The sequence below is a fragment of the Hakea prostrata genome, chromosome 2 (assembly GCF_041222555.1).
Source record: "Hakea prostrata isolate BN-2017 chromosome 2, UWA_Hpros_2, whole genome shotgun sequence".
NCBI classification, from domain to species: domain Eukaryota; kingdom Viridiplantae; phylum Streptophyta; class Magnoliopsida; order Proteales; family Proteaceae; genus Hakea; species Hakea prostrata.
Window position 1 is genome coordinate 56,545,158 of NC_142601.1, and position 106,739 is coordinate 56,651,896.

At 37.9% G+C, this 106,739-nt stretch overlaps 8 protein-coding genes across 16 annotated transcripts; 4 read left to right on the forward strand and 4 right to left on the reverse strand.

Moving 5' to 3' along the window:
* Positions 1 to 851: 851 nt before the first annotated feature.
* On the forward strand, positions 852 to 4,270 carry LOC149025084 (GTP-binding nuclear protein Ran-3-like). Its single transcript, XM_089145294.1, has 8 exons — positions 852 to 943; positions 1,038 to 1,107; positions 1,275 to 1,331; positions 1,442 to 1,559; positions 2,528 to 2,617; positions 2,724 to 2,903; positions 2,998 to 3,075; positions 3,789 to 4,270. Exons 1-8 carry the CDS (start codon positions 941 to 943, stop codon positions 3,853 to 3,855), a joined length of 663 nt encoding a protein of 220 aa, XP_089001420.1. The 5' UTR covers positions 852 to 940; the 3' UTR covers positions 3,856 to 4,270.
* A 10,246-nt stretch (positions 4,271 to 14,516) lies between these two features.
* Positions 14,517 to 17,964, forward strand: LOC149025085 (cytochrome P450 734A1-like). Its single transcript, XM_089143065.1, has 5 exons — positions 14,517 to 14,954; positions 15,955 to 16,178; positions 16,262 to 16,506; positions 16,600 to 17,050; positions 17,177 to 17,964. Exons 1-5 carry the CDS (start codon positions 14,678 to 14,680, stop codon positions 17,642 to 17,644), a joined length of 1,665 nt encoding a protein of 554 aa, XP_088999191.1. The 5' UTR covers positions 14,517 to 14,677; the 3' UTR covers positions 17,645 to 17,964.
* Positions 17,965 to 21,592: 3,628 nt separating this feature from the next.
* LOC149025086 (uncharacterized) lies at positions 21,593 to 45,012 on the reverse strand. 7 transcript variants are annotated; one of them, XM_089145300.1, is made up of 9 exons: positions 44,866 to 45,012; positions 43,573 to 43,996; positions 42,858 to 43,169; positions 41,248 to 41,298; positions 41,032 to 41,115; positions 23,975 to 24,041; positions 23,511 to 23,862; positions 23,189 to 23,416; positions 21,600 to 23,016 (listed from the first exon to the last, which is right to left on the reverse strand). In XM_089145300.1, the coding sequence occupies exons 2-5, from the start codon at positions 43,954 to 43,956 to the stop codon at positions 41,083 to 41,085; spliced, it is 780 nt and encodes a 259-aa protein (XP_089001426.1). In that variant the 5' UTR covers positions 43,957 to 43,996; positions 44,866 to 45,012; the 3' UTR covers positions 21,600 to 23,016; positions 23,189 to 23,416; positions 23,511 to 23,862; positions 23,975 to 24,041; positions 41,032 to 41,082. The 7 variants fall into 7 exon arrangements, with proteins under 7 accessions (XP_089001427.1, XP_089001424.1, XP_089001426.1 ...); XM_089145299.1 differs by having other exon boundaries at positions 23,183 to 23,416; XM_089145301.1 differs by having other exon boundaries at positions 21,593 to 23,416; positions 30,228 to 41,110.
* A 5,971-nt stretch (positions 45,013 to 50,983) lies between these two features.
* UVR3 (DNA photolyase family protein) lies at positions 50,984 to 56,820 on the forward strand. The gene is made up of 14 exons (XM_089145302.1): positions 50,984 to 51,453; positions 51,565 to 51,636; positions 51,858 to 51,938; positions 52,124 to 52,294; positions 52,372 to 52,443; positions 53,848 to 53,934; positions 54,058 to 54,156; positions 54,236 to 54,319; positions 54,885 to 54,971; positions 55,068 to 55,139; positions 55,251 to 55,364; positions 55,455 to 55,542; positions 55,646 to 55,741; positions 56,271 to 56,820. Exons 1-14 carry the CDS (start codon positions 51,070 to 51,072, stop codon positions 56,450 to 56,452), a joined length of 1,689 nt encoding a protein of 562 aa, XP_089001428.1. The 5' UTR covers positions 50,984 to 51,069; the 3' UTR covers positions 56,453 to 56,820.
* A 1,004-nt stretch (positions 56,821 to 57,824) lies between these two features.
* LOC149025088 (Lojap-related protein) lies at positions 57,825 to 62,114 on the forward strand. The gene is made up of 5 exons (XM_089145305.1): positions 57,825 to 58,299; positions 59,719 to 59,845; positions 60,567 to 60,705; positions 60,823 to 60,911; positions 61,464 to 62,114. Exons 1-5 carry the CDS (start codon positions 58,075 to 58,077, stop codon positions 61,583 to 61,585), a joined length of 702 nt encoding a protein of 233 aa, XP_089001431.1. The 5' UTR covers positions 57,825 to 58,074; the 3' UTR covers positions 61,586 to 62,114.
* Positions 62,115 to 64,589: 2,475 nt separating this feature from the next.
* LOC149025089 (uncharacterized) lies at positions 64,590 to 77,647 on the reverse strand. Of its 2 annotated transcripts, none has more exons than XM_089145303.1 (2): positions 73,380 to 77,647; positions 64,590 to 65,110 (listed from the first exon to the last, which is right to left on the reverse strand). In XM_089145303.1, the coding sequence occupies exon 1, from the start codon at positions 76,609 to 76,611 to the stop codon at positions 73,996 to 73,998; it is 2,616 nt and encodes an 871-aa protein (XP_089001429.1). In that variant the 5' UTR covers positions 76,612 to 77,647; the 3' UTR covers positions 64,590 to 65,110; positions 73,380 to 73,995. The 2 variants fall into 2 exon arrangements, with proteins under 2 accessions (XP_089001429.1, XP_089001430.1); XM_089145304.1 differs by lacking the exon at positions 64,590 to 65,110 and adding an exon at positions 69,048 to 69,430.
* A 1,244-nt stretch (positions 77,648 to 78,891) lies between these two features.
* DNMT2 (DNA methyltransferase-2) lies at positions 78,892 to 90,612 on the reverse strand. Of its 2 annotated transcripts, none has more exons than XM_089145307.1 (10): positions 90,494 to 90,612; positions 90,304 to 90,414; positions 84,105 to 84,198; positions 83,895 to 84,013; positions 83,636 to 83,758; positions 82,629 to 82,939; positions 82,416 to 82,518; positions 81,679 to 81,744; positions 81,519 to 81,583; positions 78,892 to 79,619 (listed from the first exon to the last, which is right to left on the reverse strand). In XM_089145307.1, exons 1-10 carry the CDS (start codon positions 90,566 to 90,568, stop codon positions 79,541 to 79,543), a joined length of 1,146 nt encoding a protein of 381 aa, XP_089001433.1. In that variant the 5' UTR covers positions 90,569 to 90,612; the 3' UTR covers positions 78,892 to 79,540. The 2 variants fall into 2 exon arrangements, with proteins under 2 accessions (XP_089001433.1, XP_089001432.1); XM_089145306.1 differs by having other exon boundaries at positions 78,893 to 79,619; positions 82,416 to 82,510; positions 82,612 to 82,939.
* A 1,021-nt stretch (positions 90,613 to 91,633) lies between these two features.
* PRMT10 (protein arginine methyltransferase 10) lies at positions 91,634 to 103,662 on the reverse strand. Its single transcript, XM_089145308.1, has 8 exons — positions 103,369 to 103,662; positions 102,876 to 103,068; positions 102,641 to 102,746; positions 100,154 to 100,343; positions 94,804 to 94,986; positions 94,608 to 94,691; positions 93,328 to 93,549; positions 91,634 to 92,034 (listed from the first exon to the last, which is right to left on the reverse strand). The coding sequence occupies exons 1-7, from the start codon at positions 103,519 to 103,521 to the stop codon at positions 93,367 to 93,369; spliced, it is 1,092 nt and encodes a 363-aa protein (XP_089001434.1). The 5' UTR covers positions 103,522 to 103,662; the 3' UTR covers positions 91,634 to 92,034; positions 93,328 to 93,366.
* Between the last annotated feature and the right edge of the window lie 3,077 nt (positions 103,663 to 106,739).

Below are 106,739 nucleotides of genomic sequence, written 5' to 3' on the forward strand. Positions count from 1 at the left end.
ATCTACTAGGATTCACTTTGTTATCCTGCCTTTACGCTTGTATAACCGACCTTGACTTGGTCTGTTCGACCTAGGTGTATCCGAACTGGTTCAACCTGGGTTTATTCGACTTGGTCCAACCTGGGTTTATCCGAACTGGTTCGAGCCATTTTATTTATTCTATATCAGGTAGCTTCATATTTGTGGTGAGGATTATTACATATATCACAAGGAACGTGGAGTCCATGACCTCTTTAGTGAGATTCGAATCCGTTATATGAATATTGTTTTAGTATGCTTGTTGAAATTGTAGTTTTGCATGAAACTTGGGCCGGCGAAGTAGGCTTAGGTGTACTCAAGGCCCACGTTGCCCTATAGGTCATGGGGTGAGGTGGACTTCAGAGTATAGGGCCAGTTGGGCTTGTGAAACCTGAGTTCGGTGCCACTAGGCTCACCTGGTTAGACTTGAAGAGTAAACCTTCATATACCAGAATTTCACTTCCACCTCTATTTACAGTCGATAATTGGTGAAGCCTTGCATGGATAAGAGAGTCCATGGACTATTTGGGCCTTTTGAGTTAAAAAATTGTGGGCCTCAATATGGATATGGGTTTAAGAGTGAAGCCCATGCTCGTTATTACTCAAATTCAAAATTCAAAATATCAATCAAATATAAATTTATATTAACTGCCGTAACGCAACCTTAGGGTGCCCGTCATCGTGACACGTGTAGGGCTCACGTTGAAGCGGCATTTTAAAGCGGGATCCGATCCAACGGCAGAGATATTTGCGTCAATTGCAAGCCAAAGTTCAGGGATCCGCACTATATAAACCTCAGCACAGGACCACAGGTTATACTGGTGTTGGTGAAAGCTGTGTATTTGAAATCTGGTGGAGGCAAAAATTTCTCCATAGCCTATTTTCCATTTTCCGTCTACATTGAACGGGCGACAAAAGTGAAATGGTATGGCCTTCTGCTCTCTACCCTTTCTAGGGCTTCGAATAATCTATAGTGTCTTTTCTGATCTCCTTCTGTTACGTGGTTGCTGCATCCATAGGCGCTACCAAACCAGCAAACTGTTGATTACCCTAGCTTCAAGCTTGTGATCGTCGGTGATGGCGGGACAGGTATACCTGTTTTCGATTAGTGTCTTTTTTGTTTTTTTCTTTTACTTCCGCTTCCAGATCGGTTTTCTTTTTTTCACTGTTTCTTCGTGTTCCGGTTGTGTTTCGGTTAACTATGGAATGGATTATTTTTGGAAGTGATAAATGCTATTCTTTTTTATGCAATGCAGGAAAGACTACTTTCGTCAAACGTCATCTCACTGGAGAATTTGAGAAAAAGTATGAACGTAAGTGTTAGATTCTCTGGGATACCAATTTATGCATATCATCTTACTTTGTTAATAGTGTTTGGTAGATTGGTGGCTAATTTAAGCTTTTGCGGTTTTGTTACTTTTAGCGACGATTGGTGTTGAAGTTCATCCCTTGGACTTCCATACCAACTGTGGGAAGATCAGGTTCTACTGTTGGGATACTGCGGGCCAGGAGAAATTCGGAGGACTCAGAGATGGCTATTAGTAAGTTGCTTTTCCATCTAAGAGTTAAGACCCAACAATGTCTGTTACTGAATTTTTAGATTATGAAGCGGAACTACAAGCAAGCTTTCTTTTGGGTCCTTTATCTTTATATTGTCGTATTTTAGGTTCTTCAATTGTGAAGGTTGTCATGCCGTGAATTAGCATTATTCCTCTTGTTGAGTGAGCAATGAGATTCCGTTGTATAGCGATATAATTTTCTACTGCGTAGGATTTAGTTGCAGCAACTGAGCCTATTTTGGGTGAAACTTTTGGTTTCGAGTTAAAAGATGTGTTTTACATTTGTAGCGAAATAAATGATTCTCTTAATTTTTCCTACGGTTGAGTTCAGAGCTAAAATGTCGGGGAATTCCCCTGGCTTTGGGTAAAGTTGGCGAGAACTGCTAAAATAACGGTACGAAGAAGGTGCATTTTGTGTACTTAACCCAAGTCAACTTAACCTTTTCTCAACTCAGTAGTGACTGTTAAATCTTTTCCCTTCAGTTTCTCTATAGCCTTCGTTGTTACGAGGCATAAGGCCCGGTTGGAGTTTGTTTTTGGATGAGCTAGGAAAGAAGTTTGGAATAGGGACCTGGAGTAAATATTGGGGTGTTGATTGAAATTTCCTCTTTTCGAACTATTTTGGTTCTCAAATTGAGCTTGCTAAGTCAAGTTTTGAGTTGATCAGTTATCAATACGGACTTGAAAGTAAATATTGGGTGTTGATTGAAATTTTTTTTTTCCCAACTATTTTGGTTCTCAAATTGAGCTTGCAAAGTCAAGTTTTGAGTTGATCAGTTATTCATCTATTCTGTTTAAATGCCATTTGAGTTTACTTGTTGTGTAATACTTACCATTTACCAGTGGTTCTACATGTGATTTAACTTTTGGTGCACATTTTTAGTTTGTTGCTTCTTCCTTTCACGTTCACTAACCAATGTTTCTGTAATTCATGACTTCTATGTATGTAGCATCCATGGGCAGTGTGCCATTATTATGTTTGATGTCACTGCTCGTTTGACGTACAAGAATGTCCCTACATGGCACAGGGATCTTTGCAGGTGTGTTTAGAACTTGGGAATTTAAGGTTTCTTTCATGTCTTCCATCATTTGAAGATGGTATCTTTCCCAGTTGATTTGCGATTGAAATCTCTCTTCTGATGATAGGGTGTGTGAGAATATTCCCATTGTTCTTTGTGGAAACAAAGTGGATGTCAAGAACAGGCAGGTGAAGGCAAAGCAGGTCACCTTTCACCGTAAGAAGAATTTGCAGTATTATGAGATCTCTGCAAAGAGCAACTACAACTTTGAGAAGCCTTTCCTGTATCTTGCCAGAAAACTTGCTGGGTAATATCGAATGAAAGTTTGCTTATTCTATTTCATTTAAGGTATTCTTTTCTATTTCTGGAATCTTACTGCTGCCTTTTATGCGAAATTGCAGAGATCATAACCTCCATTTTGTTGAGTCACCTGCTCTTGCTCCTCCCGAAGTCCATATTGATATGGCTACACAAGAACAGTAAGTGATTCAGTTGTCTGCTTGAAGTTCTCTTTAAAGATCATACTATCAACGTTATTAATAGCGATTACCTCAGTAGGTAGAAGGAGAACTTGAAGTAAAAAATTTATATACTAAAAGTAATTTAGGGGGGTTGGGGGGGGGGGGGTTCAGGTAATGCCAACTTTGGAATTAGGCTCAAGAAAAAATGAAGATTTATTTGGAAAGAAGAAAGCTTTATTCCTAGATTTTTAATTATGATATGAATTAGAAGATTGCAAAGAAAGTGGGTCAGTTGGATTACCTTTAAACATATCCTTTTGAACTTGGGGATATTAGATTTTTTTTTTTTAAAATAAAAAAAATAACACCAGTAGAGTTTTGAAAACGGGTTTTACTGTAATATGCTGCAATTTAGACGTGGATCAGATGGATGGGGCAATATTTCATGTTGAGTTCTGCCACTGTATCCTAGCTTTGTTTTCTTGCCTCTTCTTTTTGTTTTCAATGGAGTTTGTCAAATTGATTTTGAATACCCATTGAATCTTTCTCTTGGTTACCCCCTCCCCCCGCCAAAAAAAAAGAAGAAAAAGAATCTATCTCTTTGCTGAAAAGTGGTTTGATTTTTCATGCCCTACAAGGTGTGGAAAAAGAAGCAAATTAGAATAATGATAAATCTTGGTTGGTTTTGTTTTGCTGATTTATTCTATCTAATGTATTTTTTCCCCTTATAGGCATGAAGCTGAATTGGCAGCAGCTGCAGCACAGCCTCTTCCTGACGATGATGACACATTCGAGTAAATGGTTGTTGTTTTCCATTTTGTGTGGATAAATGTGCTTCGGCTCTTTACCTTCCCAGCTGGTAGATGAGGAGGGTAAATGGGAATGCAGAAGTAGGAATTCTTTTTCTCTTCTGCAATTTATCCCATTATGCATAGGAGGGATTTGGGTAAAATATTCTGTGGCTCCACAGAGAATCACTTCAGGCCTCGTGTTATTAGCCTAGCAGTGGGTTGTCTTTCTTTGACTTAGGTGTTCTTTTGTTTTTCGAATCATGTGGAACCTTGGTTCCAAAAGATGGTGTAATTGAGCGAAATATAAATTTTCTTTTGTGGAAAGTGATTCAATTTTATGCACTCTGTTCCATCTTCTAATTCGTATAAGCATCCATGTATTCTTTTGTATGTTTGGTGATGGGGAACAGATCGATGAAGATGCTTCAGTTCATGTAGAATATTTGGGTTTGACAACCTTAACTAAGCCCCTGGATATCTAGGGGATTGGAATCATGGTTCATAACAGAGGGTTTTGGTTTAGGCAAGTCACAAGGCCGTTCTACTGGGCTATGGGTTTCTTAGCTCTCATTTTGCAGCCAAGGCTTCAGGTTTCTTGTGTTGTCAGTTTCTGGCAATGGTCATGGACCTCTAACTCAAAAAAAGAGAAGCTAACTGCAGATAGGTTCCAAGGAAATGGTTCTGGAAAACCCATCTCATATCAGCCAAAATCGGATAGTTAGGTTTGGGTTAGCATCGTTAGAGCTTTATTTGACGGTTGAGTTAGCATCTGTCGAGATGTTACCTGCTCAAATGAAGGTGTAACGTCATAAACTCTCTTTAACTCCAGGACCACAAGGTCATTAGGTTCTGGTCCAGGTTATACTGTGATAGACAAACAGTCTCTTCCAAAGAACAATTATTTCTAGCGCTGCTAAATGTGGTTGCTGCTGAGCTTGTATTTCTAGCGCTGCTAAATGTGGTTGCTGCTGAGCTTGTGAAATGAGCTAGACTTCTTCACGCTAACTGGAACTGTTAGGTATATGACTAGGACATTTTCGCTTTCTCTTTCTAAATTTTGATTCATTGAATCGGAAGAAGTAAAAGTAAAACTACTAATCATCTAAATCAGATCAACCAAAGTTCACATTCCCAAGGAGAAAGCGATACCAAACCCAAAGTGTGGATCAGTTGTTATCGATCCAGTCCTACATTATTTTTACAGAACAGCTAATAGCTGATACTAATATGTATCGACATGGATTTTCTTCTTTGCCCAAAGACATTTATCTATCTTTAGATTCATTTCAAAGTTGAAATTCAAACTCTTGACATGTTAGTAGGTACTTAGTTAGCCATTGTGCCAAAGTTTCAAAGGTGATGAAATGGATTGACCAAGCCTTCTGACCTATCCCATAATGGACAGCTCTAATGTAACACCCACACATAAGAGTGGGTCCAATTAAACCCATTAAACACATAACAGTGTCAATCAAGATGAAAGCACAATTGTCCCTTCTGGAGATATTTTTCTCATTAGAGGAAATCAGAATAAATTCAATCGGTACAGGTTGATGTCAATTTTTGTGTATGAAGCTTGATGAAGCACACTAGAGAATTTCTGGGCTGATTGTCAACAGAGTCGTCCCTATCGGTGTTGGTTCTTGTGGACTTGAAAGGGTTCAAACATCAAAGCTGGTCTGTTCTGGTCTAATCTGATCTGAACCAACTTGCCAATATAAGGAAGGGGTTCTCAGAAGGACACTGTCTCCCTTGATGGTATAAGTGTCATATGGCTGGTTTATATCTATTTCGTGATAGAGATCTCTTAGGGCTTTCAGATGATGTTAGAACTTAGAACCATCATTTAATTTTTCACTGTCGGTTGCTGGTCGGAGTTTCTTCAGTTAATCCAAAAACTTTCTTTTCACCAGTCATTTTCTAAATTCCATAATCAATCTTTGCTTCTGTGTCTGTGTTTTTCAGAATTAGTTTTTATGGAGATAGATTATCTATGCCTCTTATTTTAACACATAGAGGTATGCTCTCGTCACATCTCTCAACCATACAACAGAGATAAGACCTACGTGGAGAACATTTAGCCGTGCTAGAAGAAAACAGATAGCTCTACCCTGGTAGATAAAAAGATCCATATTCATTGTATATACCTAACAACAATAGATCATCATGAACCAAATCAAATAAAATTTTATTTTTTGGGTTCTAATGAAAAGTAGCAGAATGTCCTACAGTGAAGATCCTGCTTATGACAAATTTTTTGTATGGTCATGGAAAAGACAAAGATGCAAAGTAGGAAAACAAAACGGGAAGATCCAAAAGCCCTGTGGAGGTGAACATGCAAATACCATTAATAGTTATGACAAAAGGGCCCACCCTTTCTTATGTATTAAAATGTTAGAGTTAGAGACGGCAATGAAGCTGGCTTTCTCTTTGTCTTAGTCCTTGATTGATAATTCAATTTGATGGGCCATAACCTGGACCCGGCCCATCACAGAATGGTTGTCTTGATGGTTAATCTAGGCCGTCCCTTTTCTATCCGACGATCCAAGTGATCGACACATGTCTCAAATTAAGTGAACAAAGGAGCCAAAACTAGCAGAGCCCATAACTCTGGCAGGGCAGTTCGGGTCTTGTTGGTCTACCATGTGCCAATTGTGAATTTTTTTTTTGTCCCGGCCCAACAGGCCTGGTTGTGTGGCCCAGTTCTTGCTTGGGGCCAACCTGGAACAGTACCTTAGAACTAAATTAAGTGGGCCCAAAATGGGTTGTGCTCGGCCCAGCCTGACTAATTCCAAGAGATGTTGGACAGAAGCATGACAGCATTAAACTTGGATCTTGCTTTGTAAGATGTGATTTTGACAATTCAGAAACTTCAAAAACTTATCAGAGGAGACTCTCTTTGTTAATGTCCTTTTTTCTTCTTCTTTCTTTCTTTCTGATTTACTAACATCACATGCCAGCCACAGTGTATTTCTGAGATCCAGGGAATGTTCTAGTTGCCCCCATCACTTCCACTGATCGCGTCATTAGGAGATGTCAACTTTCAATTTGTACTACTGATGCATAGTTGTGATAAAAACCTACTCTGATACCATGTAAAATTTCATTTCAAAAGTTAGATGAAGGAGTTCCTGACATCGTTTGAATTAAATTTGTACTCGATATAAATCAATATAACTTTAGTAGAAGGGGAGCTGAGTTCCACTCCATGAATATTTCATGCCTGACAAGCAAGTGGAGAAGAACCCAAAATTTTAGAAATTGACTTTGCTATTTTTGTATGTATAACTTGTATAATGCAAGGGTTACCTAGAAAGTCCAATCTATATGAATTGCTTCACTATTTTGTTTCTACCAAATAGAGCATTGAATTGGATTGACCCATTTGAAATCATGTCTCCAAAAGAAATTCAATTATAGCTACAATTAGGTTCTTGTAAACTAATTTCTCCTAATTATAATATACATGTTGGGCACGTCACTCTCCTAAGATATACAGGAAGCTTTTGAGTCTTTGACTGATGCATGGGGAGAGATGGTCCTCTCTGGTGGTCCTCTTGATAGGGATCCGAAAAGAGTTATTCATAGGGTGGGCATCCCCCGGCAACATGTTCAACTTTTTCTCATAAATATGAACTTTTTTAGTTTAGTTGCGTAGTTTTTGTATAGAACATATTACTTGATTGGGTATCAATTATTTTCATGCAAATCCTAAAAATTTAAAGACTCTTTAACAACTTTTCTCATTATATAATACAAGACATCAACACACAACATTTACTTACCCTTTCAAAATCCATCAAATAAAGAATGTCTACTTCTCTCAAAATATCTCCCTTTTTAAACTAGTAAGTTTTTGATGATATTGAACAGGGCCCAAGTTCACTTGGTTCCAAATTTTACAGATAGCTTTTGTGTCTTGGGGCTTTAGAGATTCATTTAAAACTACCAAGTCCATGAAAACAACAAAATCTGCAATCAGGGCAATGTGAGCTGTTACATTCTTTAAGCAGCTAAACAGATTGTGTCACATTTATATGTCTTATGCATACATTTTGATTCCATTTTCTAAAATTCAAATTACCTTCCCTTTATTTGACAGCCCTAGAGGCTCAATAGCCATCCTCATTGTCAGTGCTGCTACAGCTCTAGTTCTTATAAATCTTCAGTAAAATTAAAAACCCATTAAGAGAACAAGATGAAGAACAGTATTTTTCATGGCTGTTGGACAGAAACATTCAGACAAAGAATATCTACAGCCGAACAAGGCCAAAAACAGGTCACTCTTGAGCATTGCAGCTCTCTTTGCTCTGCTCTCTGTAGAGAGAGAGAGAGAGAGATTGTAATATAAAGCCTTTTCAGAGAGAAGAGAGTGAGAGAGAGAGAGAGAGAGAGAGAGAAAGAGAGAAAGTGAAAAAGGGGTTCCTCGATTCACGAGGGCAAATGTAATGGTACGGATATTGCCTATGATGATGGCTTTCATATTCTGTTGCAGAGTTGCAGAGGTTGTTATCTCTGTACCTAAAAAACAAACACAAACAACAGATGTTACTCTTCTTTTAGATTTTGGAAGCTTTTGTAATTGTTTTTACTTAACTTTCTTCCTTGGAAACCCCACTGCCCTTTCTTTTCTTGTTTCTGTGGATTTAAAATCACAAAATACCCATTAAACAATCACAAAACACTAAACCTCTGATCTAATGCCTAACTACACCTTCCCTTTAATTTAATTATCCTTAATCCCACCATTCTTATATGAGATTTTGAACTTAAGACCTCCTTAATCTTCTTACCATTATGCAAGAAATACAAATCCTATTCAAGAACCAAAAAAACCCTTCAAAATGATTAATGAAAAGTGCAGTTTTAACTTTTAAGTTTAAGCAATAGAAGGGGAAGGGGGGTAATTTGGTAAATTAGACGAGGGTGAGAATGGAAGAAGTAAATGTAAATGGTGCTGCCACCGTGGCTGGGAGGTTTGATTTGATGTAACAGAACCTTCAGTAATTGTATGCGTTGGGAAGAGTGAGATAGGTCAGGAGATTGAAACGTAAATGATTGGATGCCACGTTTTGACTTGTCGTCTGCTTCAAGTCAATTGATGACTTGTCACACCGTTGATTGCGTGGACGAAAAACTCATTGACTCTCTCTCCTCTCTCTCTCCTCTAACTAAATTCTTTCTGCGTTTTCTTTTGTCTTTTCCACTCTCGCCCTCAAAACTTTTTATTATCACCTGCTGATATAACTACTCGGAGACTTCAACAACTTATTTGTAAATAAAGAGAAAATTTGTGTCAATTGCAGGGTTGTTCTAGTATTAAAACTATAACACATTTTACTGAAGAGGTCGTAAATATATGATATTCATTCTTATACATCATATAGATCCAAATAACATCATTTTTCTATGCTTCATTTGTAGTACTACGTCAATTTCTTCTTGCATTACTCTTGTACGAAACCACCCTCTCTTTATATTATATGAATACTTATAATTAACAAAGAGAAGATGTATTCATAATTCTCATTAGGCGAATTATTTCTCAGTAAACAAACTAACTTTAATACACAGGCATAGGTGTAGTTGATGTTGGACATAATTACAAATATTCTAGAGGGTGTAATTGCTTACATATAAGATAAACAAATGATCAAATGAGAAGAAGCAAGAAGAGAAGAGGGTCATTTTTTATTTTAAGATATAGATGAGGTTTGCTACAATCACAAGATCACATACCTTGGAAGGAAGAGGAAAAAAATCATTTTTAAAAAGAAACTAAGGCTCTTTTTGGTATCAATTCTCATTCTCTATTATAAGGTTTTTTCATTATTTTAAGTTGTTTGGCATCTATTATTAGTTTTATTTTTATTTAAAATAATAGAAAATCTTCCAAAATCCATAATGAACTTTTTGTCAATTATGAATTATGGTGAGAATTTCATTCTCTTCATTTATGCACAAGTTTACTTAAAATTTCTTACCAAAAAAAGTTTACTTAAAATTTTATGGTTAAGATGAGGGTAAAATAGTCAATACACATGTTTTTATAAAAATCATACTTTTTCTCTCTTTTATCACTTGCTCACTATTATTTACTAATAATTTTTTATTTTGACACCAAACTTATTTTTCATTCCATAATTTAATTTTGACAAAATTCACCAAACCATTTTTCATTCTTGACCAACAATGAATTCTTGTACTTATTTATTTTAAATATGCATAATAGAGAATGAGAATTGATACCAAAAAGAGCCTAAGAGGTTTGATGAGAGGGATTTGACATGGTGGAGTGAGAATCTTCACTTAATATGAGCAATATGTGGTTTTCCTTGTGCAGCTTGTCTTTGCCTTTGAAAAGATAATTCTTTTTAATCATCTACTCAAGGAATTTAATAACTTCTACAAACAAATTATTGGATTATCTACTTTCAAATATCTTCAATTATTGCATATGTCATATGGGTCCAACTCAATCCTTTCTCTTTCTCAAGTTAGAATTATACACATTTTTTTCTTCTTCTTTAGAATAATTTGCTTGTTTTTACCCAAAAAAGACATAAAAATTCTCTGTTATTGTCGACCCAAAAAAAAAAATTCTGTTAATAAAGTGAATTATTTGTATTTTATTCTTTCTGTTGCAAAATCAATTTTGTTTGATAGATGATTTGATAAGGGTTAGTTGAACATGTGGTCGACTTTTCAAAGATGTATTGTTTAATTTCCATGCATGTAGGTTTTTATTGATTAAATATGAAACCCTAAACCCTAAGAAAAGGGAACTAAGATTACTTTATTAAGCCACTTGATTAGCAATGTCAAAGAAAATTTTTTTTATTATTAGTTCTATCTCATTCTTAGCTATCCTAACAATGCCAGAATGCATTTTGGTGAAAATAAAGTAATTGTTTGAATCAAAGTAATTGTTTCTATTAAAAGTACTTCTCAAATCTCATTTAGAAAATAAAGAGAAAGAGTTCTTTGAATTAAGAGAAAGAGTTCTTTGAATTATTACATTATGTTATATTATTTCTTTTAAGTGTATATCTCCATTACATTTGCTCGGAGAACATTCTCGTACATAGAGGAAAAAAAGTTATGAATTATTTGTAAATAAGATTCTTGTTCATATCTATTATTTTGTGAGAATGAAAATTAATATTCTTACACCTCCAAAACATCAATTAGTAGGTAAGTTATGGCCCATCATTTAAACGATAAAACAACAAAGGAGAAAATAATTAGATACAAAATATCCTTAGGCATCACTCTCTTAGCTTTCTTGCCAATCTTGGATAATATTTGTTATATTTATTTATTTAGGGTTGAGTCCAACCTTATACATTGTCTCTTTGTGATTTTATTTATTTGAAATTTTATCTTTACCTTAAATTTTTTAAGGGATGTCAATGTAGATATGAAGTTACTCTTTTACCCTTTGTCTTGTTTTCAAAAATTAGTTGTATATAAAATGTTTTCAAAATATTCAATGTAACTTGTTCATTTTTTAGGGGTGTTTAAAATTTAGAAATAGCCTCTTCTATGAAGTAGTATGTCGGCTCGTGTCATTAGTGGTTTTCGAGCATCTAGTTCTTTATTCCGTGATGAACTGTTGATACTAGTCTTACAATTTATCTTCGTTGTCCTTCCTTGCATATATTTGATGCTCTCTAAGTCATCTTCTTTAGACTAAACTATTTAAGAACTATGAATAAATAAATTGATTGGATACATTTATGTTGTTAATGAAAAAAATGAGAAATTTTTTTAAGAGGAAGATAATATTGAAAGCAAGTGATAAATATATTATACAATGGAAGAGTGTAATGCTTTAATCCTGCTCCTCAACATTCCTTACATGTAGAGCATCCCACCATTTCGTGTTTAAACTATTATGGTTTTCTAAAGAAATAATCAAACTCAACTATGATTTCATTAATGAATCCAGGTGTCTTTATGCAACATTCCAAGTTGTTACAAGGCAAAGCTTCAATCGAGCCCACAACCTAAACTTGGAGATTATAGGTCCTAAACTGATAATTAAAGGCACAAAGCTCCACCCTTTTATTAATTTTTCTGTTAATTATAAACTAATGGTCTTCAAAACCATATTTGTTAATCATCAACTACTATTATATCTTAATGCACTGTTCATTATTGTTTTGCAGGTAAGCTTGAAGGCTTGAATCTACAGTTCAACACCATGACCAGACCTCAACGCACGCACGGCCTCTCAGAACTTAATTATAAACATAACCAATGATTAACAGATCAAGAATTCAACTCTGTTTGAGGCCTACCCATCAAAACAAAAATGAATAAACTAAACAAACATGATCGATCATGCAATTGAAGCCATAAGATAACCCTTTCTAACTTGAAAAGCCAGGGTAAGATGCCCTTAAAAATGCTGATTAGCAACAAAATATGATTGATGGTCCCCCAATCATGAGAGTAATAGTCGTCTTGTAACTCAAAAATAAGGTTAGTTTAGAAGAGAGGTTGAGACTTCAAAAGGGAGGGGCTACCCAGTAGAAGGATTCTGGGTTCTGACCCAAAAACTCTGAGAGTTTGGTATGAAGTTGTAGGACCCGAGAGGGACACAAGGCCCCAACATGTTTTGGGTATATTAAGACAAAACAAAGCCAAGGCGCCCTTGCGTGGGGCACCCATTGTTGGGTCGACTGAAGCATATCTCTCCACCAAAAACGGGGAAAGAAGCCCCCAAATAGACAGCTTTGTTCCCATGTGCCCAAATTAAAGAGCTAAATTCCAAAAACCAACCCCTCTTGCCTTTCCATCTCCGTCTCCTTCTCATGATCTCATTTCATCATCCCAAAAAGAAAAAACAACACCACTTCTTGAAAACAAGAGACTTAGAACTCAACAGCAACTCTCTGTTTCTGTTATTCTATTTACTCTCATTCAACATTTTCCAGTACCCATTATTAAATTTATATTGCTTTCTCATTATGGGCTGTATATGTGTGGGCAAGAGAAAGGGAAATGACAACCTCTCTGTTGTAACTCTGAAGCATTCCTCCCCAACATCCTTCACATGTTTTGGAAGAAGCTTTTAAAACCCATTTGCATGTCAACCCCTACTTTCACTTGTCTCTATTTGGGGGTGGAAAGCATAATCCTTCTAACCAGCTCCAAGTCATCCTCTTCCACCAATTAGGCCTTAGGAACTGGAGGTGTTTAAGGAACTTCACTTCCTTGAAACAGAGCTTGTGGGTCTATCAGATTTCTCTGCTTTTAAACTCTCTTGCAGGTTTGATCATTTTGAAATACAACTCTCCCTTCTTCCCAAGGTTCTAAAACACAGAATCTAACTATCTTTTCAATCTTATCTCACTGATTCAAGATCAAATGGGCAGTTCCTATTAAAACAAAAAGAACCCCATACAATGATATGTGTTGATGCCCATATTGGTATTGGTCTGCTGCTGTGAACCCTGCCTCTGCTACTAACCCATTAAGAGAGAAGGTCTTCTGAGTGCCTTGAAATAAGAGCCGATAATGATTAAAAAACCATGTCCTTCTGGTTCATGGAAGAGAGCAGTGCATAATGTTCTGAACCTCATTGAAGATGTTCTCATTAATGGTTAGTTATGCATGTCTACTGACAAATATAATACTAAATGAAGACAAAGATGAGCAATCTTTCTTCTTTTGCTTTTTTCTAGTCACAATTACAATACTTCTGGCTAATCTACTATAGAAGCAAGAGATTTTTAGCTAGAATAACTAGTGAAAACTTCACTATTTCTATAATGATGTTTCTACAAAATTGCAGTTAATATCTGATGAAACCACTGGCAGAATTCATATTCTCTGTGAAAAGTTGAGACATATTTGATCCAGATTGATTCTGCATTATTCTCTTGATTTGTCTTTGTATCAAGAAAAAGAAAAAAAGATGGATTCCACCAGAAGTAGAAGAGATGTGGAAGAATTAATGACAGTAACCACTCATAGCAACCATTCTAAGCCATCCTCATGCGTACTATGTGTAAACAAAAGAAATTTTAAATATAAAAATATGGAAAAAAATACACCTCATGCTTCTCTGTTACCCCAATCATGCTTTCCTTGGAAATTGTGCTAAATGACTAAAATCTCCTTCTCACCCCTAGAGAAGTGTCCTCAAGCTTTTTCTGACTGAACTAGCCTTAATGGTTTTATTTAATAGTCATAAAATTAAATTTGCTATCTTTTTGAGGGGAAAGCTTGATAACTTCAAAAGAAAGCTCTGTTCTGTGTAGTCAAAATCAAATTTTCTTCTTGACAGCATTGTCCCCAGAGAGGCACTGGGAGAATAATGAGTGAGAAAAAAAGGTATTTCTTTTCATAGAAAAGATCATCCAATTTGTATCAGTATCATGGCTGACAGATTCTTCTTTCTCTGTTATCAGTGACATGGTTAAGTGCTTTATAACATTAAGATGGATCTCTGCATGTTATATAGAATAGAGCTTAGTAATGGATCTGTTTCAGGAGGATATCAGTGTACTAAGGAAAAAGTACAAGGGCAATCCTGTCAGCAAAGTATAAGACCTTTTAAATACGCCTATTTCGTTGACCCTTTAAAACTACCATGGCGGCCCCTACGCCGGCGCCCTTGCATATCCTCCTCCTATAAAGCACAGAGAATGCCCCTCTCTCTCCTCTGTCTGCTCCTTTCCTTTCTAAGCAACTCTAAGCAATAAAAGGAGAGGTACGGTGTGACAACAAAAATATATAAAGCCAACCAAGTTAACTAAGTAGAGAGCAACTGTGTTGTAAGCGAGAGAGCGAGCAAGCGAGCTAGCAAGCTTTGAAGCATGGTGGAGTTGTTGGGCTGGGATTGGATTCTGGTCATATCGCTCTTAGCGTTAGTTCTGCTGTTGAAGCTAATGTGTTTGCTTTGGTGGACACCCAGAAGGATCGAAAAGCATTTCGCCAAGCAAGGAATCAAAGGTCCTCCATATCGATTCTTCATAGGCAATGTCAAGGAGCTCATGGATTTGATGTTGAAGGCTTCCTCACACCCTATGCCTTTCTCTCATAACATAGTCCCTAGAGTGCTCTCCTTCTACTACCACTGGAAAAAAATATATGGTATGTATCCTACTACTCTTTCTCATCTTCCACCCTCTGCGTTTTAGGCTTTATTCGCCTCTTTCATTTCCTACTCTTGAACTAATTATGCTTTTTACAGTTCTTTTTGAGCTGGGTTTCGTTGTTATTTAATTTTGATAAATTAGTATTGTTTTGAATGCTTGGCAGAATTTCTTTTTTTCTGGGCTGATTTATCCGGTTATAAATAATTTCGGATTCTTTGAAGCTTCGAATGTGTCCTGAAGTAGATTCTGTGTTTGGTCCTGGAGTTCTGTCCTTTCTTTTCTTTCTGGTTCTTCTGCTGTTGATTTTCTCCTGTTTTCAATTCTAAAGGAGCTTGAACTTTTGCGAAAACTCACCACTCTCGGGCTTTTTCCAATGATTCTTTGTATCTATCGGAGAACCATATAATCGATTTTGAATTTCTTGTGTCTTCTGAATAAGAATGTTATTGTTTTCCTTAGTTTATTTATTTATCAATTTCCATTTTAACCTTTCCCCTCCCTTTTGTTTCTTTTTAGTTCTATATGATCTTGACTGTTGAAAATGAAGTTCAAAGGCTTTGGGTAGTAGTGTTGTTATGGGTTGTCTTCTACCTTCTGGGACTTTCTGTGTGTCTGTGTTTGTCTGAGAAAGAGGGAGCGTCTGGGTGGGTGGGTCTGTCTGCTGTAGGGTCTACTATTCTATCTTCCTATCCATACTTGTTCATATTGTTGTTGGAGACTCAGAAGTAGTAGTGGTTGTTGTGTCTTAATTTATCGTTGTTCTTTTGCAACCGTAGCTTTTACCAATTGAAGCTGGAAACTGGGACATGGAAAAGGGTTGATCTCTGCGTTCTAACTTTTAGTTTTCTTGTTATTGTTTCAAATAATTCTTCTTATACTACCACTATGACATTTTCATTTTATAGTTGAAATGGGTTTGTTGATTGAATGCGAGAGGAATGTTACTGGTTATCTCATTGACTAATGGCTTCTTCCAATGTTTAAATCGTTTTCAGGTGCAACCTTTCTGGTATGGTTCGGACCCACGGCTAGAGTGACAGTTTCAGACCCAGACCTCATCAGAGAGATCTTCGCCTTCAAGTCTGAGTTCTACGAGAAGAATGAGTCTCACCCAGTCATCAAACAGCTTGAAGGTGATGGTCTCTTGAGCCTCAAGGGTGCCAAATGGGCTCATCACAGGAAGATCATTCAACCCACTTTTTATATGGAAAATCTCAAGGTCAATTTAAGTTCTCTCTTTTTCTTTTTCTAGGTTTGTTCTTAATTGAATGAATTAAATAAATGGAAAGGGGGAAATTGCAGATGTTGATCCCTGAGATGGGGAGGAAGCTGGAGGAGATGCTGGAGAAGTGGTCGGCAAAATCTGACGCCAACGGTGAAGTTGAGATTGAAGTGTCGGACTGGTTCCAGACATTTACAGAAGATGTCATCACAAGAACAGCCTTCGGAAGTAGCTACGAAGATGGAAAATCCGTTTTCAGATTGCAAGCTCAACAGATGATTTATGCCGCCGAAGCTTTCCAGAAGGTCTTCATTCCTGGCTACAGGTAAGACATTTAAAAATCTCCTAATATTACTTGGTCCAAACAAAACCGTGAATCAGTTGAGGCTCAAAACCCAGTTTTCCTGTGAAATTTCAGATTCATTCCGACGAAAAAGAACAGAAGTTCTTGGATATTGGACAGAGAAATCAAGAAATCCCTTGTGAAGCTAATCGAGCGCCGAAGAGAGAATTCAAGAGACGAAAGTGAAATGGCAGAGGGAGAGGGATGCCACAAGGATTTGCTAGGGTTAATGATCAAAGCCGGAGCTAATTGTAATGAGAAGGAGGAGCAGAGGAAATCGTCGGAAAATTCTGGTTCCTCTCCTCCGGCGGCGACGGCGCTGTCGTCGTTCACAGTGAGGGATATAGTCGAGGAATGTAAGAGCTTCTTTTTTGCCGGGAAACAGACTACATCTAATTTGCTGACGTGGACAACGGTCCTATTGGCTATGCACCCAGAGTGGCAGCACAAAGCACGTGATGAGGTCCTCTTTGTGTGTGGGTCACGTGATATTCCCACCAAGGACGCCCTCCCTAAGCTTAAGATGGTGAGTGTACAAGTGTCCCCAGGGCCCACTCACACTTTTTGTCCTTTTCCTCCTCCTCCTCTTCTCCTGAGAAGGGCATTTTCGTCATGTAGTTAAAATATTTTGCTTTGTGATGTATTTTTGCAGCTGAATATGATAATAAACGAAACACTGCGATTGTATCCACCAGCGATCGCAACGATCAGACGGGCCAAAGCTGACGTGGAGCTTGGAGGCTACAAGATACCTCGTGGGACCGAGATTTTAGTTCCAATCTTAGCCGTTCATCATGATACAGTTTTGTGGGGCAATGATGCGACGGAATTCAATCCAGCTCGGTTTTCCGAAGGTGTGGGCCGTGCAGCGAAGCATCCGATGGCGTTCATTCCATTTGGTCTTGGGGCCCGCACTTGTATCGGACAGAATTTAGCGATCCTGCAGGCAAAATTAGCAATTGCCGTTCTACTGCAACGTTTCTCGTTCCGACTTGCTCCCAGCTATCAACACGCACCAACGGTTCTGATGCTATTATACCCCCAATACGGTGCACCAATCGTATTTCGACACCTGTCGGAATCTGAAACCACCGTCAGCTCCCAAGATCAAGGATCTTAATCAATTTTTTCCAGAAACAAGAAAATCCAAAATCTAAAATTTTAAAATATTTCTGATTGACCAAAAAGACCATTGTGCCCCTACCACTACTTACTACTTGCTACTACTAACAACCCATCATCGGCCACATCACCACCCATGTCATTTTTACCAGAATACCCTTTTGTCCCTCTATTAGCTTGAGAGTTTCCACATTAACAAAGGAGCCATGAGCCATCTCTCTCTTTTTCTCTTCTCTCTCTCTTGTATGTAATGTATAGGCTCAATTTCTATACATTTTTTTTGTTTGTAATCTTACAAATTTATGAATGTTAAAAATGTTTGTTTACTGTACTTGTTTGTTATGCTCTCTCTGTCTTTGTCTTCTTTCTAACAAAAACAATCTCTAATTAAAAGGGTCCTTATCCTACTTAGTTCTATGAATCAATAAAGCAAATTGCTATTAACAATGAAGACAAAACCAATAATACTAACAGAGTTACAGTGAAGCTGATGAAATGCTAGTGCATTTAAGTCCAAAAATAGTAGCTAACAGCAACATTAATAGGATTCTAATCTTGATGCGATTTTGAGTATCTAATCGAAACCCATTTTCGAATTTCTGATTGGAGAATGCCAACTGTAATCTTGTTTTAAGTCATGGTTTTGGGTCTCAATGTTTGCTAAAATGTGGTTATGAAAATACATGTTGCTTGCATGTATAGAGTCTATAGTCAGACAGAAAAAGAAGAAGATTGGATTAATGTTATCCCTGTTTAGGCTGTCCAAAAACAATGATGTCAAGGCGTGGCAAAGAGTGGAAACCCAGAGAAGTTTATAATATTTTTAAAGTTCTTGTGTTTACAACTTACCATGCAAGAACACTTGCATGACCCAAGGCATGAAATTTCCTTTGGGAGTTGGATCATACTTGCTGCTTTCAAAGCAAGGTAGTTGCAATCCAAGAAGCATTCTTCTTTAATATTCTCTCCTTTATAGGGGTTTGGGGCCTTTGTTACTATTAAGTACATGTAAAGTTGAAAAAAGTACTTTTTTGGGGCTTGGGGTGAGATCTTGTTGTCTTGGTGTTTGATGGTCCCCATGAAACCATATGGTTTGGGATCCCTTCTCTGTTCTCTCTGCTCTCCTTGCAGTGATTTAACTTTTCTTAAAGGAACCAAAGCATGCCATGCAGCATGTGCTTCCTTCCATGACATGCTATAATTAGACTATTAAGTAAACTAAAAATTTAATAGAAGAAACACAACCCTTCACCCCCCCCCTCCTTAATCACTTTTCAAACCATTGACATGGCCTCTTTAATTTAACCTCTAACCCCTATTCCCTTTGTGCTGACACCCCGCCGAGGGCCGTATTAATGTCGTTAATTACCTGCTTATTCTTCCTTATCACAATGCTGACATCGAAAGGCGTGCCGCCGAGGATCACGACAAGCTGAGAAAAGCTCATTTGTTTTCATTATCATATAATCTCTTCTAATTCTATGCTTTAACAGGGCATCATCCTCTTCAGTCCCCACAGGCAGCAAAAGTTCTTTTTCATTTTATTATGGTTACCCAAGGCACGAAAGGTAACTCTAAACTCTGTTATCTCCTCAAGATCAGAGCACAGAGAAAGAGGGGGGGGGGGGGGGGAATTAAGAATTGGGGTCACTGTAACTTTTGTAACTTTGTTAGATATCAGACAATCTTCCAAGAATGCTCAAGAATGGTCCAGAGATTACGTTGTCTCCACGACGTAACACGTTGAGATTTATTAAGATTTGAAAGAGTAATGAAGAGGGGATTGGTACAACTAAGTTAGAGTAAACTCAATAGTAATCAAAAATGGAAACTAAGTTTCGGATTAAAGAGAAAAATATCATGCTCTTGTGGCACTGGAGGACCAATCATATGAAGTGGCCATGCTTCCAAGTTCATTACAGCCCGACAAGGTGGCATGAATCAAGGAAGAGACAAGAGCATTTTCATTGCTTGGGCATGAGGGCAACAACAAGAGACAATGTGTATTAAATAAAGAGCTTGATTACAGGAGACTCAGCTACAACCATGGATCTAAGACATTACTAGGGATCTGTAAATGTGTTTTCATGTGGGTTACTATCTATGAGTTATATTAAAGCTCAATGAGCTGGCCCTTCTTGGGAACTTGAGTCTTGGGTTTTGTAGGCATTACAGCCACAAGAAGTATGAAACGAAAAATCATTTTTATACATGTTTAAGGAAACCCATGAATTGAAGACAGGAATATTTTTTTCTTCTTCTCATTTCTCAATTTTGGTTATTCTATAAAATTCTAATCATTGATTCTCATGAAGGAACGAGCAAGGTCACCAAGTGGTCTCAGTTTGTAGTGATTAGATTATCCTCTTTGGAATTACTTTCATGTGGCTTGAACCAGTGCAAATGGTTACTGTGGGATGCAGAGTTGCATGCATCCATGTTTCAGGACAAATAATTATTAAGTTCTATATTAGGGGAGATTACATGGAAGCTCCCCTGGAATCTTGCCAGAGATAAAATATTAAATGGGCACAAGCTTTTGATTTAAAAATGAGAGTAAGTGCCCTTCCTGAGATTTGGTCATTAGAAGCAGCATATAAACTTATGGGTGAAGACAGGGAGACTTTAAAGCAGAATGGATACTCATAATTATGTGATTCTGATTTGATCTCTAAAGGAAAAATCATATTTCCAAAAGTAAGATCTATTGAACAGTACCCAATCCCCATAGTCATCCTGTATGGTATCCATTTATCTAGTTGACCTCATTATGGGAATCGATCTGGTCTGGGAAAGGTAAGCAAAACTTGGTTCAGCAGAGAGATGAACTTAACATGTTCACATTTCATTGCAGAAACTGTGTGGATAAAACAAAATATACAGTTAAAATTAAAAGTTGATTTGTGTGTTTGTTTTAGAATTTCTTGGCTCAGAGAAGAATGTCTCTCTCTCCCCCTCTCTCTCTCTCTCACGTGACTCCACTGTAGCTGTAGCTAAGATAAGGGGATCATCACATGGGGAGCTTCAATCATCATGGGTTCCTAATGAGACAAAACTCAGAGATATAAATGTACCAACTCATTCTTTAGCTTTGTAAATTCAACTACCAATTCCTTGATGACTTGGATGAGCTGGGGCAACTCAACTGGTACCCTAATAAATTAAACAACTAAATATGTTAAAAGGAATGACACCTGTGTTTGAGGACACAATACTCTAACTAGATAAAAGGCTACAGGAACTATTTTACATGTGATAATGCACATATTTTGTATTCCTGCATTGATAGTCACCAATTCAAAACCCTTTTAAACAACCTGTATCAAACACATTGGATTGACCTTGGAGATGCTTTTCAACTCTCATACATGAGCTTTATAGAGAGATTAATGGAGTCATTCACGGAGGATCTTAATCCTCCATTGATGATGCCATTGATGACTCCATTGATGACTTCACATGAAACTTGCATCCATTGATCCACATTCTTTTAAGTTTTAACACACATTTAACTATTTGAAGTGTGAAGGAAGACATCCTTATATAGAAAGGCTGTGCTTGAAATGTATCTTTGGAATACAATTAGGTCTATAGAAACATATTACAATACCCAAATTTTCTTTATCCTAAACCTAGAAACTATTCAGAGAATGCATTCTAATTTCACATGGTTTTGAGTGGTTCACTAGTTCGCTCTCAGGGTTGAGCCCAATTCTAGCCATTCCCTTTTCCAGTTCTTCTCACTTGGACCTTGCATTTACAGATTTAAGACCCAGCAATCTAATTTTGAATCCGGTTCACTTCTATGTTCTCAGCTTCCAAAAATGTGTAAACTTGGAATCTATTCCATATTGCAAACCAAACACAGCCTGAATTCAAATACAATGATAATGCAAGTTGAAACTAAAGAGAAAGACATCTGGTGTTCAAACCAGCTTTTAAGGAGACTCTTGAGGTTCACAAAGTATGAGGAGGTATCAGCCATGGTCAGGCTCTGAAAAAACATTATGATAACGAGTAAGTCCAAAATCTCTTAGAGGTTCACAAAATATGAGGAGGTATCAGCCATGGTCAGGCTCTGAAAAACATTATGATAACAAGAAGTCCAAAATCAATCATTTTCTGAATCACTTCCAGCTCACATAGTATGGAGGGGTCAGCATTGATTAAGACAGATCAACATGCCAAAGATGTAGCCAGTATTTGCCAAACATAATTCTGAATTCTAGAGCATCTCAGAATGAAGAAAAAACCATAATTTGGCAGAGGTAGATCAATGGCTTCTAGATAAGTTAGTTACTTGAGCAATTGAAGTTGGTAGATACATTTCTACGGCATTGACAGAGATTAAAAAACCTAGGGCGGATTGGAGATTCTGATCTGAATAAGATTGAGGCCAAAACTCCAAAAATTTTAAATCAAAGAGAACAGAACAAGAAGACTTGTTCCAACCAAAACCAAATGATATCCACCATATGGATTCTTGTATTCTAATTCTATTTTGTACAATGCTAGATATAAGAAGAATGGCAAGCTTAAGAAAGAATTATAAGAGCCATTTAATGCTTCCCTGAGGTTTGTTTCACTGATTCCCTGTTATTTTAATACAAAAGCTTTAACATAATAAAATCAACAATCATACCCATTCCAAATTGGGTAGCATCCGCAAATTCTGGCTTCAATCCAATATCTGCAATCCACGGCATTTATGCTACGCAACCACATGCGAAGGGAAGCATGGACGAATTCTTCAAAGTGAAAATAATCATGTGGGCTCTGGTTGTTCTTCACTTTCCCTTCATTCTCAGTTTTAAATTGGATTTTTTTGGGGGGTTGGGGGGCCCGAGGGGTACACAATGCCTAAGAGTAAGAGAGCAGAAATATCTAAATTAATTAAGCTCAAGAACAGGGATTTTGCTTCAGTGCTGCGTAATAATCTACGGAGCACATTTCGCTTATCTGTCAAAGCTTGATGTGGACATCCAGTAGTGCAAATTGATTCACAGCCTCACCTGTGATGCCCGTTTAATTACTGCGTTCTTAACCAAAAAAAGATATATGTACATTTTTAATAGTGTGCAGACGAGGGGATAAATGAATAACTAAAATAGAATATGATGAAGTCAATAATGCGAAGTAAGATCCAATGGTACATTCACAAGTTGGTATGATTGAACAAATTTCCCCAATTAGCAGCATCAACTGAGTGATTGGTAGCACTTCAGGAGGTAAAATAGGAAGCAGATTCCATTAAACCAGGATACCTACCCTCAATCAGAGAGGAATGCTGGTTGTATATATATGTCAAGACTTGATAAGGAAATCCAAAAAATGATACTCTGATTGCAGAAAGTCCAAAATGTACATCATCTGCAAAAGTACAAAAGCATCTGATGATTAAGACTCGCCATGCAGTGAGACATTGAAAAGACCCATCCAATCAATGGCAGACGAAAGGAGCTTGTACAGTAGGGAAACAAGAAACTATGATAGAAACAGTGTGCCTGACCAATTATTTTCAACAAATATAAAATACCTCCACCTGTTAAGAAAACCCAAATCTCGGAAACACAATTTTTATAAGCCATGCCGGTGGTGCTTGAGTGTTTGATTCGGTTCCTTTGAAGCAACGCAGCTGATGTACGTCAAGAAGTAGCCAAACCTGCCTTCAGTACGGTTTTTATTTTATTTTTCTCAATGGGGAAAATGAGAGAGAAACAGAGAGGGAGGGGCTGCTGGGGGAAGGGAATGGAAAGATTGAAGGTCCCTTCTGATGCAAAAACCAGGGAAAAACAGCATTAGGATAAAATAGAGATAAAAAAACAAGACGTGTTAATCACTAACATCTTGAGGTAAGATTTTACCATTGTACCAATTATATTGGTGAGACCGATTCAAAAACAAGCTGAATGAGCTACTACTTTGCACCCATAGTTTTACATCTTGTGAGAGCAATTATCACAGCATGGAGAGGGCGAAGCTGGAAGAGAGGCACATATAGAGAACCGATGACGGAAATTGATCCCAAGACCTGGCAACAGAAGGCCATGCAAAGACAGTAAAGACAATTGATTGGCATGGAAGGGAGGTCATGTTATCCAGTGGGAGTATATACACCATCATCAGCAGCTATTGTGGAGTTAGCTCATCTGCTTCGGTCTTGCAACAGTCCACCATAGTGACGTTTTCAGCAGAGATAATTGAAGGAGCAAGGTTCTGATGGCATATAATAAGGTTAGTACATTTAGGCAACTCAGCCTGATACCGAGTGCCTGGAATTCAAGCCGAATAAGACAAGGAATTCAGCAGCTGGTTGGTGAGAGACCACCTGAAGGAATATTCTTCTGAGTGGAGATACAGAAAAACAGCAAATTCAAATCAGCTCCAAGATTCACCTGTAAAAGCAAACACACCAAATTTTATGTAAGTAGATGCAAAAACTGAACAAACAAAATTTGAGCACTTTTGACTCACAGAGCAGATATGATATAGCAGCAGCCATGTATACATAAAAATCATCAGGTGCACCTCATTGAAACCACGTTAATAACCAACATATACATACTGTGGGCAGGCAGCTTTTGGTTAGTTGAGTCCTGTTACTACTTGATGGTGCATCAAGCAGCTAGCCAGACAAATGCATGGGGAAAGTTATCGCCAAGAAAAAGAAAAATTCACATTCTGAATATGCAGAAGGATCAAACTATCGGTATTAGAAGGGAAAAAAAAGGGACTTGTAAAAGCATATATTTTTCATCCTCAAGTTTAATGTCTAGTTTTGAAACCAGGAACCAGACCAAAAACTTGATTGGTTTACCACATTAGTTCAGAATGTATGGGTCAATTTTTTAAGCAACAAAATATTACAAAAAGACCTATACCAAAAAAAAATCACAAAAAGATGAACTCTGCCAGAAAAACCAACCCCCACCCCCCTAGAAGAAATAAAAAGAAAACGTGACTGGGCCTGAAAATAAAAGCCCGCATATGGATTCAAATGGCATTGGTGAAGTTTGAATACAGATCAGCCGCTAGGCATATTCATTCAAATGACTAGATATTGAATCCATAGAGAGAGAGAGAGAGAAAGAGAGACCAAAGAGCTTCTTGAGTAATCAAAAAAAAAAAAAAGGCAATCAAGATCTTTTCTCAGAGAATGAATTTTAGATTTCAAAGGTTAACTATAATACAAAGTCAGATGTGAACAAAACTAAAACTTAAGAGTGATCATAATGGTAACTCTAGAATAATATTATGACAACAGGGGCACAATTGTAATTCAAAGTAGGGGCAGAAAACTATAGATCAAAATAGAGTTAGGCAGAAGCCCAGACCTAACCAAAATGAAATGAGGACACCCTGAATATCTGATATCAAGACGGGCAAATCTGATTAGTAACCAAAAACACGAGACTAATCACTAAAATAGACCTATTAATAGATGAAAAAGTAACAGATCGTTTGTTTGACAGAATAGAGTGGAGTTGGAAAAAGGGGTAGGAAAAAAGGAAGCTTTTCCACTGAATACCAAAATCTAGGTTTGTTCATTTAACTTGTGGGATAATGGAGAGACAACTGGTCATGATTTAAACGAAATGTCAGCTTAAGTGGCAAAGCAACTTCTCCCAATCCGCTCTTCTTAAAAACCCACTGTTTTCGGTAGGAGTAAGACTTAGTGGAAAAGAGAGCGAATAAAAAGAAATATTACTTTACCTAACATGTTGACCTACATCTTCAAGTATTCCATAAAATCCTTTCCTTTCCTGCTCCCCCCCCCCCCACCGGGGGGCCCCCCCCCTTTTTTTTCCCCCCATTTATTTCTAAAAAAAAAAAAAGTCGAAAAAAAAAAAAAAGAGAGAAAATGAGGGGGGGACAATAAAGACAACAAAGTAACACTTGGAATTCCTCCGCAAGGTGGATTGATTGGACTAGAGACCAACCTACCTTGATTTAAACACAAGGTTTCTCATAGATAAGAATAACCCATAACCAAGGTTGTCAAGGTGGCAAGGCAACCAAAGCGATTGGGGCTCCACCTAGGCGTTTAGGCGACAAAGCAGCGCCTAGGCGGCAATAAGGCGACCAAAGCAATTGGGTCAAAAATTTTCAATACTACTACTTTCTATAATAAGTTAAAAAAACATTCATCCAAAAAAGCATTCAAGAATCATAATTATGTGTTGAAATACAATGTTTGGCAGAATGGCTTATTGATCCATGATCTCAAGCCCTTTATTTATAATAAAGTGGAAAGTAGACTATTACAAGGAATAGAAGTTCACATGAATGCAAACTCTAATTTAATTCCTATACAAACTCTTATTAGACTCCTAATAGAATCCAACACTCCCCCTCAAGTTGAGGCATGGATATCACACATGTCCAACTTGACCAAAAAAGTATAAAACATCTATCCAGGTAAACATCAGCAATTTGATCTTCAAACTTATAGATTACGTCTGCCTTATAGACTTCCATTTGATTTGTCCTCATCTTTACTGCAACTTTATGTCTCCAAGGAAGAACGCCCAAGTAAAGAAGTAGAATCTTCAAATGTTGAGAAGACTAAATTTCTGCACAAATTTGAGGGAAAATATATTTTTGGGGTAACAATAGCTAGGGCAAAATAGCCAAAGTGAAAGTTTTGATTTGTAGCAATGTAAGATCTTTAAAGGGAAAGTTTGCCAAGGGGCAATCTCCAAAGGTAGGGGAAAATTTGTCAAGATAAGTGACAATCTCCAAAGGTAATAGAGATCAAGTTCTGCAAAGGTCAAACGACAAGTCTTTTGCAAGGTTAGATCTCTGAAGGGAAGATGTCAAGTTAAGGGGCAAATCTCCAGGGTTAACAGAGATCAAGTTCTGCACAGTAAAAAAGATAGATCTATAGCAATGTTAGATCTCCAAAGTGGAAGATTGCGAAGGTAAGGGACAAACTTTCAAAGGTAACAAAGATCAAATTCTGCATAAGGAAGTCTACATGAAAGGCTTTGAATTGTAGACATCTTCAATCTCCCCCTCACGTGTAGCGTTACACGTGGGAAGATAATAACAAAGGAAATTCCAATGGGGAAACTTGGAAAGGAAGAAATTGTAATGGAAGATAAAAGTATCAGAAAAACAAATCTAGAGAAAATGACAAAATTTTAAAGGGGGTTGACCAAGCCTACGGTGCCACTAATGAAGGTCTGATATTACCGAATGGACTGGTTTAGAAGATGTAGTCAAAGCAGAAGTAGATCCTCCAATTGGCTCGAGCAAATAAAGTCCATTTACCACGACCAATCTCCTTCCCCAGATCCTGAAGTAGCTAGGTAGGAGTTGGTAGGGGTAGTAGAGGAAGCAGTGGTTGAGGCTGTACCGGCAGTAGAAGACTGCATAATACGTCGCAGAGTAGCAAACTCCTGCGAAAAACCAACGTCTGCAGAGGGTGTGGTGGAATCTGTCTCAGAAAGATTAGCCTTTTGTTTTCCCTGTCTTTGTGCTCGTTTTTGCTCAAAATCAGCAGGCTTCCCATGCAGTTTCCAACAATTTTCCTTGGTATGATATGGTTTGTGACAGTGCTCACACTTAATAATCTCCTTAGCCGGATCAGATTTAGTGCGAACAGACTGTAAAGCTGATTTCTCCATAATAGGAGTATGAAGCATGACTAATCGACGACTTTCCTCACACTGAACAAGAGCATAAGACTGTTCTAGTGTAGGAAAGGGAGAATGACTTAAGACTTGCACTCTGATCTGATCGTACTCCACGTTCAAACCTGCCAAGAAGTCATATACTCGAATCTTATCAATGTACTTCTTATATGTCACCACATCATCTGGATTTGTGGGGTGATAATCCCCATAATGATCCAACTCTTGCCAAAGAGATCGCAACTCAGCATAATAGTGGGCCACAGTTAGTTCCTTTTGGGTAGTCTCATGAAGCTTCTTTCGTAGCTCATAAACCTGTGCATCATTCCCCAACTGTCCATATGTTTCAGTAGTAGCCTTCCAGATTTGGGCTGCAGTATCAAGTAATAGGTAACCCCGGGCAATATTTGAATGCATGGAATTCAAAAGGAATGACATAATAAGAGAGTCGTTTGATATCCATTTATCCTGTAAAACACCTGCGGTAGTGGGTTTGATAGTAGTGCCCGTAATGTATCCAACTAATCCTCTTCCAGCAATAGTCAGGTAAGCAGATCGAGACCAGATCAAGTAATTTGTGCCGTCAAATCTTACCGAAAGAGAATGAAAAGTGGAAAAATATTCAGATCCAGTGGGAGCAGTAGTATCATCAATAGTTGTCATGTTGACAAAATTATCTGCAGTTCTTCAGTCTTCACCCTTTCGAAGTAACAGAAATGTCGTGAGAATGCAATAGCCAAACAACCCAAACAGATCTACCTCTTTTTTCTCTTCTTTTCTTTTTTTTTTTTTCAGTAATGACAAATATGTCCTTGAAAAAACGGAATTTGCAAATAAATCTCAGAACTTATACAAATTTACATATAAGTCCCTGTAAAGCAAATTTACCAAAATAACTCAAAACTTGAATTCAAAACTTAAATTCAAAAATTGAATTCAAAAACTTGAATTCAAAAATCAAATTCAAACCATAACAGATCCGTTATGGTCTTTCACAGGCTTAAGGAGAACAGCCCCAGTCGAAGAACCTTAATAGCAGAACCCCAATCGAAGGTTTCAGATGACTAACCAAGCTTCAGAATCGCAGGCTTCAGATGAAGAATCAAACAGAAAAAAATTGCGAGAGCTGAAGCCGAAGTTGTTGCGAAAGCAGCGGAAGTTGCTGATTTCTTCTTCTCTTCTTCTCTTCTTCTTTCCTCTGTTTTCTGTTCTTATTCATTGAATCGAGACGGAACAGAATCGTCTTCTTCTTTCTTTTTTTCTTTTTTTTTCTGTTTCAGTTGGCGACCAAGATGGTACTGAAAAACGCCTAGAACTGAAGATTGGCGATGGGTTTGAAAAAAAATCAGAAGAAGAAGAAGGTAGGTCGCTTCCCAAATCGAATTTAGGCTCTGATGCCATGTTGAAATACAATGTTTGGCAGAATGGCTTATTGATCCATGATCTCAAGCCCTTTATTTATAATAAAGTGGAAAGTAGACTATTACAAGGAATAGAAGTTAACATGAATGCAAACTCTAATTTAATTCCTATACAAACTCTTATTAGACTCCTAATAGAATCCAACATTATGAAAATTTATCAAAAAAAAAAAAAAAAAAAAAAAGTTATATCAAAAAAAAAAAAAAAAAAAAAAAATTAAAAAAAGGGGGGAGAAAAAAAAAAAAAAAAAAGAGATCTCATTATTCCAATTTTCAAGTCATTATCCATTAAATGAGAAGGCTACGTTTATTTGCAAAGGTGGGGGGGAAAAGGGAGGGAAAGAAAAACATGTGGGCCCCATGTGTAGTGGGATGAGGGAGAAGGAAAGGAGAGGAAGGAATTTTGTAGAGAAGTGTTAATTGTGGGTCCCACTTTTTACTTTCCCACAAAGTCCCACACATTTTGTGGGGTTTTGAAATGACTTGAGGTGTGGGGGCAGCACCCTCGGAACTTGTAAAGGTCCTATGTCACTTTGGGCATCGGAATTCCTTTGCAATTTGGGGCTCAATTCCGAAATGACTAAGCTATTATATTTATATATGGTTTTGTAGAATAAATTTTGATTTATAAAATTAAGAAAAAAATTACGTACAAAATGTAAAAAAAGCGGAAGCTTTAGCATCTAGGCTGCAATAAGGCGCACAAGGCCGCAAAGGGGCAGCGCTTAGGCGAAAAAGCGGCAAAAAAACAGTGCGTCAATTAAGCAGTTCAAAAACCACTTTGCCGCCTTGGCGGACGCTTTGATAACACTGCTGATAACTCACAAAAGCAAAAATATCAATTTCGATTCATGAGTGAAGTGATTACCTCTCATAGAAGTCCTGTTATATAGTCAATCTAGAGACAAAAATTAAATACATCAACCAACTACTAGCTAACATCCACCAATAAGAGAATTAACTCAAACATAACATTGAATCAACTACTATACAACTCTTGACAAGGGAGTTTCTTATTTTCACTCTACAGCCTCTTCTATTGACTTCAAGTCATTTCCTTCACACATGGACTGGAGTACAAAACTCAGAGACTTGGCAAAATACATGTCTTTGCCCGTCTCCCCTAAAAATAACAAATAACTAGAATTCAGTCACACCCTCTCTCCACTTTTGTAACCATCATTCTATTTCCCCACTTCCATCCAATCGATATAAATCTAGTTCTCGAATGTTTTAAATCCAGACAATTCATTAATCCATAAAATTTATATGCCACATGTGGGTGGCAAGAAGTATCAATCCATCTATGGTTACAAATGGGACTGTATCAGATGGGATCGAAATATATTGGCTGACATGATACAACTGATACGTACTAATATGTCCAGTGAAGGGTTTTGTGGTTGCTGTAATACGTATGGATAATAGGCTGATACAGCTGGATACATACTAAATACAAATACCATCAATATAGTCATACAAACCATAAAAAATTTATTTTTGAGTCAGACTCTAAATAACTCACATTCTGGAGAAAAAAGAAGAGAAACTCTCGACTGAAAGTCAGAAATCCTCCATTTAAGCAAGTCTTTTCAAACGTAGTTAGGGCTTCTACACTCACAGATGAATCAAAGAGTGCTACAACATCATCATTTGCATCACCAACAATCTGAGATGAAAGATTGAAGGAGATTTCAAAGAAAAGGATAGGATTTATAAGGGAAAAAACTTGTCATTTTGAGTTTAAAACACGATGACTTTTGATCCCACTTTTTGCTATAAACCCATACATTTAGATAAAACTAAGCCAGATGATGCATCAAAATCTTCATGGCAATGGATATGAATACATGTAGGAGACTTCATCCTTTATGAAAATTTCAATTCAATGAACTTGTTTGGTCATACTTTGTTCTCCATTTTAGTTTATGCATGATACATGTTGTATGTTGTTTTTTGCTCCAAAAGTGTATTTCAATATATACCTTAACAAAGTCCAACAGAAATAGATCATGACAATACCAGGGAATCAGGTTTCCTTGGATAAAGAAATTGATGTGAACCCAGATTTAGGGTTAAGGATATTTTAGGAATTTTCCTAAATCTAAAGGCCGCCCAGAAATTCCAGCAAAGGGAACTATGTTTTTAGGGTATGTTGGGTGAATTCATAACACTCCAAATCTTGCTGTAACACAATTTCCAGATCTGAAATTTAATAAGAAAGGACTGAAAAACAAGATTTTAGGGTTTCGGCTAGGTAGGAGGATGAGCTACTGCTTCTGTTATGCAATTTCTGAGCTCTTCCTAAGGTTTCAGGATGTAGGAGAGAGACTAAGTTGGGTAGGGTTTAGTTCTCAGGAGTAGCAGAAGAAGGGCAGAAATTTCACAAGTTCGGGTTTGTATGTTTTAAGGCTTCTAGGGTATTCAAGGGTTCAGTTAGGCTAGAACCACCTATGATTTTGTTGTTTTGCAATTTCAGAATTAATCCTTTAAGGCTATGGTTCAATCTAGGTTCTCATGGCCTATTAGAAGTAGAAGGCGTTCTGGTGGGATCTTCACAGACAGAAAAAGATTGCAGTCAGTTTGATAATGATCGAGTGACATTGCTTCTTCAGTCCGAACCAATATAGTAACTTCTACAGCTCACTTCAAATCAAATCTAAATCTAAGTTTCCTACACTAATTACATAGGAAACCTGAAAATAAATTAGTGCCAAATCTAACACGTAAAATCAAATTTGTCCCACATATCTTTCCTAAAATGACCGCAAGACTGTTGATCAACATAAGATCCATGAATATCTTGCAATATCTTGCTGACCAAGCAACAGTATAATGTTATTCTAACTCCATCTTTAACACTCACCCTCAAGCTAGAGCATACAAGACAAGTTCTCTAGCTTGGAATAACAAGAATATATATATAAAAAATAAAAAATAAAAATTCTTCATTAATCTTGAGCATAAGTAGCAATGTTGCTCCAACGTCCACATAGGAAGGTAACAAATGCAACATCAATGTCCACATAAGTAGGTAAGAAGTACAGGTCCAATGTTGCATATCAGTTTTTCAAAAGAAGGCAAGTAGTAGTTAAAAGTATAAGTAGGTAAAAGACAGTATAGGTTAATGAGGATCAAGTAGGTAGGCAAAATACAGTATAGGTTACTGCAAACTAAGTGGATAGGTAAAAGGCAGTATAGATTACTGCAAACCAAGTAAGTAGACAAGAGATAGATAAAATAGGTTATTGCAGACCAAGTAGCTCAGTAAAAGATAGTATAGGTTACTAGGGGACCAACTAAGTAAGTAAGTAAAAGGTAGTATGGGTTACTGCAAACCAACTAAATAGACAAAAGACAATATGGGTCACTACAGACCAAGTAGGTAGGTAAAAAGTAGTATGGATTACTATATACCAAGTAGGTAGATAAACCGCAGTATAAGTTACTCCGGACCAAGTAGGTAGATAAAAGGTAGTATAAGTTACTGTAAACCAAGTAAGTAGGTAAAAGACAGTATGAGTTACTATGAACTAGGTAGGTAAATAGAATATCATGTTAAGAGGAAAAAAAAAACTTCACAAATAATACTCTTTGACAAATCTTGAGTAGATGTAAAATAAGCCTCCAATCTCCCCCTCACATGTAGCACTAACGTGCACTAGGCAAAACAATAACCAAACATAGCATTGCAACTAGATTCCATTAATTACCAATGCACCTTTCACGGTAGAAATAATGGCTGCACTATTGACAATCTTCAAAAGTTGGAATACAACCTGATGTAATAGTCCACCAAATAAAATGTTTTGTAGATAAGCTAAATGGCAATTCTATAAAAATCTGACCACAAAGAGGGTTCCACCTTGCAAAATAAGCCCAATGGCAATTCTGACCACAAAGAGGTTGCAAATTAACCCCAATGCTAGTTCTGTAAATTCTTTTTTTTTCCCCTCCAAAAAAAGAATAGCATAAAAAGGAAGCTAAATAAAGAGAGGCAGGCACATAGCACAACTTAAGCAGTTACCCAATCATGAGAAATATACTAAATAAGGAAAGGAGAACTATTGCTAGAAAGAAAGGTAATAGGTGGAGCATTAATAATGGAAAGCGAGGCAGGAGTAATAACTGGAAAATAGATTCAGAAACCCAATAAGATGAAAGAATATCATAGGACATGAGCGAATACGTAATAAAGGAAGAAAATTATGGTAATTGAGTGAAAAGGGAACTATTACAAAAAAAAGAAAAGCGAAAAGAAAACTGAACTCAAATAAAGTAGGTAACATGATTGTCGTTTCAATCAGGAAAGCAAGCAAACCACAAAAGGAATATCAAAGCAGAAAATTATGGAGGAGAACATCACAGCTAGGATGCCTTAGGGTTAGCTATGTCAGCAGTAATAAATAGATGTGCAGGGATAGAAGAGTAAACCAAACAAGGACCTTGAACAGGCAAGTAGCTAGGTGAACAGAAACAGCAACCGTAGAGGAATAAGCTTTAAAAAACTAAAGTAGATTGAGTTAGAATAGCACCTGAGGTGCAGAATTCAAAGTGAAACAGGAACCTCGACAGTGGAGTTGTAATCCATAGAAAAGCATACTTGTTGACAAAAAACAGAGTGGGCTTCAAGGTCTTCCATCAAGTAGCAGATCTCAGTGCAAGTATAAGTCTTGAAGCAGCAGTAAATTTCAGATTCCAATGCCACAGGCATAGTACATATCCGGACCTTGAAGCCATTAATAGGGTAGGAAATCAGGCCTTCTTGAAGAAACACTTCTTCACATCATCGTGTGGCTGATTCAGAGTTAGAAAAATAGATTGCCGCAAAGACTGTAATAGGCAAGAGAAGGTACTCAAAAGATTCTCAAAACTTAGACTGCAGCTCCAATTGAAGATCAAACTTTCACCACAAATAGAAAATTCTTTGAAACGACTCTCAAATCAACAGGTGATAAGAGGCAACCCAGGAATCAGATTAAGGCTCTGATACCACATTATAATTCCAGAATCTATGAGCACAGAGAAGAAGAAGAAAGGAGACTGAGAAGAAGGGAGAAGAGAGAAGATTTGCTAGTTGAGGGGGCCCTGGTTGAGTAGAACTTGTTCAAGTTCAAGCTTCTTCTTCTCCATTCTAGCACTTTACAAGCAATTATCAAGCAGCCAATAATCATTCACAGCTTCCTAAAAGTAAGTGAACAGCAACCCCAGCCCCTTCTAACCCTCTCCCTCTTCTTCTAGACCATTTGCTAGCTTCTCCTCACCTCCCCATATACTTTTTGTTAAAGATGGAGTTAGAATAACATTATACTGTTGCTTGGTCAGCAAGATATTGCAAGATATTCATGGATCTTATGTTGGTCAACAGTCTTGTGGTTATTTTGGAAAGGATATATGTGGGACAGATTTGATTTTACTTGTTAGGTATGGCACTGATTTATTTCCAGATTCCCTATGTAATTAGTTTAGGAAACTTTGATTTAGAGCTGATTTGAAGTGAGTTGTAGAAGTTACTATTTTTCAGTCTTTCTATTTTTTGGGAAGTGGACAGAATATTATGTCCAGATCTATGTAATCTTTTTATATAAATAAAGCTATCTTGACAGAGGGAGAGGTACAAAAACTCTCAAATCTCCATCTCGTTTTACTAATCATCCTACACTGAAGATTTATAAAGAATACTTGGCCATTTATAGCCTTTACAGAGAAAGAAGAAATCAGCTCAAACTCAGCTAGGACTTAGAGACCAACTTAACTACTACCTTATCTATTAGAGTTTTATCTATTAGAGTCCTCTTTAGGAAAAGACTTCTAACCTTAAGTACTCAAAACCACTATTAAAGACAAATCTAAATCAAAAGCATAACTCCTAAAAGATATGAACCCTCTTTGCTGAAGAGTTATCTTATCCACAACCTAACCAATTCCAACACAACTCAAACTAAGAAATTACAATGGACTTGGAATCTTTCATAACTAACAAAAATACTAACCCAAATAAAAAAATAAAAAATAAATCCATAACCTTAGATCAAGGGGGTTCCAACCAGACCCATCTTGAGCCCTAAAAGTGCAGGAAAAATGACCAAAATACCCCTGGGGTATTTGGCAAGCTCTAGATTGGACCCTTTGGGCCTAGATACTGGGTCCCATTATAGGGGTTCAACCTTGATCACATCAGAAATACTACAACAGACATGTAGTAGGTCTTAACTACATAGCATTTTGATGCCATTCAACCCTGAAAATAAAGAAGTACATCTTTCTAAATGATGTTGATGGGGTTCAAATCGACCCAGGTCATAGGTTTCCAAAATCCACAATGAACCAGAATAATAGGCAGCTAATTGAAGTAGAAGGTCTTGTAAGTCCAATATCAGAAGCATAACAAATCAGGCATTGGCCAAGCTAATGCAAATTCATTACCGAATTGGTTTCTTTTTTTTTTTTTTTTGGTACAAAGGGGCTTTATTAAGCCGGGGTATGGGGATATTAATATGCCTCAGCGAGAGTCGAACCCACGACCTCTTCACTAAGAGGTGTTGGTTTCAACCACTAGAACAGCTCTGCGTTGGCCCGAATTGGTTTCTTTTCTTGGGAGTAAAGGCGGGTAATGTACACGTCAGAACATTGATCACATGGATTTTCTATGTATGCGGCAACTTTCTATGGGTAATTAAATCGATGAAAATTTTAGCTTCTATATTTAAGTTTATTTTTATGTTTTAATGTAGAACCAGTTTTGCTAGTTTGAACTGGTGGTTCAATTTAAGTTATTATAGGAGATTCTGTTTGCATCATATATTCCTTTTAACCGTTCAGCGCAGCTGGATTGAGATTTTCTTTGTGTCTATCAGTGACAGTATAGGTTAACAGTTGGGTTGGGTCATAACTCCTACTGTAAGAGTCTCTTTTTGAGTCAATTATATAAAGTTCTATTAGGGCAAGTACTGAACTCAAATTTGACATACAAAATTGCTTTGCGAGCTGATGTTCCTTTATACTTCCATTGAGAGTTCAGTTTAGTGTCTGATCTAAACTCAGACGGGATCAGCATGTAACCAATTGACTCCTTGCAGTGGGAAGGTACCTAGAAGGTTCAAACTGTGAAATTGATATGAAACCAATTAGCTCCTGCAGCATGACATAGACTTTCAACTTGATCAAATATCTCCTCCAACTGAATTTATCTTCCTTCAGCTATTCATCAAATGGATCAAGTAACAAGCTCCGGCCAAGGATTTCCTGCAAGTACAGGGAATTATTTACAGCTTCCTTAGCCTTAAGTTTTTATTTTCATAATTTTTCAGTTACTACGCATCCATCCGTAGAATCCTTCCAGATTAGGACCACAAAACCTCCCACATTTAATGCAAACTTGGATCCCATCCACCCATCATAACCCTAGTACGAACTTTTTGATGGCAGACCCAGCTTTCAAATCACAGAATCCAACCATAAATTTTTGTCCATATTTTTAGAAAAACAGAGCAAAAGCACATTGAAGAAACAAGATTTTAAGTGGTTCACTCGAAGTCTACAACCATGGCTGAACAGATATAGTGTTTCACTATGAGGAAGAAGAGTTACAACCCAACCGTTTTTCAACCCCTCTCAACCCTGGTAAGAAACTATATATAGTTATTGGCAAAAAATTATACTTCAAGGTAAAATGACTAAAATGCCCTTGTACCCAAGAAATGCCGAAATACAGCAATACATGACCTCCAAACAGTTTGGGCCCACAACCAGTCATTTTGAAGAGCTCACAATTCAGAACAAAACCCATGGCCTGCACGGTAATGGCCGTATAGGCGTGTCAAGGCCCCAAAATATTTCACATGGTGAAAATTGGTCTTAATCACAACACATATTGGGATCAAACACAAGCACTCCCCACCCCCAACCAAAAGAAAAGGAATAGTCCAAAATTCCCATCATAAACACTAATTTCACCTAAGATTCCTATTTTACTGGAACTCAAACTCAGCATTCAAATCTCTTCCAACCCTGAACCTTACACTGTTAACCTCCCCATCATCTACATGACAAAACCCACCCTAACTTTACCCTAATCCCAATCCTCAAATGGAACCGACATCCAACTTCAGACTCCCCAAATGTGACATTCATGGAAACCATTGTGCAATTAGCCCCTAGTTGATCCCTTCCGATCCAAGGTTACGTCACAAGCTCTGGTCGAAGGTGGTGCTAATAACAGGAAATAAAATTCCCAAAATAAAACTCAATCCAAGTGCAACAGTAAAGAGTTAGTCCCCTTAACAGATACAGGAGAGACCATATAGGAGGAATTAAACAACAGACTCGTATGCAAGTAACAATAAGTTCCAGCTTGCTGTCAACGAGATTAATATCAGTAAAACTGGAAATTAGGTGCATTGATAGTATCAGAAGAGTCCCATCACTGGAAATAACAGATTAGCAAATAATCCAGATAAGATCCAAATTGTAGATAGATCATGGCAGCCAAATATTAGCAATGAAACCAGATGTAGCAGTAGAACACTTGTTGAATAGACGGATAGAATATGGAGCCACAGACTCACAGGCAGGAAAAATATTTACAGCGCAATATTGTAGGTTATTCCCAAACTGATACTCATGATACTGATAAATTTCGGCTGACACAATACAACACAGTGCCATACTATAAACCATACAATCAGGTTCAAATCAATGTAATAGCCTTCAACAAAACAGGGATCATACATTCAAACCTCCACAGACCCTACAGTAGTGGAAGCCTCATATGCTCGGTGCGCCTGTTGTTTTACAATCATCATATAGTACAAACTTAAAGAAGAGTTAACTGGACTTAAATTAAGATAGAATAAGATAGGATTCCTTGAATTGGAACTCATCTTAATTCCAACATAAGAGTAAGAATAAGAGTATACACAACTTTTTAATTGCCTTTCTTTTTTTTAAGTTTTGTAATAGCAAGGTTTAAAGTTCACTTTTAATTATGTTACAGAATTAAAGTTTCAACACACAACTAGGATTCTTTTACTTAAGCTCTTATTTGTGGTGCATATAGTCAGAACCAATTTGAATGGAGTTTCTGTTAATACCTAATTTGAAAAGCCAGTAACATCTACTCACCTGCCCTTATCTCTTCTTCCCTTACTTTACAGGACCTTCTTTTTCATAGTTAATCTCTTCTTTCTTTATCATCTTCCTTCCCACTGGTTCTGTGATCTTTAACGTTTAACAGCAATATCAAATGAAAAATAGACACTTGCTAACCCATTAGCGCCATTTGATTGGCTTTGAGTTTTGGACCAATGAGCAACCACACTCGGGAGATCCATACCTTAGAGATTTATACCCAAATCTTTGCTGACTCAGAGTTTGAACCTATAAGGAAATCAGCAAACTGTGAAGTTCACCAGATATGATTTCAGGGATTAAATACTCCTTGTTTAGCTGAGTATCATGATTAATTCTTGCTAGTGTTGATAGTAGCAATGCGATTCTACGCCTGAAAAAGTCAGAAAACTCCCAGGCCTAAGCAGCGAGAATGATCCATTTTATCCTCAAAATACATCAGTTAGCATGTGTATTTTTAAACTCACCACAAGAACAATTGAAAATGGGTTTCAGTGAAAATAAAAAAGAAAGTCTTGATCTATTTGCAGTTTCTGTAATTTTTTTTTCTCTCAGCCTTTCTGCAATTAGAACATAGTTTACATAAAGGATACCAAGCACAACTACAAACCTTTCCTGAGGCAAAAATCAAAAAAATAAAAACCATACCATAAATAGCCAAAGTACCAAATATACAAAAAATCATTGTATATATTTAACATACATACTTGATTCCAACTCAGGGAATATATACTATTTGATTTCACATCTCTGAAGCAAAACAAGTCACAAGTCACCGATGCCAAGAAGCTATCTATATCTCACACTCAAAACAGATTTTTTCCAAGTAAAAATATGCAAGGATTTCAAGATGCATTAGGTGTTAGGCATACCTTTAATTTAAAAACCCAAAGATTTTTTAATGAATAAATAATTATATTAAACATGGAGCCAACGAGAAATACAAAGAGAAATGGGGAGGGGGAGCAGCAAGTCAAGAGGGCGATTGGAAAGAGGAGGCTAGACTCCAGGAACTAACAATCAACCTATTCCTTAGAGAGTAAATGACTGGGGGACAAGGGGGAAATTATAACTCTAGAAGAAACATCAAAATAGATGGCATTCCAAATCAAGTCTCAGAATCGGGATTTGGAAGTCCATCTTCTCATATTGCGCTCTCACCATAAATGGTGAACGGTAGCGGCAAAGACGAGCTTACCCACTTGGTCGCAAATCGTGGAGCCAGAGAAGTTTCTTAGGATCTAATTCCAATCTCAAGCCAAGCCAAAAGAACATCTCAATCTAGGCCAAATAGAAGCAAGGCCTAACCTCTAGATGGAGCAGGAGAAGGGATAAGAAAAAAAAAGGTGATCAAGGTCCTCAGTGCCATTCTGACAAAGAATACAATTGGGTTTAGCAAGGATGTGGTGATTGATGAGGGAAGATTGGGTTGGGAGGGCTAGGTTGAGAGCTTTCCAAAGGGTGAGGGAGTGGCGGGGGATATGGCATTTGAACCAAACCAAAGGGGCCCACGGGACAGGGGGGACGGGGACCTGAGGAGGTTCCAAGCAGAGGCGGTTGGGAAAGTTTTGGTATGGGAGGGTCCAAATGGTGAGGTCAAAAGCAGAGGACGAGAGGGGAGGAGATAAGTCCAGACTGTGTGAGACTAGGATGGGGAGAAGGGGACCAAGAGCCATTCAAGATAAAGGAGGAGAAAGGGGCAGCTTTAGGGATGCGGGAGTCATAAACAGCCCGGGGGCCAAGAAGGAATCCGGATCATCACCCTCGACGGGGAGCACAGAGTGCTCCCCGACGGTTTTTCCACCACAGAAACGGTGGGCCCCACCACTGAAAATATTAAAAAAAAAAGTGGAGGATCACCACCCCTGGGGCCCCCTGTTTTTTGTGGTGGTAAGCCGTCGGGGAGCACAAACGAGGGTCGCAGGGCCGAGATGTGGAATGAATCGGGACTGTCCAGATGAAGTCCGATTTGAGAAAATATGAGTAGACCCAGGAGACCCAAATGGAGTCGTGTTTGGAAGCAACTTTCCAGATGAATTTGAGAAGACAAGCCAAATTAACATCACATATGCGACGGATTTCAAGACCTTCAGATTTAGGGCGGCATGTGGCAGCCCAACTGATTGGATGGAGGAAATAAGAGGATTCTTGGCGTTTCCAGAGAAAAGTAGAAAAGAGGGATTCCATGGCATGGATGGTAAATTTGGGGAGAGAGAAGATACCACACCAATAAAGATAGGAAGATTGGAGGACAGAATGAATGAGAACCACTCTGCCAGCAAATGAGAGGAATTCACATTTCCAAAGTTGGAGCTTTTTCCGAATGTGATCAAGCATTTAGGAGCAGTGATGGCGAGTGATCCTACCAGGGATGAGGGGGAGGCCCAAGTAGGTCACAATGAAAGAACCTAGGTTAAATCTGGAGAGTTGCAAGAGGGAGGAGCGAGCTAAGTCAAAGATACCCGAGAGGAAGATTGTGAATTTCTCAAAAACCCAAAGATTGTATACTACTATGCTGTTAAAGTGAGTTCATCCACATTTTAGTCTCATGGCTTGAAGCCTACCTCAATTTTTATGTGCAAACAGGATCCACATATGCTTAGTATCATCGGTTTCCCTTGAAGGGAGGGGTGAGCCATTTCTGAATTTATCAGTTTCTGAAACATACACTGGGACGGGTGTGACCCCTTTTTGAATTGTATCAGTTTCTAAAAACATAAATTTTCCCTTTTAAACTTGAACCCTTCATACTACGGGTGACAGTTGTGTTTTTTCTAACTTTTCAATCAGCAACTCATTCACCATGAGGTCGTTGTAATATGATTTAGCAGTCCAACCTGAAATAAAAGCTCACTGTTTATTCTGATCTGGCGATAACTTTATTCCATCCTAGAGGTAAGCAGAGCAGGTTTATATGGACTACCTACTTCCTTAATTCAATTTTTCTCTTTAATCTACTTCCCTGGTAACATTTTCCATCAAAATTCAATTCAAGCTGGGTCACTGTCTTTCCCAGATCTGCTTTCCAGAATCAAAAGTTAACAGAAGTTCAACCATAACAACAAAGCAGTATCCATCAATAAAAAGACTGAATGGTCAGCTGTTTGGATAAAAGCTATGCAGTGTATAAAAAAGAAACTTATGCCAGGAGCAAGAAAAAAGTAATGATATGGAGTAGCTAAGTTAAAAGGTTTCAAAACCTCTCATGCATCCACATATCAGGACATTCCATAGCAGTTTCTGGTTTGACTTCATTCAGCACAGACAGCAGCCTCATAGCTGGCCTAGAATGGAAGGAACCGATGAATTAATAATATATTGATACGAAAAACTTCTTATTGGCTTTCTTATTTGTAATGAATCTGATGCAAATATTCCCCATTGCCTATACCAAGAGAAAGGTGGCAAGACCCTACCATGATCCTTAGACCTTTGGAAGCAAGTTGTACAAGCCTCCAACTTCGGCCCTGGAAAATTTAGGGGAAGCATCAATAACACTCTCAATATGGAACTTCTCATGATGCCAAATGGTATGGGCGCAATCAAAATATTTGAACATGGAGACAGCAGCAAGAATAAATGGGGGCGAAAAAAGCATGAAAAAACAGCCTGCTATTTAGTGAATTAAAAAATCAGTTAAGAACTCTTAACAAACATTAGAAAGGAACGGATAGGGGGAAAAAACATAATCAAGAAATTTATTAACCTTGTCAAATCAGAGCTGCAAACCCATAATCTTTGGATTTGCTTAACAAATTGCATTTCATGTTTGAAAAACAAATGAACCATCCTGTCCAAGGTAATGGAATCAGGAGACTACTTCAAATGTGTGCAAAAACTCAGAAATGTAGCCTTGATCATCCTGAAGATATATATGTAGTTCTAGGGGACAGCAACATGCTGTCAAACTCTCTCAAGACTTTACTTTTCAGGGTAACATTATTCTTTTTCAAATAATGGGAAACTCTTGTAATGTAGAGCTAGATAGGAGTCACTTGACAATTTATCCTCATTTAATTATCCAAAGCTTTCCACCATCAGAAACCCCCCCCCCCCAAAAAAAATCCAAAAAGTGTCTTCTTGTATTTACAAATAAGGTTGTACACTTCAATTTGCAGTGCTTCAATAGTGCCCCTTTTCAAATACTGAAAATAAAACTGACTTCCTTATCAGGTAATGCTTCATAGTACAAGCACAAAAGGAACAACAAAAGAATAAATTGAATATACCATGACAAGCCAAGGCAGGATATTCCTTTGCTTTATAAGAGTTTATGGTACAGATATTTCAAAAGCCACTGTAATCATATCTAGATCATTACAGATTGAATTTCCACATAGGAGCTACAAAATATAGAATGAAATGTTTACTTCTTACAATGTTGACTTTAAAGACCATTAATGCAATGGGAAAGGACCCTATGGCAAGGGAAGGGAGAATAAGAAAGAAAAAACAAAATAGGTCTCTTCCAAAGTAAGACCCCAATTTCCCATCAACAGATACCAAAGTTCGTTTCATATGAAACTAAGTTCCTTAGCTCCCTCAAATGTTCATCATTAGAAATGTTGAGCGAAAGACGGAGATTTGTCACTAAGGACTCCTGATCCCAACTTAAGGGCCCAGAAGCATGTAATGCCTCTATGGTGCAACGGTAGGCATGCAGCTCTAACCTATGAATTTCTGCAGCCAATTCCTCTTTTGTGGGAAAGGGAAATCTTTCCTCATGCCCTGACCCACTAAAAGAATTGGCATCATCTGATGTACTATCTCTATCCTGACTATGATCTGCTAAAGAATGAATATGAAATTCATAGGGACTGTAGCTACAACTACCAACAGAGGATGCACTACTATCAGCATCATTAACATCATTACATTCTAAGCTTCTTGCAACAAAACATCCAATATCGCCATTTCGTGTTCCCATCTCCTGATCCATTTCAGAATATCTGGCTATTCTGTTGTTAAAGGAAGAATGCATGTATTTTTCACCCAGCATTTCTTGTGGGTAAGCAACAGCATCTACCTTTCCAAGGAGAGGAGATGGATGCCCTGTAATTAGTCTTTGACGCCTGCCATCTTTTTCAACCGATCTCAATTTGCAGTTAGCTCCAGTAAGTGCATCAACGTGGAATGAAGAATTAGGTGAGCCCCTCTTCCGTGTTCTTGAGGAGACCATGTGGGACTCCTGGAAACAGTTGTATTCAACAGGTGATGGACAATCTCCGGCACATAAATTGGACTTTCTACTTTTTAGTGGTGCCTGAAAGTTTAGCTTCCTATTAAACCTTGAAGTTGATAATTTGTTAGATGTCCCATCTTCACAAAGTGCAGGACCCTGCATGCATACACATAAAATTAGTCAGCCAATTTAAGAATGATAATAACCCACAAAATAATGGTTAGCCAATTTCATGAGTTTACTGTGGTATTTTTCAACACATACAAAATATACAAGAAGACACTAAAGGCTAGTATGAAAGCAATTCTAGAAAACACAGCTGGCATAACAATCCATGTCACTAGGATTCTACTAAATAAACCACCACAGTTGAATGCTCCAATGTGTCAACACTATATGTGTGTGTATATATATATAACAACTGTGAAACCTTAAAAGTTTACACATAAAATAATCAACTCTTACACCCATGCCTGTCAAAAACATGGAACATGGTTGCATACAAGAGTTCATTGGCAACCAACTCAAACAAAAGTTATATGCAGATAAATGTGTTTACCTTTCCAACTAGGACCCACTTGTTATCTATCCAAGATTGCCGCACCCTTATATCAGATCTGTGGACTTTGAATTCCCCCGGAGATCCAAGAAGTCTGACAGCCAAGCAATTTCCATCCACAACCTTTGAGATTGTTGCCATTCTCCAGGAGTTGTTGCCAAAGACCTCAACAATGTCACCAGGGCCCCATTTGTTTGCACCTTCTACTGGTGGAGGAAGAGGCCTAATGGCTTTTCTGGACACTCTATCCGTGGTGCCTGGGACCCCATCATACTTGACATCGTAATTGTGTCCATTCCCATGGATTATTTCAGCACAACACCATGCACCTGAAGGCACCTCCTTGCTTAGTACCTCCACTTTACTTCCTCTCTTGAATCTCATTATTTGCTAGGTTTTTAGTGTGATGCAGACCCGCAAAAACCTATTATAATCAACAAACACCAGTTTGTACACTAGATAAGAAACCATGTCCAATAATATCAAAATATTCAAACAAAAAAGTAAGAGAAACAGAGGAAAAAATTAAACGGAGGTTACTTGCACTTCGAATGGAATATATATTTGAAAAAAAATCAAGAAGGGGGGAGGGAAGGAAGATCAATAAAATTATAAATCAGTCCACAGATTCAGTATCTACAACAAAGATGTTAATAAACAAAGGGGTGAAACATATGAAGTATATAATTTGAAGGCCTTGCTACATCAATCCAACAGATACACGTCACATAATGTGAAAGTGTTACTAAAGCAATCCATAACGAAAAAGTAAAATTTCCAGAGAAAAGAAAGACACTGGACGGTGAGAGGCCCAGAAACAATAATATCGACACAGCGATAAACATGAGTTCCAGAAGAAAAGACAAACCTAGAAGGAGGATGACAGAACAAGAAGAAAAGAAAACCGGTAATCAGAGCACTTCTTCCCACAGTGGAAGAAGAATGCTTCTTGCAACAAATAAAACCCGACAGATGCTAAAAACTTCAAACTTAATCGGAAACAAGAACGAACTGTTCAAGAAAAATCCAAATAGATACACAACAATAGAATGAACACGTTTACACCTGCCTACATAAATAAATAAACGAGAAAATCTAAAAATTCTAAAAAACTTTATGCACAAAAAATAAGGTCCGAGAATAGTTGCAGTCTCCATTACCGTAACAGAATCGCTAAAAAAAACTTGGCCTTCAATACGGAAAGAGAAAATTGAAACTTATCATCCGAAGTAAAGAGATTAATTAAACCCTAAACAGAAATTAAACTGCAGAAAAAAGAAGCAGAAGAAAGACCTTCACGATTATTTTTTTCTTCTTCCTCCACTGGATGCTCGATCTATTCAAGACTCAGCAATGAGGTCTGTCTTCTTCAAAGGTTGATCTTCTTATTCTCTATAAACAATCCCCTCTTTCTCTCTCTCTCCCCCTCTGTTCTGTAATCTGTACATATGTATTTGGGAAGGAAATTTATGTGACGAATAAAGATTATATACGATAAGACGGCGAAAAATAAAAAGTAAAATACGAAGGGTGCTTTTGCAAATACTAATAGATGATGGAGAAATTACAAAAATCTCGTTTTATCGTGAGACAACGAATATGCTCTCGTGAACGCCTAAGAATAGCTTGATGGGTTGGATTTACGGATCCTCACACAAGTCTTCTCTCACCTCCCTAATAGGAGAAGAAATCTTAGTATGTGCGTATTACGCACTGGTGCCCCGGTTAGGGCATCTCCGGTTCGATTTGGTTCCGTCTCAAGATGAGATTTGGTTCCGGTTTGATCAACTTGGCTCGATGTGCTCTTTGTCTAATGGTATTATTTGAGGGTACATCATCTCCCCTAATCGCTCCAGACCGCTTTATAACCACAAATATATGGGGCCCATAAGTGAAATAAAAAATTAAAAAGTGCACCCCATCACCATTACCCTATGGCCCCCCTATAGGAGTCCAGATCAACTCCCCGAAGGATTCCTGACCACACAAAACAATGGGGCCCACGGTGAAACACTCTTTGGAAAAAACAAAAAAAAAAGTTTAAAATTTCATCCGCAGGCCCCACTATTTTGTGTGATCGGGAACCCGTCGGGGAGCACTCTGTGCTATAGTATGTGGTTGACAGCCATCGGGTAGCTCTCCCTTTAGGAGATAGAGGATCTAGACTTGTATTATTATATTGTTGTCTCGTTGGCCAATGTATTAAAACAATATTTCAATAAAAATGTTGAGGTAAAGCCATGTAAGAAAAATTCTTTTACTCTTAGTTATGTGGAAGCCTTTTGTATCTGATTTGTCCATATGTTCATTTTTTTAATAATATGTATTTTCATTAAGTCACGAATTATGTTTTAGAAAATAAACAAAGGTTGAACCATTTGATGCTCGACTCGGATCAGTTTCTTTTTGTTGCTTTGGAGTTTGAATAATTTTCATTGGGAAAAAAAATATGGTTGGAATTCGGAGCTTTACCTTAGGAAAGTCATGGAAGAACTTGCAACCCATCAAATTGTGATTTATATGTTTGAAAACAGAAAAAAAAAAATTGGGATTGGGTTAAGTTTGTGAAGTCCTTTCATGTACGAGGATTGATCAATGATAAAATACCATTATCGTTCAGTAATCATTGACATCTTCTTTAATTTGTGAGATCCGTTCAAGATCGTGAAAATAAAAATCTATTGTTATAACTCCACCAAATAATTTTTTTCCTAAACCATGCCCTGTATGAGAATATGTTACCTACCATACATAGGGTAAACCAAAGAGGTGATGCATGTGTAAGATACGACTTACATCTTAGCGGATGAATTAGATTTATATGATGCATTGAGGTATCTTATATCATCTCCACCACAAAATGCAACCCCATCAAAGTAACAACCAATGCAGATAAAAAATTCAGGAATCTTTTTTGTATTCACAATTACTCATGAATAATCTTGAAATTTCACTTACACCTTTGATTAAATCATTGGAAGTTTTCAGGGTTTCAAAACTCAAACTGGAATTACCGACATTAGTTTGTTTTATTTTGATCAAATCAAACCCGAGATTCTTCCAATGTTGGATTAGACGAGCACAAATTTTATCATCTTAAGTCAAACATATTCACAAGATATTTATGATTTTGATTCTAACCCAATCAAATCTAGATTCTTCCAATGTTGGAATAGACGACCACAAATGTTATCATCTTAAGTGTAACGCATTCACAAGATATTTCTAACTTTTACCCTCCCATGTATAAGTGCAGTGTCAAACAAGAAAGATTGATTTTTGGGATAAACATATATAAGTTCGAAGATGATTCCTCCATTTTAAGGGAGGAATCATCAACTCTCTCCACTTCAAACGGTAATCTCTTAAATTTTTTAAAAATCATAACTACATTTACAATACCTTTTTTTGTTTGGTAAAAAAATAATACATTTGTTCATTAGGTATGAAACAGAAACCGGAGTAATACTGGTTGGGCCAGTTTTATAAACCATTTGTTGATGGGCTGGAAGGGGGAGAGGTAAGAAGGAGGGTCTGGACTCTACAATCTTATTCCCTTTCTGGTATTTTGGTGGTAATTAATGAATTCGGATCATCACTCGTCTGTGCTCCCCGACGATTTTACCACAACAAAATTGGCGGGCCCAACAGCTGAAAAATATATTAAAAAAAAAAAACTCACATCACCCACCCCTGAGGCCCCCTTGTATTTTGAGGTGAAAAAGCCGTTGCTCCCGGAAGGGGCAGATCCGGGACTCGTAATTAATACGCATGTGCTCCATACTTTTTGGGTATAAATACTTTCTTTATTTGGTGAGGCAGCCGGAAGATGCGTACGATTAATTTGGTTTGACTAAACTTTAAGACTAGAACCAAGCACGGAGAATTCCTCCGATATGGTTGCCTAAACAGTTATTCAAACTCCAAAAAAAAAAAAACTATTAAAGACTAATTCAACGCATACTACATGTAGATAAAAATCATAAACAACTTTTTACATTCTAAGCATGAAGACTGAAAAACAGTTGGTACCTTCTTTCATACCTTTTGTATTGTAAAAAGCATTTTTTTTTTTTAATTGGGGCCATTTTATGTGTGTCTTTAGTACATTATTGGAGGGAATCTGTTATATATAATTTAAGAATGTTATCGGCTCCACCCACTGAGTTACCATTTTTATCAATTAGATACCCTATAAGAAAAAAATATATCAATGACACCCTTTAATATTGGAAAACAAAAGTTATGTGCTAATGTAAGCAAGATAAGCTTTTTAAAAAGAAAAGCATACTCTTGTATGAAAAGCCATACGTTCAACTCACTTTTAAATCACCGAAAAAACTCACCTTTAAGTTCTTATACCATCTGCTACAATTTTCCTTTTTTGGATTCTCTCATCTTCATGATTTTCATTCCCGCACCAATTTTTTTTTTTTTTTTTTGGTTTGCCAACCCCGGTTTATAAACCGGTGTTTGACCCGCATCGCACAACTAGTTGTGGTGGGTGAGTCTCTCAGTGGAGATTTTTTGCATCCACAAGGATTCGATACACCAGTATTTTTTTATTTATTACTTTTTGTACTCTCATATTCCATATTTTTCCCTTAAAATATCGGGATAATAAATTTAGTAATATGCAGCCATATTGAGGCCTGTTTGGTTACATGAATCAAGAGATTTGAAATCTCTTAATTCACAAATGCGAGATTTATACCCATTTTGTTCAATCTCTGGATTCGTGAAATCTAGGGATTCATCATTTTACACTAAAAAGCGTAAATCTATAGATTTATGGGTATGAGGTGAAATCTCATCCCTATCATAAAAGTGCTAAACATCTTTTTTTCCGGTACAAGTGCTAAACATTTTAACCATGACTCCATATATGTCTTTTTATAATAAATCTACATATTTAATTTAAAGATTCAGGCCAATCACACAGTTAATTTTATGAACCATGACTCCATAAGTTTAAATTCTATAGATTTGGAATCTCTATATTTTTTAAATCTCCGGACTCAATTAACGAAACAGGCCCTAATATCATGGGGCAACTCAGGGGATGACACTAAAAATTTCTCTATAATTTAAAATTTGAATTGAGACTTAATCTATAGTCCAATATAATTCGAACTCTTAACCATGACTCCATAAGGTTAAAATCTATAGATTTGAAATCTCCGGACTCAAATAACGAAACAAGCCCTATCGATGCTAGTCTTTTGCCAACTGAACAATCTCTCAAGATTGGGTAGTTAAAATGATATTGGATAATTGTTTCCAAAATGATGTTGATGAAGAGGTCAGGTTGAACTTTCTTGAGTTTGATTAAAAATGAGTTTTCCAACTTTTTCATTAAGAAAGCTTTGATAAGGTTATCCGCCGCATTGATAGTGGCAGTTGTAAATTACAAACAATTAATGAGCTTGTAAATACCCTAGGAAACCTCATTCCTTGGTGGGTGAGATATTGAGATCAAAGAACAAACTGTTAGATGTCTTTATTGATACTCAATAGAGCAGGAGAGATAAGTAGCTTCAAATGCTCATGTTTATAGATATAGATATACCTTACTTTAGGGTTTAGACAATCTTTTTAACACTTTATTCTCTAGGAGCAGTTGTTGTAACTTGCCAAACCCTTTTTGATTATTGTAATGTTGCTTGCAAGGAAGTTAATGTCGACTCACACACCTTAATCCAAAATTCAAAATTAAAAAACAAATATGATTTGCCAAATTGAAAGCCACATTTGGTTTTTCTGTTTGTGGGAAATATAAACTTTTTTTCGTTTAGGAATCTTATGCCAAATGAGACCCACATTTACAAAATTCTTCCTTACAAAGATGATAATACGATAGAAGATGATTTTCCCCTCAGCCCCTCTAAAAATAATAGAATATGATATAATTGATTGCTAGTCCCAACTTTCGTATTTATTTATTTTTCATTTTTACAAGAAGAACAATCCAAATCATGTAAAATTTGGATTCTCTACTCTTATGAAGAGAACAATTAATGACCAAAATAGTTGGATTGTTGATGCATCCAATTTTAAAGCGAGAACTTTTTTTTTCTTCTTCGATTGGATTTGCTAAGATAGTGACAGATGGTATTAAGTTATATTTCACCTAAATTACTTAATTTTTTGCTTCTTTAAATGTTGGACACAGTGTAAAAGGCTTAATCATGTAGATTTGAGAACTTTATCTCAATGCAGGTAAAGGATCCGGATTCAATTATCTACGTATAATCCTATCTTTTTTCTTGTGTTTTTTTGTCATTTATGAAACACACACACATACGTAAGAATTAAAAGTGAAAACTAGTTATCTTGAAAAGGTGGGGAAACACCATATTACAAGGTGAATATTTTTGTGTGTTTCATTTGTTATTTTATTGTTACATAAATATACTTCTCTTGTGCAACTACAAGAGTGAATTCAATCTCCAAAAACAGTCAAAAATAATGAGTTTTTTATTACCTAAAAACAATAAAACAAAATAAAATGTTACTATACAACCTCTAAAAATACCTACTAAAACATCGAGATATATTTTAGTGTGGTGAAATAGATAATCATTTTGGCCCTCTGTACTTTAAAGCATTCAAAGACATGGAGTTATAACTTTTTTTTCCTTAAAATATCCATACTTTTATAAATTTTTGAAAAAACAACTTAAAAATTCAAATGATCATATTGTTATTGTTAAACTAATAGTGCATAGACAAATTATCAATAAAAATAAAATATATATGATATTAAATTTTGACACGTTTCATTATTATTTACCTATAACTTAAATATGGCCAAAAGAAAGAGTGTGATACATGCTTATATTTTGCTACACCAACGAGGCAACGACACGAGAAAACTAATGTTAATGTCATTCATTCAATTGTGGGGAAAAAAAAATCATTCCTTCCATTATTTTTCTTTTCTTCAAAGATGGAAAAAAAATCCAAATATTATAAGGCAAAAGTAGAAAGTAAAAATGAATAAAACTTGGTAGTGAATTTATTTTCTTAGTAGAAATTGGTAATGGTTTTTTAATTTTTTATTTTAAGAATTTGGTAATGAAAATTAAAGCCAACGAATTGAATTCTTGGTAGTTGGAATCTTTCAAGAAAAAAAGAATGCGGGGCAACGAACTGCTACACGCACTCAACGTTTATGACACGACGTGGCCCCACTTGAGCCTCTCCTTTTTCATCTAGTTGTAATCCTAAAGTACGCCATCGGCGCACTGGTAGCTTATCTATCACTCCTTTGATTCCATTTCCTGTTTCGTAGTTGGTTATCTTCGGTTCGCGACTAGGGTTTTTAATCTTATTTGCGCGAGGGTAGGGTTGAGGACGATGCTCCCTCACCTGCGCATTGTAGCATTTTCTGCCACGTTTTCAACTTCTTTGTTAGCGGGAAAATGAAGTAGCATGGGTTTAGATAATGGAAGTACGAACTCGCTCTGCAAATAACTCTTTTGTTTCGGAATTCGAATGCGAGCTTCACTGGCTCTGAGCATAGCCTCTGTGTCTTGCTCGCGTTTCTTCTTCTCTTCTCTTCACGCTTCTGCGTCTCCATCGATGGCGTCAAATTCCCTGGTCTGGTTCCGTAAAGGCCTAAGGATCCACGACAACCCAGCTCTCGATCACGCTCGCAGGGACTCGGACTTTGTTTACCCTGTTTTCATCGTTGATCCACACTATATGCAACCTGACCCAACCGCCTTCTCTCCTGGCTCTTCCCTTGCCGGCTTGAACCGCATACAGTTCTTGCTCGAGAGCCTAGACGATCTCGATTCCAGTCTCCGAAAGCTGGGATCGCGATTGCTTTTGTTCAGAGGAAACCCTGTTGAGATTTTGATCCAGCTCTTGAAGGAAGTAAGCCTCTTAATTACGTTCTCCTGGTTCTCGCCGTAGATTTCGAAGCATAAGATGCAATAATTGGCGTGTTTACTGATATTATTTGTTATTTCCCTTGGATTCTCTCAGTGGCGAGTTAAAAAGCTTTGCTTTGAATTCGATACAGAGCCGTATTATCAAACCCTAGACAATCAAGTCAAGGTAGGAGTTGCTTCCTTGCGCTTATCCTTGCCGCAGTGGTTGGAGTACTTAACAGATATTGCTTTCTGGTGGCTAAAGCTTCACATTCACTTGTGTTATATTAGTTTTATTTTTGAAGCAAATGCATGCTCAGGGCGAGTTCCTTGTGAATTATTTTCATCGTAAAAACACTGGGGAAGTTCATTCTTGAATCTTGACTACATTTTACTTAGTTTTGATAGGACTATGCTTCTGCAGCTGGGGTTGAGATTTTCTCTCCAGTCAGCCATACTCTTTTCAATCCTGCAGACATTATACATAAGGTATGCTCTCGATACTGCTTTCATGGTTAAACTGTTGACGTCTTAATAGTTAATTAACCCTGTATTTTTATTTGAATACTCAGCAGTATAGGTGCATAAAATGCTAATCTTGAAGTTTTATTTATTGTCTATTTTAATTATTTAATGTACGTTGTTGTAAACCTGTAATGACTGCTCCAACAAAGAACGGGGGAAAACCACCATTGAGTTATCAATCGTTTGTGAAGCTTGCTGGGGAACCACTTCCTCCTCTTTCAATGGAAATGTCTCTACTTCCTCCAATTGGAGACGTAGGAAGTTATGAAATCATAGGAGTTCCAACAATAAAAGAACTTGGCTACGGTGACATTGATCAGGTTTTAAGCTGCCATTTTTATTTAATGCTGATGATTATTTCCTATTGGATTCATTCATAAGGTAGCTTGGCGTGCAGGATGACCTTTCTCCTTTTAGAGGTGGAGAATCAGAGGCATTGAAAAGGTTGAGATTGGCACTCAGTGATAAGGTGTGCTGTTTACTTAACTACAGCTAATTTTGGTGTAATGTTCTTATTTCTTCACACTCATCTCCTTTCTGATTTATTACCGTGCAATGTCCTCCTGGCTGAATTCTAAGAATTCATTTACAAGGGAGTAATAATGATCGACACGTAATATATTAACAAGTACAGCTTTTCTTTTTTTTGCTTCAAAATGTAATGTGGCTAGGAAGATTGAGTCTTGAGACAAATGCTGTGAGATTGTTAGGCTTACGCAAACTATAATTCAGAGCAAGAAGATTTGCTAGTAACTTCTCTCTTCTGCATATATATCTGCCATCTCTCAGACACTTCCATTATTTAGTTATAACTTGCAAAGTTTACTTTTCTTTAGTGTTGTAATATGCTTGTCAAAATTTGTACTTTAATAGCATTGTTTATTCATTCGAATAAAAAGTATCACTGCATTTTGTTTTTGTTGGCTACTTTTAAATTATTATCTGCATGCCTTTAAAGTATTTTTAAACCATAGATGTGCATTCCCCCCCCCCCCCTTTGTTGACATATTACTTAATATTTTTGTACTTCAAGAATATTTTTAATAGTAAAAGTGGGATTTTGCTAGTTGATAGTATCTGAAGGTGCGATTTAAATGTCTTGTCTTGTGCCAACTTTCTTAGAATCTGACCAGGAAGAGGAATCCATAAAAAATAGTGAGAACAAATTTTCTAAACACAAGAATTCCTCTTTTAATCGATGGATAGTAGCAATGGGACATATCACACATTTAGAGCATTGATAATGAACAACAAAGAATTCACATCTATTTTTGAACAATATCATCTGATTATGATAACTTGTGCATTTGAAGGCTGCCAGTATCCCAATCATGTAACTTGCTGCAGATCCTCTGAGTCACCTTGACCAAATATATTTAGCAAAAGAATTCTGGATCACTGTCGACAGACATTAGGCAACTTCCTCTCAAATAAATCACTTTAGGATCTCTAACAGAAATGGGTGAATCTTCCTAGTTGTGATTGGAAAATCTTCTGTAGCTTACATAAGAAGGGCAAGGATAGTGCTTTGCAAAACCTCTTCAATGAGGAAGGCCAAAAAAAGGGATAAACTCCCCAGTAATCTTAGCAGCCTCGTTTGGCTTTCTATCAGGCTTTCTTTCTTCAAATATAGTATTATCCGTTCAAATAAGGTCTATTTGTTCATCATTTTTAGCCTTATTGTTACTTGGTCACTAGTGAACCTCAGATCTGAGATTTAAGTAATTCAACCCATAATAATATACAGCTATCCTTCTTAATGAGTACAACCTCTGAATCCACAAAAACATGCTCACCGGTAGTTGTGGTTCTTGTCTGTTGTATTCCAAAGACATCCTATGTTAGTATTGGTTCTGACCCATATTTGTTGCAGGAGTGGGTAGCAAACTTTGAGAAACCAAAGGGTGACCCATCAGCATTTCTGAAGCCTGCAACCACCGTTCTTTCACCATACTTGAAAGTGAGGGAAAATTAAGATAATTTTGGATTCAGATCACCGTATCTGTCATCTCCTTTCAAGCAACTGCTTACATTTTGTTGCATCTTCTCATAATCTCCCTTTGTTTTTGTTCCCCTTGGACAGTTTGGTTGTCTTTCATCCAGGTATTTTTATCAATCCATTCAAGATGTTTATAAGACTGTCAAAAAACACACATCACCTCCAGTTTCACTTGTTGGACAGGTTCGTTTATCCAGTAATTCAGTGATCGTGGCTTGTAAGAGAATCAGCTTACAACAACTATTTATTGGTCTTTTTGCAGTTGTTGTGGAGAGATTTTTTCTACTGTGTTGCTTTTGGCACTCCTAATTTTGATAAGATGAAAGGAAACCGAATATGCAAGCAGGTAATCACAATTGATTGATTTCTTGGAAATCATATGCTTCACAAGTTGGTATGTTTGCCTGCACTGATAGTTTGAGCTTCCCTGTTTTGTGCATTGAGGTTATAATATTTGGAGCTACTTGCTTGGGTTCATAATGTTATATATGCTTCCATGTTTCCCCTGATCTTGCCCTTGCATTAAAATTGGCCTTGGCTGCCTAAGCATTCAAGTGCATGTCCATTTTGAGTGGTCTTAAAGCCATGTCTGGTGTCTTGCATGTAGAATGCACTTTATGCTTTAATATTCATGAACTATTTAGGTACAAACTAAGGAAGTGTCCTGGGATTGAAGTTTGGTTACAGAAACTTTACTGTAGTCCCATTATTATAGATAAGCATGAATTTAGGTCACTACAGTCTACATTCAGCTTGACTTATCTGCTAGCAGTTGGTCCAATGATGGTGGATACCTAGGCAGTTTTAAGCCCTTTCAAGGTATTAGTGGGGTATCGTGTACTTGATATGCTTATCTTATTCAATATTCAATATAAGATATTTTAAATCCCAATTTTCAACTGGACATGCAGATACCTTGGAATGATGATGATGAATTACTCGTGGCTTGGCGAGAGGGTCAGACAGGGTACCCTTGGATTGATGCCATCATGTTACAGGTCCTCAAGTACAGTTTCATCGTTTCTTTTCTCCTTTCTATTTTGATGGGAAATTTAGGCAGCTGACCTAAGACAGTTTATTGTTTGATATTATAGCTCAAGAAATGGGGCTGGATACATCATCTTGCACGGCATTGCGTAGCTTGTTTCCTGACACGTGGAGATCTGGTATATGACCTTCATCCTTTTGAACCTAATATGTTTTCTTCTCTTCTTTCCAACCAACACCCCCTAAATGTCTTTAATCCTTTCCTCTGAGTGCAATGTTTCTGCATTTAGTTCATCCACTGGGAAAGGGGACGTGATGTTTTTGAGAGACTGCTGATTGATTCAGATTGGGCCATAAATAATGGAAATTGGCTGTGGCTTTCTTGTTCATCCTTTTTCTACCAGGTTTGCAGCCTAAGTTATGTGTTCAATTGTAAATATGTATTAAGCTAGCTGTGTGCTGAAATACTGCTCTCTTGTGATTGCCATAATCAGTATAATCGCATCTACTCTCCAACATCATTTGGAAAGAAATATGATCCTGATGCAAAATACATCCGACATTTTCTCCCTGTACTTAAAGGTGTGTGAATCAGCTTACAGAGACCAAACATTCTGCTTTATACTGTATTCGCTTTTCTGGGCTAGTATCTTGCTAAGTTTGAGTTTATAATTATCAAGTCCAGATATGCCAAAGGAGTATATATATGAGCCATGGACCGCACCATTAGCTGTTCAAACCAAAGCAAACTGCATTATTGGAAAAGACTATCCTAGACCAGGTCAGTTATCTTGAAGGTGACCTTATTTAGCCCTCTAACGAGTAATTTTACTACAAAGTGATTCACTGGTGATTGAAGTTTGGACCACAGTTCTCTCTTGTGCATTGAATCACCTTGGCCATGCACATGGACAGCATCATTTGATTACCACATGATGCCTCTAATAACTTTGAGCACCGTTTCCAACGAAGACATGAATCTGGTTTTTCATGCATTACAGCATTCTTTCTCGTATGACCAACACTTTGGGCTCTTATGATCTTCTACTGTAATGTACTATGAGTCACAGGGTGACACATGCTTTGATTCTGTAGTTCTGAATGCACGTTTTGTTTTGTTTTGTTTTATTTATTTATTTTTATTCAAATGCCAAACTTATTGTGATTCATTAATTTAGCTTGTTTTAAATATCAAAAGAATTGTGGATTCTAAACTTCCAGGCCCCATCCTTACTCTCATTTCATAACAAAAAAAAAACCAAAAAAATCTAGCTGTTTGATGTACTCGTTCTCTATTTGAAATTCTTCAGTGGTTGCTCATGATACTGCAAGTAAGGAATGCAAGAGAAGGATTGCAGAAGCGTATGACATGAATCGTAAGATGGATGGTGTGGTGACTGAGGAAGATTTAAATGGCTTACGGAGAAAGCTGGAGGAAGATCAACAGAAGACCTCAAAACCTTTGAGCCAGAAACGAAAGCGGATCAGCTGAGCTCCAGAGAATTGTTGTTTCATTTGTGTACTGTGGAAGGATGGGAAACCTATTGTCCTCTCCCATTCGAGAATTGCCAGGAATCAGTCAAAGTGAATGGTTCCCTTGTTACATTCATCATTATTCACTGTAATTTAGACATTACAGAAACACTGATAAATTAGGTGCTGATATTTTTTTCTCCTGCCTGTGGCCTGTCCAATGGTTGGTCCCACTCCCACTGACAATATTAATGTTACCGTTTTTGAAGAGCAAATATATATCTTGTCCTGAGCATGCTGAGGACAATGTTGCCGTAGTAGTGAACACAAAGAGATTCCTACGGTAGGCATTTTTGCAAATGTGATGCAAGTGTGCCTTTAACTTGTGTTGCAAGGATCATAAGGCCCCAAGAGGTTTATAATCTTGACTCATTGAGGGGACTGACTATTGAATTATGCTCAATCTCTTACGGAATGAGTTAATTTTTAATAGAATTCATTGGTCCCTGGATGAGATGCTAAGGTTAGCGAATAAAGCTCTTGCGGAGTTAGTTGCAATGGCTAATTTTTCAGGGAATTCACCTTTGTTGCCAGTAATAAATCGAGTTGAGTTGAAAGATGATAGATTTGTTTGGCTTCCTCCGAAAATGGATTTTGTCAAAAATTAAATTGTGATGGTGCTTGGCAAGAAGAAAGCAATCAAGGTAGTACTGGAGTGGTTATCAGACATGAGAGCGGCAGATTATTAGCAGTACTTCCAAGAGCAGTTTATTGCAATTCCTCTCTTGTAACTGAGGTACTTGCTTTTAGATCAAGCTTAATATTACACAAACTTTTTGGAAGACATTTTTGATATTACAAATTTTTTTTTTTTTTTAGGTTCAGCTTGCGCATCCTCGATTATATTCTCAGAAGGAGCTTTGTCGTCTGCAAGGGTCGAACTCATGACCTCTCCACTGAGAAGTATGAATCTTACCACTCTACCAACCATGCATTGACAATATTTCACAAACATTTGATCAATCATCAATGCAGTTTTTACTTTATTCCTAGATTTGTTAACGGTGGTAGATTCTTTATCTAGGCTGACCCTCTCGATGAGACTCCCAACCGACTGATTGGCCTCTATCCAACCCATGGCTGTTGCATATGTATAATATAGAAGCTATGTGTATGAGCTCTTTAGTCTTTGAAGGAATAAATTTTCTTCTCACCAAAAAACAGAAAAAAAAGGAAAGAAAAGAAACTCGGTCTACTGGGCCAGGGTATCGAAGTGCTCTTTATCTGTGGGCTTATCGATACCCATAAGGTATTGGGCTGGGCTCAAGTAGTACAATACTACACCCCTTGAAGTCTATCTGAAGCCTTTTGCAGCTTTCTAGCCTAATCCATCTTCCTGCCATTGTCAAAATCTTATAGACTAGAAAGAGGATTGCTTCAGCAAGTTACTCGAATGGTATCAACGGGATATTCTGAAATTTCTCTCTTTTTACGGTGACACCAGGAACTCTGCTAACGTCTCACTTTCTCTTTGAAGAAACATTAACTACCCTCCAGTTCTGTTTTCTTCAATTTTCTGGTTAAAATCCCTCGTTCGACGACTGTTTCTGCCTGAAGCCCTCAGTGTCCAATAAATCTCTGATGGCTTCTGCGCTAGTCTCTACCACTTCTCCCTTATATGGGGCCTCATGTATAAATTCAACAACGTTCAGACTGCAACTGTGGAATAATTCGAAGCCGTTTCAGAGGAAGACTTGGAGTAGGGGTTGGCAGCAGTTCACACTGTACAGAAGGAATGGTAAAGCTGGAATCAGGAACATCCCCCAAGCTATGAAGCCTTCAGGTAGAGAGGATGTGAGCGGAGAGGTATTCTTTGTTTTTTCAGCTTGAAATCCTTTTCTTTGTTCCTGCAACTTCTCCTATTTTACTTATGCCTTGTTGGGTTGCTAAGGTTATTTTCCTAATGGTCTGTCTTGTTCCACGCTTTTGTTTTTATTGTCGCCCCTCGCTTCCTTCTGTAATGAGTTTCTGGGTTGAGTATTTTCTAAGGTGTAATTGCTATTTCTCTGGCAAGATTTTGAAGTCAGCCGTTATTAAGTGGAATTGAGGATTTGGTTGATGACCACCTGGATGGGTTATTTAGTCAAGCACTCTTCCTTCATGAGGATGGTGGCAAAGGAAGGCGAGATGCTGATAAATCCTTGTCACTCGTCATAGATTCAAGATTTAAACAATGTCTTTATGTTCTGTTACAAATTATAGCCAAAATAACCCATAGGTATTCAGGGTCTGCACAGGAATATATACTGTGGGACTGAAGGTGAGTTCAGATGATCAAATTACCTTAATAATATGGCTGGCATATGAAGGCAAAAGGAAGCCTTATATTTAGCATATGGAGTTGATTTTTTTCTGTACTTTATCCTTTTAAGGCCTTAGATTTGACTAAAACACTAGCACGTAGTGGAAGATTAAATGGACATGTTACCAGAAGAGTATTGGAGATTCTAATGCTTTTTAATGTGTGGCTCTACAATGAAAAGGTGCAGGTCCTCCCAATTGTTTTTCTCGTGGGAAATAATGTAGCAATAGATTGTGCAATCAGTAGGAGGGGTAAGGTGGAAAATAAGCACTTCGGCTGCAGTGCATAAATGATGGACAAACCAGCTTGTGACTGAACCATGATTTGGGTTAAAAATTGATCATCTGCCTCCCTTTCATTTTCCTCCTCATCTGGTTTCTTATCCAAAATTCACTATGGGTTGGCAAAACTGAATTTGTTGTAAAAGCTGAATGAGAGGATAAAACCACTTCTAGTTTCCACTTTGATCTGCAGTTTGTTCTTGATATATTCTCAAATATGTTGATAACCTGTTTCATTTTCTACTTTCCTTTCGTACAGCAATGTTCTTGGGCTTCCAAATTTTTCTTTACCTACTCTTTTCTTCTCCATTCAGCTGCAGACTTAAAGCAATTCAATTGACACCATCCCCCCCTTCTCGCTTTCTCTCTTCCCCCCCCCCCCCTTTGCTAAGAGTAAATAGCTGTGGCTTGATCAGATGTTGTTTTTTAAAGTCCTTATTTACTGGAAATTTCCTCTCGCCCCTTTTTGCTCACATTGGGCCGCCCTAAAACCCAATATCTATCCATGTATGTGTATGTGTGAGCATCTGCACTCGTGTGTGTTGTGATTTTAGTTAAGATTCATTTCTCATATATAAGCATCACTTGGTGTTGTGTTGGACGTTATTGCTTGTTAGTTGACAAATGTGCTGTCTTTTGTAGAATGTAATTGAAGACACAGATGACATGCTTGATGACCTTCTTGAGAAATATGGGAAGGTTGTTTACAGAAGTAAGGATAAGAAGTCTCGTAGTGCAGAGGTCGATGATGATGCCGAGAGTTTGTCATGTAAGGTTATCTAATCAACGACCTTGCTGTTATGCTTATGGTTCCAGCATTTATAAAAAATTTCTTAATAGTAATGCTTGAGTTGTCATTGTCATGCCTTCACCATTTCATATATTCTTGACTAGGATGAATACAGCTACTTGACCATGGTAGTCTTCTGAAGAAGGATTTTTCTGTTCTGAGATTCTATTGTGGAGGCAAAGAGCCTCTACCACATTCTGAGGTCCATAGAGCCAGGAGTCATTTCCTCCTTTTTTTCCTTAACAGAAAATCATTTATCAGCAGTTCATTAAGACCATTTAATTTTTTTAAGGAACAATTGTGTAAAATATAATGTTCAAGTAAAGATTCCCCCCTTTTGGGTACTGGTTGTACATTATGATTTTTTTTCCATGTGACTTTTACCTGGAAACAAAGTCCAAAGGAAATGAAAGCGCAAAACAAGCTGCCTCTTTTTGTTTTCTCCAATGCATTTTCTTTGGAATTGGATTTGCTTTCTTCTGGAAAATGATTTTCCCTATTCCTAAGTTACTGTGTTAAGTTGATCTTTTTCCCTTCTGCCCAAGTAAGTCTGTTAAGTTTGTCTTTTTCCATTCTCAGAGATTGGCTGTCTATTGTACGGTTGTACCTATTCATGTCTTTTACAATTAGCAGTGATTCCCTTCTAAGTTTGTCAGGATAATAACACATTGGGTTTCTCATTTTCTTGACATACCTGTAGTTGCTGTGGCTCTAGCAAAGGTTGCTAGCGAGGTGAAGGCTGCAGACATCCAGGTCCTCTTTGTGAAGCCTTTGGTTTACTGGACTCGATTTTTTATCATTGCCACAGCTTTTTCACGTCCTCAAGTTGATGCCATTGCGTATGTGATCCAACTAAAAACTTATATATATGTATGATTGATTTATATTTGGCAGGAATGACTTAGCTCGCTGATTATTTTTGAACAAACATAATTGTCATTTTCTTTAACATGTAGGTCTAAAATAAGAGATCTTGCTGAGAAACAGTTCAGAAAAGTTCCATCTGGTGACACTAAACCCAATTCATGGACCTTGTTGGATTTTGGTGAGTGCTTTAATTTCTTGTTTCCCACTGCACTAGCTATAGAAAATCGGAGTGCTGGAATCGATCCAAATATCCAACTATTTATAAGTGCTTGATTCAAGCAAGTAAGCTCAGTGATTAATGGAAGTATATTCCTTTAAAACTCATCTAGTTATTTATCTGCTGCATACAATTGACATACTAACACAGACATAGAGGGTGAGTGCGATGAAATTATATTATCTACAAACTGGTTACTCTTCTTGATTGTGAATTATGCAATGGCAGGAAGAGTGGACAGGGGTTAGTATTTTCTGAGGTCTTCCTGAAACACCACCCCACCTAAAACGCAACAAGACAAAAACCCCAATAAAATAAAATAAAACCCCATGTACACGTCAGTGTTTTGTTTTAAACACGAATGTTCGGGGTAAGCACCACTTCTCTTGCCTGTGAATATTTTAGTTAGGAGGGATATTCTGATTTGATAACTAGAACTCAATTGTATTGGATTGAAATAAGCGTTACTTTACAGACCTTATTCTAATATTCAAAGTGGTTTATTTTTAACAGGTGATGTAGTTGTCCACATATTTCTTCCTCCACAACGTGCTTTATACAACTTGGAAGAATTCTATGGAAATGCAACTCCCATTGAGCTCCCTTTTGAAAATCAATCATCACTTGGCAACTGAAGGAATTCAATTACTTCCAGATACATCTCTCAGCTCTGATGGCTCAGATTAATTGCTGCCTCCAGTGGGTATGTTCTGCATTTAGAAATGATGAAAGGTCAACCAAGGATGTCTGCAATTCCATCAATAATGAGCTTTGAACGGGAATTATTAGAATAGTCCACTTGCCTAGGCTGGTGAATCTTCTGTTGTTTTACCAGAGGTAGGTCTCTTAGGAGAGTTGAACTCATGACTTAATTGTGAGGTGTCGATCCCCTGCCAACTGAGGTTCTTGGAGCTGTGTATCTCTTTTAATGGTGAAGCTTGCCTGATCCAGGACATCGGACATCAATGTAACTTATTTTGGTAAGGTTGCTCAGCCTATTGTGTCCTTTAAAGAGTATTTCCAAATCCACCGGATTTGTTCTTGCAACTCCACCAAAATCAATACAGACAGACCCTAGAAATTTATGCAATCAATATGAGATCCTTAGTTGCTTTACAATAATGTCTTCTGCTGCCTAAGCTTCTTCTGTTTTGGTGTAAATGTTATTATAAATAGACATTAAAAAAGTCATCAAATATTTGTTTCCATTGGGAAACAAACATTGAGAACCTTCCAACGCGTAGCCGAAACAATCGGAGAGCCTTAGGAATGATCAACTAGGGTTTTTCATTCCACAGAGGAAATGACACTATAATGACAGGAAACCCCAAATATTGTGATAAAATTTGGCATGAAAACCTTGCATGCCAGAGTGGGGTAACAACTCATAACCTCTGGCTTATTTACTGATGAAAATTCTTAGCAGAAATCTGACATGCATGAAGAAATCTCGAGGGAGGGTCTCCACTTTAACCCAAGAAGGGAAGATGTGGCATCCTTGTGGAGTCCAACCTCAGGGAGATTCCTTTATAGTTTTCTACTGGCTTTCCTCACTCTCCAGCATCTACTGTGTCCAAGATTCCAGTGGCCATTGCGGGCTTGAGAACTACTTAATTCTGTCCCCCCAAGTCTGGTATCTAAACTACTGTGCTGATTACCCAAAAAAGGAAAAAAACTACTATGCTTGCTGGCTGTTCATTCAAACACTATTTGTTTCACAGCAACTTGTCATGCTACTGACTTAACTGTTAGGTTTTGCATATTGTTGTGGAAAATATTACATAGGACCATGGAGGTGTTCCCACAAGGGATAGATCAAGTTGGATTTTCAATTGGTGATTGTTGATTCTTGAATGTTTTGTAAGTTTGGAAAGAAAAATTGATTCTTGTTCTCTCTTAAAGGGAATATGGGTGGTTGGATTGTTAGGTTTGAGAGTTCTCTGTTTAGTGCAGAAAAGCAGAATGAACTATATAGAATAATGCCTCCAAAAGACAAAACACATAAAACACTCACAGGACTAGTAGATTTCAGTGTTCATGAGCTGGCTTGTTACAATTAAAGACTTATATGGTTTGGCTTCAGATGCAAACAAATGCAGGAAATTGAGAGAAGACCTTTCAGTATCTTGTTAATAAGGGGCCTAATATTCAAGTCTGAAGGAAGAGAGAGCTTTTAAAATCACTGGATTCAAATGCAGCAATAATTTATTGCGCTTTAGAGAAAGAGTACATGAATCAAGCTCGCTTGTCTTTAGACTCTGAAATTGCCTTCATTGAGAAAAGTAAACATTGTCTATATCATTCTAATTGGAATAAGAGGAGAACCCTCATCCTCAGTTCATTATTTGAACTTCTTCCCAGGATTTTTGTCCTTCAAATGCTCAAGCTTTTCGAAGTCCTTCAATTTTGTGAATGATGGCACACCAATTTGACTGCTGTGGCCATTGATATTCAGACCTCCAACACTTTCAACAGTCGACTCAGGCTTTTGCATTACATCAGCTGATCCACAAATGAAAGAAAACGAAAAATTAATCACATAAAAAAGAATAAAAACCAAGTTTCAATCTGAAGATACTGATATTAATTATCACATGTAAGAGAAGAAGTCGATTCCCTCGCTTCATTCGAACTCAAGAGCTTATGCATAATAAATGCCCACCCTTTTCATGGTTTCTCTCTTAAGGAATTAGCATGTGAGAAGGGTATAAAAATCAAGTCAGATAGTGATTTCCGGAACCCTGATCAAAGAATCAATCTATTTCCATCTAAAATCAAGAATCACAAATACATTTGCTGGCAATTGTCTCAGTTTGGATTAAAACACATAAAAGTAATGCTAGGAGATCTTAAAGAGACAAATTCCACGTAAAGAGCGATTAACAGAAGCATTAACATCAAAGAATCAAATTTCATCACGAAGTACCTGAAGAAGAACATAAAAACAGAATGACCCAGGAGATTATCACAATAAGAGGTACGAGATGAACCACATTATCTCCCGCCGACTTTAGATGAGAAGCAGCTTCCTTCTTGGTGTCGTTGGAGGTGGAACTGTGCAATGGTAGCAGTTCATCGTCATTTACGATCTTCAGGCTTTGAGAGGCCTTTACATTCGGTGGTGAATTGACCTTGAATTCACTAGAAGCTCGACCTGTGCTTGATGATCTATGCATCCTTGAAGGAAGAGAAGAAAGAAAAAAGAGAATAAAAGCAGAACTAAGGGATGAACAGAAGAATTACAGGTAAAAAAGATAGAGAGAATAAAAGCAGAACTAAGGGATGAACAGAAGAGTTACAGGTAAAAAAGACAGAAGAAATTCTGGGTTTTAAAGGCAAAGGGCATCAAAACCGTCGATCGATGGGCTCGTGAGGGCAGCTGAAATTCAGGAAGAAAAGCAGAGATTTTCTTAGAAACGTCACGTTATCATAACAATATATGGTTTTCTTACCCGTCAGAAAAGAATAATCTACTCATTGACTGCATTAGTTTCCGAGCTTCACCAATTCTCCAATTTTGAAGTTTGAAAAAAGTAGCCAAAATCTTCACGGAGAAAGCAAGGGAGCTGTCATGGAATGAAAGGTGTCTGATCTCGGCCATTATTTTAACTTTTCTGGAACTGGGTACATATAAATATATAATCAAGATTCCAGGTCCCGCTGGTGCTTCAGCTTCCTAATAGCTGGAATTTGAGAGATTCCATATTTTCACCTAACCAGGAAACTGAGATTCTTTAAGTCTTTCATTTGGAAGTAATGTTAATAATTCCATTTTTTGTTTTTTTTACTAACAAGATCGTTGACAAAGACTAAAAGTGAAGATCTCCTTAAAAAAAATAAAAAATTCACGATAGTGTTTTGGTTTTTTTGTCACTTAATATTTCACACCAGGTGCTCTTTAGGTCACTTACAAGCTTTTCAACACAAATATGGTTTTTGATGTATTGTTGATCATTTGACCCAATAGCTTGATAATGAACACTGAGAATGCATGTGGGGATGGTTTAGATAATGCCATGGCTGATTGAAAACAACCCCATATGGGCAAAATCTTTGCTCTATTGGTGCTGGATAAATACTAAAGCAGCATTTATCCTCCATTTCTGTTTTCCACACCTGTTCTTGAAGGAAAAACATTCCATACTGGAGTAGCTCCTCACCTGCCAAAACATGAAATCTTGTCAAGGTGACACTCTCGGGAGTACTTGCAAGTGGGTTGAATGAAAGGTGAATATGCCAACCAGAGACTGAGCAAATAGTGAATATGCCAATAGATACATACAGAAAATGGGGAAAGATGAGAAATTGCCAAAAGAGTACAGTATGAGACAATGACAAACAATGGACCAAAGCTGGTAAGATGGACCAACTTTCTAAAATGTAAACATTTTGAACTCTCGGTTTGCAAAAAGGATGTAGAGATGCAGCGCCATGCTACTAGGTTTTTCACAAGCCTTGAGAAGCTTGACCAGAGAGTTCAAAATTTGTCTCCAATGATCATGTTGGAGCAACTCCAAATTCTTAACTTAAGTAAACACTCCATCATCAAATATGGCTAATCTGAGGAATACACATCAACCATCAAATATGGGTAATCTGAGGAATAGACGTCAATCATCAAGTAAGGGTAATCTGAGGGTAAAACATCAATCAAAATTTTGATATAGTATAGTAATTTCTGATTTCAAAGTTGAAAAAAATTAATTCTATTGTTCCATACTCTCAAATTCATATGCAGTCATCACAAGCACTTGTGGCCTAATGGAGAGGCTTCTGATTTCTAGACTGTTGGTGTATTTTAACTCCCCACTTTTCCTATCTGTGACTAACTCTCTTTTCCACCCTGACCACCATTAGCATGAAGAGAAAGTATCCAATGGCCGGTTCTTTAACCAATAACTTCCCCTCCCTATGGAATGAATTCATTATGTGGCATACACCCCATACTAAACCAGTAAGGGCTGATTCAATAGAAGGCTTTTTTGGACCGATTCTGTGAAGGGGTTGTGAAGAGGAGAAAGCCGGGGTGGGCGGGAATGGAATTTGGAAGTTGAAACCTAAAACATGAAAAGGCTATATTATAAAAAGCCAAATAGTGAAAACCATGCTACAGACCACAAAGAAGAAATGCTACCAGTCAAGCAACCTTACATTGGAGATGAACACAACAGTGTATGTTTGAATCATTTCACCTATCCTAATGAATTAATGAACCCATGCCCAGCCAACTGACCCACAGAAGATAGCCAGAATCTCTATAGGCAGGTTAATTGATCCATTAGGATCTGCTGATCTTCTCTTTAAACAGTAAAGAGTATGAACAGGGTACCAGGCTTAATAAGAATGGTTAAACTCATCAATGCAAAAAGGCAGAAAGAATGCCAACCAGTCGTGCACATTGCGTGGCTCTTGAAATGCAGAAACCACCCTGCTGCCTGAAAATGATCACTTGGCCCTATGGGATTTGCATTGGGGGCAAGACAGTCATTGCCAGGCGCGCAGGGCAGTTTCTGTAGCATTGAAGCCATGGACCCATGGTAGGACTGTAACCAGTTCTGTTATCTCACCAATGCAACAAATAAAAGGCAAGCTACATCATCTCCTTTTTCTCCCCTCGTGTAAGGTGCTATAACGTCTTGTACAGAAATTGATCTATCTCAAACTAAGGCAGCAGGTACAAGAGTGTGAATCCATTCTTAACTATCCAACACTAAGATTGAAATTTTTTCAACTCTAACCCCAGCAATCATTTCAGGGAATCCACAATTAATGACATGAATGTCATACATGTGGTGGTAGTTTAATATTACAAGCGAATAAAAAGCCATACTCTAGAGATAAAAAGTAAAATGGAGAAAAGCCACATCAGCAATATAATGAAACAATGGACCAGAAAGCAATCACTTTTAAACCACCCCACCGCCCCCACAAAAAAAAAGGGGGAAGAGAGAGAGAGAGGCAATTACAATAGCGGAAAAAGCTGGTAACTGCAATAAAAGTTGCTCCTATTATAGCTCTTAAGGTTATGGACTGTAGAATGTGTTTCTGTAAGGAGATAAGTATTAGTAGAAAGCTATTTCCTGGGAATTCCACCAGTAACCTTCCCCATGGCTCCCACTTGTGTCGCTAAAAACTAGAATTCAGAAGTAACAGCACACTTGCAAACTGCACTTCCCATCAGTCCTGTCACAGGAAGAAGGATAAACTTGCAGCCTCAGGTCTCATCTGTCTAGAACCTGAACTGCCAACTACAGCTACAGCTTAGTTTCGTCAGTGAAAAGAACAAGAACGTTGAGCCAAGCCAAGGGGTTGACTTGATCGGAAGAATAAAAAAACAATACCAAGATGTGGCAATGCAACAACTGGGAGAAGACACATGATACCCAATACTCAATGCTGCAAGTAGTGAAGTCAGCAGTGGCAAAGAAAGCAGCAAATGCACCATTTGGCAAGATTTTAACATTTCAATCAAACCTTTTTTACATGATGATGGAGAAACTCAACAAAGGTGACACCAACTCCACTAAAGAAAGCTGACATAGGAATAAAATGCAGCATGATGCCACATTTGACAGCCAAGAATGATGCAAATCATAACTAGATGCTTCCTATAGATGGTCCAGATGGCATGGAGAACTCCAATCGGCCCTCAGATTACAGGAATCAAGCGTAAAAGGTTCAATTTGAACAGGAAACAAATTCAACGGAGAACTGAACAGTTGAGAGGTGAATTTGATGTGATTGTGATTATATACATCTCACATATCCTCCATCCTCTTCTCTAAAGTAGGATACTCCAAATTCGGGGGTCAAAGAGTTTCATAAAACGTTCTTGGTGGAAAAAAATGTGAGTGATCCCCCCTTCTTCCTTACCATGGCAAGTCTTTGTGAAATAACTCCGATGAGAAGAAAAAAGAAGGCGTTAAGAGACCCTTATCTTGAATAGCTTTCCTTCATTTTCTTCCCCTTTTCTCAACTGGATATTTTGAATATTACTCCGAATAGGACTTTGAGGACAAGGAAATACACTTTAGGTTAGAAAGATGATACAGTCTATTAGTTAAAGTGCATACAGATCCATAACTAGAGTAACCCTGGGACATTCTCCACCACTTATACATACATTTGAAGCCAACCCTAAAATCCCACACTAAATCATAATGCCTAAAACTCAAAACCATTTATAAGGGAAAGTTACATACAGCCCCCCTGGGTTTTTGCAAACAATTAGAGTTACCACCCTGAAATTTCAATATTAATTCCATGCTCCCGAGGATTAACACTGTTTGTTTTGAAAAGAAATAACAATGTTGTCAATTTTTTTATTTATTGGGAAGATTACATTTAGCCCTTTCGGTTTTGCAAACAATTACATCTACCACAGGGGCGGACCTGCATTGGGGCCAAGGGGGGCCAAGGCCCCCCCCCGGAATTTTTAAAATTTGTTATAAATTCCTTAATTTTCTGGTTTATATGTTAATTCCTTTATTTTTTTCTTCAGCTTTTTCCCTTTCTACATGTGAAATGTCACTATTTGGCCCCCCCCCCCAATATTGAGAACCATTTTTAAAGGTAATATAATAGATATAAATGTCTTCCAAATTAAAACTAGTCCTCAATCCCTATTTATCTCCCCCTCCTCTCATGTTTCTTCCTATTATCTCTTATCTTTATAACGTGGTTAAGGAAAATTTTGAAAAAAATCTTATTAGGTATTCAAAATTTCATTCTTAATTAAAAATTAACTCCTCAACCGTATTTATCCTCCTTCTATAAGTATGGGTTAAGGAAAAATTGGAAAAAATCTCTCCACAATTAGGTATTTCCCTCAATTTTACGTCTATATTATTTTATTTGATTATACTATTTGTCTATCTTTTACAACGGAAAAAAGCATAGTTAGTAGGAAAACACCAGGCATCTATTAACAAAGAAAATTGGTTTGTGTATGATTTCGGGTTAACATGGTTTTTTTTTTGCTTTAATTTATCTATATTTGTCAAAAAATTTATTCAATAGGGCCCTACAAATAAGCTAGTGCCCCGATGGGAAGGTTATCGGATTTTATTCTTCCCCCCCCCACTTTGTGCCGGGTCCGCCCCTGATCTACCACCCCAGGAATTTCATTCTCATTTTCTACAAAACACCATCACCACACCATTCAGGTGCTGCTGTTCATGCTACCAGGCATGAAGCCTACCAGAGTGATTCATTAGCAGGCCCTGATTTGTAGGAGAAATCCCTCTCTGAGTTTGCAGGAACAGAAATGCACACAATCCATCTTCACCTCTCCAATAATCACCAACTATTTCTCCTTCATCTTAGTCATTTTTCGTTTTCTTTTCCTTTTCTCTGTCTCTTGTATCACACAGAACCTGAACTGCAACTCTTTTCTACCTGTCCATTTTGCTCCCCCATCTTTCTACCTTCTCCTTGCAAGACCAGCAAATCCAAGACTGGTAATATAGCTCACACGCAGTCTGTCTAATCAAAAGGCAAAGTCAGATACCTCATGAGCCAATGAGCTCACTCCCATACACTAAGAAGCAGAAAAGAGAAGCAAACAATGGTCCAAAGAAAGAACCGTATAATAAATTGCAGAGATAGAGAGAGAGAACTCTCAAAAATAGAACCCTAAAACAAAGGAGAAGAAAACGTGTTCACTGAGTTGGAAAAAATGGTCATTAGGCATCCACTCACAGGGTTTCATGGTTGTGCAAGAGGGGGCTGTTCAGTATTTTCCTATGTAAGGGGGAAAAGGGAAAAAAGTATGGGACCGTTGTACAACCACCTATGATGTGTGGTGCAGAGTGTTGGGCTGTAAAAAAGCATCATGAGGATAAACACAGTGTAGCTGAATGAGGATGCTAAGATGGATGGTGGCAAAACTAAGAAGGATAAGATGTGGAATGATCATATTAGAGCTGGTCTAGGAGTCGCTCTGATAAGTGATAAGCTTCGAGAAAATTGTCTAAGGTGGCACGGTCATGTTCAACAGAGGCCTATAAACGGCCTTGTACCAAGAAAGTGATTTAATCAAGATTGAAGGCATTAGAAGAGCCAGGGGCAGAGATAAGATGACCTTATGAGAAGTGGTGACAAAGGATATGCATAGCTTAGGCCTTAAATTGAGTATGCCTTAAACAAAGCTGATTAGAAGGCAAGAATCCATGTAGCCGACCCCATTTAGTTGGGACAAGACTTGTTGTTGTTGTTGTAAGGGGAAAAAGTACCGCCAAGGTACACTTTGGTCATGTAAACAAAAATTATTCAAGTTTCCCCTTGTTGACCCTTGATGGGCCCCTGGTTACTTGAGTCTACACTCATGGAGCCAGAAAGGGTGCTGGCAGTTAGGCCAGCTTATGTAGTTTAAATAAGGGTCAATAAAGAGAATAAACACAGAGATGAATAAAGAAATGCATCAACTAGTGGGACACGTGTATGGCAATCACTTGAGGAGTTAGGCAATTCAGTTACAGGAACTTGGGTGCTGTTATGAGGCAGACTTGGGGGACTCGGAGAGGACAAGGAAGAAACTGGTATTCAGGTGGGGTAGCAGGGCACCTACAGGGGAGTGCTGGACTCAAGGTATCCAGTTTGCAGTTTCTTTCTACTTTAATTTTCTGCTCTCTTGAATCTCTTTGCATCACTTATGAAAACCCATCAGCCCTTTTTCACATCAGTCTCCGGTATTCGCTGTAGGTTATTTTAATGAGATCTAGCTTCCTTGGTTTTCAAACCAGTTCAAGACATATATTCCTACACCGAGATTGGTTACTATTTATATAGCAGCCTGTGTGAGGGGGAGCAATTGAACTTGTTGTTCCATTGGCCTAAAATGAAGGTGTTGTCATTGTTGGCAACTTAAGTGGGCTTTGATATGGTACAGCAACACACAAAAAGGTTCCGAGAGAAAGAATCCAATTCAAATAAAGAAAACTCAAGAATCCCGTTTTAGAGGGTCTCTGTCCAGTTTTGATCCGAGAGAAAGAATCAAATTCAAATAAAGAAAACTCAAGAATCCCGTTTTAGAGGGTCTCTGTCCAGTTTTGATCAACCTCTTCATCGGATGGTCATCCAGTGTCCGATTGAGCCGATTTTTGGAGGAGAGCTTCACGACTTCTTGATCTTCAAATCCAACGGTGGGATTGTTCATTGGAGATCTCTAAGTTAGTCCGATTTGTATGTCAAAACACTCCTTGTTTAAGTCAGATAGGAACTCTGAGTTTGATTCAAACTCTAAGTTTAATTAATCTATAAAAGGAGAGCAAACTCCAGCAGAAGACAGAGGACGTTTTGAGGAGTTTGGGAAGAGCGTGGAGGTCGAACCAGAAGACGTTGGTTGGCTTTGGAGATCTGAAGCTTGGGAATAAGTTTTTCTTCATCTTCTTGAACTCCTCTCGTACACTTGCGTTGTACTTTTTCATAACACTGCGTTTTTGAACAATAAGAAGTTGCTGTTGAAGGAAGTCTTTTGTTTTGTTGAACAAGAAAGAAAGTGAAAGAGAAGGAAGAAGAAGCAACAGAAGAAAAGAAGGGAACATGGTTGTATGGTTTTTTTAAAGAGAGAAAACTGAAAAAGATTGAAAAGAGAAAAAAAAAGAGTTGGAGAAAAAGAGAAACAAGTATTGTTACCATGCATCTTACACAAGTTGAGGTAACCCGTATTCACAAGTTATTGTCTATTATTTTCTAGGTTATATGTTTAATGATGAAGAACCTAGATCATGAATGTAATTTGGGGAACTTGAATTATTGGTTTACATTGTGACCTAGCAAGTTGGAGCTTGTCTAGGGGGTTGGGGTTGGTGCCCTTATCTGAATTGCATTTTAGACTATAGCAGGGATTGGTGTTCCTGGACTGTTGTAGCAGTCAAAATATCTAGGAGTGTATTGAGTAATATACGAAACCCTAGGTAGGGTATTACTCCGTGGATGTAGGCAATTTGGCCGAACCACGTAAACTCTGGTACATTGTGTTTTTTGTTTATTTTTCTTTGTTGCACATATTGGAGTGCCTTGATTGCAGAGTGGTGGTACACTATCTGGTAGACCCAGCCACATAGTGGTGTGTGGTGGACGTGTCCTTGTGCAGTTGATAGCTACGAGAATGTTCTAATTAATCTTGTTTCGAGATTAAAGAAGCTTCACATTGAAGTGAATTTTTGAAGACACTGATTCACCCCCCCTCTCAGTGTCAATCTGGGAATAACAGAACTCCATGCAATTCTCTCACTTTCATTTATTCTCCTCTGTTTCTCCTCCTTGTTAGTTTCTGGTTTGATCAAACTGAGGGGGGCAGTGGTAATTCCAGATAAGAGCAAGGTTCACAGTAGAAGTGCTGTTTCCAAGGCTGTGCATAGATACGCTTTTATAGTGTATTAGATTGGGCTCTTGTTTTTGAAAGGAATGCAAGGGCAAGATTGGAATTGAGCAGGCAGCAAAATAGAATTCACTCTTTCATCAAGCTTTGAGTTTCACTTTCGACAAGCCTTCCTTCAGAGAACTTGATTCAGTTCCCCAATCTGTTTTACAGCCCAAAGACCCCTGTAGGCTGTCAGAGATGGTGGTGGAAATTGCTGGTGTAGTGGTGGTGTGTGTAGAGAACAAGAAGAAATGGGTGTAGCTTTTTAAGTTCTAGGGTTGGTAGATGAAATTGCTCGCAAAACCTGGGGCACTAGGCAAAATTTTCCTAAGATGTAAAAGCACCTTTGCTAAGGTTATTGAAGGAACTTGGTTAATATTTGGCTTGACTGTTCACAGCATTAGGTAGGGGGTATGTTTGTAAGAATTTTTGAAATATGGAGGCTTATAAAATAGATGAAATTCTACGAGCGGTATATTGTAATTGTTGGAAAACCAAAGGGCTAGACATTATTTTCCCTACTTACATATTATAAAGAAGAATTATTAATATGTTAAGGTACATGAGAAATATGGTTCTTGCCGAACAGCATGTTTATGATCTACTTGTAGCGAAAGGAGTACTGAACATGAGTTTCTGGAACAGAATGCTATCAAGTTTGTTTTACTTGAATCGTCAATAGTTCAAGCAATCAACTTTTGCCTAATGAAACAGTGGCAACAGCACAGCTTGGTTAGTTGCAAATTTCGTTCCCACTGGAGCTTGGTGTAAGATGTAAATTTTATACTACATGCCCATAACACATGGCAATATTGAAGAGCAGCAATATCCCGTCAACGAAATCTCAAAATCAGTGACTTATTATACAGAAAATCACACTTAATTTAATAATATGACATGCAGTGTGCTTATAGTTGCTATGTTCCTGACCACACAGAAGAGCACAGGCATTAAAAGAAATACTGCAAGGTGCCACACAACTTACAGTGATGATAAAGAAAGAAGCTTAACCCAGTGCAAATAGAAGAACAGAGTGTTGTGTATAGGCACAGTAAGGCACTTACCCATTTTGAAGCTGTAGTTGCGAAGCGAATATTTACGACAAGGTTCTACAGTAACTTCTGCATATCATAATAATCCATCTGGATAAGATAACTCGGCGTCATCCCAACAAAATGGAGTGGGCTACATGGACCATTGCCCTCCAATCAGATCTATTCAAGGTCATACCTAGTAGTAGGCTTAAGCCATGCATGTCTTTTCTCACCTCTTCCTGGGATCATTTTAACCTGCCCTAAGCTCTTTTCTTTTAGCTCCTCAATCTGGATTAAATCACTCCTTCGCACTGGAGTATCCAAAGGCTCCACTGAAGATGGCCATGCCACCTCAAACAACTTTCTCATAGCTTATAATAAGTGAACTCAATGCTGTGAACAATTTTTGACCATTTGAGAAGTTGTTGTCAGGCACCTTATGCACCAGAAAGGGTGACATTTCCTTGGAATCTTGAATTTACAAGGATATCATATGTTGTATCATCAGATGCAAGGCCTCTGTCTAGCATCTCATTTTGCAGCCTAAAAGCTTCCTGTAGATTTCCCTCCTTAAAATATCCAGCTATCAGTGTGTTATATATAAAACATTAGGGGACAATTTCTTCTTATCCATCTCTACCAAGACTTAGTCTGCAGCACCAGAAAGGGTGACATTTCCATGGACTCTAAAATTTACAAGGATATCATATGTTGTGTCAGCAGGTTTAAGGCCTCTGTCTAGCATCTCATCATGCAGCCTAAAAGCTTCCTGTAGATTTCTTTCCTTAAGATATCCAGCTATCAGTGTGTTATATATAAAAACATTAGGGGACATTTTCTTCCTATCCATCTCTACTAAGACTTTGTGTGCAGCCTCCAGCAGCCCTTTATTGCAAAGACCATGTACAAGAACACTGAAAATGATAATATCTGGCACAATACCCTTATTTAGCATCTCAGTGTAAAGTTCTGAGGCAAAAACTATATTGCCAGCTTTAAGAAATCCATCGATCAAAGTGGTGTAAGTTGCTAAATCACATGGAATTCCCTCCTCGCACATTCTCTTATGCAATGCAAGTGCTGCCTCCATATTATTTGCCTTTCTAAACCCACCAATCAGACTATTATAAATAGTATTGTTTGGAACTAAACCAACTTCAAGCAGTTCAGTGAAAATCTCATGCGCACTTCTCATATCCCCTATTTGACAACAGCCATCTATAAGAGCATTATATGCAGCAATGTCTAACTGTAGACCTTGCACTTTCATGTGATTGTGAGTTCTCAAAGCAAGATCTACTTTATTGGCTTTGCAGAGACCATCAATCAAGCTTGTATAAGTGACAACATTAGGGGATGCCCCACTCTCACACATTTCTTGATAAACTGTGAATGCTGAGTTGATGGAACCCTCTTTTATGAATCCATCAATAATGCTATTATAAGTCATACAGACGGGAATAAAGCCCTCTTCCTTGAATTTCTTCAACATTTCAGTAGCCTCAAATGTCCGACCAGCTTTGCTGAGACCATTTATGATTGTATTGTATATGAAGTCATTAGGAGCAATCCCAGAGGCCAAAAGTTGCTTATGAACACTGAAAGCTTGATCAATCTCACCTTTCTTGAAGTACCCATCCATCAGAGTTGAATAGGTGACTAGATTTGGTTTGGTACCCCTGCGAAGCATTTTCAAGTGTACAGAAGATGCTAAGTCCATGTTCCCTCTTCTGCAGTGGCCAAGTATCAGATTGTTGTAGGAAACCGTGCTTGGTTCCACACCCTTTTTTATCATTTTGTCCCAAAGATTGCAAGCTTCAGTTATCCGACCATTCTTGCACAACCAGTTTATAAGAATATTGTAAGTGACTGTATTTGCTAACCCACTCTCAGCTGCGTCATCACACAGCTTAGCTGCCTGTTCCCATGACTGAGCTTTCAAGAAACCCTTGATCAAGGAGTTGACAGTAAAGACAGTAGGGGTAATACCCATGAGATTCATTTGGGTATAAAGCTTATGGGCCTTCTCCATATTTCCATTATTGCAGCAACCTTCAATGAGTACTGCAAATGTGACATTGTTTGGACAGATTCCATCCTCACCCATCTTGGAGAACAGATCCAAAGCACTACCCAAGTTCCCTTGAACACAATACCCCTTAATCAAGCTTGTGATAACCACCAAATTAACAGGCAGACCATCATTTACCATTTCATTCTTCAACCTCAACGCATCCACCATATTCCCCTGCTTCATACAAGCTCCAATGATGTCAGAATAAGTGATCTCAGATGGACTCCAGCCCATATCTTTCATCTCCTTCAACAGCTCACAGGCGGCCCTGGAATCAGGTTTCTTGCAGACAGTCCGAATAGCAGTTGTATATGTAATTGGATCAAGTTCATATCCTCTAGCCTTCACTGTCCGAAAGCATTCCTCAGCTTCGCAGTAATCCCGATCTTTTAAGCAAGCACGCATCATTACATCTAGAGTAAAGCGATCACAGTCCATTCCTTCTTCCATCATCTTCCAATACAAACTTCGAGCTTTACAAGTCATGTTCGCCCGAACCAAAGCATTCAGAAGACCATTCCTATATGCAGTCCCAGGGAAAATGCCGTTCCCAATCAATCTGTCGAAGCACTCAACTGCTTCTTCAAGCCTACCAGTTACTAGATAACTATTCAACAGATAACCGTACACACGGGGATGTGATTGACACTTCTTCGAGCTCTCAATAAGTCGATCGACCACAACACTTGGGGAAGGGATAGAATTACCAGAGACCCATTCGTTCAGAAGATTTCTAGCAGCCCAAGGGCTCCTTGAACTCGCGAGTATGTGGAGCAGAACGCATAAAGGATCGACACTTCGGGCAAAACCTCTCTGCTCCTCAACCCATTTGAAATATCTGAAAGCCGACATAGGATCGTGCTGGTTATTTATAAGAACCTCAATCACATGATCCTGACTGACGTCTTTGTCTCTCTGAATCTGCGACAAGGGTGAGGTAGTTTGAGCATACTTGGGTTCTTCAGAAGTAGGGCGCTCCAAAATCTCAACTTGGGTATTGGTTTTGTCCGGAGATTCCATCTCTGAAGAGGATTCTTCCAGAGAAGCTGAACTTGAGATAAGTTCCTCCAAAATCATTGTTTCTGACTTCGAGACTCGACTTCGGGTCTGCGAGCAGAGAGGCTTGGAATTTCTGCAGCAACGGAACAGCCATGGCGAGATAGTCGAAGGAGCATTTGAGAATCCCATCGGGCCGTTATCAATCAAATAGCCTCCAACATAAACCCTACCGACCAAAGTTCGTCTCCGGCTGTTTGACAAGATTCACGGTGTTGCAGGGTTTAAGGTTTACTGGATTTTTGTTGGCGGCCGAGCAGATATCCTCGGCACAGGGCCAGAATGTTGACACATGTCTCTTAAAAAAATAGAATTTGCAGAAAGATCATTTTCATCAAATTGGGAAAACAAGTTTGAATGAAACCCTAGCCATCGTTCATCAGCCTTTTCTCCGGTGGCGACGAAACCCACCCTGAGTCTCTCTCAACAACCGCTGTCGCTATTCACCGTCTGTTCTTTTTTTTACTGCACTAGATTTGCACCCAATAATTGAATTGACGAGTTAGTATTCTGACACCAAGAATGGACAAGCCTGAAAAGCCAGAAGCCTGGGCGCATCAAGCACGGGTCTTCTTATTTGAGTGCGTAGATGGCTGACTGGGTGTGTTACAGTCAACAGAAGGTAGCACCCCGTGAAGCTCGTGGTTACTGTCTCACTGAGTAACCAACTCAGCGATATAACCAAAGATCTACATTCTTGCTCTCTAGAACACCCGCCATTAAGAAACCAGGAAAATTCACAATGAAGGTGAAGGCGTGGTCCTGATTCGTGAAACAGAGAGGAAAACCTAAAAGGAAGCCATGATTAAGCTTGAATCTTGAATCTTCAAGAAGGTAGGTTAAGTTCAAGATTTATGAAAATCTTCAAAAAGGAGATTTGTATGGACTGAAAATACTTGTCAAGTCGGTTTCTTGACGCCAGACGAAAGCTTGAAATTGCATTGTTCGTTTCGACAAAAAGTTCAAGGCCTTCAAAATCCAATTTCCTGACATCTCCTCCTCCATAAGATATCAAGTAGTCGTTTAAGAAGTGCAAAGGTTGGGCGTTTCTTAACTTTCCAAAACCACATCGCCGGAGAAGAGGCACATAAATGACGGTAGGGTTTCACTCAAGACGTTTTTCAACAATACGGTAAAAGTGATCTTTTCTGCAAATTCAAATTCATATGAGGTGGATTTTTGTAATTTACGATTTTTTTTTTTTCTTCTGTGAAAAGGTGCTTTGTATTAAACTAGGAATAGAAAATAAAGATTACATGCGCGGTAACGCTTCCCATTGGCATGCTGGTGAACAAGTCGGGCCAGATCCGGAGGAAGGTTACATAGACATAAGTGGGTTTCTCCAGGGAAGTTCGAGAAACGAGCTAAAAAATCTGCACAAAAATTAGATTCCCTAACATGACGTGTGAAAACACAGTGATGTAGCCTATGCTTGATGTCCAAAATATCATCCACAATACCTCTTGCTGCCCATGGGATTTGTAAGCCTCCAATTAGGATTTGAACTGCAAGTTGAGAGTCGGATTGCACTTGTACTTGAGTATGACCATAATGTGTAGCTCTTTGTAGACCACAAAGTATTGCTTTTAGCTCCATATGAAGCACATTTTTGTCATTGCTACAACTCGCTGAAGCAAAGACTACATGGCCTTCCGAGTTTCTTCCAATTGTGCCGTAGCCACCATGATTGCCCCGAACTGCTCCATCGCAGTTAATAGCAATCCAAGGATCAGGTGGTCTGGTCCACTTGTGCATTGAGAATTTGGCTCGTCGGAAGTTAGGACGAATGTGCCACCGGTTGAAAAATTCAAGGCTATGATTAATATCCTGCACATAATCGGTTGAGTTAAAAAATCTATGCCTTTTTAAACCAATTACCAATTTTCCCTCACCTCTCAACCGTTTGATTTTATGAGAACACGTGTCATCCTTATAGGTCTATGCGGAGGATATCCGCGCAGCCGTGAACAATAATCCAGGTTTACTACCTCCGGACGCAGCTAGTTTTATTTTCATAAATTGTTGCCAAACAGGTCCGACCAACGAGGTGTGCGGACCAGCTCAATCTGGTTGAACCCAACATTTCTGGTCCAGGATAGTGGTTCAACGTTAGTTTTTCTGCCCTGCCTTCCCATATGAACGGACAGACAGCTCTCCCTCCCACCAACACTGGCGTTTCTCCTAGTTGGCCTTTTGTAATCGGTTCAACCGGCTGGACCGGGTCTCACAATGTTGCGAGAGATTATTTGGTGTCAGTAGTGGTTCACAGAAGTCTGAACCGGTCTACAACGAATCCTTACCATAAAAGCATACCATCCTTCTGAAGTTCTTGTTCAACCAACAGCACAAGGAGAACCAGGGATTCGATCCTCCATACCTTCCTCTGAATATATATTATGGCACTGCAATTATGGATTCTGAATTCATCCTGGAACCAACTTGTTGAATTCATCCTCTGAAAGAACCTATCTTTCTTGCACAGAAATAGTCAACAGAACATTTTTAATCCCAATGACAATCCTTCCCATGAATAATCTTTTACTAATATGGATGTAATGTTTTTCAGATTCTCTCGGTTGATTATAAATTATCATATCATTGAAAAATGGCTACAACACTCCCTAAAAACGAAAGAACACTTCAAAATCTGCATTACAAAACTTGGAAAATACAGCAATCACCAGTTGGTGTGAAAGGTCATCTGCGGTGCAGTTAACTGGAGAAGTGTTGGATTTAAATCATCAACAATGAGACCAGTATCAACTGAGAGATCATCTGCGGTGCAGTTAACTGGAGAAGTGTTGGATTCAAATCATCGACAATGAGACCCAGTATCAACAGAGATGCACCGATCCAGCATTGGTGTTTGTCTATAATCTGATTTTTTTTTTGAGAGGCTTCACATGGCACTCTAGTTGCAAACCCCCAAAATCAGAAGGCATCGGCAGATCACAACACTGAAAGTTGGGATCAAGCATTCATTGGTGTTGGTCAAAATTTACTCGTAAATTAATAGCACTGATGTCTCCTGCAGCTATCTTTCGAGCTATCACCATCAACTTCATAGTGGCTCAGCAAATAGATAACGAAGTAAGGGTGCAACCACTGCTATGCTTAGACTGTTTCCTAACAGAGCATATCTGCAAGTAGGAGTTCATTAGAGTCAATTACCAAGTCAAAAAAGACCAATCTACACAGAAAAAGTCCAAAATACTCCAGCCCCAGCAACTCAGGGTTGGCAGTTGGCTTCAGAAATTATGTTTTATCCACTTCAAACAAAGCAAAATCTTCTGCTTAACATATAAGCAGTTATGTCTACATTCACCACTCATGCCACTTCCGTATTATTTTCTGACACCAAAATAAAGCCTAGAATTTGTGGCAACCTTTTTGTTTAGGTGATCCAAATCCTACTTGAATCTCAAGTCACATAAAATGAGTGTGTACCAACCTAAGGCCGGTGTTACAAGACAATAAATGATACAGCAAAGCAGGGCTTTGGTTAGGGCCTGTTTGGTTACACAAGTCTGGAGATTTCAAATATCTAGAGATTTCAAATCTATGGAGTCATAATTTATAAAATTAATGTTTGGTTAACCGAATATGTGGAATGAAATCTGTGGATTCATCAGTGATTTTTGTGAATGCAAATGTTTAGCGTTTTTATAGGGATGAAATCACTGGATTTCACGCCATACCCATAAATCTACAGATTTACATTTTTAATGTAAAAAGATGAATCTCTAGACTTCATGAATCTAGAGATTTTCACAACCAAACGGGTATAAAATCTTGCATTCATGAATCCAGAGATTTCAAATCTCTGGATTCATGTAACCAAACAGGCCCTTAGGTCATTATTGGAACAAACAACAACAAACTCAGCCTTATCCCAACTTAATGGGGTCCTACATGGATCAAACAAAAATAAAGCACAGAAAACTGAGGTCTAAACAAAGAAAGAAATTGGGAATAAAATGAGACATGAAAAGGAAAATGACACATGAGACAAACAAAATCAGCAAAAACAGAAAAAAGTACATCGAGAGTAAGAGGAAGTAGGCAAACAGCCCAACAAGTCTGGAGAATCTCAACTAAATGGGTCTGCAACATGGATCTTTGCCCTCCACCTGGCTCTATCCGAGGTCATTAGGTACAATACACAAACAATTCATGTCCTTTCCTACTGTCATTTTAGGCCTGGCCCTAGCTCTTTAAGCTCCTTGAATTCTCCTTCATAGCTTCTCCTAGGACATGCAGAGTCTATGTCTTATACCATGTATGACATTAGACAGATCCTATTGGAAGTCAAGAATCCGTGTAGTAGACCCCCATTAGCAGAAACACTTCCCAATTACTAGGTTCTGAAGATTCCTCCTCCTCTTATCTGTCATTTTTATCTGTTCTTCTATCATCTTTCAGTTTCCTCTTTTCAGCTGTTCCAACCTTATGTTTGGATCCATGCAGCCAACCCCATTAAGTTGGGACAAGGATGACTGTTGTTGCCAAATTCAACAGCCATAGTTGTCAAGGCAGAACCTTGGCATACAAGTGATAATTGGAGTGGGCATACAAGCGATAATGGGAGTACTGAGTAATGGGCAACCTCCTTGGTACTTAAGCATCCAAGTCAACACCTTGTGATCTAGGCTATTAACAAGTGTGTATGCTTTCAACTCTTTGTAATCCATTTCTTTGCCATTTCCAGGCGTACAGAAAAGAAGACACCCTGCCATTGGGACTATAGATTGGGGAAAGGGGAATCACTCGATTCCTGAAAGCACAAACCTTACCTCTCTTGTGGTCTTGTCAACCAAGCTATGCAGGCTACTACTAAGAGATCCAACCGAGGATTTGGAACTGAATCACATAAAAATCTTTTTCAATTTTCAATGTTTTATAGTAAAGGAATTGGGAAAAGATTATCAGGTTTCCACAAGAGCTGCAAAATCAAAAGGGAAAAAGAAGAGTACTAAGCTAAAGGAGTTTTTCACAACATGATCAGTTAACCTCTGATATGATATAAAACAATAACATACCGCTGTTTAAGACCAATGTGCTGTGGAAATTGGAAATTCTCTGGGAAAGAATGCAAATTAGCAACCTGAATAAAATAGAAAATCAGATTGCGTTTTTGGATCTGGACTACAACTTAAGAAGATGCAGCAGAAACTAGTGATAAATATGAAAAGCATTTACCTCCCTGGGGGTGAAGTATCTCAGTCCCTGATCCTTCAATGGAGTGGACTTTCCCTTCTTTGTTGGCTGAGTTTGTCATAAGTAGTTGATGTTTAAAAATAATAAAATGAGAAATATTACATTAGGTTTAACAAATGAGAACTTGTAACTAAAAAACCATATGGAAGAATGTCAAACAGCTATTCCACAGATGATTTGAAGAATTTGCATTATATGCACCATCCAGCAGCGCAGTATCAACTACAATGTATCTCCTCTAGTGATCGTAGCATGCAACATACAAAAACTCAACCAATAAAAGGAAAACGAATAAGAGAAAGTGCACCAAAGGATTTGTTCTTTAGAATGGTTAAAAAATTTGAAACATATAAGGAGAAAAACATATAATTTGTAAAATAAATTGGTGCATGACACAATTATGGCAAAGCTGTCAGAACACAACTTCATATTCTACCAATAGGAACCCAGGGTCTTTTCAAATTAAACTTGCCACTTAATACACTGTTCTTTTGTTTAAAGGCCATATCCCTGCATTTAGCAGGGTCTGGGTTGCAGCCAGTTAGTATATGGCTCTTTTGTTAAATAGCTGTTATTTTGTTAAGCAACATAATTATCTTGGGTTTGGCAGACTTTATTCCCAGCATAAAACTGGAAAATATATATTTCCTCATGTAAGAAACTTCTATTAACAATTATTTAGGAGACAAAATATGGCCATGTCAAAAGAAGCATCCTACTTGGATAGTGGCCAAAAGGGATCCAGTACCCTTCACATATCTGTAGTAACTTTTTGTAAAGCAGCAGCAGCGCTTGGAATCAGGATAAACAATATCTGCACCACTTTCAAGGAATTCGTTTATAAAGCACAGGTAAAAGGGGAGGAAGAGGTGGGTGAGAGAGAGGGAGAGACAGAGAGACTAAATAGAAGGATACCCATCGCACTACCCCACCTCTCAATCAAGTCCAATGGAACCATGTGCTGGCTCAAGGAACCAGTGCCAATACCATCTTCTTCAACATTAGTTTCCAGCGCTGTGCATACCATTCCGGGAACTCTAGATGTATGAAACAAGTCTGATTCTGCATTCTCCGATTGATTGCTAGAAGACTTGACTTCAAGAAAGCTTGCAATTGGTTCACAGGACAGGACCATGTTTTCATCCATCAATCCATCATCAGGAGGCCCCAATAAGGGGCTGGGCTTCTGGAGGAGCTGGTTATTGAAATGTGGATTTTGAAAAGATAAATGTCTCATCTTTGCCTGTTTCCGATCAGGATTTAGAAGTTACACAGATGAAATACAGACATCAGACACATAGAATGACTAAATACATTTATTTAATAGACAAGTAGCAAAAATGAAAAAGAAAGGACATAGAAAGTACAATAGAGCAATGGCAACCAAAAAAAAAAAATTAACAAGACTACTCATACAGTGGAGTTTACTATCATATGCTAACATGTCATAACCACTTCTAATATATTAGAAAATGAGTAAAGTTATTTGTCCAAGCCCGCCCCTTCACCATCAAACCTCCAGAAAATTTTGGCAACAACTGAGCAGCCAAACTGGATTGCCGTAAATCCAGCCAGCTGGCTCTGAAATTCAGATGTGGCACCCCATTTCTGAATCTAGCTAAGAAACAGAGATCCTTAATCAAGAACAATTGATGTAGGAACATTTACGTCTAATAATTCAAGGTTTTCTAATTTAAGGATAACAAGTGCACCACTCATAGGAAGACTACTCAATCCTTGCATGTTCCAAGAGAAGAATTTTAGCTCTTCTTTTATTTTTTTTGCATCTTTCCTTTTTTTCTCTATGTTATATATTCTTAATTGTCATCTTTCCAAGAATGTAAATTTGAGCTTCTTATTCTTCTACTTTTATTTCCTCCCAGAAAGAAACTGCTGGTGAAATTATTTAGCTTCAAAAAAGCATCAGAGGTAAACTTACCAGGCAAAAATAGCGAGGTCTGGAATATGGGACACCAAATTGTAAAGGATTCAAAATGAACTCCTGTGTTACAAAACCTGTTTTTGCCAAAATCTCAACCATCTGCTTATGTGTATCAGAAATCTGAAACAAAAAAAGGAAAAATAAATAAATAAAAACAACACATAACTGAAAATATTCATCAAATTAAGAAAAGTTAAATATTATAAGGAGGGATAGAATCCAATGACTAAAAGGCAAGTTTTTTCCCAATATGGACCTCAAACCCAACAACATTCTCCACAAAAAACATCAGAGGAGGCCGCAACATGTGTGGCACTAGTTCAAGAATCTTGAGAAAAGAAGATGCACGAGCATCACCAGTGTCCTTCTGGAGCCCTGCTTACAAAATTTTAACATCTCAGCACAGGTCACCAACAAGATATCAAGGATGAGGGAGTGAGTAACAAAGCAAGAACAGAGGACAAACCTTGCCGTGTATATGGCTGGCACGGAGGAGAAAGTAGCCATACATCTGCCTCATATCTGTCTAGGTCAGCAGCTGTCAAATTTTGAATGTTACCCTATATTCACCATGTAACTGAATGTTACTTCTTACAATACTAAGCACCCATATAGAGTTCAAAAAGAAACTGCACGTGGAAATTATATGAACAATGGACTCACTTTGGATTTGAATTACAAGTAGCCAATACATTTATCTTCTTATTCTTCTTTTTCTTTTTTTTTTTCTTTTTTTTCTTTTCTTTGTTTTTTTTTTTGGGGGGGGTGTGTGAGTGGGCCATCAAATTCCAACAACCGCACTTACATGCAGCTAATTAAACCTAATCGCGCTCTTAAAATATAATAAAGGGCTTTAGATAAGGGTCATGAGTCTCATATCATAAAAAATATTCAGTTATTTCAACAGACAAAGTTATTAACCTCAGACCTAACAATTAGGCAGCACCAAGAAAAAATGATATTGTTGGAACAAGACAAAATGAGAAGAACCGATTAAATACTGCTTGCCAAATTTCGAAGGCAGATCTAAATGGTGACTATACTTTACAAATCAACTTATATCGATATCCAAAATATGTCTTACTCAGGTGAACCATATCACCAGTTAAGATCGGAAACATCATATGTTACATACTGAAGCCTTTAAAATTCCTAAAAATATTGATGCAGATTTATTACCAATATGGACTTCTTTTATTAGGATGAAGTCTAACACTGGGTTTCTATCCATGTTGAACCTTGGTCCATTGGGATTTTTAACTGATAGGCCACTTTTATGGGCCCAAAACAGGGTGGTAACATTACATAAAGAGTTTTCATTATTAGGAATTAGTTCATTTTTAAGTTATTTAGGTTAGTTCCCAATTTAGGTCGGGAGTAAATTTTATAAAGTGCTTAATTGGACTTGGATTCTACAAGTCTTATTTTGAGTTCTTTTCCTTTATTATTTCACAATTCCAAGTGAATTTGTGTTAACTTATCAGTTAAGGATTGGGGTAGGCCTTTCTTTTCTAGTGTAGAAGTCAGATAATAGTCTTTAATCTAGTATTACCATATAAGGTTTCCAGAGCTACGTGATCAATGGCTAGAGTGTCTAAGATGTTCCAGCATTTATCTGTGGATAATGGAAGTGTGACTGAGCAGTAGAATGAAAGTCTAAAGAGCATCGCTGAGGGATCAAGAGCAATGGAGAATCGGATCATTGCACCCCACACATAATACGCACATTCCACCTGAATGGCAAAAAAGGGAATTTGCACAGCCTACAGCTCATGGTCATAACCAAATGTTCACAGGTGGAGGTCCAAAGAGCAGTGCAGCTGACTTTGGCAGAGCATCTGCTGAGTTATTTCAATGTTGATTAGCTTACACATAACTAACACCCCAAGTCCATCACAAGTCTGGGAAAACCACACGATTAAGCATTATACAGTCTTGGTTTACAAAACTAACCATATACCCTTTAGTTTAACGGAATAAAAAGAAAAACAACTGTGAGTTGAAATATACAAAGTAGGACACTATAGTGTTTTGCTCTGCTTTTAGACAAATTTACCCTCATGCACAGTGAAGGCATTGGCAGTCATCTTCTTCCTCCCACTCCACACTCCTTATTAAAACTCTACTAAATTCTACAATTACCAAAAAAAAAAAAAAAAAAACTGATCAAACTCTTCCTGAGTATTCTGACAGGGGAAGTATGAGAAGCTAGGTGGAAACATCAAATTTAAGTTGTAAGGAGGTCCCGCCCATGGTGATACAAAGTACAGGAACTCCCAGCAGTTTGCAGCCCAAAAACATTCTACTGAATGTTGGGAGTTTTCCAAGAATTCAGTGAATAATGGTGGATGAGACTGCCCTGGATTGGCTGTTTACCTTCCATCTAAGGGGTCAATCAGGGTTTCACGAGCAATAGAACCTAATTCCCAAGGAACAAAAGCTCCACAACCCATTTTTCTCACGCTGTATCGGTGCTCCAGTCCAACCCTTCCTCACAATCGCTGATTGTCCCACCATGTATCACCTCCACAAATACACATCAAAGTTTTACCACGTTATTGGGAATAGGCAAGGAAGAGTGGCTAGAATTTGCAGGTTATGGGTGGGCTGAGAAGTAAGGTAGGGTAATGGTGGTTGGGTTTAAAAATCGGTTTCATTTGTAGCAAATAAAGGTGGATGGGTTGAAAGGACAAGGAGGATATGGCGATAGAAGGGTGAAGTCATAAAGAATCATTCCCCATTGAGGGAGGAATATTGTATTGGTTAGTTTTGTACATCAGAATTCAACTTTGTATAATTTTGACAAACTAAAAGGTCAAGCTTGAGCTACAATACACTGGTACACATGACCCACATGTGTTTAATAATCGGTTGGCAAGCCTGGACTATTTGATTGGTTCAAATTATTTGAGACAAGGAAGATGAAACCGGTTTGAACTACACTAGCTGGTTCAGTATATAAGTGGTGGACAAGTGATTCAGGACAACCATCATGGAACCAGGACCAAGCAAACCAGCAATGGACCAGGCCAGCTCAAGCCAGCCCATTCAGTTCAGATGGTCTTTTAGAAGGCCAAAATGAAGCCAAAACACTGTTCACGTGAACAGTGTCACAACCCATTATTTGGCATATTGGGAATATTAATAAAGGATTTTGTGGGGCCCAAGATCATATTTTATTCTTATGAGATTTAGGACCTTAGTTTAGTTCCTATTTTGGTAGTTTCTATTTTAGTTATTTATGCATGTGGCTGAAGTTTTAAGCTAGTAGTTTCAAATTTTAATTAGTTTCGATTTCCACAATATTCAACCGTCACTACTCACTAGTTACTAGGATATTAGTTTCTATTTTCAGTCTACTAAGTTTCTATTTCTTGTAAGGCTTTAGCCAACCTATAAATAGGCCCTTACATTACAATAAAGAGAAGACTTTTGGAGAAGAAAAAGAAAAAACAAAACAAAAAAGATGAATTAAAACTTTAGATTTGTGCCTTTGCACCCCCTTTCTCTCTCCTCCTCTTCTTTTCTTCTTCTTATGAGTTTCTTATCCTTCTTCCCCTTCTTCAAGTCTAATTTTTCTCAGATTTTCCCTTCTTTTTTCTTTTTTTTTGGTGATGATTTTTCCCCCGCGGGCGTATTTTGGGAGGAGGGGGGGGGGGGATGAAAAAGAAGATAGGAACACCGGGGGCGGCCGGGGTGGGGGGGCCGGAAACGAAGAAGATGGCTTTCCAAATCAAGTCTAAGGATCGAGATTTGGAGGTCCATATTCTAAGGTTGTGCTCCCACCAAATGTGATGAATAGCGGCACCAAAGAATAGTTTGCCTAGGCGATCGCAAATGGAGTGACAAGCAAAATTCCTCGAGATCCAGGACCAATCAAGAACAAACCCATGTGAGCGTCTCGAGCGGGGCCAAATGGATGCAAGGGCTCTATCCCAAAGGGGATGGGAGAATAGGCAAGAGAAGAAAAGGTGGTCAATGTCCTCTGAACCACTCCAGCAAAGGGTGCAGCTAGGGTTGGCATGGATATGGCGGCTAATGAAGAAGGATTGGGTGAGGAGAGCATGGTTGAGAGCTCTCCAAAGGGTGAGGGTATGACAGAAAATGTGACCTTTGAACCAAACCAAATGGGCCAAATGGATGCAAGGGCTATTTTTCCTATCTTCTTTATCCTTCATTCTTCTCTATTTTGTGCCTAATTAGTTGGAATGAAAGCCCAAACTTGAGTAACTTTCTCTGCCTATTGGATTCTTCACTCTATCACACTTGCTCTCAACTTTTCTTCCTTGTTATTTCCTTCTTTTCATGATCCGTCTTCCCTACTAATTCTTCTTCTCACCCTAATTTGTCTTCTCTATTTCTTCTTCTTTAAGTGGTCTTCTTCCTCATTCTATTCTCAATTGTGATTAATATCACTGTCGCAAACCTTATCTTTCTTCATTTTGCACACCTTTAAAATAAAAACAAAAATAAAAAAAGGAAGAAGAAGACAAAGCATACTTTGAACAAGCGCTTTCCATACAATATCAGTTCAATTCTTATTTCACCAGAACTTGAGGATGAGTTTTTCTTAAGAGAGGGAGAAATTGATGCAAGACAACCAACATGGAACCGGACCAAGTGAACCAGCAACGGACTAGGGCAGCTCAAGCCAGCCCATTCAATTCAGATCAACCAACATGGAACTAGGACCAAGTGAACCAGCAATGGACCAGGACAGCTCAAGCCAGCCCATTCAATTCAGATGGTCTTTTAGAAGGCCAAAACATTGTTCATGTGAATAGTGTCACAACCCATTATTTGGCACATTGGGAATATTCATAGAGGATTTTGTCGGGCCCAAGATCAGATATTATGAAGGTTTTATTCTTGGGAGATTTGGGACCTTAGTTTCTATTTTAGTCATTTATACATGTGGCTAAGAAATAAAGTCTAGCAGTTTCTAAGAAATTAGTTTATTTCCATAAGATTGTATTGTCACTAGTTACTAGGATATTAGAATCTACTTCTTAGAAGGTTTTAGCCTACTATAAATAGGCCCTTACATTACAATAAAAAGAAGTTTTTTTTTTTTTTGGGGGGGGGGGGGGGGAAGATGAATTGAAGCTTCACATTTGAGCATTTGCACCCCCCCCTTCTCTCTCCTCCTCTTCTCTTCTTCTTCTTCTTATGAGTGCTCTTTTTCTTCTTCCCCTTCATCTTTCCCCCGTCTTCTTTATCCTTTTCTCTTCTCTATTATGTTCCTCATTAACAAGCTATGATTTTGAAGACTGCAGTAGAACACCCATCACATGGGCAACGATGAGAGGAGACCTAAACAAGAAATACTTACCATGGTCATTTCTAAGTAGGAGCGCAATATCAGTTAAATCCCCATTTGACAAAATTGCCACCAAAAGACATTTAAAGCCGAAGAACAACTTAAGCATCTACCAGTCAAATTCAGTTTGCAAGTTGGAGATCATTGGAAGTCTAACACCAACAATGTTAAGGCAAAGGCTAAATTAAAATTTAAGTTGCCGAAGCAAATAGAAAGAGCAACAATTAAAGAAAATGAAATTGAAGATAATTTTAAAGTGATCACAGTGAACTGTGATGATAAAGAATAGGTGATGCTTGAAGCTTCAAAAACAAAAGTTCAACAAATAGAAGAAGTGAAGAGATCAAAGTAGATAAGGCTACAAGAGTGGAAGATATGGTGGTGATGAAGAATTCTTGGCTAGAAATCATCAACATTCAAGATAATGTTTTTGAAGAAGTGGAATTTGTGCCACAAACAATGAATGAAAAGGTTGTCAATGTTGAGGAGTCTATGGAAACAACATTTATAGTCAACATTGATTCGGGGATCAAACACCACGATGTTCATTATACCACCCAGGTTCTTCAAAGAGGAAATCTTGAAAACTACAAGCATCAAGAATTCAGTTTGTGGATGGTCAAAGCCCCAACTCATGGTCTAGTCTTTTCTCAAGCTGGCTAATCACTACACTAGCTTTTATATAGGAATAAATGTAGGGATTGAGTTGATGCAGATTCAACAGCAAAATGGGTCTTTATTTTTCCATTCAACCCCCCAACACCCCCCACCCCAAGAAAAAAAAATGTGGAATTAAGGATTATACAGGTTGACCTTTTGTCCCGTTAGGTTTTTGTAACATATCATTTTTATGGGCCTAACCCACAGTAGTTCGATAGCAAAAACACCCTCTTATAAGGACTTAGTTCGTCATGAATAGATTTTCCATATGTTATTTTTATTAGTTAAATTGAACCTTTATATAGCGGCCAGACTTTGTTTTGGAGAATCTTTTACATGGTCACATAAGGTTTTCCTAGTGTTGGTTTTTGCTTGTTGAATGTCGGCGAAAGTAGTATATTCATGACGCTGGCCGATGTGGAAATGAGGTTCTACCCATGTTGGTTCAGTATCAAATATCAACTGCCACGTTTTCCTGAATGTATCGAAAGTCGATAACAGTACTACGTCAGGTGATATGACTCTTAAATAATTGCAGTATCACCAAATTCGTAATTTAAAAATCCCCAAACAAGGTGGTCAGAGATTGGACTGATAAACTAAAGTGCATAGGCAGTCAAGCACTATAACTCGCAGAGAGCGAGAGAGAGAGGGGGGGAGACAGAAGAAGTAGAGAAAACAAAACCTGATAAGGACGATGGCCAAAATTGTATTCATAAACATCGTTTGCTTTGTCATTAATGTCAAATGCTTCGACCATGTTTGCTGACACCCCAGCTCGCATGATTGAGTACCTCTGTTAATTAAAAAAAAAAAGTGACATATGAACGAGAGCATAAGAAACTTAGGGTTAGTCCGTGGTGTAGATGAGTTACCATGCCTCCAATGCCACTATAGAACTCAAGAACTCTATAAGGGCCATCGCTGCGTCTGCAGAAACCTTCCTCCATTTTTTCCAGGGGTAGCAACTCTCGCAGACTATGAGACTATCTCGATTGAGAAAATCACTGCATAAGATCTTACAGGTTTTCAAGAAAAGACTTGAACGGATGGTCTGACCGGTCCACCCGACAAATTCACCGTTCGAGCCGGGTCGTCGGTTCGTTGGGGACAGAAGAAAGAGCCCGAGCCGAAAAAGCGGCCGTTGCAGTAACCGTTGACCGTTGGTGCAACAGTAGTTCAACCCAGTGGCTAGAGACGGAGGTGAGCCTGGGACGAGTCGGGATCCCCGTCGGTTTCCCAACCACAAAAGCCAGTGGGTCCCACTGGTGTAAAAAACTTATTTTTCCACCAGTAGAACCCACTGATTTTTATGGTTGGGAAGCCGTCTGCCGTCGGTGCGCTCTCCCGACAGGAAAATAATCCCGATTTGTCTGGGATATGGTGTTCTAGGTTCAGCCTTATTGGCCTAATTAGGGGTGTAAATTCAGCCCTATCAATCATAATCCACTTTGAGGTCGAAGATGGTCTAGGAATGATTTTCCCAACCTAAAAGTGGGTTAGGGTTGATAAATGCAAGCTCAAGGTCAGGACTTGGCTGGGGTAGGATTAGGGCTCGACTTCGCCAAAGCTAATTGCAGTAACCTTTTGTGCATTAAATAAGTTCCTTCCATTCACCATCGAATAAGCTCTAGAATGATTTTTTCCCAACCTAAGCATAGGTTAGGGATAAATGCAAGCTTGAAGTCAGAACTTGATTGGGTTAGACTTTTATGCATTATATGGGTTCCTTCCATTTTATTTTATTTTATTACCAAAAAAAACATTCTTTTACTTTTTAATGCATAAAAATTCAGGCTAATTATCATCAAATGGTTTTAGAATAAACAATAACCAACACTTCTTAACAAAAAAAAAATTATGAACACCCCTAGCATACAATAAGGTAAGGTATATCCCTCTCTCCCCCCCCCCCCCACCCCCACCCCAGAAAGCGTAATTAAAAACTCCTAATGCATGAAAGCCTTTTTTTGCCTTAAATATATTTAAGTGATGACAATACCAAACGTGACAAATCCTCCCTTCTTCTGGTTTTCGCTTTCATTGCCCTTGTTTTCCTCAAAGCAACCGAAGGCAGCCGATAAATTTGTATAAACTTGTTCCAGGTGCCAAGGGCGACGCAAGTGCGGTGGCAAATACTCTCGGGTTTCTACGAAAATAGGAACCGAGTTGAAAATTGAAATTACCTTAAACACAATATGATGCAAACCAAAATTCTGATAAAGTTGAGATAAGAGCACCATGGCCCACATTACATAAAACACATCCCCCTCTTCTGATAGCATACCCAATACAGCATAGAAGAACCACCCCCCCCGGGGCCACCCCCACCAAAAACAAAATAGGAGAAGGCTCAAATGTTTTTTAACTCCAAGACTTGCCCTGTGTGTATTTTCACTTTCGGTCGTCGTCTCTTCTGCAAACAAACGGAGCCGATAAGGAAAGTATACAAACCTCAATAAATTGAAAGGAAGCAATTATATTCGACTAAGTACAGCAAAATAGCAAATACATAACCAACAAAGGCATACAATAGAACTGAAGTTTGTTTTGCTAAAAGAATGTGATATACACGCAGGTGCTAGTTATCCTGAAATGAGTACTTCAAATAATATGGAACATTTACTAAGATGTACAAGGTTCAACAAGATTGTCTACGTCCATGGCTAGATGAAATATGCTTCATTGTCAACGGAGAATAGGTGCGTGATAGCAGACCCTCACCCCCTATCTCACAACAACAACAACAACAACAACAATAAGCCTTGTCCCAACTAAATGGGGTCGGCTACATGGATTCTTGCCCTCTAATCAGTTCTATTCGAGGCCATGCTAGATACAAGGCCTAAGCTATACATATCATTTCTCACCACTTCTCCTAAGGTTATCTTAGGTCTACCCCATAGCTCTTCTAGTTCCTTCAATATCCTCACCCCTATCTCAGATAACAAAAAATAAACCATTGAAAGTTAAAGGTGAAAATACACAGGCACACATCACCAAGGTACCCATGAAAAAGAGAGTAGCCAATGCACAAGGATCCTTGCCATTACAGAGTATAGTATGGGTCATAATGTAAGTTGCCCTACCCCTGCTTTCACAAAGATCCTGTTTCTCATTACACCAAGGCTTTATATTACTGAAATACACATGTAGCTCTAAGGAAATATCTCAGGCGTTCATGCTGCCAAACCCTACCATTGAAACACAAGGTGAGCAGCTTCAAGCCCTACAGGCTGTCTGCCGAGAAACCATGAAACCCATGCAACAGAACACAAGATGTTGCACACATGCAACAAATACCTTCCCCCCCCCCCCCAAAAAAAAAAAAAAAAAAAGAGCAAGCCATGATGTAATTCTTGCATCTCCACCACCCCTCTTTTCTTTTCTTCTTCAATAATTAAGAACTCTAGGATACAGGGGCACAAGCATATAGAACAGATGCTGTTCCACGAGGTTGTCAAACTGCTTTTACGGAGCTTCTCTTTTTCTTTTTCCTTTATTTTTTTTTTTTTTTTTTTTTTTTTTTTTTTGGGGGGGGAGGGGTGCTCTGTTTGTTTGTTGTGTAGGTCAGGAAGTGTTGGGCAGCCAAGCAAAAGCTAAAGACATATGAGAACCAATAGATCAACTATTAACATCAAATCACTAGAGTAACCTCTCTTTTTTTTGGGACACCGACATTTCTGTAACATAGGAGAAGAAGATATACCTGTCCGTAGTGGGACATCAAAATATTTCTGCCATTTTCTTATTCTATATAGAACTTTCTAGTGAAGCATGGAAGCTGCTGTTGATTCTCAGACAACTGTGTCATCTGACATCCAAGTTCAACCTCCATTAATCGATGGTTTTCCTTAGAACGAATCATTGAGAAGGAAACACTTATATCATCTCCTTCACCAACCCGAATAGGAGGATGCAAAAGGAATACCTATCCAAAAAAAAAGAAATTACACTGTCAAATTAAGCATTGTATAACACTATAACAAAGAAAGTAACAAAAAATCATCCTAGCCAATCTTAGAGAAGGAAAAGTTAAAACTCAGTATTCGTCCACTGAAAGGGTCAGTGTCTGGTGAATTTGCACTCACTGGCTGAATTCATAATGTAGGAAGTCCAATAATGCAGGAAAAAAGGAACCTGTTAGAATGATCAATAAGGACACTATGAACAGCATATCAAAGGATGTGCTGCATGAAATAGGATAGCAAAAACCTAACTAAATGACCACAGACTCTTCTAGAACATTGTTGAACTTCTTTTCCTCAAAGATTTGCCACAGAGTCTTCAGATAATCAGAGAACATTGCATCATATATCACATTGTATGGGATCATCAAACCAGAGCCATCTTCTAGTACCAAATATTAAAGCTTCTATAAATACAGATAGGCCCAACATATCGGAACTCAATGCCTATGGATGAAGAATTTCTACCCTGAGCACATGCAATGGAGCTGTGAAAGGTCAAGTGAAAACCAATCCACGAAATAATTTGATCTATCGACTAAACAAATCTTTGGAATTCCAATTGACCCATTCTTAAAAACTGGACATTTAAACATCATTTTTCATGAAGCAGCCAAAAATAGCTTATTCAATTCAAAGTCTATATATCTATATGGCGTCTATATATCTATATGGCGTAAAGAAGAAAGCAAACAGCATCCTTATCCTTCATTTTGATTACTTTATTTTACACAATATTCTTCAGTCACTGATAAACAATTGGCTGGAGGGCACTTAACGCAGTTGCAGTAAAATATATAAATTCCAAAACAAAAATTCTTCTTTGGATGGAAATCCAGAAAATTCAAAGTTAGACATACTGATTGTCTACCAAGAAGCTATTAGAACTAAGACCTAGTGTGCGATGTGCCATACTGCTATGCCACTGGTACACTTTACAACTATGCATGGTGGATACATTTGACTTGACCACAATTCACAGTATCAAGAATCAATTAGCATTAGTAATGAATGACCCAACCTGCTGGCCCCAATGCGTCCCACTGTCCAAGCTAGGAGCTGTAGTCAATTCAATCTCACACCTTGCTGGATTATCTTTGCTTCCCTGATGGCCAACCAAAATTAAAGTATGTTAAGGCATTACATCTTGAAAAAAATGCTAGTAAAGCATAGTTGGAAAAATGATATGAAGGAATCTTGATATATAAACTACATACTCGGAAATGAACATCAAACCATCCAGCAAAACCACATAGCCTCGTTCTCTGAGTGACCGACGACGAAAAATTACTTCTGACATCAATAATGTCATGTACTGAGGCTGTCAAACAATTTATCTCTTTGATGATAGCAGGTGTCCCCATGACTTGCTGTGGATGAAGATTGTTCCACAATGATGTCTACAAAAATTTAATAGCAAATTCTTCAAAACATATGGGAAGAAGCAACAGAGCAACAAAATATCACACAAACAAAAGCATAATACTTTCATAATGCAGTGGCTGCTTGATCTGCACTGGTTCCACACTTCCACTCATGTTGAGTATGCATGCAACAACTGTCTACCAGAACGTGAACTAACCAAGATGACAGTTGACCTAAACTATCCTGTTTCTTCTTGAGGGGTGGCAATGGCTATCCATTTTATTGCTTAACTAAAAGAAAAACAAGGATAAGGTGGTCTGTTGTCTCAAGCATCACATTTATACTTTTTTTTGCATTTAGGTGACTATAATTAGGCATCTATGATGGATCCAAGTTCACTAAACAGCAAGACGACTGTAAGACTCCTATCCCAATATTAGGACTGAGTGTACTGGATTACAAGAGGGGGGGATGCTGTGTCAACTGTCAACAAACCTTCTTTGGTTGACAATTAGAAACATATGGCTGGGGATCATGACGTACACAGCTTTACACCCAACCCCCCCCCCAATACACCCTGGCAAAATGGCTATCTCCTGGCTTGAAACCACAAGTTCGCAGCCACGAGGTCCCAATGGAGCAACCTTATCGTTGCACAGAGGTCTGCCCTCTATTATGCTAACTTTCTACTAAAAAATTAAAATAAAAACAAAATCTAACTCGTAGATGAATAACAGAATAAAAACAGTCCAAAAATTAGCAACTACTATTACATATTAGAAACCTTTATCAAATATAGAGACTAAATAAAGCTACTGGTGTACCCGAGCATGGCATGTCTAGCACAATAGTAGGCCCAAATCTGACCCACAAAAGTGGATCAATAGCTGGCACAAAGGCCTTGGCTGGCTCACTGGCTGGACAGGCTAGGTTTGTTGGGCTAGCTGGTGGGACTGGTTATTCTTCTCCTCCAAGCACTATCAACTTGCATCAATCTCCTAAGCAGGTGTATTCATATACCAACATACATTAACCTAAGACCCATTTCCTATGAAATGCCAAGCCCGAGGGTCTGAAATCTAATACAAACCCCACATAGTTGTTTTGTAAGAATCTTGCTTTCCACATTTCTTTCCCCGGTGCCTTATTCCTCTTACAGTCTCACTATTCATTCTACCAGAAGAATTATAGTTGTCAAGGTGTAGCCTAGACATTCAGGTGCCTTGGTAGAGTCGGTAGACTAGTGCCGTATTCACTTTATTGGTACCATCTCCAATGCTTTGTACCACCTAGGAATCATGAAAACTATAGGGGCAATGCGAAATTTTAAAGAACCGTAAATCCTTACCCAACCCCTACCTATTGCAGCCCCTAGAACCGGCCCATAGGTTGGATGAAAGATAGAAGGTGAAGTTCCCATGATCTGTTATATATTGTAGTGCCACTGAGAGAGAGAGACAGATAGAGATTCGATCATATGATGAAGTTCCACTAAAAAGTCTTTTAAAAAAAAAAGGAAAAAAGATGGGTATCTAATTCAAGTAATTCAATGTTTATCATTTCGAGCCAAATGGCAGATCATATGAGTTTCACTGAAAGGTCATTTTAATCAACAAATAGAAAAGGGAAAAGAAGATTCAGAGTCTAATCAGCAGGATTCCTCCTTTACATAGTTATTTAAAGATTGTAATCGAACTAACCCCATCAAAAACCAAACGATAAGTAAACTGCACACAAGTAAACAAACCCAGGAAATAGTCCTCTACAATGTCTTAAAGAAGCCCAAATAATCAGTTATTAAGCTGTATAAAAATATCAAAATAACCTAACACCAAATATAATCCCATTTCAGCAGATAATAAATACGGATCTCCCAAATGGGATCCTTCAACTATCAAAACAGAAATTTACTAGATGGAAGCACTGGATTTGGATAGTTAATCCAATGTAGCTGTAGATAAGAACAAATATTTTGAAGTTGAACAGCATTAGGCTGTGGACAACATAAACCCATACATGAATGCTAAGTAGCAACAAATCCTGACTTCTATCCTACTGTGGTCTCCCACATTCCAAACTAACAGGTGTAATGATAATTCACAAAAATTGCCCCAAAATACAGAGATCAACTGTACTTAAAACTCTGGAATGAGTTACTGCAAGAATTGTCGCATGAGAGATTTAGGTGACAAATAAGAACTTCACCTACAAAGCATATTTCAGATTTTTGGGCAGGCAAAAACAAGATGCTATGTCAAAATGATTAAAATGAAATATCTTGAAACTTTCTGATATGATCCTGTTTCAAAATTTTGGAAATTTTTCAGTTATTTCTGCCATTTTCTTTCAGTATTTCAGTCATGTCAGCATTCTAAACCCTAAAATGGCCAGTTTTGCTTCACTATTATGGCAATTCTGTAACAAGATACGATAATATGCCTACCAGGTAACAGAATCATGGACCAAATTTAAGAAACCTTCTCTCATAATAACACTCAGAGGTGATCCATGAATCTGTAGCATATTCATACCCGACCTACAGACTAATTTTCAAATTATTTCACAAGTGACGGCTGAAAAGGTTCTGTTGTGAAGATTACTGAACAAGAGTTATCCATGTTAGCATGAACATCAAAGAAAACCTGAACACAACAAAGACAAAGCAAAACTTAAAGTAATCATAATAATAAATTGGTTCAGATACCAACGATGTGTTACATCCACAGGCAAAGCTGAATATGCTTCATCATATTACAGAAGAAAGTTACAAACAGAAATCTCTCACGAACACAAAAGATGATGCAGCAATCCTTCCAGAAACCCTCAAATCTAACTCTTACAAGAACACGGTAAACATAAATAATCCTCCATCTGGTAGGTCATATCATACTGTGTGGTATCTGCCCAACTACTCTACTACCATCATAGATCTTGGTGAAAAATCATTCAGATTCCACCATAGTATGTTGGAGTGGGTACATAATTTGAGACACATCACACTCCGACATTTTTAATGTTTCTATTAAAACAGAGAATTTGACCCTACATGGGGGATGTTAAGAACTTAAGATTAGGAATGTGATCACTGTTATCAATGTGCATCTGAAGCAAATCTACAAGTTACATCCGCAATAATTTTTCTTACAACTACAAATAAATAAACCAATGATTGAAGCCCATAAGCTATCTGATCTGTATAATTTCAGTACAAGTACATAAGATTTTCTTTGCATCTGCTACTGCTTGCTATGGGTGCAAGCTATAGTAACGGTACATTTTCAACTTCTCTACTCCAAGAACAAGGATTATGTGAAAAATGTGTAACTGAGTCATTTCAAAATATTGTATAGTCAAGCAATATCACAAATCACAGACTTCTTAATTCAGCTCCTAACACTAACACCACAAATCACTATGTCAAGTGGCTAAAACCATTTCCTGCAAATGACCATTCTATTGAAGAGTCATTTCTTGACCATCCAACATCTTGTTACATAAAGCACATCTAACCTCCTACCACTTCATAAAAATTATATCCTCAAATTCTCAATTTCATCCGCATGCCTCTAGCACAGAACAACAAAACAATCCTCAGAAGTTAATGAAAATGGTGTGACTCAGAAACTCCACCCACCTCTCATAAGCTGTCCATGTATGGTCAAGCAATATTTCAATAAGAATGAGAAACGACTCACACAAAATCCATAAGTATGCTTCAGCTTTTCTGTTCTGACACCAAAGTGAAACATCTTAGGTATTCACCCAAGCACTAAAGCAAATAGACAAAGCTGATGACTAACAAATGTTTGCATAGAAAATTGATTGAATTAGGTCCTGTCTTGTCTCTAGATGAGTGAATCTAAAGCTCTTTGAGATTGTATCTACACTAGGGCCCTGCTGTCTGGGTTGAACATTTAGTTCATCTAGACAACTAGACACCAAAGTACAACAAGGACTAATGTAGTACTGTATTTGAATGATCAAAACAGTAGCCAAATAGGACCTTTCACAGGGAATCAACTTCAGATTTGATAGACTTAAGATAGATAAAATTCAGATATAATGGAGGGCTGAAAACCAAAGTGGTAGAACAAGGATATTGGTTTAAGAACAAAGACTAAGTAGGTCTTCAAAACAGCAGTATGCTATAAAGAAGAATGGATGGAACAATATAAGAGAATTAAGAGAACAATAAGGACAACAAAGTAACATGTAACACCCGGGCTTCTCACCGCAAGGTGGATCGATTGGATCAAACACCAACCTTCCTTGATCAAACACAAGGAGTCTTAACACCCGGGCTTCTCACCGCAAGGTGGATCGATTGGATCGAACACCAATCTACCTTGATCAAACACAAGGGTTCTCCAAGAGGAGGGATGCTAGCAAGCAATTTGATTTCAATTCATAAGTTCTTTTCACCTCTTACATATGTCTCTTTATATAGCATTCTAACAGAGACATAAACACTAATGGTAACATCCAACCACTAGCTAACACCACCTACCTATTAATAACTCAACTACACAACACCACTAGTCAAAACAATAATGGGAACAGCCACCTACTACACCCCACTTCTAGCTCCTTTTATTGACTTTTCAAAGCTAGACTTTGGCTTAGTTCAAAATATGTGGGCTGGTCTTCTCCCACTAAAGTAATCCAAGCCCATGAAACCATGGGCTCATTTTAACCCACTCCAATAGTCCTAGCCCATGCAAGCCATGGGCTGTTTTGGGTCATGTCCTTAGGCTTTAATGGGCTTGAGCTTTGGGCTTTTCTCTCTTTTGTATCTGCTGCCAATTCTGCATCAAGGACATTGCTCAGTCTTTGCCTGGAACTGGAGTCCCTATCGCAGGTTTTATGTGGGACTACCATTCCTAGAAAAATCCTTTGTTTTCTTTTCTATTTTGGAGGCTTCGGCTATTCATTTCCCTCATAGTTCTATCTTTCACTATGTAATAAAGCTACTTTCTGATAATAAAACGACTAGAAAATGCATTGTGCGTCCAGATCAATAACACAAACCATTAAGCAGACCAAACTCCAAAGCATCCATGCATATAAGGCTATGACCTTAGGCACCCAAAGTAACCATGTGTATAAGGCTGCTACTCTAACCACACAAGCAGAAGACAGGAAGAAGTGCAACCTCCATACCAATCTTAGCACAAAATTGATAAAAAGACATCTAGAACTTACCTGTAAATAGTACTTCTTCTGCTCAGCACCGTAAGGCTTTGTCAAAACACTCATATCAACACCATAGCAGGTTTTAGTCTCATCCACAAAATTGTGCCAATCATTCATAGCAACCTCATAGTCATCCATTTTTTGGTCTACCAATCCAGACTTCATAGGTGCCATCCACATGCGAGCATGGCTTGGATACCTGGAATACCAAAACTCAATGTCAGTCATGCTTCACCAAATTAATCAAATGCACTACTTTGAAATAGATAGTAACTTTTGATGCCTAACTCATTTGACATCAGCATAAAGCTCAAACCAAAGGACTGAGATTCATTTAACTTATGAATTGTAAGTCTGTACTGGACTTACATACCTAAAGTCACAACATGAGGATAATTAGCTTGTCTAAAAATTATCAAACTTCCGTTAAATATGTTAATCTGGTATTAATAATATCTTTAATAGCCTTTAAGATTACGTAGGTTGGTATTCTGCATTTCTTTTTTCCAAGTTGAGTAGTCTCCCATATAAATACAAGCTTCTATCTTTTCCACTTTAAAGTCAAATGGCTAACTTGCAAAAGTAATACTGCACCGGTCATCACGAACACTGAATTGCCAGCTTTCATTTTTGCAAGCCACCCCTTAAATATTAACTGAATATAAATTCAAGGCCAACAGGAGCAAACCAGTACACAAGGCTCGCACCACCCTAATGATGGTCATAATGTATGCAGCCTTACCCTTGCTTTTGCAAGATGTGCATTTAAAGGAAGGCCAAAGTAAGGAAAACAATTGAATCTCTCGGTGCTCTATAAGATTTGGAGACGGTGATTCCAAAATGCTCAATGCTACACAAAGATGTCCAATCTTTTCTTGTGACTTGGTTGGGCAGAAGCTCCTTTTATTGGAAACAATAGTCATCTTTAGATATTTCTATTCTTCAAAACCTATACTCAAAAGGAACTCCCAGGTACTGGATATTTATTTTACAGCAATGTATGGGGTAATTGAACAATGCCAAGGGACTTTTTGGTATCAATTTTCATTCTCATTTTTGCCTATTTAAAAGAAACCAATACAAGAAGTCAATTTTAGTCAAAAATGAAAAATGGTTTGGTAATTTTTATCCATAATTGATCACTGAATGAAAAATAAGTTTGGTACGTCAATAAAAAACATGTTTGAAGCTAGATCTCCATATTGAGACTCTCTGTACTTTGCCGTTGCCAACTTGTTTAAAGCCAATTAAAAGCTGCGGTCGCTGCAAATATCATCTGAAGCAAGCAAAACTGAACAAACCCAGGTGAATTTTAAAAGCACTGACTTCAAATTCTGAACCAAAACATGAACCAAGGAGAAATTTTGGGAAAATAAAGTTAGGGTTAGTGGGATTTTTGAAAAAACTTTTACATCTGAGTACAGTGGGAAGTGGTGGAGGTTTATTCACTTATCCATAGCCATGGAAGTTACAAATAAGACCCACCTAACAACTAACTATACTTCTACCTCTAGAACTACAGAAGATGGAGAGAGAAAGAAACAGAGATCAGAGAGGGAACAGTTCTACGGAAGATGAGGTAAGTCCTAAGGGATTTCAATGGAACTTTGCATTTAAGAAAGAGAAGAATTAAAAAGGGGAATACAAACTTCACAAAGCAAACTAAAAAAGGAAGGGCAAATTACATATAGATCCCTTGTGTTTGTAATCAATTACATCTACTACCCTAGAAAAAATCTATTACAGATGCCCCCCTATTGTTAAGAATTGAAAGCTATAAATTGGCAGCTCTACTGATGCAGGAAGGGGCATCTGTAATTGATTTTTTTTTTGGGGTAGTAAATGTAATTGATTCCAAACACAAGGGGTCTATGTGTAATTTGCCCAAAAAGGAAAAAGAGGAAGAAGGGAAAACATCGTGAGATAGCAATGGTGAGAGAGTGAGCAAGCAAGCAAGTGAAAGAGAGGGGGGGAAAGAGAAAGAGCAGGGATTTCATAAAAAGATTGTGCATCGATTATTATACCCTCAATTTGCACTTGGGATTTTAAGTGGCTTGTGCATAATGAATAGAATGAATTTTTTACCCATAATCCACAATAGACTTTGAATATAATTAATTTTTTACCCATAATCCATAACAGACTTTGAATAGAATGATTTTTTTACCAAAATCCATAATAAAACTTAGTCTATTATGGATTTTGGGGAGTTTTCTATTCTTTTAGATAGAAAGTCTGAGCTCCTGCAAGAGGATTCGCTCAAGGGAAAGCACTTGAAGTAATGGAGGAGCGCCCTAGTGGGATTCGAAATGGATACCAAGTACATAAAAAATGTCAAAAATTGCGAATGAGAATTGATACCAAAAAGGCCCTAAGAAGCAGCTATTTCTTAGTTGCCAGAAAGCAATGATATTTGTAAGGAAAAAACGCTTTTATGGTAAGTAGTTTACCAAAAAATGCAAACATATCAAAAGCTACAACTCATAGACAACTTACATTACACCACCTGGCTTCAGCCAATGATCGCGTGCAAAAATTACGGAATCAAACATAGACTCGCGTAGAAGAAAGTATCCCATCCACTCTGATATAATCACATCAACTGCCCATGAAAATTCTCATGTTATAATCAATATTATTGAAGAGTACTACTAGTATTGAAGGGGAGAGGGGCTACAAAAATTAAAAGTACTGTAAAGTGGTAAATGAAGTTTAAAAAGTGAAACTCTACCTTTTTCTGGGAGAGCTACCTCCTCCATAGAACCTTCAATCACTTCAACAACATCTTGTAAGTTATTGGCTTTTACAAGTTGACGGGCATGTTCAGACATCTTAGTAGCTTCAACGGCATAAACTTTTCTTGCACCTGCTTGTGCAGACCATATTGCAAGAATGCCGCTACCTGTTCCTACATCAAGCACGACCTTTTCCGTGCTCATTTTCATGGAAATTAGATTATATTTACACATGTAATACATCTGAAAACGCAAGTTAATCATGTAACTAACGAAGACAAAATTTTGTTATTTTCAATGCATTTAACATTGCTTAAAGATACGATGATTTTTAACACTCCCAATCTTTCGTTCTATATCCTTGGTTTCTATTGAGACGTAAGCGGCTTCAAAGAAATTTCAGCCAAAAATAAGAGTTTAACAGAATTGTTATATTCAAAAGAAACGGTGTGATAAAACGGGACAAAGCGCAGTAAGTTGAAACCTTACCTTGCCATGGAAGTGATGTTTGTTCTCGAAAATGGCATTGTAATAAGCATCCATACGAACTTTATCACACAGCATCTCTTTTCTGGTGGTAGAGAAAACCATAAGTACAGAAATAGTTAGCAAAGTCGACGCCTTTGTCAACGACAACACCATTGTCGTCTCGGTGAACCTCCATCGCCACGCCGTTACTCATATTCTCCATCGTAATAGACGAACAGCGTGGAGGAATTTCCCTTGTAATTTAGGGCGCTCTCACGGTGTATATACTCTGCCTCTGCAGATGGTTTTCGCATATTAGGGTGCGTGCGCGTGAATGTGAAAAAACCTTCATAACGTATAGGCGTGGTTCGGCCGATCCGATTGGTTCAACGTGAAACGACTAAACCGACTATCTTTTTCGCTGGTTTTACGCTAATTCCGTACTGGCTTAGTGGGATCAATTGTTTAACGAACCGGAATTAGAGACCTTCCGGTTCAGCTTTCATTGTTTCTTATTTGAATCATGTTCATTGTTTCTTATTTGAATCATGTTTTTGCAGCCATAACCTAGGAATTTTGTTTTTTTTTTTGGTACAAACCTAGGAATTTTTTTATTTTTTTTTTTTTTAAATGAGGTTCATCCGGGCCAGCTTGCGCGCACCACGACTACATCCTCAAGGCGCTTTTTATATAATTAATATAGGCGGGGCTTCGCCCCTAGCCCCGAGGGGATTCGAACTCTGACCTCCTACGTGGAAGCGTTGGGCTTGGGGTGGGTTCCTAGGAATTTTGTTTTGGCAAGCAGCCAACGGCATTGATTATACATCACTTGATCTAAATACAATCGAATGGTCCACAATCAAATGGCATGATTTACGTGTAAAAACAAATTTTCATTTTTTAAGTTTAACATTTTGTTAATTTACAAAATCAAACCCCTCAACTTACCCAAGTCTCAAATCTCCATTTCCTTTCATGGGAGATTGTTAAGATTCAAGAGCCAAGTTTGGAAGATCATTGATGTTCTATCTCAAAAAATACCACGTGTTGAGATCCAAAAGCATTGCAAATACAAATATTCAACATATTGCCATGAAAGGAAATGGGGATTTGAGACTCGGGTAAATTGAGGGGTTTGATTTTGTAAATTAACAAAGTATTAAACTCTTAGAATATGAAAATAAATAGTAATATTTACAAGTAAACCCCGTCATTTGATTGTGGACCGTCCGATTTTATTTAGATTATGTGGATTAATTTATGACGTTGGTTGTTGCCGCTGCTGCAAGTAAAAATCTCATAACTCACATAGTCACATATGGAATAGCTGATTTTTTTTTTTTTTTTTTTTTTTTTCGATAAGCAACTCTCCGTCACAAAACAAGCGGAAGGGAGTTACACAACCCTTGTAACCAATGCATGGAGATAGGCAAGTCATACCTACTCGATAAGGAGACTACCTTCTTATATAGAAAGTTAGCAGAGTTATTATTCTCTGTTGGAGCGGGGCTGTTATTCTCCCTCCAAATAAAAGAAAATGAATGGGATCAAAACCGGTCCCTTAGGTGAGTAATACAATCTATCACACTACAAATAGCTATAAGGGACGTCCACTTGGGTATTGATAGCATTTGCAAGGGCCAGGACAATTAGATTCAACCAAGACCAAGTCAAAACCTTGATTCAAACAATGCAACATTCCCTCCCTCATCGACAATGCTTCACCTTCCAAAACATTATTGAAATCGATTGAGATTGAGACTATAATAAAAGGCTCCATTCGAGTTTAACTTCGATATGTCACGTGATGGAGGCATCCATTTAGAGCTCTATTTGGGTGTTGAGCAATAAATGCATAATAACAAGTGCATCTCGACTATCTATTTTGCAGTTAAATTATACCCGAAAAAAATCACTTACACGAAACAAGGTAGAACAAGGGGTCGAGATTTCATCTCCACCACAAGTTTTGAGCTGATCCGTATGCTGCATGATGCATAGCACGGAAGCAATTCTAATCCATTTACCATATCTTTTTGAGTATCATCTGACTTGTGTAAGCTTTTATTACCCACCTTACTTGAATCAGACGATCACATCTATTGAAGCTGATTTGTGCCTTCAATCACCAGTTGCATTGAATTATTCAATAATTCAAACTCTGTATCATTTGACGTGGGAATATAAGAGAGAGAGGATCCATACCATAACGCCCGAGATGTCGAAACACTTTCCTAAGTCACACTCCTTACCCTATATGATATTGTCTATAGCATATAAAACGGCTTTGTCAAAACGTATCCCTTGGTTTCAAGTATTGATTCACACACATTATGCTGTCACACTACTATATTTGATTCTCTATATTCTCCTTTTTGGTTGTGTTAAAAACTTGCTCTATGCCTCCTCTTACCCTTATGCTATTGTGATATTATATTTGATTATTTATATATAATAATAAGAGATTATGAGTCCAAGTATATATGTTATTTAAAAATAGAATAATCACTGAACATCACTAGGTTTACGAACTCATATAAGTTCCACATTTTTACAGCATATAGCCTCTTGATATCTGCACTTTGGGAATGTCACTATGAAGAGTTCATGTTCATTTTGGCCAATAGAATAACTATTCATTGGGTACTATTTGGCAATGTCTTTACTTGGAACCACGTTTGTTAAATATATTATGGTTAAAGCCATTAAACCAGTACGAATCATACAATTGAGAACACTTCGTTAAAATCTAGTTCAAAGAGTTCGTTTAATACTTCTTGGCATGGCACTTATCGAAAAAATGTTGACTTTCAGGAACGTCTTTCTGTGAAGACCACGTGGCATATAGGACTTATCGGATAGAATCCGGATCATCTCCCCGTCGGGAGAGCACAAAGTGCTCCCCCATGGCTTCCTGACCACAAAAACCAGTGGGGCCCACTGGTGAAAAAAAATCATTTTTTATTTTTTCCAAAATGTTTTTTCACCGTGAGCCCCACTGGTTTTTGTGGTCAGGAAGCCATGTGTTCCCCCGACGGGGAGATGATCCGAACTCTATCGGATAAACCGTTATCAAGCACTTGAGATGCTACATCTAAATAGAAGTAACGTTGTTAGAGGATTCGGCTCATCTTTATCTAAACGCCAATCAAGACATTAAATGCTATGAAATGCATTAAATGCCCAACACTCATTAGGAAGCCTTTAATTTGCTTAAGCTTTTTCGAGTATTGTTTCCTTACGTTTTGTCTGCTAAATTAAGAGATAGCTGTCACATCTAAGCCCATGTGATTCTGAACTCCTAACTTGTTTGGTATAAGGTGCAGCTGACATTGAAGTTTATCCAATAATATTGAGCTCTTAACTTGGTGATTAAGTAATCCATCATACGT

Coding starts and splice junctions, on each gene's coding strand:
- LOC149025084 (XM_089145294.1), top strand. Junction 1,108..1,274: donor CGTCGGTGATGGCGGGACAG/GTATACCTGTTT, acceptor TATGCAATGCAG/GAAAGACTACTTTCGTCAAA. Junction 2,618..2,723: donor TGGCACAGGGATCTTTGCAG/GTGTGTTTAGAA, acceptor TTCTGATGATAG/GGTGTGTGAGAATATTCCCA.
- LOC149025085 (XM_089143065.1), top strand. CDS start 14,678: ATGGTGGAGTTGTTGGGCTGGGATTGGATTCTGGTCATATCGCTCTTA. Junction 14,955..15,954: donor CCACTGGAAAAAAATATATG/GTATGTATCCTA, acceptor AATCGTTTTCAG/GTGCAACCTTTCTGGTATGG. Junction 17,051..17,176: donor CCCTCCCTAAGCTTAAGATG/GTGAGTGTACAA, acceptor GTATTTTTGCAG/CTGAATATGATAATAAACGA.
- LOC149025086 (XM_089145295.1), bottom strand. CDS start 43,956: ATGAGATTCAAGAGAGGAAGTAAAGTGGAGGTACTAAGCAAGGAGGTG. Junction 43,170..43,572: donor AGTGGGTCCTAGTTGGAAAG/GTAAACACATTT, acceptor GTATGCATGCAG/GGTCCTGCACTTTGTGAAGA.
- UVR3 (XM_089145302.1), top strand. CDS start 51,070: ATGCGAGCTTCACTGGCTCTGAGCATAGCCTCTGTGTCTTGCTCGCGT. Junction 52,444..53,847: donor GATTGGCACTCAGTGATAAG/GTGTGCTGTTTA, acceptor TATTTGTTGCAG/GAGTGGGTAGCAAACTTTGA. Junction 55,543..55,645: donor TTTTCTCCCTGTACTTAAAG/GTGTGTGAATCA, acceptor TATCAAGTCCAG/ATATGCCAAAGGAGTATATA.
- LOC149025088 (XM_089145305.1), top strand. CDS start 58,075: ATGGCTTCTGCGCTAGTCTCTACCACTTCTCCCTTATATGGGGCCTCA. Junction 60,706..60,822: donor CCTCAAGTTGATGCCATTGC/GTATGTGATCCA, acceptor TTTAACATGTAG/GTCTAAAATAAGAGATCTTG. Junction 60,912..61,463: donor ATGGACCTTGTTGGATTTTG/GTGAGTGCTTTA, acceptor TATTTTTAACAG/GTGATGTAGTTGTCCACATA.
- LOC149025089 (XM_089145303.1), bottom strand. CDS start 76,611: ATGGGATTCTCAAATGCTCCTTCGACTATCTCGCCATGGCTGTTCCGT.
- DNMT2 (XM_089145306.1), bottom strand. CDS start 90,568: ATGGAGGAAGGTTTCTGCAGACGCAGCGATGGCCCTTATAGAGTTCTT. Junction 90,415..90,493: donor ATAGTGGCATTGGAGGCATG/GTAACTCATCTA, acceptor TTTAATTAACAG/AGGTACTCAATCATGCGAGC. Junction 81,584..81,678: donor GATACTTCACCCCCAGGGAG/GTAAATGCTTTT, acceptor TATTTTATTCAG/GTTGCTAATTTGCATTCTTT.
- PRMT10 (XM_089145308.1), bottom strand. CDS start 103,521: ATGGTGTTGTCGTTGACAAAGGCGTCGACTTTGCTAACTATTTCTGTA. Junction 103,069..103,368: donor AACATCACTTCCATGGCAAG/GTAAGGTTTCAA, acceptor AGCACGGAAAAG/GTCGTGCTTGATGTAGGAAC. Junction 94,692..94,803: donor GGTTTGATGTTCATTTCCGA/GTATGTAGTTTA, acceptor GTTGGCCATCAG/GGAAGCAAAGATAATCCAGC.